Here is a 144179-nt window from a genome sequence, read left to right as displayed (position 1 = left end):
GCACTACTTTTGACCAATGCTTATTAGTGCACTACTATTAACAAGAGCCGTTTCAGACGCACCGCAGGTTTATGCTCAGTGATCTCTTCGTCCCCTGTGGACAAATAAGGAAGTCAAACACTGATAGGCTATATCAGATTGTTGAGAGGTGACTCTGGAGTTGTTCTGATAAACTAAATCCATGTCCTGTGTAAAGAATGTGCAGATTGTGTGATCGTTGTTAACCACTGTGGACCAGGGTGGCAGTTGAGCAAACACACAACTCTCACAAAGATAAATATCCTGATTCACCCCTCCAGAATCCAGCCCTGCCTCTCTCAGTGTTCTGGAATTAGAATGGAATTAGAATTCCATTGGTTCTTCTAGCAATGTTTTAACCACGGAATTAGAACCCAATTCTATGGTCCGACCTCAATTCTAGCTCCCATACTATATGCACAAAAGCCCCATGTTTCTAATGTGGTTAGCTACACGCCCCAACATGACAAGGGAAGGCGTGTTCATGACCTAATAGGAAATGAAAGTGTGGGTTGTTTTCTTATTGCAGCTTGTTCTTCTGATTGTTTGATGTTAAGTAGTCATTAGATGCTGGTTTAGATGGTATGTGCTTCTTCACCACAATGGAATTCTCCTAATGTGTTCTAACATATTAGGGAAAAAGCTGCCAATGTCCACTGATGCAATATAACCAAATTAACTTTTCCCAATCAAACTTGATCTCATTGTCAAACTCAAATAAATATATTGGTATTACAAAGAAAACAGTCATGTGATTTATTTCTCAACATTTGTACACACTTGCTAAAACAAATGCTGTCTGTGTATTTTCCCTTCACTTGTGAACCCGTTCTCACCGTCTTCATTTCATTTTCTATTGTCTTAGGGTTCGTTTGTATTCTTTTGCCTATTGTTTGCTCCTCGTCTCAGAGTTTATATTGATATTGACCTTTGATAGAGTTGGGCAGGAGACTTGTTGTCTGTTCTGCGTATTGTAGTCCAACAAGCCTGTTGGAGCGGGACCTACCAGGAAAGAATCCGCAGGAACCAACGTGACGAGCTGTGGGAAGCCTAGCTGTGTTTCGGAACCCACTGACTCATTGTGTTCCTAGCCCTACCTCACCACAGCCCCAGACTGACTTGTACACTTTTATTAACAGAGCAAAGTGGCCTTCTCAAGGTTGTCAATGTTCTGGAGGTTTCTCTCTCTCTCTCTCTCTTTCTCTCTCTCTCTTTCTCTCTCTCTCTCTCTCTCTCTCTCTCTCTCTCTCTCTCTCTCTCTCTCTCTCTCTCTCTCTCTCTCTCTCTCTCTCTCTCTCTCTCTCTCTCTCTCTCTCTCTCTCTCTCTCTCTCTCTCTCTCTCTCTCTCTCTCTCTCTCTCTCTCTCTCTCTCTGGGAAAGGAAGAGGTTATTACTCCGCCAACCCAGATCAGAGTCAAAGATGTACTGTATAATGCTGTGTAAACAGACAGGGAAACGTGCCCTTCCCCCTACCTCTCCCAGGCCAAAGCAGGATTAAGTCCCAAATGGCAACCTATTCCCTATTTAGTGCACTACTTTTGACCAGGGCCCATAGGGAATAGGGTGTCATTTGGGACACAACCCCAGATCTACCAGGGCAATTAAGGAAAGCTCCAGGATTCTATCCAAGTTACAGTAGGTATGTCCCTAAATTCAGCTAGCCAGCCACCGTAACATTAGCTATGAGCACTTGTAATGAGATAGGTCTACATCTTGAATGCTTCCGGATACTTAGGAAATGCAAATAACTCAAAGTTTGCCAGTAGACTCTAATCTAATAACAAACCTTTCAAAGTCTAGTTTTAGTCTTTATATTATCTTCTATACAGATGTAGGATCTTCATTTGATCACTCTTTTGTTGATTAGAATTTTTCTGCACAGCAGGAAATGCAAACTAAAGTTTTTAATTCCCTCTTTAAAATTTCGGACTTGATTTGACAAAAAATGTATCAACCCCTACAAAAATTGTCATTAATTATAATGACATAATAATTCCCATTTCCTGGTCCTCCAGGATTCTTTTTCTGCTGTAGAAAACTGGCTCAAATTAAGATCCTACATCTGTAGATTACTGTACAGACAGATCCCATTTTAAATGAATTGAATGTGATGCAACAAACAGTATCTCAAAATTAAGAGTTACTATTACAATGATATTAAAATGGCAGTATTTATGAGGAGCGTTCCTTGTCCTTCTCTGTCTTTATCTCTTCTTTTCTGATGGTTTAGGGACATCCTCATTTCTCATTTGATGGCAAACAGGAAGTGAACAGGAAGTCTACTTCTATTGTCCTGCCTCTCTGAGGTCCTCCACTCTGCTCCTGTCCTTCCCCTATCTGCCTTCTCTGTTCCGTCTCCGTGACAACATCCTGTAGTTGTGACAGCAGGACCAGATGACACAGCAGCAACAACAGCAGCAGCAGAAAGTCCATACTGCTCGGTTGTGACTATCTGGTCAGGTTGCATAGCCAGAAGAAGCTAAGCTAGGACATTTGCTTTTTAAGAAAATCTGAATTTTAACCTCAATCGTAACCTAAAGATAATTTCCTTGTTCAATTATTTTCAAGATTGAGCTCATTTTGACTTTGCAGCTTGGCCATATAGCGAAAATCCTAGAATGATAAAAATAAATAAAAAATGTTAAACTTTATTTAACTAGGCAAGTCAGTTAAGAACAAATTCTTATTTACAATTACGGCCTACCCCGGCCAAACCCTAACCCAGACAACTGGGCACCGCCCTATGGGACTCCCAATCCCGGCCGGTTGTGATACAGCCTGGAATCAAACCAGGGTCTGTAGTGACGCCTCTAGCACTGAGATGCAGTGCCTTAGTGCTGCGCCACTCGGGAGCTAATACAGCAGCAGACAGACAGACAGACAGACAGACAGACAGACAGTCCCTAGTGCACTTTACTGAGCGCCTTCAACCAAGACGATTTACTCATGAGTTTATTTACAATCACATACTCTATTTCTGTAACACTCGGTCTTCATGGTTGTGTTGGAATAGCAGCCAAATCCCATTGGGACCCTATCTACCTCAGAATAAAACAACATACCCACTGGGCACAGACGTCAGTTCAACATCTAGTTCTGATTTACATTTGGTTGAGTTGTCAACTAATGTGGATTCAACATGAAATCCCCCCAAAAATCACCATGTCAATGGATTTAGGTTAAAAAAAGGTTAAAAGAATATGAAATGCCCTTCCGTTGATTACTTTTGGAAATCCAATTAGTTTCCCACGTTAATTCAACGTCCTCACATAGATTTGGGGGGTTGGAATGATGTGGAAACAACATTGATTCAATGTGTTTGCCCAGTGGGTAATGTGCTGATGTCTCTCCTAATTTCCCCTGTGTCTCCTAGTGAGTTTAAAGTGCTTCTAGTGTGTACTGTTGATATTCCATTATGCCTGGGCTAGCCACTGCACAGCTCAATCCCAGAACAAGCATTTCGCTACACTCGCATTAACATCTGCTAACCATGTGTATGTGACAAATAAAATTTGATTTGATTTTGATTTTCATGTTGTCTATGTTCACATGTACCCATGAGGCATTTAAAGAAGGGATTAGATAAACAGTCATTTTATTGCTTATTTATAATGTATTACTTCTTAAAATCTTGTTTCTATTTCTACTTTCTGGGGGGGGGTTTTGGGCTCACTGTCTGGGTTTTAGTTTGAGGTTCATAATGCTTTTGGAACAAGCTACTACAGTACGGCAGACATTAAACAATCTGATGCTTGTTTCTCTTCTTAGCCCAAATCACCAACACTCCTCCCATTCTCCAGTCAAGTTCAGCCATGCCCAATTCTCAGGCTAGAAGCTACCCAATACTGAGCCCTATTCTGTCAGCCGATGTCCGGTTCAGGGCAGGCTACAGCAGGCAGAGAGTTTTCTGAACTGGGGAGTCCCAGCCAGGAGAGACATTAGGGATAGAGAGGACACAAAGAGAAACACACATTTGTACACAAAGAGAGAGAGGGAGAGAGAGAGAGAGAGAGAGAGAGAGAGAGAGAGACTACTGTGCCAACTCCTGCTTTTCACTGGGTCTGAAACTCTGATACGCAACTCTGAGTGCGCTTTGAGGAGATGGGAGCTCGAGTATCCCTAACCACCAGCATCACTGACCAGTATCCCTAACCACCAGCCCTAACCAGCATCCCTAACCACAAGCCCTAACCACCAACCCTAACCACCAGCCCTAACCAGCATCCCTAACCACAAGCCCTAACCACCAGCCCTAACCAGCATCCCTAACCACCAGCCCTAACCAGCATCCTTAACCACCAGCCCTAACCAGCATCCCTAACCACCAGCCCTAACCAGCATCCCTAACCACCAGCCCTAACCACCAGCCCTAACCAGCATCCTTAACCAGCATCCCTAACCACCAGCCCTAACCACCAGCACTAACCAGCATCCCTAACCACCAGCCCTAACCACCAGCCCTAACCAGCATCCCGAACCAGCATCCCTAACCACCAACCCTAACCACCAGCCCTAACCAGCATCCCTAACCACCAGCCCTAACCACCAGCCCTAACCAGCATCCCCAACCACCAGCCCTAACCAGCATCCCTAACCACCAGCCCTAACCACCTGCCCTAACCAGCATCCCTAACCACCAGCCCTAACCAGCATCCCTAACCACCAGCCCAAACTACCAGGGCACCTGTGGCCCTTCTGTTAAGTGACAACCGATCAGAGATCTCAGCTGTGATCATTCGCTTCGTTCAACCCCCAAGACAGACTGACAGGGATTCATTGTCTTTCCTCCAGACAAGTGCTCATTAAAGGAGTCTGTCCCAAATGATACCCTATTCACTAAAGAGTGCACTACTTTTTTTTTTTTTTTTATCCCCTTTTCTCCCCAATTTTCGTGGTATCCAATCGCTAGTAATTACTATCTTGTCTCATCGCTACAACTCCCGTACGGGCTCGGGAGAGACGAAGGTCGAAAGTCATGCGTCCTCCGAAGCACAACCCAACCAAGCCGCACTGCTTCTTAACACAGCGCGCCTCCAACCCGGAAGCCAGCCGCACCAATGTGTCGGAGGAAACACCGTGCACCCGCCCCCCTCAGTTAGCGCGCACTGCGCCCGGCCCGCCACAGGAGTCGCTGGAGCGCGATGAGACAAGGATATCCCTACCGGCCAAACCCTCCCTAACCCGGACGACGCTAAGCCAATTGTGCGTCGCCCCACGGACCTCCCGGTCGCGGCCGGCTGCGACAGAGCCTGGGCGCGAACCCAGACTCTGGTGGCGCAGCATAGCACTGCGATGCAGTGCTCTAGACCACTGCGCCACCCGGGAGGCCCAAAGAGTGCACTACTTTTGACCAAAGCCCATAAGGAATAGAGTTTGATTTAGGAGTCAGTCAAGAAGCACAAAATCTCCTCCGTTGGCAACCGATTAATTCTCATGTCCTCATGCTTAACTCTGGGGTCAGGAAGTTGACCGTTTTCTTTCTTAATCTGTGCAGTTTCAGGATCTGACAGACAGACAGTGATGAATGTTGAACAGTGGACAGAGGGATGTGGGGATATCTCCTGATATCTCTTGCTAGACTACCCACTGCTGGGAAATAGGGATTTGAGTTTGAAATGGGCCCCTTACTCCCTGTACTCAGAGCAGTAGGGAATAGGATGCCATTTCAGATGCACACTTTGTGCTTTATCTTCCAGCTCTGGGCAAAGTGGTGCACTGTATATGAGGTGTGTAATTTGAGACGCAGATAGGCTTTTCCTTCACTCTCTCCCCTTGAGATAGGGAGAGTTTGGCTGGAATGGAGTTTGGCTGGAATGGAAGGTCACAGAACAAAGGAGAGAGAGAGATGTTAATCACATACGTCTATATAGCTTCTCTCAGCACACTGTTTATCCCATTGGGTAAACCACTAGAGTTTTATTCTCACAATTCTATTAAACTCACAATTCCATGAAACTACAAATAAATAAATGGCTCATTCTGAAACTTGAGGCTCCAAGATTCTTGGTTGATATAATATTTTGCTTTTAAAGTCAAATAATTCCTTTGGGGTTTTCTTTCACAGATTGTCTCTCATTTCCTCTGTTATTTGCAGCGTTTGCATTTCTGTTGCCCTCAACGTATTCACACGCCAAGCAAATTATCAACTGAACTCCAGTCCATTCAAAAAGATCAGGAGTTTGGATGATCCTCAATTGTTCTGTACACAACATCTTCGGGAAAAGACAGAAATAAACAACAATTATTGTGGCTTTTCTGTTATGTAGTTTATTGCAGAACTGGTTGCCAACTCTGAATGTTATAAGATTTAAAACGTTTAAACACGAGCTTTGGGGAAGCTAGCTATGTCTGCATCCCAGGACCCTCAGCCCTGAATGGGAATAGGTTACCATTTGTGATGCACACTATGTCACCTCAGGGTTTCTTGTTCTTGTGATGGGTACGATGGATTGGTCGTATTTGGTTTAACTTTGTGAATTACATACAGGTCATTTTTTTAAAGAAAGCCCTTTTGGGATGAAGCCAGCCAGGGTGTGTCCAAAATAGCACCCTAATTCCCTATAAACAGATGTCGGATCTTAATTTGATCACTCTTTTGTTGCTGAGAATTTTTCTGCACCACTTCATGATTTACAGAAATTCACTGAAAACCCACACTATTCATGAAGCCTAATTTTGGCCAACTAATAGCCTAACTACTGATCAAGCAACATTATGACTAAAATGTTCAAATCCTGCCAAGCCATATATGCAAGCCCTGGTCTAAACTACAGATGTAGGATCTTAATTTGAAACTTAAAGTGTATTTTGAGGTTAAAATGCTTCTGAAGTTTGTAATTTCCACTTTGAAATTACAGACTTGATTTTCTTTTACCAAAAAATCAACCCCTACAAAAACGTCCATTAATGATAGTCCACATAACAATTCAAATTTCCTGTTGTAGCAGGATTATTTTCCTGCTGTAGCAAACTGGCACAAATGAAGATCCTACATCTGTAGTGCACAGTATAGGGAATGTGGTACCATTTGAGACACAATAGCAGTCTTCCTCTGTGGGCGTATAGGACTGTTGTCTCAGTCTGGTCTCCTCAGTGGTTTGTGGCTGTTTTCCATTTATTAAGTTTTTCAACCTCATTTGAGGATCTTAAAGGGTTTTGTATGAACAACAAAGTGTCTGACATGAGAAGCAGCCAAAAACAATGAAGTGTGAGTCTGGGTATGTTTGAGAGGGAGACAGAGGAGCTTAATTGTATTTGTGTGTACTGGGGCTGAAGAGCTCAGTGGCTTGGCTCTGGGAAACTATGTGACACTAGAAACACTGTGTACAGTATGGGTCCCCAATTACATTCAGCCGTGGGCCGATTATTATTGGGGCTCCGAAAACTTGGGGTGGCCAAATAAAATCACCCACGGGCTGAGTTTGGCCAGCAGGCCACCTATTGGAGAACCCTGCTTTAAGGTTTCCTATCTCTCTCTCTCTGTATGTCCCTTCCTCTCTCTCCCCACTCTCTTTCTTTCTTTCTCTTTCTCTCTCTCTCGCTCTCTCTCTCTCTCTCTACCTCTGTCTGTGTCTCAGATGGTACACTATTCCCTCTATAGTGCATTACTTTAGCCTGGGGAGCACAGGGCTCTGGTCAAAAGAAGTGCACTATGTAGGGAAAATGGTGCAATTTGCAACGCAGACTGAGTTGACCTGGAAGAGGCTAACACAAGGCTAGCACGCTCCACAGTGGAAGAGGCCAACACAAGGCTAGCACACTCCACAGTGGAAGAGGCTAACACATGGCTAGCACACTCCACAGTGGAAGAGGCTAACACATGGCTAGCACACTCCACAGTGGAAGAGGCTAACACATGGCTAGCACACTCCACAGTGGAAGAGGCTAACACATGGCTAGCACACTCCACAGTGGAAGAGGCTAACACATGGCTAGCATGCTCCACAGTGGAAGAGGCTAACACATGGCTAGCACGCTCCACAGTGGAAGAGGCTAACACATGGCTAACACACTCCACAGTGGAGCTTTGCACACCTGTATTGTACAATATTTGCAATTACTATATTTCAAATTCTTCAAGTTGGTTGTTGATCATTGCTAGACAGCTATTTTCAAATCTTGCCATAGATTCCAAGCCAATTTAAGTCCAAACTGTAACTAGGCCACTCAGGAACATTCAATGTTGTCTTACTAAGCAGCTCCAGTGTATATTCTGCCTTGTGTGTTAGTTAATTGTCCTGCCAAAAGGTGAATATGTCTCCCAGTGTCTGTTGGAAAGCAGACAGAAGCAGGGATTCCTCTAGGATTTTTCCTGTGCTTAGCTCTATTCCGTTTCTTTTTATTTAAAAAAACTCCCATGTCCTTGCCCATGACTGGCATAACCATAACACAATGCAGCCACCACCATGCTTGAAAATATGAAAAGTGGTACTCAGTGATGTGTTGTGTTGGATTTGCCCCAAATATAATGCCTTCTATTTAGGACATGAAGTTAATTTCTTTGCCACATTTTTTGCAGTTTTACTTTAGTGCCTTATTGTGAACAGGATGCATGTTTTGGAATAGTTTTATTCTGTACAGGCATCCTTCTTTTCACTCTGTCATTTAGGTTAATATTGTGTAGTAACTACAGTGTTGTTGATCCATTCTCTGTTTTCCCCTATCACAGCCATTAAACTCTATAACTGTTTTAAATTCACCATTGGAATCATGGTGAAATCCTTGAGTGGTTTCCTTCCTCTCCGGCAACTGAGTTAGGAAGGACGCCTGTATCTTTGTTGTGACTGGGTGTATCTGTCCTTTTTTCCGATGAGTCCATATTTTAGATTTTTGGTTCCAACCGCTGTGTCTTTGTGAGACGCAGAGTAGGTGAACAGATGATCTCCGCATGTGTGGTTCCCAACGTGAAGCATGGAGGAGGAGGTGGGATGGTGTGGGGGTGCTTTGCTGGGTACGCTGTCAGTGATTCTTCTTATTTTTTTAAAACATTTATTTAACCAGGTAGGCCAGTTGAGAACAAGTTCTCATTTACAACTGCGACCTGGACAAGATAAAGAAAAGCAGTGCGACACAAACAACACAGAGTTACACATGGAATAAACAAACGTACAGTCAATAACACAATAGAAAAGTCTATATATAATGTGTGCAAATGAGATAAGGGAGGTAAAGCAATAAATAGGCCATAGTGGTAAAATAATTACAATTTAGCAATTAAACACTGGAGTGATAGATGTGCAGAAGATGAATGTGCAAGTAGAGATACTGGGGTGCAAAGGAGCAAAAAATAAATAAATACCAATATGGGAATGAGGTAGTTGGGTGAGATATTTACAGATGGGCTATGTACAGGTGCAATGATCTGTAAGCTGCTCTGACAGCTGATGCTTAAAGTTAGTGAGGGAGATATGAGTCTCCAGGTTCAGTGATTTTTGCAATTTGTTCCAGTCATTAGCAACAGAGAACTGGAAGGAAAGGCGGCCAAAGGAAGAATTGGCTTTGGGGGTGACCAGTGAAATATACCTGCTGGAGCGCGTGCTACGGATGGGTCCTGCTATGGTGATCAGTGAGCTGAGATAAGGCGGGGCTTTACCTAGCAAAGACTTATAGATGACCTGGAGCCAGTGGGTTTGGCAATGAATATGAAGCGAGGGCCAGCCAACGAGAGCATACAATTCGCAATGGTGGGTAGTATATGGGGCTTTGGTGACAAAACGGATGGCACTGTGATAGACTGCATCCAATTTGCTGAGTAGAGTGTTGGAGGCTATTTTGTAAATGACATCGCCGAAGTCAAGGATCGGTAGGATAGTCAGTTTTACAAGGGTATGTTTGGCAGCATGAGTGAAGGATGCTTTGTTGCGAAATAGGAAGCCGATTCTCGATTTAATTTTGGATTGGCGATGCTTAATGTGAGTCTGGAAGGAGAGTTTACAGTCTAACCAGACAACTAGGTGTTTGTAGTTGTCCACATATTCTAAGCCAGAACCGTCCAGAGTAGTGATGCTAGACGGGCGGGCAGGTGTGGGCTGCGATCGGTTGAAGAGCATGCATTTAGTTTTACTTGCATTTAAGAGCAGTTGGAGGCCACGGAAGGAGAGTTGTATGGCATTGAAGCTCGTCTGGAGGTTTGTTAACAGCCCAAGAATTGAACCCTGTGGCACCCCCATAGAGACTGCCAGAGGTCCGGACAACAGGCTCTCCGATTTGACACACTGAACTCTGTCTGAGAAGTAGTTGGTGAACCAGGCGAGGCAGTCATTTGAGAAACCAAGGCTGTTGACTCTGCCGATAAGAATGCGGTGATTGACAGAGTCGACAGCCTTGGCCAGGTCGATGAATACGGCTGCACAGTGTTGTCTTCTATCGACGGCAGTTATGATATCATTTAGGACCTTGAGCGTGGCTGAGGTGCACCCATAACCAGCTCGGAAACCAGATTGCATAGCGGAGAAGGTACGTTGGGATTCGAAATGGTCAGTGATCTGTTTGTTAACTTGGCTTTCGAAAACCTTGGAAAGGCAGGGTAGGATAGATATAGGTCTGTAACAGTTTGGGTCTAGAAGAGGGGGATGACCGCGGCAGATTTCCAATCTTTGGGGATCTCAGACGATACGAAATAGGGGTTGAACAAGCTAGTAATAGGGGTTGCAACAATTGCGGTGGATAATTTTAGAAAGAGAGGGTCCAGATTGTCTAGCCCAGATGATTTGTAGGGGTCCAGATTTTGCAGCTCTTTCAGAACATCAGCTATCTGGTTTTGGGTGAAGGAGAAATGGGGGAGGCTTGGACAAGTTGCTGTGGGGGGTGCAGAGCTGTTGATGGGGTTGGGGTAGCCAGGTGGAAAGCATGGCCAGTCGTAGAAAAATGCTTGATATTGAAATTCTCGATTATCGTAGATTTATCAGTGGTGACAGTGTTTCCTAGCCTCAGTACAGTGGGCAGCTGAGATGAGGTGCTCTTATTCTCCATGGACTTTCCAGTGTCCCAGAACTTTTTGGAGTTTGTGCTAAAGGATGCAAATTTCTGTTTGAAAAAGCTAGCCTTTGCTTTCCTAACTGCCTGTGTATATTGGTTCCTAACTTCCCTGAAAAGTTGCATATCGCGGGGGCTATTCGATGCTAATGCAGTACGCCACAGGATGTTTTTGTGCTGGTCAAGGCCAGTCAGGTCTGGAGTGAACTAAAGGCTATATCTGTTCTTAGTTTTTTTTTTATTGAATGGGGCATGCTTATTTAAGATGGTGAGGAAAGCACTTTTAAAGAATAATCAGGCATCCTCTACTGATGGAATGAGGTCAATATCCTTCCAGGATACCGCGGCCAGGCAATGAGGCAGTGATCGCTGAGATCCTGGTGGAAGACAGCAAAGGTGTATTTAGAGGGCAGGTTGGTCAGGATGATATCTATGAGGGTGCCCGTGTTTACGGATTTAGGGTTGTACCTGGTAGGTTCCATGATAATTTGTGTGAGATTGAGGGCATCTAGCTTAGATTGTAGGACGGCCGGGGTGTTAAGCATAACCCAGTAAAGGTCTCCTAACAGTGCAAACTCTGAAGATAAATGGGGGGCGGTTAATTCACATATGGTGTCCAGGGCACAGCTGGGGGCTGAGAGGTTTCAATTTATTTAGGTTTCAAGGCACACTTAACCAGCATGGCTACCACAGCATTCTGCAGCAATACATCTCATCTGGTTTGCACTCAGTGGGACTATAATTTATTTTCAACAGGACAATGACACAACACACCTCCAGGCTGTGTAAGGGATATTTGACCAAGAAGGAGAGTGATGAAGTGCTGCATCAGATTACCTGTCCTCCACAGTCACCCGAACTCAACCCAATTGAGATGGTTTGGGATGAGTTGGACCGCAGAGTGAAGGAAAAGCAGCCAACAAGTGCTCAGCATATGTGGGAACTCCTTCAAGACTGTTTGAAAAGCATTCCAGGTGAAGCTGGTTGAGAGAATGCCAAGAGTGTGCAAAGTGAAAGGGTGGCTACTTTCAAGAATCTAAACTCTAAAATATATTTTGATTTGTTTAACACTTTTTTGGTTACTACATGATTCCATATGTGTTATTTCATAATTCTGATGTCTTCACTATTATTCTACAATGAAGAAAATAGTAAAAATAAAGAAAACCCTTGAATGAGTAGGTGGGTCCAAACTTTTGACTGGAACTGTATATACAGTATATCGTCATCAATACCCCATAATGACAAAGTAAAAACATATTTTTAGACATTTTTGCAAATGTATTTAAAATAAAAAACGGAAATATTAAATTTACAGTATTCAGACCCTTTACTCAGTACTTTGTTGAAGCACCTTTGGCAGCGAGTACAGCCTCGAGTCTTCTTGGGTATGACGCTACAAGCTTGGCACACCTGTATTTGGGGAGTTCCATGTTTGATGGATCGTCGAAAGGCTCAGTGCGGATGTTGCCTGTAATCCATGGCTTCTGGTTGGGATGTGTATGTATGGTCACTGTGGGGACAACTGGAGGCAATTTTATTTGGTCCCCCAAGTTTTCTTAATTTTGGAAATCTGTTCCAAAGTATTCCCACACATAATTCCCAACCTTCCCAAGTTCTCTCACGTCACCCCGCTCCTCCGCTCTCTCCACTGGCTTCCAGTTGAAGCTCGCATCCGCTACAAGACCATGGTGCTTGCCTACGGAGCTGTGAGGGGAACGGCACCTCCGTACCTTCAGGCTCTGATCAGGCCTTACACCCAAACAAGGGCACTGCGTTCATCCACCTCTGGCCTGCTCGCCTCCCTACCTCTGAGGAAGTACAGCTCCCGCTCAGCCCAGTCAAAACTGTTCGCTGCTCTGGCACCCCAATGGTGGAACAAACTCCCCCACGACGCCAGGTCAGCGGAGTCAATCACCACCTTCCGGAAACACCTGAAACACCACCTCTTTAAGGAATACCTAGGATTGGATAAAGTAATCCTTCTAACCCCCCCCCCCCCTTAAAAGAGTTAGATGCACTATTGTAAAGTGGTTGTTCCACTGGATATCATAAGGTGAATGCACCAACTTGTAAGTCGCTCTGGATAAGAGCGTCTGCTAAATGACTTAAATGTAAATGTAAATAGAGAGATATATGTGATCTTATTCAAATGTAAGCAAGGTTTGAAATTATTATGTTTTAGTCAAATGTTATATCTGTTTGGGCTTTTTGCGGTTAATTACAAATTATTTGTAATTACGTTCTGGCCCCCTGACCATCTGCTCAGGAAAAAATCATCCCACGGCTTCATCTAATTGATGATCCCTGGTCTACAGCTTATCACGAGGTATCATAACTCAGGTGAACAGAACCATGAGACTTCTTAATATTAGATATGTGCACCAGCTGTCTCCTCTACCCTCCAGCATGTCAATGCCACCAGCCATACTGCTTGTTCTGTGCGTGATTTCCTGCAAGACAGGAATGTCAGTGTTCTGCCATGGCCAGCGAAGAGCCCAGATCTCAATCCCATTGAGCACATCTGGGACCTGTTGGATCGGAGGGTGAGGGCTAGGACCATTCCTCACAGAAATATCCGGGAACTTGCAGGTGCCTTGGTGGAAGAGTTGGGTAACATCTCACAGCAAGAACTGACAAATCTGGTGCAGTCCATGAGGAGGAGATGCACTGCAGTACTTAATGCAGCTAGTGGCCACACCAGATACTGACTGTTTCTTTTGATTTTGACCCCCCCTTTGTTCAGGGACACATTATTCAATTTCTGTTAGTCACATGTCTGTGGAACTTGTTCAGTTTATGTCTCAGTTGTTGAATCTTGTTATGTTCATACAAATATTTACACATGTTAAGTTTGCTGGGGAAAAACGCAGTTGACAGTGAGAGGACGTTTCTTTTTTTGCTGAGTTAATGTACTGTAATAGCACATCTCCTATCTCTCCGATACCTCATGTCTATTTCTCTCTATTTGCTCATCTGTCTTTGCCTCAGATCCTCCAGAGACTTTCACATGTACATAATCAGATCAGGGTCAGAGAAGCACAAACAGTAGGTACCAAAGGAGACAGATGGTGCTGATGGAGTGGACCTCTGGCAGAACAGCATGTAGCTCGATCTCTGCCCTGAAACGTGCTTAGGCAGCGTTTTAAGATTTATTCCTGCTGCTCTGTGAGTTTGCCGTGGTGTGTTGTGTTGGTGCCCTAGTGCCCTAGAGAGACGTGTCATTGGAGAGTTGTAGGGGGCCTAGGTGGGGGGGGGGTGAAGGTGGCCTAGGTAGAGAGGTGGATGGGTGGAGGGGGCCTATGTGGAGAGGGTGGAGAGGGCCTAGGTGGAGAGGTGGAGGGGGTCTAGGAGGAGAGGTGGAGGGGGCCTAGGTGGTGGGGTGGAGGGGTGAAGTGGTGGGGTGGATGGGTGGAGGGGGCCTAGATGGTGGGGTGGAGGGGTGGAGGGGGCCTAGATGGTGGGGTGGAGGGGTGGAGGGGGTCTAGGAGGAGAGGTGGAGGGGGCCTAGGTGGTGGGGTGGAGGGGCCTAGGTGGTGGGGTGGAGGGGTGGAGGGGGCCTAGATGGTGGGGTGGATGGGTGGAGGGGGCCTAGATGGTGGGGTGGATGGGTGGAGGGGGCCTAGATGGTGGGGTGGAGGGGGTCTAGGTGGTGGGGTGGATGGGTGGAGGGGGCCTAGATGGTGGGGTGGAGGGGGTCTAGGTGGTGGGGTGGATGGGTGGAGGGGGCCTAGGTGGTGGGGTGGAGGGGGCCTAGATGGTGGGGTGGAGAGGTGGAGGGGTAGGCTGGAGGGGGCCTAGGTGATGTTGTAGTAGGGTCGAGGGGGCCTAGGTGGAGGGGTGGAGGGGGCAGCCCAGTGTGTGTGTCTGAGTGGTGAGGGGCAAAGGGCTGTCTGCCTGCGATCATCCGAGCAATCATCAGGCAGGCGGCCAGACCAGACCAGATGTGCCCCTCTTAAATAAAAGATTGGGGCAAACAGGGGGTGCATTAGCGTCACACACACACACACACACACACACACACACACACACACACACACACACACACACACACACACACACACACACACACACACACACACACACACACACACACACACACACACACACACACACACACACACACACACATCCTGTCTCGCTGAATGTAGAAACCCTCTCTTCTATATGGTCTTCTGGCGGACCAAAGCCACTTATTCAAAGTGGCAGATCTGTAAAAAATGGACATACCGTATATTATGTATAATCCCACATCCCTGATGATGCTAGCACCATGCGCTCACTAACCCACTATGGAGATGGATTGTGTGTTCTTTGGAGCTTGTGTTGCAAACCACTCATAGCCCTGGTCTGCCCCAGGCTTCCTGCTGTGTAGTCACTGGGCGGACCGTCTCTGCAGGGGCCAAGCTGAGTCAGGGAAACATTTGGTCAGCTGCTGCCAGGTCTGTTTTCCTCTCCTCCTCCTCTCCTCCTCCTCTCCTCCTCCTCCTCTCCTCCTCTCCTCCTCCTCTTCTCCTCCCTCTCCTCCTCCTCCTCTCCTCCCTCTCCTCCTCCTCCTCTCCTCCTCCCCTCCTCCTCCTCTCCTCCTCTCCTTCTCCTCCCTCTCCTCCTCCTCCTCTCCTCCTCCCTCTCCTCCTACTTCTCCTCCTCTCTTCCTCCTCTTCTCCTCCCTCTCCTCCTCCTCTCTTCCTCATTTTCTCCTCCCTCTCCTCCTCCTGCTCCCTCTATTAGTCTGAGATGATAGAGCAGGTGTTGGGAGCAGAGAGGTTAATGGGCACCCTCTACCTTCTCCTCAGAGTGTTTTCTCTCTCTCTCTACCATCTGATCTGAGGATTCCCTCCACTTCTCTCCAAGCCATTAAAACCTAATTTAAAAGTGATTAAGCCCTCATCAGCCCTCACAGTATACCAACTGTTTGAATATTGCTTTCTGTTGTGATTGAGTACACACACACACACACACACACACACACACACACACACACACACACACACACACACACACACACACACACACACACACACACACACACACACACACACACACACACACACACACACACACACACACACACACACACACACACACACAGAGAGAGAGACATAGAGAGACATTCTTTACCCAAGCAATGTATTTATTTTGCTGTGCGTTCAAAAAAACACTACATTATCTAACGTATATGGACACCTCCTCGTCGAACATCTCATTCCAAAATCATGGGCATTAATATGAAGTTGGTCCTCCCTTTGCTGCTATAACATTGCTGCGGGAACTTGCTTCCATTCAGCCACAAGAGCATTAGTGAGGTTGGGCACTGATGTTGGGCGATAAAGGCTGGCTCGCAGTCTGCGTTACAATTAATCCCAAAGGTGTTCGATGGGATTGAGGTCAGGGCTCTGTGCAGGCCAGTTAAGTTCTTCCACACCGATCTCGACAAAGTCATGCTGAAACAGGAAAGGGCCTTTCCCAAACTGTTGCCACAAAGTTGGAAGCACAGAATCGTCTGGAAAGTCATTGTATGCTGTAACGTTAAGATTTCCCTTCACTGGAACTAAGGGGCCCAAACCATGAAAAACAGCTCCAGACCATTACTCCTCCTCAAACTAACTTTACAGCTGGCACTATGCATTTGGGCAGGTAGTGTTCTCCTGGCATCCACGAAACCCAGATTTGTCCATCGGACTGACAGATGGTGAAGCGTAATTCATCACTCCAGAGGACACGTTTCCACGGCTCCAGAGTCCAATGGTGGCGAGCTTTACACCACTCCAACCGACGCTTGGCATTGCGCATGGTGATCTTAGGCTGCTCGGCCATGACGAACTGACTTGTTGGAAAGGTGGCATCCTATGACGGTGCCACATTGAAAGTCACTGAGCACTTCAGTAAGGCCATTCTACTGCCAATGTTTGTCTATGGAGATTGCATGGCTGTGTGCTTGACTTTATACACCTGTCAGCAATGGGTGTGGCTGAATTAACCAAATCCACTCATTTGAACGGGTGTCCACATACTTTTGCATATATAGTGTAGCTTGAGAGGATTAGCAATTAAACATGCTGCAACTTTCCCTTAAAAGGACAAACTGTGTTGTTGTTCAACATTGAGACTTGTTGCCAAATTCCTGTCGGTCCAAAACAGTGAGACACAAACACAGGAACGTTTTTAGAGAGTGTTTATTTAATCTGTGAAGGAGCTGCTACTGGGGGCGAGAGAGAAGAGTTCTCTGTGTGTGTGTGTGTGTGTGTGTGTGTGTGTGTGTGTGTGTGTGTGTGTGTGTGTGTGTGTGTGTGTGTGTGTGTGTGTGTGTGTGTGTGTGTGTGTGTGTGTGTGTGTGTGTGTGTGTGTGTGTGTGTGTGTGTGTGTGTGTGTGTGTGTGTGTGTGTTTGTTTGTTTGTCTCTGGCCCAGGAAGACACACATCAGAGAGTTAGGCTGTTAGGAGGACACACTAGAATCACAGTTTTTTTCAGGGAATCTCGACCTGTTTTTGACTAACCCATCTGGAATGTGTGTGTCTTGGATCGGGTTGCATTTAAGTATCCCTCCTTATCACATAACCTTACATGTGTTTAGTTCTATCATGTGATTCGTCAATATTCTATGACACGCCATATTGTTCTCAGATTGATTTCAAAACCATGGAGGGATCAGTTGACATCTTCAGTCATGCGTTGTCTAAGGATTTGCTGACGAATCTGTTAACTAGGCCACAGCTCCATTCTGGCAAAGCTAGGTCATGGTCACAGCTAAACTTAGAAAGCCACTCTGTAGCTAGACAGGCTAAGAGGCAGGTAGACAGTTTCTATATAAACAGCTCACAAGACCACAGGCCTTAAATAGAATAGGCCTGATGCAGCCCTTACACCTCAGTCACAGGCTGTGGCGACCTGTTATCTACATAGTGTAGTGTTTTTGACGAGGGCTCTGGTTAGGGAAAAGGGTGATATTTGTGACGCAGCCTCACATTCATACCACAGTTTAAAAATAGACCCTGTGAATTTCTACTTTCTTCTCTTCTGCCCCCAGGGACACTGGATTATTTCTGAAGCTTAAACATGAGTCTCACTATCTAGTGTTGACTTGGAAACTGCCATGACAAGGTCTTCTGATTGAAAGCCTCTCAAACTCTCAGTATCTCAGTCTACACTATCTCTCTGAGTCTCTCAGTCTCTGTCTCCAGTATCTCTCTGAGTCTCTCAGTATCTCAGTCTCCACTATCTCTCTGAGTCTCTGAGTCTCTCAGTCTCTGTCTCCACTATCTCTCTGAGTCTCTCAGTATCTCAGTCTACACTATCTCTCTGAGTCTCTCAGTCTCTGTCTCCACTATCTCTCTGAGTCTCTCAGTATCTCAGTCTCCACTATCTCTCTGAGTCTCTGAGTCTCTCAGTCTCTGTCTCCACTATCTCTCTGAGTCTCTCAGTATCTCAGTCTACACTATCTCTCTGAGTCTCTCAGTCTCTGTCTCCACTATCTCTCTGAGTCTCTGAGTCTCCACTATCTCTCTGAGTCTCTCAGTCTCCACTATCTCTCTGAGTCTCTCAGTCCCTCAGTCTACACTATCTCTCTGAGTCTATCAGTCTCTGTCTCCACTATCTCTCTGAGTCTCTCAGTCTCCACTATCTCTCTGAGTCTCTCAGTCTGTGTCTCCACTATCTCTCTGAGTCTCTGAGTCTCTCAGTCTCCACTATCTCTCTGAGTCTCTCAGTCTCTGTCTCCACTATCTCTCTGAGTCTCTCAGTCTCTCAGTCTCCACTATCTCTCTGAGTCTCTCAGTCTCTCAGTCTCTGTCTCCACTATCTCGCTGAGTCTCTCAGTCTCTCAGTCTCTGTCTCCACTATCTCTCAGCCTCTCAGTCTCTGTCTCCACCATCTCTCATTCTCTCTTTCTCTTACTTTCCAACCCTCCCTCTCTCTCTAGCCCACAACCTCTCTCTCTCCCTCTCCCTGCCCCCCTTCTCTCTCTCTTTCTCTCTCTGTGTAGAGGTTAGTAGAGGGTAGAGAGCTAACCACGATCTCTCTGAGTCTTTCAGTCTCTCAGTCTCTCAGTCTCCACTATCTCTCTGCCTCTCAGTCTCTGTCTCCACCATCTCTTATTCTCTCTTTCTCTTACTTTCCAACCCTCCCTCTCTCTCTAGCCCACAGCCTCTCTCTCTCTCTCCCTCTCCCTGCCCCTCCCCCTCTCCCTTCTCTCTCTCTTCCTCTCTCTGTGTAGAGGTTAGTAGAGGGTAGAGAGCTAATCACACCTGAGATCTCAGATCTGGCATTGATCCTAAATCATAATTCTGACCAGCATCCACGTCACTACCCTTCAGCTGGCTAGCGTGGCAGGCGATGGGAGAGTAAGCTCCACAATCCTGCTATCATATTCATAACAGAAGACCTTAGGCTTAGACCATGCTACCATCTACACATTTAAGTTTTTTGTATAGTGCACTATATAGGGATTAGGGTGCCAGCCCTGGTCTAAAGTAGTGCACTATATAGGGATTAGGGTGCCATTTGATACGCACACTCTAAAAGTCGGAGAACTGAGCCAGTTGATTCACACACTCATTCGCCCCATAGATCTCTTTCTACTGTTTACGTGGTCTGACCATGTTCTCCTTCAGTTCTTCTATGGAGATGGAGCTTTGTCTAACTCTGTCTGATGTCTGTGAGACAAACTGGTCTGGGGTAAACAAGAGAGATATATTTCATGAATCCTGCTCACTCGTCTAAGTCTCATCTTTATGTATTTATTCTCTCGCTGCAGAACATCTCCAAAACAGCCAGGAGCAAATGCTCAGTCAGGTTGTCTTCAGGAAACCCAAACCAGTTTTAAAGCAGTCAGACACTTAAATCATTCCCCTGGATACCTGAGTCAAAGTTTTTTTGTGGGAGAGGAGAGATGACTGAGGTGAGGTGAGTTACAAGACAGGTGACACACTAAAACCGCTCAGCACTGAATAAAACAGTTAATACAAGACTGCTGAAAACCAACTTTCAATCACATGTATTTTCAGGTAGAGAAACCTCAGGAAACAACAGCTCTCTATCTGCCCCACACTAACCTAACGTAGCAGAAGACAAAGAAACCAGTAGGAATGCAATGGATTATGGTCCCATTAGACTCTGACACTGTGCTGATCCTATGGTAGTCTGACACTGTGCTGATCCTATGGTAGTCTGACACTGTGCTGATCCTATGGTAGTCTGACACTGTGCTGATCCTATGGTAGTCTGACACTGTGCTGATCCTATGGTAGTCTGACACTGTGCTGATCCTATGGTAGTCTGACACTGTGCTGATCCTATGGTAGTCTGACACTGTGCTGATCCTATGGTAGTCTGACACTGTGCTGATCCTATGGTAGTCTGACACTGTGCTGATCCTATGGTAGTCTGACACTGTGCTGATCCTATGGTAGTCTGACACTGTGCTGATCCTATGGTAGTCTGACACTGTGCTGATCCTATGGTAGTCTGACACTGTGCTGATCCTATGGTAGTCTGACACGGTGCTGATCCTATGGTAGTCTGACACTGTGCTGATCCTATGGTAGTCTGACACTGTGCTGATCCTATGGTAGTCTGACACTGTGCTGATCCTATGGTAGTCTGAGAAAAATGTCAAATATAAGTCCCACTTGTCATCCCATCCCTCCAGACCGCTAGGTGATGATCATTATCATTAACCCAAACATCTAACTCTGCCTTCTAAGAACCAGTTGGAAAAAAACACTGTGTCCCAAATGGCACCCTCTTTCTTATATAGTAGGGTACTCACTACTTTTGAGTTGGGCTCTGGTCAAAAGTAGTGCACAATGTAGGGAATAGGGTGCCATTTGGTAAGCATCCTTAAAAAAAACACTTAGGAACCTCTTAACTCAGACATATAAAACCCATGTGATTGCACCCACTCCAGGACTAGAATGCACATACTGTGTTTGAATGACAGATATGTGGTTCCAGACTGCCCCCTCTCCTCTCATCTACTCTCCATTCCTCTCCTGTACTGGCCTGTGCTCTCCTCTCCCCCATTCCATCCTCTCCCTTCTCTCCTTTCCACCACTCCTTTCCTCTCTCACCTCTTCTCCTCTCCTCTTCTCTTTTTTCTCTCTACTCCTCTATCCTCCTCTCCTCTCTTCCCCTCTCTCTTCCTCTCCTTGCCTCTCCTCTCTTCCCCTTTCCTCTCCAGTCCACCCCTCTCCTCTCCCCTCTCCTCCACTCCACCCTCTCCTCTCCACTGCTCCCCTCCCTGATTCCTCACCTCTTCCCTGCTCTTCTCCCCTCCTCTCCTCTCCTCTCCATCCCTCTCCTCTCCTTTCCTCTCCTCCACTGATTGCCTGCCTGTGATTAAGTGGTTATAGTAGCAGGTGGCTAAAGGATGTCATTAGACACTGATGAGCCACTGAGGAGCCATTTTGGGGCACAGAACACAGTGCTTTAGTGCCTGGTAATGACAGCTACGGTAATTAAGACATGGGGAGGGATGTGATAGCATTGACCAATCAGGGGACTGGCTATGGTTATTGAAGCATAAAAAAGGAATGACCAGAAGGAGGAAAGCCTGTCAGACCACGGCAATTAGACTTGAATGGAAATCATGTCGGCAATCTCTTGTACAAATACATATGGAAACGTATACAGTCTCTAGTACCTCACAATAAAGTAAAGACTGTACTACAATGGAGAGACCCAAGATAATTGGTATATTCATCTTGTATTGAATTTTCCCTTCGTTCCAAGGTCTCTAACTATTCCACAACCAGACAGACAATCACCCATGCCTTTTTCATGCCAGTCAAACAACCCTGTGGTCATTCTGCCTATTGGGTGCATTTTGAGTATTGCAATTTGGGAATAATTATTTTTGTTGTTGTTCCTAATTCTAATATTCTGTCCTAAAGTGCAGATGTTCAACTTAATAAAACACATGTTTTCCCATCTCAAGAGGTTAAAAAAATACTATAGTAAGTGCAAAGGTAAGTATCAGGGTTGACTGTCACAGGGTTGTGTCACGCCCTGACCTTAGAGAGACTTTTTATGTCTCTATTTGGTTTGGTCAGGGTGTGATTTGGGGTGGGCATTCTATGTTTTGTTTTCTATGATTTTGTGTTTCTATGTTTTGGCCGGGTATGGTTCTCAATCAGGGACAGCTGTCTATCGTTGTCTTTGATTGGGAACTGTCACGACTTCTGCCGAAGTCGTTGCCTCTCCTTGTTCGGGCGGTGTTCGGCGGTCGACGTCACCGGTCTTCTAGCCATCATCGATCCATTTTTCATTTTCCATTGGTTTTGTCTTGTCTTCCCACACACCTGTTTTCAATCCCATCCATTACCTATTGTGTATTTAACCCTCTGTTTCCCCTCATGTCTTTGTCAGAGATTGTTATTTGTCAAGTGTTGTGTTTATGTGTATAGGTGTGCAACGGGTCATCGTACCCATATTTGTTTTATGTTTTCCTATGAGTGTTATGGAGCAGATTACTGGGACTATAATTAAAAAACTCCATTCTACACTCTATTTGACTCTCCTGCGCCTGACTTCCCTGCCACTTATACACGCAACTGTGACAGGAACCATACTTAGGTAGCCCTTTTTCCCTCCGTTGGTTGTGGGTAGTTGTCTTTGTTTGTGGCACTATAGCTCTTCAGCTTCACGGTCGGTTTTTGTATGGTTCATTGTTTTTGTTGGCGTCATTCTAAAATAAAAGCAATGTACGCTCACCACGCTGCACCTTGGTCCACTTCTTCCAACGACGGCCGTGACAGAACTACCCACCACCAAGGGACCAAGCAGCGTGCGCCAACCTGGAGGACGAGCTGGACCGGGGAGGAGAGAACGGAAGCCCGAGAGGCAGCTCCAAAACTATTTGGGGGGGGGGGGTACGCGGGGAGATTGGCAGAGTCGGAGTTTAGACCAGAGCCAACTCCCCGTGCTTACCGTAGGGAGCATGTGACTGGTCAGGCACCGTGTTATGGGGTGATGCGCGCGGTGTCTCGAGTGAGCATTCACAGGCCAGTGTGCTCTGTGCCAGCGTCCCGCATTTGCCGGGTGGAAGTGGGCATCCAGCCAGAACGGGTTGTGCCAGCTCGGCGCTCGAGACTTCCAGTGTGCCTCCACGGCCCAGTGTATCCGGTGCCTCCGCCAAGAACCATGGCACGAAGCCTCCAGTGATGATCCATGGCAAGAAGCCTCCAGTGATGATCCATGGCAAGAAGCCTCAAGTGATGATCCATGGCAAGAAGCCTCCAGTGATGATCCATGGCACGAAGCATCCAGTGATGATCCATGGCACGAAGCCTCCAGTGATGATCCATGGCAAGAAGCCTCCAGTGATGATCCATGGAAAGAAGCCTCCAGTGATGATCCATGGCACGAAGCATCCAGTGATGATCCATGGCAAGAAGCCTCCAGTGATGATCCATGGCACGAAGCCTCCAGTGATGATCCATGGCAAGAAGCCTCCAGTGATGATCCATGGCACGAAGCCTACAGTGAGGAGTCATGGCACGAAGCCTCCCACGACGGCCTCCAGTCCGGAGCCTTCAGCGACGGTCCCCAGTCCGGAGCCTTCAGCGACGGTCCCCAGTCCGGAGCCTCCAGCGACGGTCCCCAGTCCGGGGCCCACAACAAGGGTGCCCAGTCCGGGGCCCGCAACGAGGGTGCCCAGTCCGGGGCCTGCAACGAGGGTCCCCAGTCCGGGGTTGGCGACGAGGGTCCCCGCACAGGGGTGCCACCAAAGTGGGGTGAGCCAGTAGTGGAGCGGGGTCTGCGTACCGCACCTCTTTGGGGGGGGGGGGGGGGGGGGGTACTGTCACGCCCTGACCTTAGAGATCCTTTTTATGTCTCTATTTGCTTTGGGCAGGGTGTGATTTGGGGTGGGCATTCTATGTTTTGTTTTCTATGATTTTGTGTTTCTATGTTTTGGCCGGGTATGGTTCCCAATCAGGGACAGCTGTCTATCGTTGTCTCTGATTGGGAACCATACTTAGGTAGCCCTTTTTCCCACCTTTGGTTGTGGGTAGTTGTCTTTGTTTGTGGCACTATAACCCTTCAGCTTCACGGTCGGTTTTTGTATGGTTCATTGTTTTTGTTGGCATCATTCTAAAATAAAAGCAATGTACGCTCACCACGCTGCACCTTGGTCCGCTTCTTCCAACGACCTCCGTGACAGGTTGACCATAGAAGGTTTGACCTTAGCAGGGTTGATGACTTAATCTTAAATCAGCCATAAATCCCCTTGTGACAGGGGAATGGAAGCTTGTTGTATGCAACAGGGGCAATTGAATGCAAGCCTTACAAAAAAAAAAAAATGTTTAAACATTTCTAGCCTGTCTATCTATTGGTGACACGTTCTGCTCGACCCGCTCAGTGTTCTATCTCAAAACCCCACAAAATGGACAAAAAGAGAAGAACTAGCTCATCTGCTTTTACACTAGGGTTTGTCTATAAGATGTTCAATATTTCTTTTAAAATAAAGTTTAAAGTTTCACCATATTAAAATGAGAGTTCAGTTCATGTAACAGGGTTTTTTCCTTCAAATTAGGGACTTTTACTGCAGTGGGTTAAATCAGGGTCCCACAGAGTGATTCTTGGTAGTCTTAAAAAATCTACTTTGAAACAAAAGTATACACCTCACACACATGGTGTGTGAGAAGACACCTGTACCATGTGAGATATTGTCACGTTCTGACCATAGTTCTTGTGTGTTTTACTTGTTTTAGTGTTGGTCAGGACGTGAGCTGGGTGGGCATTCTATGTTATGTGTCTAGTTTGTCCATTTCTATGTATGCCTGATATGGTTCTCAATCAGAGGCAGGTGTTTGTCATTGTCTCTGATTGGGAACCATATTTAGGTGGCTTGTTTTGTGTTGGGTTTTGTGGGTGGTTGTTTTCTGTCTTTGTGTTCTGCACCAGATAGGGACTGTTTTCGGTTTTCACATTTATTGTTTTGTTGCTTGTAGTGTTCACGTTATTATCTTTATTAAATCATGTTGAACACTAGCCTCGCTGCGTTTTGATCCTCTCCTTCATCCCAGGAAGAAAGCTGTTACAGATATAGAGTTGAAATGTATTCAATTTTGAGTTTGCATTCCAATATTACACTTCATATACTGTACATCACAGAAGACTGAAATATAACAAAATTGTTCGACATAGAAACACCAGATTTTCATCAGTTTAAAAAAATCAACTTTATTAATGTCGAAATTATGAAAAATATTAATAACATTCCAGCCATGAAGCCAAAGAGGTTGCTTTTGGTCATTGCAGGAAATGGCAACAATGAATCACTAATCACGTTAAATAAATAATAATCGCCAGAAATGACTTTGTCAAAGCAACATAATAACAAAGCCTTTACAAAGATTATGAAAACTTGGAGACATTTTGAGGTTAAGTGGGTTAAAATCTTCCTAGAAGTCACAGAGGGTGCACAGATGGACATGTGTCACGCTCTGACCTTAGATATCTCTGTTTTTCTTTATATTTTGGTTAGGTCAGGGTGTGACTAGGGTGGGTACGCTAGTTTTGTATGTATAGGGTTTTGTATGTCTAGGGTTTTTGTATGTCTAGGGGTTTTGTATGTCTAGGGGTTTTATGTCTAGGAGTGTTGTATGTCTAGGGTTTTTGTATGTCTAGGGTTTTTGTATGTCTATGTTGGCCTGATATGTTTCCCAATCAGAGACAGCTGTTTATTGTTGTCTCTGATTGTGGATCATATTTAGGTAGCCATTTTCCTCGTTTGTGTTGTAGGATCTTGTCTATGTATAGTTGCCTGTCTGCACTAGTTGTATAGCGGTTCGTTTTTTTGTTGTTTTTGTTAAGTGTTTCATTCAGTAAAGAGAATGTACGTATACCACGCTGCGCCTTGGTCTCATCATTACGACGATCGTGACAACATGTAAAAATTGGGAATTTTGCCAACTTAGCAAGTCTTTATTCATATTAAAAATCTGATTTATTGAATTTTCCATATGGTCTATATTAAAGGGCACTTCATTTAATATAACAGGCTTTTCAAATTCAATATTTGTGCACTTAAAATATCAAAAAGGCAAACTGCAATAATTTTGTGGAAGGACCTTGTTAAGACCCACAGACAGCGATATCCCCACTTAGTTTTATCTGTAGGATCTACAGCAGAGTCCAGTCTGTGTAAGATTGACACAGAGGGATTGTCTGTCAATTTGTGTAATTACAGTGACGGGGCTGTGTATCATAGATCTGATGAGACAGCTGTAGAATGAGACAGAGGGGAGAAGACAGGGTTAATGACAGGTTAAACCCCCTCAAGGCCTGTGTGGGAATATTTTCATCCTCTCCTTCTCTCTCTCTAGTTCTCTCTCTCTCTCTCTCGTTTTCTCTCTCTCTCGTTCACTTTCTCTCTCTCTCGTTCACTTTCTCTCTCTCTCGTTCACTGTCTCTCTCTCGTTCTCTCTCTCTCGTTCTCTCTCTCTCGTTCTCTCTCTCTCGTTCTCTCTCTCGTTCTCTCTCTCGTTCTCTCTCTCGTTCTCTCTCTCGTTCACTCTCTCGTTCTCTCTCTCTCTCTCTCTCTTGCTCTCTTTCATTCTCTCTGTGTCTTTCTCTCTACCATCTCCTCTTGGGTTTCTCCCTCTCTTTCTCCCTCTCTCTCTTTCTCTCTCTCTTTCTCTTTCTCTCTCTCTTGCTCTCTCTCTTTCTCTCTCTCTCTCTCTGTGTCTGTCTGTCTGTCTGTCTGTCTCTCTCTCGTTCACTCTCTCTTGCTCTCTTTCATTCTCTCGGTGTCTTTCTCTCTACCATCTCCTCTTGGGTTTCTCCCTCTCTTTCTCTTTCTCTTTCTCTCTCTCTCTCTCTCTGATGTAAGTAAACATTCATGAAAGCCTTTAGGGGTTTGTCTGCATCTACATTCATTGATTTTCTGTCTGATGTCTTCATGTCATCTGGATGAATTTCTATTTTATTTAACCCCCAATCAGTTATGTGGCGTGTAACACCGAATGAATAGGCTTTGCAAAAATATTATGTTTTAGTACTGACTGAATACTGAAATGGTGAAAGCTAGCTAGATCCTTCCTTTTCACTGGTTATAGCCTGACATGAAGCAGATATGATGGATGAAATAATAATGGACTTTCTCATGCAGTAGATTAGAACCCAGTCAGACACAGGATTAATACATCATGTTTAAATAACAAAATTGGTAGTCTTTATTTTGTCAAACGATTAGTCTATTCTGTCACTATGGGTGAGATCTCATACTGTAGGTATAAATTAATTAGCTAGGACAAATTAAAGTTAAAGATAGGATCTTAATTTGAGTCAGAGCAGGAAAACAATCCTGCAGCAACAGGAAATGCGAATTATTATGTGGATTATAATTAACTGACATTTTGTAGGGGTTGATACGTTTATCATTAAGGCAAATCAAGTCTGAAATTTCAAAGTGGAAATGACTAACTTTAGAAGCCTTTTAAAAATGTAAATACACTACAAGTTTGCATTTTTTTAACAAAAAGAGTGGTCAAATTAAGATCCTACATCTGTATATAACATGCATGGTTGCTTTCCTGGACACAGATAAATCTAGTGCTGGACTAAAAAGCCATTTCAATGGACACTGGAAAATAGTAACATTGGAAAATAGTTTTAAAAAATAAAGAAAACACTGGAATGAGTTGGTGTGTCCAAACTTTTGACAAGTACTGTATATATATGTATTTTTTATATATTTTCCTTTATTTTTCCCTAACCCTACCACCCCTCCCCTAATTGGAGTAAACTAATGGACAACAACATTTAGGCTTGTCTGGTGACTTCACGTACTGCTCAGTAGGCTTGTCTGGTGACTTCACGTATTGCTCAGTAGGCTTGTCTGGTGACTTCACGTAATGCTCAGTAGGCTTGTCTGGTGACTTCACATACTGCTCAGTAGGCTTGTCTGGTGACTTTACGTATTGCTCAGTAGGCTTGTCTGGTGACTTCACGTATTGCTCAGTAGGCTTGTCTGGTGACTTCACGTATTGCTCAGTAGGCTTGTCTGGTGACTTCACGTAATGCTCAGTAGACTTGTCTGGTGACTTCACATACTGCTCAGTAGGCTTGTCTGGTGACTTCACATACTGCTCAGTAGGCTTGTCTGGTGACTTCACGTATTGCTCAGTAGGCTTGTCTGGTGACTTCACGTATTGCTCAGTAGGCTTGTCTGGTGACTTCACGTATTGCTCAGTAGGCTTGTCTGGTGACTTCACGTATTGCTCAGTAGGCTTGTCTGGTGACTTCACGTATTGCTCAGTAGGCTTGTCTGGTGACTTCACGTAATGCTCAGTAAGTTTGGAACGGGGCATCTAATGTTCCTCTGGAAACAGGATAAATTAATATATTTCAAATGACTGAACTGTGAAAACCATTGCTAAATGTACAATATAGAAAAGGTTTTACTAATGTTCATTTTTACATTATGTCATTTATCTACTTTAGTTTTCATTTCTATATGTTCTGTGAGTTCTGTGAAGTTCTCAGACACTCTGAAGTGTGATTTATATGTCTTTATGTTTTGGGGATTTCTTTATGTTTCACAACTAACAGGGAGGCAGAGGATCTGTCGCAACATGTTGAGGAACGCTTCAATAAATGGCAGTGGAGAAATCTCGTCATGGCAGTGAGTAATTGAGAGAGGCTACGCATTAAAGTACTCAGGGTGGGCTTGTGTACAGTGTGTTTAACCATGGGCGACAAGGTGTGGCACTACAGCCAGCACGTACACACACACACATACACAGGCAGCGCCGGCCTCGTTATCGTTGCATTCCAAACTACACCTACCCTTTTATTTAAACACTGTGCTGCCACGGCAACACAGATGGAAAAAGACACTGCTGAAACTGACACCCACCTCTCTGTCTTTAACTTCCTGCCATAGACACACACACAGTGTGATAACACACACGCAGGCAAACGCAAGCACACACAAACACAGAGGCAAGCACACACACACAGACACACACACACACACACCGGTCTTTAATTTCTGTTTTAGCGTCTGGACTCCCAGAGGCATACAGTTACACAGAAGGGGAACCTTTGAAATGGTTACAACGGTTTACGATGCACCTGAGAGTGGAGGTTTGTTTGCTGAGAAAGCTTTTCTCACACTGGCCGTATGTCTCAAATGGCACCCTATTTCCTTTATAGTGCACTACCTTTGATCAGAGCCCTATGGGCCTTAGTCAAAAGTAGTGCACTATATAGGGAATAGGGTGCCATTTGGGATGCAGACTGGGTGAATACAATACAATGCCCTGACCCTAATCTCAGAAACCAGAACCAGAACATTTATGTTAACAGTCTTTCACAAGAGACGACTCTGACCCGGATGGGCATTTCCTGAAACCTTATTGTCGGATCTTGTTCAGTCAACCTGTTTGACCCCAATCGAAAAACACATTCCAGAAGGATAATGGTTGAGCTGAACTTAAAGGGTTTAGTATACAACCACTGTACTATTCCTTTACCACACTGTAACTAGGTGAAAGTCCTTTCACAGAGCAGGGGTAGCCTTCTGGTGTGGTAAAGGATGGGCTTTTACAAGGGGAAGGGAGTGGAAGGGTTATATGGTAGTTGTCATACTGGGACCAGCCAACCGGCATCTGAGGACAAAACCAAGCTTTTTACTGGGAACAGCCAACCAAAACAAACCTGTTTACTGGGACCATCCAACCGGCATCTGTGGACAAAACCAAGCTCTTTCCTGGGAACAGCCAACCAAAACAAACCTGTTTACTGGGACCATCCAACCGGCATCTGTGGACAAAACCAAGCTCTTTCCTGGGAACAGCCAACCAAAACAAACCTGTTTACTGGGACCATCCAACCGGCATCTGTGGACAAAACCAAGCTCTTTCCTGGGAACAGCCAACCAAAACAAACCTGTTTACTGGGACCAGCCTACCAGGCATCTGAGGCCAAAACCAACTTGTTTACTGAGACCAGCCTACCAGGCATCTGAGGAAAGAAATTACTTGTTTACTGGGACCAGCCTACCAGGCATCTGAGGCCAAAACAAACCTGTTTACTGGGACCAGCCTACCAGGTATCTGAGGACAGAACCAACCTGTTTACTGGGACCAGCCTGCCAGGCATCTGAGGGCATGATAAAATAAATAACATTCCTTCCTTTTGTGTTCTACACTACACAGTGGTACATTAAGCAGTGAGAGTACAAATCACAGCATCACCCACAGACAGATAAACATAGACAAACTAGTAAAGGGAACCTCAGTACATTGTACCCATGCAACATGTACTCTTAGTCGCATTGCTAAGTGCATTGTTGACCAGAGAGGTGTGATGTATTCACAGGAACACACAGACTTCCTTTCCCTTCATAAGCCTTTATAACTCATCCCCTGGGAATGACTCTGTAATTCTACCTACATGTACATATTACCTCAATTACCTCGACTAACCGGTCCCCCGCACATTGATTGACTCTGTATCGGTACCCCCTGTATATACAGTTGAAGTCAGAAGTTTACATACACTTATGTTGGAGTCATTAAAACTCATTTTTCAACCACTCCACAAATTTCTTGTTAACAAACTATAGTTTTGGCAAGTCGGTTAGGACATCTACTTTGTGCATGACACAAGTCATTTTTCCAACAATTGTTTACAGACAGATTATTTCACTTATAATTCACTGTATCACAAATCCAGTGGGTCAGACGTTTACATACACTAAGTTGACTGTGCCTTTAAACAGCTTGGACAATCCCAGAAAATTATGTCATGGCTTTAGAAGATTCTGCTAGGCTAATTGACATCATTTGAGTCAATTGGGGGTGTACCTGTGGATGTATTTCAAGGCCTACCTTCAAATGCAGTGCCTCTCTTTGACATCATGGGAAAATCAAAAGAAATCAGCCAAGACCTCAGAAAATAATTGTAGACCTCCACAAGTCTGTTTCATCATTGGGAGCAATTTCCAAATGCCTGAAGGTACCACGTGGGTTGACTCTGAAGGTACCAAGTATAAACACCATGGGACCACGCAGCCGTCATACCGCTCAGGAAGGAGAAGCGTTCTGTCTCCTAGAGATGAAAGTACTTCGGTGCGAAAAGTGCAAATCAATCCCCACAACAACAGCAAAGGACCTTGTGAAGATGCTGGAGGAAACAGGTACAAAAGTATCTATATCCACAGTAAAACGAGTCCTATATCGACATAACCTGAAAGGCCGCTCAGTAAGGAAGATGCCACTGCTCCAAAACCGCCATACAAAAGCCAGACAACGGTTTGCAACTGCACATGGGGACAAACATCGTACTTTTTGGAGAAATGTCCTCTGGTCTGATGAAATGAAAATAGAACTGTTTGGCCATAATGACCATCGTTATGTTTGGAGTAAAAAGGGGGATGCTTGCAAGCCGCAGAACACCATCCCAACCGTGAAGCATGGGGGTGGCAGCATCATGTTGTGGGGGTGCTTTGCTGCAAGAGGGACTAGTGCACTTCACAAAATAGATGGCATCATGAGGTAGGAAAATGATGTGGATATATTGAAGCAACATCTCAAGACATCAGTCAGGAAGTTAAAGTTTGGTCGCAAATGGGACTTCCAAATGGACAATGACCCCAAGCATACTTCCAAAGTTGTGGCAAAATGGCTTAAGGACAACAAAGTCAAGGTATTGGAGTGGCCATCACAAAGCCCTGACCTCAATCCTATAGAAAATTTGAGGGCAGAACTGAAAAAGCATATGCGAGCAAGGAGGCCTACAAACCTGACTCATTTACACCAGCTCAGTCAGGAGGAATGCGCCAAATTCACCCAACTTTTTGTGGGAAGCTTGTGGAAGGCTACCCGAAACATTTGACCCAAGTTAAACAACTTAAAGGCAATGCTACCAAATACTATATGAGTGTATGTAAACTTCTGACCCACTGGGAATGTGATGAAATAAATAAAAGCTGAAATAAATCATTCTCTCTACTATTATTCTGAAATTTCACATTCTTAAAATAAAGTGGTGATCCTAACTGACCTAAGACAGGGAATTGTTACTAGGATTAAATGTCAGGAATTGTGAAAAACTGAGTTTAAATCTATTTGGCTAAGGTGCATGTAATCTTCCGACTTCAACTGTAGCCTCACTACTGTTATTTTACTGCTGCTCTTTAATTATTTGTTACTTTTATTTCATATTTTTTACATAACACATTTTTCTTACAACTGCATGGTTGGTTAAGGGCTTGTAATTAAAAAAATTCACTGTATTTATTCATTTATTTTATTTAACTTGGCAAGTCAGTTACGAACAGATTGTTATTTACAATGACGGCCTACGAACAGTGGGTTCCTAGGCAGACAGAACGACAGATTTTTACCTTGTCAGCTCGAGGATTCAATCTAGCAACCTTTCAGTTACTGGCCCAACACTCTAACCACTAGGCTAACTGCAAAGTCTACACCTGTTGTATTCGGCGCATGTAACAAATACAATTTGATTTGATTTTATGTAACGTCTGACCAGTATGTACCCTTAGGTCTTACGTTACCATACAAAAATGGAGGTTTGTGTGACCATAACCAACTAACCACCAGGAAAAATAATGCCTTCAAAAGCGTCAACTATTTGCCAATGCTAACCTTAAAGGGGCAATCTGCAGTTGATCCACCCATTTCTGGTCTTATAAATTAATAATATGTACCCATTTATTCTTGGAGAAAATAATGTATAAATGCCTCATGGGCTTAGTTCAACTGTTGTACCCTATCAGAAGCCCAAATATAAGCTTGTTTTACTCCAACTTTAAAGGCCGACACCGGACAGGAAAAGCAGGTACGGGGAGTCAGACATTTATTAGGGAACAGACATAGAACAAGACAGGAACAGCGTCAGCACACGGGTAACACGGACATATGACAAACAATGCAGCAGCGGGGAACAGAGCTGGGGAACTGACAAATATAAGGGAGGTAATAAACAGGTGATTGAGTGAGTCCAGGTGAGTCCAATATCGCTAAAGCGCGTGACGAGTGAAGGCAGGTGTGCGTAATGCAGGGCAGCCTGGCGCCCTCGAGCGCCAGGCGGGAAGAGCGGGAGCAGGCGTGACACCAACGTTAGTCAAACAAAGTACATCTAAACAAACACTGTATTGCATGTAATTTTGATATCATGGATGGTCAGTCCTTGCATCAATAGCTCTGTCTATGAATTTGAGAGTAGTTACATTTCTCCAGCCCCATCCCTCAACTTTTTATCGAAACAGTGGTGGGGAGTTCACTTTGTTATTGTTTCAAATGCGGATTTCCCCTTTATATATTGCAAAGTAGTGTGAAAGAGGCATTGCGAAACTAATGAGAAGCCGAGATAGAAGCCTAGATAGAAGCATAGATAGAAGCATAGATAGAAGCATAGATAGAAGCCTAGATAGAAGCCTAGATAGAAGCCTAGATAGAAGCATAGATAGAAGCCTAGATAGAAGCCTAGATAGAAGCATAGATAGAAGCCTAGATAGAAGCATAGATAGAAGCATAGATAGAAGTGTAGATAGAAGTGTAGATAGAAGATATGCAGGGTTGGGGATTGGTGCCTTTTTTGACACAGAAGAAAATCCAGATTATTAAACCACTCCGGAGGATTGGTCCAACAGTGATATACAGTAAGAAGTCAGCAGTTTCGTCAGCAGCTTTGACAGAATCGTTGTTATATATCTCCCTGCTCAGTAGTCCCTACCCAATCCCCAGTCTCCACCCCAACTGCAAGGACTCTGGTTACCCCCATCTCTTTTTCACTCACTCACTCACTCACTCACACACACACACACACACACACACACACACACACACACACACACACACACACACACACACACACACACACACACACACACACACACACACACACACACACACACACACACACACACACACACACACACACACACACACACACACACACACACACACACACACACACACACACACACACACACACACACACACACACACACACACACACCAATAACAACTCTGGGGTGAGGTTACCAACAAGCTCTCACTGTCTCACTGAAGAACTAGATGTTTATCTACGTTTCTCCAGACATCACATTTAAGTGTTTTTGACAGCATGGGTTGACTCTGAAGTTGCTCTAAACGTCAAGTTTAGAAGGTTAATAGTTAAGGTTTTGGATAGGGTTAAAACATTAAGTTAAGGCACTCATTCCAAATGGTTAAGATAAGGGTTAAGGTTTTGGATAGGGTTCAAATAAAAAATGTAAAATAAGTGTCCACTACTGGATCCAGAGTTATGGGATTACACTCATCCACACCTAGCAAAACCTAAACCTAATTGATGGAAATGGCTCTGATGGTGGTCAGTTTTGAAGGCGCTTCATGGATAGACGTCCAATTTTGAAGTCACTCTTGAGCGATCTGCCTGGAGGTTACACCATGACTCCTATTGGCCCAAACAGACCTATGTAACTCCTCCCATCAAGTCTGAACCCTGCACTTTTTTCTTCTGACACATTAAAACCCATTTTCCCTTGGCTGACCTTAATTCAAGATGATCTTTCCTTTAATAATTCATAGATAGGCAGTGGGAGGGATGCTTTGCACTGGCAGGCATGGCTTCTCCTTCATGGGCTTCCTCGTGTTGGAAGCAAGGGGTGGCAGCATGGGATTCCTCGTGTTGGAAGCAAGGGGCGGCAGCATGGGCTTCCTCGTGTTGGAAGCAAGGGGCGGCAGGATGGGCTTCCTCGTGTTGGAAGCAAGGGGCGGCAGCATGGGCTTCCTCGTGTTGGAAGCAAGGGGCGGCAGGATGGGCTTCCTCGTGTTGGAAGCAAGGGGTGGCAGCATGGGATTCCTCGTGTTGGAAGCAAGGGGCGGCAGCATGGGCTTCCTCGTGTTGGAAGCAAGGGGCGGCAGGATGGGCTTCCTCGTGTTGGAAGCAAGGGGCGGCAGCATGGGCTTCCTCGTGTTGGAAGCAAGGGGCGGCAGGATGGGCTTCCTCGTGTTGGAAGCAGGGGCGGCAGGATGGGCTTCCTCGTGTTGGAAGCAGGGGCGACAGCATGGGCTTCCTCGTGTTGGAAGCAGGAGCGACAGCATGGGCTTCCTCGTGTTGGAAGCAAGGGGCGGCAGGATGGGCTTCCTCGTGTTGGAAGCAAGGGGCGGCAGGATGGGCTTCCTCGTGTTGGAAGCAAGGGGCGGCAGGATGGGCTTCCTCGTGTTGGAAGCAAGGGGCGGCAGGATGGGCTTCCTCGTGTTGGAAACAGGGGCGACAGCATGTGCTTCCTCGTGTTGGAAGCAAGGGGCGGCAGGATGGGCTTCCTCGTGTTGGAAGCAGGGGCGACAGCATGGGCTTCCTCGTGTTGGAAGCAAGGGGCGGCAGCATGGGCTTCCTCGTGTTGGAAGCAAGGGGCGGCAGCATGGGATTCCTCGTGTTGGAAGCAAGGGGCGGCAGCATGGGCTTCCTCGTGTTGGAAGCAAGGGGCGGCAGCATGGGCTTCCTCGTGTTGGAAGCAAGGGGCGGCAGGATGGGCTTCCTCGTGTTGGAAGCAGGGGCGGCATCATGGGCTTCCTCGTGTTGGAAGCAAGGGGCGGCAGCATGGGCTTCCTCATGTTGGAAGCAGGGGCGACAGCATGGGCTTCCTCGTGTTGGAAGCAGGGGCGACAGCATGGGCTTCCTCCTGTTGGAAGCAAGTGCGGCAGCATGGGCTTCCTCATGTTGGAAGCAGGGGCGGCAGCATGGGCTGCGTCCAACATAGTACCCTATTCCCTACATAGTGGAGTCGCAGTGTGTTGGAAAAGAAACGTCATGGTTAACAACACAGCTCTAGTAATACCGGGGGACGATGATGATATAGCGATAGCCTCAACATCTGAAGGAGATGTATGTTCTGCTTGGATAGCTCCATCTGTGCAACTGAGTCTGGCTTCAACTCCAGTTCATCTACAAATTAATAATTGATATGTTGGATTCACGTCTCCATTTCAACTAAAAATCTAAGTTCAAGAATATGACTAAATCAAATCAAACTTTAAATCCACTTTAAAATGTTGGTCCCGTGTTCCAGGAGGTGAAATAAAAGATCCCAGAAATGTTCCATATGCACAAAAAGCTAATTTCTCTCAAATGTATTTGCATGCCTGTTAGTGAGCATTTCTCCTTTGCCAAGATAATCCATCCACCTAACAGGTGTGGCATAAAATGTTCAGATTTGTCACAAAACACAATGCCACAGATGTCTCAAGTTTTGAAGGAGTGTGCAATTGGCATGCTGTCTGCAGGAATGTCCACCAGAGCTGTTGCCATGGTAGAGAACTGAATATTCATTTCTCTACCATAAGCGGCCTCCAACATCGTTTTAGATCATTTGGCAGTATGTCCAACCGGCCTCACAACCACAGATAACGTGTATGGCATTGTGTGGGCGACCGCTTTTCTGATGTCAACGTTGTGAACAGAGTGCCCTGGTGGCTGTGGGGTTATGGTATGGGCAGGCATAAGCTGAGGATATCGAACACAATTGAATTTTATCGATGGCAATTTGAATGCACAGAAATACCGTGACGAGATCCTGAGGCCCATTGTCGTGCCATTCATATGCCCCAATCACTTTATGTTTCAGCATGATAATGCATGGCCCCGTGTCGCAAGGATCTGTACACAATTCCTGGAAGCTGAAAATGTCCCACTTCTTCCTTTGCCTGCATACTCACCAGATATTTCACCCATTGAGCATGTTTGGGATGCTCTGCATTGACGTGTACAACAGAGTGTTCCAATTTCCGACAATATCCAGCTCTTCACACAGCCATTGAAGAGGAGTGGGACAACATTCCACAGGCCACAATCAACAGCTTGATCAACTCTATGCAAAGAAGATTGACTGGTTTTCTGATCCACGGCACCCTTTAAAAAAAAATGTGTCTGTGACTAACAGATGCATATCTGTATTCCCAGTCATGTGAAATCTATAGATTAGGGCCTAATGAATTTATTTAAATTGACTGATTTCCTTATATTTCGTTATATTAACTGTACATCTTTGAAATGGTTATATGTTGCTTTTATTTTGTTGTTCAATATACACGAAGGCAAGGTAAAGTGACTTAGCATCAGGATAGATAATAATATGGTGTTTTATGTGGATATGTGATGGCAGGGTAAAGTGACTAGGCATCAGGATGGATAATAATAAGGTATTTGAGGTAGATATGTACATAAAGCCAGGGTAAAGTGACTAGGCATCAGGATAGATAATAATAAGGTATTTGAGGTAGATATGTACATGAAGGCAGGGTAAAGTGACTAGACATCAGGATAGATAATAATAAGGTATTTGAGGTAGATATGTACATGAAGACAGGGTAAAGTGACTAGGCATCAGGATAGATAATAATAAGGTATTTGAGGTAGATATGTACATGAAGGCAGGGTAAAGTGACTAGGCATCAGGATAGATAATAATAAGGTGTTTGAGGTAGATATGTACATGAAGGCAGGGTAAAGTGACTAGGCATCAGGATAGATAATAATAATGTATTTGAGGTAGATATGTACATGAAGGCAGGGTAAAGTGACTAGACATCAGGATAGATAATAATAAGGTATTGGAGGTAGATATGTACATGAAGGCAGGGTAAAGTAACTAGGCATCAGGATAGATAATAATAAGGTATTTGAAGTAGATATGTACATGAAGGCAGGGTAAAGTGACTAGGCATCAGGATAGATAATAATAAGGTATTTGAGGTAGATATGTACATGAAGGCAGGGTAAAGTGACTAGGCATCAGGATAGATAATAATAAGGTATTTGAAGTAGATATGTACATGAAGGCAGGGTAAAGTGACTAGGTATCAGGATAGATAATAATAAGGTATTTGAGATAGATATGTACATGAAGACAGGGTAAAGTGACTAGGCATCAGGATAGATAATAATAATGTATTTGAGGTAGATATGTACATGAAGGCAGGGTAAAGTGACTAGGTATCAGGATAGATAATAATAAGGTATTTGAGGTAGATATGGACATGAAGGCAGGGTAAAGTGACTAGGTATCAGGATAGATAATAATAAGGTATTTGAGGTAGATATGTACATGAAGGCAGGGTAAAGTGACTAGACATCAGGATAGATAATAATAAGGTATTTGAGGTAGATATGGACATGAAGGCAGGGTAAAGTGACTAGGTATCAGGATAGATAATAATAAGGTATTTGAGGTAGATATGTACATGAAGGCAGGGTAAAGTGACTAGACATCAGGATAGATAATAATAAGGTATTTGAGGTAGATATGTACATGAAGACAGGGTAAAGTGACTAGGCATCAGGATAGATAATAATAAGAATAAAATAAAGAACAGAGTAGCAGCAGCATATGATGAGTGTAAAAGTGTGTGTGTGTGTGTGTGTGTGTGTGTGTGTGTGTGTGTGTGTGTGTGTGTGTGTGTGTGTGTGTGTGTGTGTGTGTGTGTGTGTGTGTGTGTGTGTGTGTGTGTGTGTGTGTGTGTGTGTGTGTGTGTGTATTGGGTTTTCAGGTTGTGTCCCAAAAAAGGAAGACAATAACATAGGATTGGACTTCCCAGACCTTAACCGACTGTGTAGATAAAGCTGGCATGTGTTGTTGAACATGCCAGTACATGTCCTCTCCTCTTTACCCCTTCTTCTTCTCTCCTGTCCATACATTAAACCTTCATAGGCAATGATGGTGCTACAGGTGTAGGATCATAATTAGATTTTTTGTTTATTTTCAACTAGGCAAGTCAGTTAAGAACAAATTCTTATTTATGTTGACTGCCTACTGGGGAACAGTGGGTTAACTGCCTTGTTCAGGGGCAGAATGACAGATTTTTACATTGTCAGCTCAGGGATTCGACGCAGCAACCTTTACAGTTACTGGCCCAACGCTCTAACCACTAAACTACCTGCCACACCTGTTGATCAGGAAAAAAGGGTGAAGGCAAGTGTTTTCAATTTGCATTGAAAGTTAATAATGAATAATCCCCTATCAGCATATTAGGATAATCATGGGTTGCTCAGACGAAAACAATTCACAGACAGACAGGTTCCTTTTGGGTATGCCTGCCCTGAGGCGAGAGTTGTCAACTCAACTCAACTCTGTGTGTGTGTGTGTGTGTGTGTGTGTGTGTGTGTGTGTGTGTGTGTGTGTGTGTGTGTGTGTGTGTGTGTGTGTGTGTGTGTGTGTGTGTGTGTGTGTGTGTGTGTGTGTGTGTGTGTGTGTGTGTGTGTGTGTGTGTGGTTTGCCTGGCTGTTCTGACAGAGTTTGTATTTATTTATTTGCACCACAGAAAACAAGTGATACACAAACAATAAAGATAAGATATAAAACGGTGTGCAGGTGTGGTTGGAAGCTCTGTTCGGTGAGGTGACAGTGATGTTTCAGCTTTCAGTTGTGGAATGGGATGATACTGAATGGTCCTGACAATGCGGAGTTGGGCCTCCTTTGGTCCCGGTCATAATGCGGTCATAATGAGGATCAGCGGGGGCCGATACCGCTCCTCCCAGCTGTCTTTCTCTCCTCTCTCAATTAAATTCGCCACTGTTGCTCGGCAGAGGTTGAGAGCAGAAGGTGAGCTAGTTGTACTGCGATATTAACTGTACATTTAAAAAAAAAAAAAATTGTTGATGTTGTTTTGTGTTTCTTCTCACATTTGTTTGTTGTTTATTTCACTGGCTTTGGCAATGTAAACATATGTCTCAAATGCCAATAAAAAAACCTTTGAATTAAATTGAATAGTACCCGAAACCACTTTACATCCACTTGAATGCGGCCAGACTAGTCTGCAACTCAACGAATAGTTTATTCGTTTAGACTAGGAAGCTCCGCCCCTCGCTGAAGCGCTTCATGCTCACAATTCACCCGTTCCTCCACCAGTTCACCTCGCGGTGCGTTTCAAGAGCCGCGGATCAAAGCTGCCTGCTGGGACACATTTCCCAAGCTACCTATCAGTGCGTCGGATGTAGGATGAATAACATAAAAATTTGCCACTTTGTTTTCGAGACCTACATTGTTTAGAGTTTTTGGGGAGGCGGAAGGGGTTGCCAGGCAAGTCAAGAACGGGAGAAGTCCTCAGGTAGGCAAAAACATTTGACACTTTCCACAGAACTGACACGCGTTTTTCTTTTCTCCGACCAATAGATTCGCATATACAGTTATGTTCATTTCAGCCAGTAACGTTGTTTGTTTAATGTATATAGGTTGTTGAACATATAGTTGTCCGTCTATTTAGTATTTGCATCCTTATAACCAGGCTAAGAACCCCCTTATTGGGTAGGAATATGTCACAGGTGATAATGCTTAGCCTCTAACCATAGTCCAGGAGAACGCATTTAGATACTACAAGTGAAACATGTTATTTGATATGTCTGAGCAAGGATAAGGAGCTTGAAAATGTCAACATATATCTATAGATATTCTCAGGAACGAGGCACGTCCTCTAGGAGGCTATAGGCATCCCACTTGTTTCAGAAATGGAATGAATGATACCTTCAGGAGTTGCGGTTCGAATGAGAAGACATTCCAGAGATGGGAGCAATGTGTTCGAATGCTCGATCAACTGAATGGGAAATTCTGTCTCGATGTTCAACCAGGCGCTTCAGCACAGGAATCAATTAATCGCGTGAAACAAACACTGCGTGGCAATGCCTTGTAGATCCTTACGATAATTCGATGTATATCGTCCGTGATCGAGTTGAGAATGTATGGCTCTATTTGGTAATATATCGTTTTTGTACCGTTTATTAGACAGTCGAGGAATGTAAGGAGTATCGATTCCCCCCCCCCATATGTGCGCGTGCGTGCTAAGGCTTGAATTACTGGTCACATAATATCAATATTGTCTTAAGTATCTTATGGCTACTTTGAACTTGGAAGTGTAAAAGTCTATCAATAATTCCGTTTTTTTTTTTTTTCAGTAGTTCTTTCTTTGACAAAGCCCTGCCCCGCCCCTCTGTCGTTATCTGCCTATGACTGTCAAAATGTTGCCTCTGAGTCTAAACATTGTCACACAGGTTGCATTCCCCACTGCATCAGGCTAGCCCTGAGCAAATAATACATTGTGTGTGGTCAGTAGTGTTGTGTTGTTAGGGCGACAGGAGTCAGGCAGTTTGGCTTCCAGACACTGTTCTGTTATTGCATGCCAGAGTGAGACGGCAGGGGGTAGGCTACAGCGCAGAGGCAACACTAGTTGATTACACACTCGCACTCACAGAGAGACAAAGATGGTTTTTATTATGTACCCAAGAGGCGGAATGACACAAAGTTTGAGGACAAAGTTGACCCAGACCCATGCAGCAGGTCACCTTTGCACTGCTGATCACTTTTATTTTCATTGTTTTCCCATTTTGACTTCTGAAGTTCTTACCAGCTATATGACAGAAAGCCCAGACTTGAATTTGTGTCATGACTCTTGACCATCTGACCGTACTCGTGTATATAGATGTTAGTCTCAGAGTACAGGACTAGGTCTACATAAAAACGTCATTTTTTACTGAGGAAGAATAGGCTACACTCAGAATCTGTGTGAGGATTTGGTCGTGTTCATTTCTAGAGGTGATGGAGCTGGAGAAATGGACATCAGCCTCAAATGAAACTCCTTCTCACCACATGTCCAGTCTTGTTTTTGTTTTGGGTGTTACAGTGCATTCGGGAAAGTATTGAGACCCCTTGACCTTTTCCACAGTTACAGCCTTATTCTGAAATAGATCCCCCCCCCCCCCCCTCATCAATCTACACACAATACCCCATAATGACAAAGCAAAAACAGGTTTTTAGAAAGAAAAAAAAACAGAAATATCACATTTACATAAGTATTCAGTAAGGGGTCTAAATACTTTCCAAGTGCACTGTAGGTAGATACCCAGGCTGATGAGAAAATGGAAAAGATCATATTTGACTATACCATTCAGAAGTAGACCATGTGCCATACATCTATCAGTCATACATTTTAATATAGGCTACAGTGGACACAACAATCAGTGCTGTTTCCAGTGCTTTCCAGATAGTTATTGTGTCAGAGAAACAACAAAGGAATATCAGATTATGCTGTAGGTGTAAACATGCATCTCACTAAGTCAAGAAACTCCCCTCCTACAACCCATGTCTATAGTTGGTCCCTAAATATTATAATAATGATGATAATAATAATATAATGATATTGAATGAGTAATCTGTGTTATTCCTCCGGCTTTTATATAAGGCTACATCTCCTGTATTGCTTTATTAATGACTTTAGGTGGTGGGGATATGTATACTGCTGTGTGCTATTTCCAAGGCTTGTCTCTGGGTATTTAGCTCTGTGTGAAGACAGAGAGCGACATCTAGGAGAAACAAGACAGACAAACCCTCTAGTCATGTTGATTTTCTCACTGGCCTCCAGTCTTTAACATGAATTGCACAGGGAGAGGTGTTAAGAGCTGCTAGTGTGGTGGTCTGACACTTGCGCCTCTCCACATTCCAGGCATTCTGACCTCTGGGATGTTTGAGGCATTCTACAACAGAAGACTGCATTCTAAACGCCTTTATGTTCCTGGGGGTCACGTGGGCTCAACAGAAAGTAGGACCCTCTAATTTAGGAAGCCTGGGAACGAGGACAGAGCTCAGAGGCATCTGAAGTTACAAAGAACACTGCAGTGGAGTGATAGTGGAGGAGCGTGTTGAGTTTACTACAGAGGTTAAAGCCTGGTATAGTTTAAACTTACTGCCATCACATGACCACACAAATTCAGACACTTGATGGATTTGGCCATAAGTAATTTGTTAGAATCACTGGGAAAATTGAATCCGTAGAATATTATTGTGGAATCAATGAAACGCGCATCATTATCCTGAGGTGTTTAATGTGGTCTTTCTATTCTAGTTTACTCTGCAGTCAGACAGGTGCTTCCTGAACCAGACATAATGCTCGTTCTGTTAGGCAGAGGAGACCAGAGGAAAGGGCTGTGTCCCAAAATGGCACGCTAATCCCTACATTTTACTAGGCAAGTCAGTTAAGAACAAATTCTTATTTTCAATGACGGCCTAGGAATAGTGGGTTAACTGCCTTGTTCAGGGGCAGAACGATAGATTTTTACCTTTGTCAACTCGGGGATTTGATCTTGCAACCTTCCGGTTACTAGTCCAACGCTCTAACTACTAGGCTACCTGCCATACTTTTTTAGTGCAGTACTTTTAACCAATGTAGGGAATAGGGTATTGCACCTTGTGCTTTTCATCAGTGGGTGTCAAGTACTGATCATTATGCAACACCACAACCAACTCTCAAATACCTTTTCCTTAAAGGTTATATTTTTATTGCGCTGATATGAATGAAGTTGTATTTCGTAATTCAACAGAGAGAACTGAATGGTGTAATGTTGAGGGTTAAAGTCTAGAAAGGTGACTGATTGTCTGACTGTTGTCTCGGCGTGTACCTGTAGGGGATCTGGGATTCCAGGTTGACAAATCTGTTGGAGATTAAATGGGTATAAGAAACACTGTAAACTGAGTCCCCAATTACATCCAGCTCCAGGCCGATTCTTCCTTGAGCGGAAGGTCGGGGGGAAGTGGGAAAACTTGGGAACAGATTTCTTAAATTAAAATCACTTTGAGCTGATTTCCTGGTGATTTTTTTTTTGGTCTTTTATGTCCAATAATAAAAATGGTATAATTGTATTATTTTTTATTTATTTTGCTCAGGGTAAATAAAATCACCTCCGGGCCAAATTCTTCCATTGGGCCACCTATTGAGGAATTAACTTCTCTTGTTCATAACCACTGCTGTTATGTTCAGCTCAAACACTGTGCTCTCAATAGCATTCCTTTGTGTTATGATAGTTATTGATTAACTCAAGGTATTCAGATAAGAAACTGTGCATTTAAAATGAGAATCTCCACAGTAAATACACTTCTATTCACATTGTTATTCTGATTTCTTCTCTCTGCAGGGTTTCATGTGACACCAGGCTTCTGTGTACAACTACGAACCATGTCGGATCATCCCATCTCCCACCTACATTGACATCAACTATACATTTCGGACAAACATGTCGGCCTGCGGTGAGTTTTCAGAACACGTGTGGAAACCCGGCTCGTGTAAGAACTGCTTCCATCCGCGTAGCGCCCACCGTGCCAGCGGGGGCAGCATAGTGCCCTGTGGTGCCCTGAGGACCAGTTTGGGGGGAGAGGAGGAGGAGGGAGTGACCGTGCTTTACTCCAAACCCACCATCGCCGTTCGCCCCACCATGATGCTCCCTGACTCCAGCGAGATGCTGGCAGACCTCAACATGAACATAGAACAGGTTAGATCTCACTAGCTCAAATACAAATGTATGACACTGTATGCCTTTGCATTTAACTAGATACATCTAGAATGAAACCCATAGGTTTTAGAGTCACTTAATGTGAAGTGATTCAATAATGTCTGTATGCTTTCTATAACCATGAATTGTATTTCCCCTCAATATGTTTCCCCTCAGGACAATCTGAAGAGTCCAGTGGACCGACTGGGCCTTAAGAAGATCTTGGGCCTGTCCCCTATCTACATAGACAGTAAAGGTTGTAACAAGGCCCTGAGAGAGGCCGTACTACAGAGTACTACAACCCCTGAGAAGATAGACTACCCCTGCAGCCGTTTCTCCCCCGGTCCTATCAGCCCCCGGTCTTCTCTGTCCCCGTCAGCCCTCCAGAAGGACTCTAGTACGATCATCAGCAGTGTCTTAGTGACCCAGGAGGACGGACACAGCCGAGGGCCTCACAGTCTGAAGGAGAAAGGGAATAGCAACAGTGACTCGTCCTACAGGCAACAGATCACCAAGACTACCAAAACAACCAAGAGTACTTGCAACGGGCACGGCGTCCACATGGTGACCACCACTAGAGGGTTTCCCACAGTCCAGGCCATCCAGGAAGTGAAAGCACCTCTGGGTATTGCTATCAACATCATTGCCACGGTAACAACGACGGCTGGTAACGGCACCGGTAACGGTCTTATCACCACCACAACCGCCCCTAGTAATGGGGGCCTTACGTCTGGGAACACCAACCAGTCCAGTACTTCTTCCGTCCCATCCTTAACCACCCTGGGCTCAGGGGCATCTCCGGGGCCTCTAGGGCACAACCTCCTGTCCTGTGGAGGAGGCCGAACCGACTCCTTCCTCTCCGAGCCTGGTACTCTGTCTCTGTCAGACTCTTGCTCCTATCGCAGCAGCACAGACTCTCTCACAGGGCCGGATGGCTTCGGACTGGCTGGGCCAGATAGTCCCACTCCTCAGAGCCTCTCAGCCTCGTCAGCCAGCTCTCCCTCAGACGGACAGACGCTGTCGTCAGAACCCATCTATGCTGAGAGCACCAAGAGGAAGAGGAGGCCTCAGAGCGCTGGAGGAGGGAACGGGAAGGTCCAGGCCCAAAAACAGCACTCCGAGCTGGAGGTGGAGCTCACAGAAGAGGGTCAGAACCAGAGGGCCAAGATAACCGTCCGGGCTGCTCATACTGAGGAGAACAACCGGACATTCTATCTGAGCAGCCCGGACTCGGCCGTCAGCACCCAGTGGCCTGACTTCAGCCCCACGGCCCTCAGCAACCCCGGAAGCCCAGCTTTCAAGTGGCCCTCCAGCTCCTCTGTAAAAGAGACATCATCCCCAGGTTTCCCTGCTTCCCTCCAGCCCAAACCCCAGAACAGCCCCCCTATACCGCCCAAGAGGAACAACCGATCGCCCAAACCGCTCCTGGGGGCCTCCAGCATCTCCCCGGTGCCTGAGCTCAGCATACAGACTCTGGTTTTATCACCGTCTTCCAGGGACATCCAGGTGCAGGTGAAGTCCCAGATGGAGCCCCACAGCTCAGCCTCATCTGAGGTCCGGAGGCATAAGCTCCATACCACTCCCTGGAACTGGGAGGGCCGGATCGAGGAGGAGGAGGAGACAGAGGAGGGCCATGCTCAGGAGAGTGCCTCTCAGAGCAGGGTGACGGGGCTCATCAATAGGGCGGCTGTCTGGAGAGACGCCAGTGACTGGAGACCCACGGGGGTGACACAGGGCAGCGAGGGCCAGCAGGGCAGCACCCAGACCCTGCCAGGCACCACGGCCAACAATAGTGCCAGTCAGAAGCAGGCAGGCTGCAGCAGCGCGGAGGAGGGCAAACATAGCGGGAGCATGTTGGCCAAGTCGCATCCGTCATCTCTCTCCAGCGTGGAGCAGCTCTCAGCAGAGGGGAAGAGTTCAAGCCATGACCCCACTCCACCACCCCCTCCCCCTAAGAAACACCACAGGTAAGAACCTGGGCATTTTGGTGTTAAACACTGACTGAGCTACGGGCTATGGATGGCATTCCTGACAGTGTAGAATGAACATCAGTCAATCTACTGTAGTGAATTAGTTTTGTGATTCTTTGTAGTTTAGTCACTCTTTTGTGATATACGGTACCTGTATTTTATTCACACTGAGCTTTGGGTGATTCCTGAGAGTGTAGCATGAATGATGTTGAGAAACAGAAAGGCCATGGATGACAAATTGAAAATGAATGGGCTTTTGGAAGATCACTCATTCTTAGTAGGTTTGCTTGTAGGTTTGCTTGTCTTTATAGTTTACCCATTTAATATACAGTATTGTCATTGAGTTGTCATTAAGTTCAGTGATTTCAGTTGGAAATGGATGGCTACTCCATATTGATGAGACAATATTTTAAGTGAACGTAATATATCATGACAGAAACAACTTCAATCTGTAATGTTCATTATTGGTTTTTAGACTCCTCACTTACCCAGTGTACTGCATGGTGCTGCTTGCCAGCAATAGTGTAATTCTTTATAGCACGACAGTAATGAACTTCATCCATCATGAATTGGATTCTCATTTTCTAATGGGGGAAATGTATTTCTGTTCAACTTCAAAGGGTATTTCATCCTTTAGATGTGATTTACATTTTAGTCGTTTAGCAGACACTCTTATCCAGAGTGACTTAGAGGACTAATTAGGCTTAATGTACGTGCCTTGCTCAAGGGCACATCGGCAGATATGTCACCTAGTCAGCTCGGGGATTTGAACCAGCAACCTTTTGGTTACTGGCCTTAACCTGCCACCAGGTCCCAGTCACTCACTACAGCTACTATTCCACAGGTGGATACAGTCATGCGAGGCTGTATAAGTTAAGTAACAAAATAAGGTATTAACACTAGGTTAATGTAGTGTGGACATTTTTATTAAGTATTCACTGACTATTTGGGGAATCTTAACTGTGTTTTGATGAATATTTTCAGCTTTGCAGCCACATGGTTGATGCCTTTGTTCTGTCTGTCTTGACTGTCTATCTCTTTCTGTCAATTCAATTCAAAGGGGCCTTTATTGACATGGGAAACATGTGCCAAATGAAATAAACAAAAGTGAGAACAAAAAAAACTCCCGCTTGCTAACACTTCGCCCGCTCGCGCCTCGCTAACACTTCGCCCGCTCGCGCCTCGCTAACACTCTGTATCTCTCTCTCTGTGTGTGATGATTAAACGATGCTCCCTTGTTTTTGCAGGGATGCAACTTGAGGGCTGACTGCCTACTGTGATCTCTCCTTTCATAGTGAGATTATTCAGCCGGTATCAGCCTCCATTCTCAGTCTAGAACCCTAAGGATCATTCCGACTGTTCCGGAACCAGTCTCAATGCATTCCTTGTTCCATTTGTAGTAGTCTTAACTTTTCACTGTCATTTCAAGAACGACATGGGCTGTAAAAATATTCCCTGTCACATTGTAATTTTATTTTGGCCACCACACAATAGATGGGACTGGTAAAAGAGTCCTTGTGCCTTTGTCCCATTGACACTGACAGGCACACACACAAAGATAACCTTGTCAATGATCTACATTTAACTAAGATGTTAATGTATCTTAGATTGTAATTCACTTTATAATATTTTTGACACTGAGAAAGTTGTGGCCTATCTATGCAGAGACTGTATAGAATAACCTAGTGACATTTCCTCCTGTACTGTTTAGACCACAGGGCTTCAGATCACTACTACACGTTAAGCTTTCTGACTCATAGACCTAAACCAGAAGGAGACAAATAGTTCGCCAGCATGTTGACTTCAAATGGGCACTTTTTAAAATAAGCCTTGCTTTATCGGGTATGTTGTAGGGTTTAGAATACAACTGTGTATTCCCCAAGTCCTTTCAGAGATTCAGGCGTTTAATCAACAAGGCTGTGCTGGTTCACTGTGTAGATTACTATCTCAACAACATCTAATGTCTTTGTTTTAACCTGCAGGGAGCTGTAGTGGTGGTATTCTTATGTGTGTTACAATGTGTCTAACTTAGCCTAATACTATACAAGTCCTTGGGGAGTAAGATCATTTCAGGCATCAAGATGATCCCAATAAAAAAACTTTTCCTCTTAATTCTTTGACATTAGAAACTAAACTAATTGGTCTTGGCGACAGCTCCTGTTTTGGCTGGCTGTAAGGAACACTATCACCGCTGTTTCTGATGGCGTTTGGCTGGCTGTAAGGAACACTATCACCGCTGTTTCTGATGGCGTTTGGCTGGCTGTAAGGAACACTATCACCGCTGTTTCTGATGGCGCTTGGCTGGCTGTAGGGAACACTATCACCGCTGTTTCTGATGGCGCTTGGCTGGCTGTAGGGAACACTATCACCGCTGTTTCTGATGGCGTTTGGCTGGCTGTAAGGAACACTATCACCGCTGTTTCTGATGGCGTTTGGCTGGCTGTAAGGAACACTATCACCGCTGTTTCTGATGGCGTTTGGCTGGCTGTAGGGAACACTATCACCGCTGTTTCTGATGGCGTTTGGCTGGCTGTAGGGAACACTATCACCGCTGTTTCTGATGGCGTTTGGCTGGCTGTAAGGAACACTGTCACCGCTGTTTCTGATGGCATTTGGCTGGCTGTAGGGAACACTATCACTGCTGTTTCTGATGGCGTTTGGCTGGCTGTAAGGAACACTATCACCGCTGTTTCTGATGGCGTTTGGCTGGCTGTAGGGAACACTATCACCGCTGTTTCTGATGGCGTTTGGCTGGCTGTAGGGAACACTATCACCGCTGTTTCTGATGGCGCTTGACTGGCTGTAGGGAACACTATCACCGCTGTTTCTGATGGCGCTTGGCTGGCTGTAGGGAACACTATCACCGCTGTTTCTGATGGCGTTTCCCAGACCTTTATTTCGGTTGTAATACTAGTAAGCCGATGCATCTCTCTCATTTTATATTATGACATTGTTAGCATGCTGCTGCGCTTGTAAAAATACATTTTCTAGAGACTCATGTGGGAACGTGCCCTAGCGATGTCCTGCTTTTGGGTATTCTGATCTTATTTGTTATCCCAGGGCTTAACTGTTGAGGGTAATACTGTAGTCTTGGTCTGACCTGCCTGTGCCAAGCCAGAAAGCTTATTGTCTTTAAACAAACGCCCTGGAGCTGTTTCAGCCCTCACGTAGACTACAGTGAAGTGTCCTTTTAACATGGCATCAGATTCAACCTCACAGTTCACATAATACATTCAGGAAACATCTTGAACAGACCTAAATCACAACGAGACGGTGTCTTAGAAAAGCCTTTGAGAACAGTGTAACACAGGGAAGTAGAAGACAAACATACAGTGTAGTGTGTCCCAAATGGCACTTTCCCCCCCCCCCCTATATACTGTACTACTTTTGACCAGTGCCCCATAGTGCTCTGGTCAAATGTATTGCTCTATATAGGGAAAAGACTCAACTAGTGATACGGTGGCATTTCCACAGGGATGGGAAGGAGGAAAACTGGGCAAACCAACAACACAGACGAGGCAGCGTTTTGTGTGATGAATCATTTAAAGAAACAGATGGTTGAGAAATCTGTCCTTCTCATGGGTGCATCACAGTTCTTTTGATCACTGTGAGGAACCAAACAAACATGGTCGCAGTGAGATCCTCGTGTTAGGTGATACTTTTCAACCAGTCCTTTTATCCTTAGTGACAGTTTGTCCAAACCGTTTGGGTGGCCTACAGTCTTACCCCAAATAGTATGTGTGTTTATTATGTAGTGCTGAGCGTTTAACGGAAATGTTGGCTATTTTTTGTTGGACCATGTTGGTTCAATAATTGAACCATGTTTGTTCAATTATTTGAATTCCATTTCATTCTGTTTTTCTAGAGATGAATTGTATCAATCCTGAACTGTGGGATGTAGGCCAATATTTTACATAATTACCACGTTTTCTGTGCTAAACTAACTACAATGACCATAATCCATTACGTTTTCTGTGCTAAACTAACTACAATGACCATAATCCATTACGCGCCTACTTGTTCTGTCTGTTTCTTTTACGCATGCTGCGCAATTGAGAGAGCAGTTGCTTCGTGAGGTATCGCTACCTGAAAATACATGATCTAAGTGATTGATAGTTGGTGTTCAGCCTTATTTACTTTGATGAACTACTAAATAGTGATTTTGTCAGACAGCAGCTCTATAGGGATGAGATGATGACTTGGAATTAAATAATAGATTCATCAAATAAAACAAATGTAATATACACAACTGAAATATATTTTATTAAAGTAATGTGAATAAATTATGGTTAGTGATAAGCAGTAATGGGCAGTCACTACTTTTATTCATTGTTTTATTCTGTTTTACAGCATTCAACCCACAATGCATAGTGCATTTTTTTTTTAACTAATCAAAATGGAAAACCATTATTTTTGTAATAATCGAACCAAATTCGAACCGACTTCAAAAAGCACTATTCGCTCAGCACCAATATTATGGGACGAGGGTGTTTTCAGTTGGTAGTGGAAGAGCAGATTGTTGCCCGGGGCAACTATCAAACTGTCCCTGGCAAGGAGGTGACAATGCTTTTCCTGTGGAGAGACACTTTAAATATACCCGTCTCTTGTTGAGAGAGAGTTGTTACTTCATGGGCTGAAAGCGACCGTCAGATCTGGGATCATGTCGGATGTCCGTCATGCCTGGACCTTCGCTGATACTTCAGTGTGAGGTTTTTAGCTGAATCCTGTTACAGAGCGTTTGAACAAACTAATAATGGTTTCCGATATGAGCTGATTGACACCTTTTAGCCTAACCATCTGTCTACTGCTTTTGACCTGCTCTAGAGTAGACAGTGATTTAATGCCAAGGAGCAGGTACTGTGTTGCATAAAGTGGTTGTAAACTACAGAAGCTTACTGTGCTGACTCTACAATAGGTGTTCCCAAACTGTTTTGCTCTGCGACCCCATTTTGATATAAAAAAATTATAATCATCTGCGTCCTCACCATGTAAAAGAGTGATGTAATCAACGGCCAATGTTTACTTTTTTTTAATGCTATGACAGTACTTTTGACAGTATTTCAAGTTGAAGGAAGTATTGGTTTGAAGTGACTGCAATATATCAGAAAAGTGTTGAAGTTCCTCATAGGTCAGTCAGCCTCTCTCCTCTCTGACTCCTGGCCCCCCAGCACTGTGTGTGAAACCATGTCCTTCTGCCAGCTGCCCAGATAGATACAGGCATCTCCTGTCTGATTTACATAAGCTGCCATCACCCCTCCCTCCCAGGTGTATTCCTCCCATGGCTTGTGGATGTGGAGCTTACAGGTTCCTTCCCAAATGGCACCCTATTCCCTTTATAGTGCACTACTTTTGACCAGAGCCCTATGGCACCCTATTCCATTTATAGTGCACTACTTTTGACCAGAGCCCTATGGCACCCTATTCCATTTATAGTGCACTACTTTTGACCAGAGCCCTATGGCACCCTATTCCATTTATAGTGCACTACCTTTGACCAGAGCCCTATGGCACCCTATTCCATTTATAGTGCACTACTTTTGACCAGAGCCAAGGGTTAGGGAATAGGGTGTCATCTGATGAGCTGGAGGTGATGGGGTGAAAGATGGTCTGGTGAAGGATGTAGGGGGTGTATCTGAATGTTCAATGGGATACATCCATCCGGGTAGCATGACTAGTCCTTGAGGACTCAGATATCGTGAGGAGGGAAGGAAGGAGAGCCCTGTGGCTGTACTTTAATATCCTTGGCAGCAAGGACATTGTCCATGTGACCCGCCCGTTGTCCATGTGACCCGCCCGTTGATGAAACAATGGTCACTATTCTTCTACCATAGTATAATAACTACCCAGGATGCAACAGCAAGAGAATCCGCATTTGAATGGGTGAAAGTAAGCCAGTCCGGTACGGCTTCCCGGCAAAATAAATAGTGGGGGTACGCCGTACCAGTAAAACGTGAGCCTATCACAATTACTAATACAAAATGCCAATAACTATATTACACTATTATTTAACATTGCTGCATGAAAAATGTGTGAATTGACTTGAGGCCAGGGTGGTACATGCTCCAAATTGCATTGTGGTTTGACGAGAACACTTTGCCAAGGCGGAGATGAGTGGCCAAGACGCGTGGGGACAGCAGTGGACGCATCAATTGTGTATGAATGACATAATACACATTTAGGTGTTTTGTAACAGATGTCTCTTTCTATTCATCAAACTGCGGATGCACAGTGCACTGTTTTGATGCTGGAATTATTTTATGAGTGGACAAACGTGTGCGGGTAACCTACAGGAGCGCCCTTTTTTGAAATGATTGTTTGACAATCAGATGAAAACATCACGACTGGTTGTGTTGATGCCTCATTAAAACGTAATACATGATAAAAGTGATATGACAATTCTTCACTAGGCCCACGGAGATCATATGAAATTGATAGTGATTCTTCTATATGTAGGAAGTTCATCTTTACAGCGTGATGGAATGTTCCCGCTTTAGCTGAGACTGTATATCTCGGCTCAATCCGAAATGACCATTACATTTCTATCTCGGTATCTGTAACACTTCCACTTCACAGACTGAGTAGAGCGAAGGTGTGCGAGCAGTGCTGTGCAGTTCAGTACTCAATTAGCCCGACTAACCGGTGCCTGTATATGGCCTCGCTACTGTATATGGCCTCGCTACTGTATATAGCCTCGCTACTGTATATAGCCTCGCTACTGTTATTTTCACTGTCTTTACTGTTTCTTTTTCTTTACTTATCTATTGTTCACATAATACGTATTTTTTACTTAAAAATTGCACTCTTGATTAGGGCCTGTAAGTAAGCATTTCACTGTATTTCACCTGTTGAAGTCGACGCACGGGACAAACTTTGATTTAAGATTTACTGTGTCACTCGGTACTGTGCCGTTCAGTACTCTCCACAGCAGGTAGTGCTCATTAGGCTGTGTTAACGTTGTATTTCTATCCTCTAGCCCAGGTATTCCCAAACTGGGGTACGTACGCGCAATGCCGTCGGGGGTACGCCAAATAAAAATGTGATTCACATACATTTTTTTCACATTTTCAAACAGTCCATTTTTATATTTTCTCGCCTGAGTAGCCTCGTTTCACTGCCAAAAATAAAATGAAACCATCTAGTGTTCAGTGAAATAACAACACAATGTCAAATACAGGTAGCCTAGTCAAATAATTAACATCCAATCACATTAACCATTACTCTCTTCTGGGAATTCCACTAACGGTCCGTATGTAGCCAAACGTAGCTGCTGCTCATGTTGGTATCTGTACTGATGGCGCAAAAGCCATGACAGGGAGACATAGTGGAGTGGTAACGTGCGTGCAAGCAGTTGCTCCCGACGCCACTTGGGTACACTGCAGCATCCACAGAGAGGCTCTTGCTGCCAAGGGAATGCCTGACAGCTTGAAAGACGTTTTGAACACTAAAGTAAAAATGGTTACCTTTGTTAAAGCAAGGCCCCTGAACTCTCGTGTATTTTCTGCATTATGCAATGATATGGGCAGCGACCATTTAATGTTTTTTAAACATACAGAAGTGCGCTGGTTATCAAGGGGCAAAGTATTGACACAATTTCTTTGAAATGAGAGACGAGCTTAGTTTTCTTTACTGACCATCATTTTCACTTGTCTGACCACTTGCATGATGATGAGTTTCTCACACGGGGCGGGCTTACAATGACGTCAAAAAACAACATTTGAGAGTGTGCTGACCCGTGTGTTAGAGGGGGTATGTAGCTGGAGGTTAAATGTTGTAAGGGGTACGGGACTATAAAAAGTTTGGGAACCACTGTTCTAGCCTAACACCATGTTTAGTTAACAGCCTAGTTAGTTGATGCTGAAGTGCTGCTGGGAGGAGGCTACAGGAAGGCTATTTTTAGGTCAGTCATGGTGGGAGGGTAGCATATTGGAGGAGGAAGATGATGCTGATTATGCTGCTACTACTACTTCATAACATTCACTCTGCTTTCCCTGTATTGATTAACAACAGTCAGTTCTAGATCTGTTTTGGATTTTCTGAGACATTCATGAATTCAGGAACCCTAGCTAGAATGTACAATGTTCTGTATCATTATAGGAGTTGGCTTCTCTATTGCTGTTTATAGCAGCACAGATCTCCTATGGATATTAATATTTACAGTGCCTTCAGAAAGTATTCACACCACTTGACTTTTTTTCCAAAAATGTTGTTACAGGCTAACTTTTAAATAGATTAAGTTGAGATTTTGTGTCACTGACCTTCACACAATACCCCATAATATCAAAGTGGAATTAAGATTTTAGAAATGTTTACAATTTTATTAAATTAAAAGCTGAAATATCTTGAGTCAGTAAGTATTCAACCCCTTTGTTATGGTCAAATTTGCCATAATGAGTTGCATGGACTCTAGGGGGAAAGGGAAGTTGCACAACTGAATGCATCTTCCACATTTAACAACCTCTGAATCAGAGAGGTGCGGGGAGCTAAAGGGCAGAACTGCAGATCTTTCCACCTTGCCGGCTCTGGGCTTCGAACAAGCAACCTTTTGAATAATGTAACAAGTCACATAAGTTCCATGGACTCACTCTGTGTGCAATAATAGTGTTTAACATGATTTTTGAATGACTACCTCATCTCTGTACCCCCACACATACAATTGGTCCCTCAGTCGAGCAGTGAATTTCAAACATTGATTCAACCACAAAGACCAGGGAGGTTTTCCAATGCCTCGCAAAGAAGGGCACCGATTGGTAGATAGGTAAAATAGAATAAAACATAGATGTTAAATATCCCTTTGAGCATGGTAAAGTTATTAATTACACTTTGGATGGTGTATCAATACACCGAGTCACTACAAAGATACAGACGTCCTTCCTAACTCAGCTGGAGAGGAAGGAAACCATGCAGGGATTTCACTGGTGACTTTAAAACAGTTGGAGTTCAATGGTTGTGATAGGAGAACAATGTTGTTGATTCATCCTCAGTTTAGTTACTCCACAACACTAACATAAATGACAAAGTGAAAAGAAGGAAGCCTGTACAGATTTTTTTTTTTTTTTAAATGTGCCTTTGGAAACTATTCAGAACCCTTGACTTTTTCCACATTTTGTTACGTTACAGCCTTATTCTAAAATGGATTGAATAAAAAAAATCCTCATCAATCTACACACAATACCCCATAACGACAAAGCTAAAACAGGCTTTAAAAAAGAATACCTTATTTACATAACCCTTTGCTATGAGACTCAAAATTGAGCTCAGGTGCTTCCTGTTTCCATTGATCATCCTTGATGTTTCTACAACTTGATTGGAGTCCACCTGTGGTAAATTAAATTTATTGGACATGATTTAGAAAGGCGCACACACCTGTCAATATACGGTCCCACAGTTGACAGTGCATGTCAGAGCAAAAACCAAGCCATGAGGTTGAAGGAATTGTCCGTAGCGCGCCGAGACAGGATTGTGTCGAGGCACAGATCTGGGGAAGGCTACCAAAACATTTTTGCAGCATTGAAGGTCCCAAGAACACAGTTCTTCCATTCTTAAATAGAAGAAGTTTGGAACCACCAAGACTCTTCCTAGAGCTGGCCGCCTGGCCAAACTGAGCAATCGGGGGAGAAGGGCCTTGGTCAGGGAGGTGACCAAGAACCCGATGGTCACTCTGCCAACGCTCTAGAGTTCCTTTGTGGAGATGGGAGAACCTTCCAGAAGGACAACCATCTCTGCAGCACTCTACCAAGCTGGCCTTTATGGTAGAGTGGCCAGACGGAAGCCCCTCCTCAGTAAAAGGCACATGACAGCCCGCTTGGAGTTTGCCAAAAGGCACCTAAAGACTCTCAGACCATGAGAAACAAGATTCTCTGGTCTGATGAAACCAAGATTGAACTCTTTGGCGTGAATGCCAAGCCTCACGTCTGGAGGAAACCTGGCACCATCCCTACGATGAAGCATGGTGGTGGCAGCATCATGCTGTGGGGATGTTTTTCAGTGGCAGGGACTGGGAGACTAGTCAGAATTGAGGGAAAGATGAACGGAGCAAAGTACAGAGGTCCTTGATGAAAACCTGCTCCAAAGCACTCAGGATCTCAGACTGGGGCGAAGGTTCACCTTCCAACAGGACAACGACCCTAGGCACACAGCCAAGACAACGCAGGATGTCCTTGAATGGCCCAGCCAGAGCCCGGACTTAAACTCGATCAAACGTCTCTGGAGGGTCCTGAAAATAGCTGGGCAGCGACGCTCCCCATCCAACCTGACAGAGCTTGAGAGGATCTGCAGAGAAGAATGGGAGAAACTCCGTGGCCTACCCAGTTTGATCTCAGGCCTATTATTCAATATACATTTTTATTTGTATTTATTTTATTACATTTTTAAAATAAATGCATGTGAGATTTATTTTCTATGGGTAGTTTTAATATAATGTAACAAAGAAAGAGTCCGCGACAATCAAGTTGGATTCCGACTTGGTTACATTTTGTATTTTTTATTAATTCGGTGGTTTACCTGAACAACCTGGCAACGTCACGTGGATAAACTTTGTAGCGCATAAGCTAGCAAACTCTACCACGCTAGCTTACTGGAATTGACTCACCAGCTAAGGTAATTTAGTAGTTCTAGCAATGGCAAATAATTTGTATCAATCTACCAATAGCTTCCAGAATGAGACATTTAACAGGTGGCGCGCGCCAGGATAGAAACAACCGCAATCGCCATCACAACAGCCAATGCCACGTTGAGCCAGGCATGCTTGCCTACCCCACCGTCTCCTCTCGTTCTTGATGCTGCGGGTGGGGCTGAACCTGCAGTGGGTCCACCGACAGATTTGTCTGCCGTTGATGAACCAGCCTGTCAATCAAAGCTAGCAAAGTTTGCCCATCAAGATTAAAATGCGCCTGAAGATGAGTTTTATGTTGTTGGCAACTGGTCTAAAGTTACTGTCTTATTTTAATATGCTGGGATAAGTCATTATTTGTATATGTAACGAGGTTGCTCCAAGTACTATGCACTAGTATAAAATGATTGTATTACTAAATAATATACGGTGCACATCGCAAAATAAATGTAATAAACAAGTAGGAAAAATGCCGATCCAAATTCTTCTAGGCCTATCCAAAAACAAACATTCTGTCTACGCCCATGGTGCAAACGGAACACTAGAATCAAATCAAAGTTTATTTGTCATGTGCGTCGAATACAACAGGTGTAGACCTTACAGTGAAATGCTTACTTACCAATAGTGCAAAAAAGTATTAGGTGAACAATAGGTAAGTAAAGAAATAAAACAACAGTAAAAAGACAGGCTATATACAGTAGCGAGGCTACATACAGACACCGGTTAGTCTGGCTGATTTGAGGTAGTATGTACATGCAGGTTTAGTTAAAGTGACTATGCATATATGATGAACAGAGAGTAGCAGTAGCGTAAAAGAGGGGTTGGCAGGTGGTGGGTGGGACACTGCAGATAGCCCGGTTAGCCAATGTGCGGGAGACCTGGTTGGTCGGCCCAATTGAGGTAGTATGTACATGCAGGTTTAGTTAAAGTGACTATGCATATATGATAAACAGAGAGTAGCAGCAGTGTAAAAAGAGGGGTTGGGTGGGGGCCCACAATGCAAATAGTCCGGGTAGCCATTTGATCTTATGGCTTGGGGGTAAAAACTGTTGAGAAGCCTTTTTGTCCTAGACTTGGCCCTCTGGTACCGTTTGCCATGCGGTAGTAGAGAGAACAGTCTATGACTGGGGGTGGCTGGGGTCTTTGACAATTTTTAGGGTCTTCCTCTGACACCGCCTGGTGTAGAGGTCCTGGATGGCAGGCAGCTTAGCCCCAGTGATGTACTGGGTCGTACACACTACCCTCTGTAGTGCCTTGCGGTCGGAGGCCGAGCAATTGCCATACCAGGCAGTGATGCAACCAGTCAGGATGCTCTCGGTTGCAGCTGTAGAACCTTTTGAGGATCTCAGGACCCATGCCAAATCTTTTTAGTTTCCTGAGGGGGAATAGGCTTTGTTGTGCCCTCTTCACGACTGTCTTGGTGTGTTTGGACCATTCTAGTTTATTGATGTGGACACCAAGGAACTTGAAGCTCTCAACCTGCTCCACTACAGCCCTGTCGATGAGAATGGGGGCGTGCTCGGTCCTCCTTTTCCAGTCGTCCACAATCATCTCCTTAGTCTTGGTTACGTTGAGGGATAGGTTGTTATTCTGGCACCACCCGGCCAGGTCTCTGACCTCCTCCCTATAGGCTCTCGTCGTTGTCGGTGATCAGGCCTACCACTGGTGTGTTGTCTGCAAACTTACTGATGGTGTTGGAGTCGTGCCTGGCCATGCAGTCGTGGGTGAACAGGGAGTACAGGAAGGGACTGAGAATGCACCCCTGGGGAGCTCCAGTGTTGAGGATCAGCGTGGCAGATGTGTTGCTACCTACCCTCACCACCTGGGGGCGGCCCGTCAGGAAGTCCAGGATCCAGTTGCAGAGGGAGGTGTTTAGTCCCAGTATCCTTAGCTTAGTGATGATCTTTGAGGGCACTATGGTGTTGAACGCTGAACTGTAGTCAATGAATAGAATTCTCACATAGGTGTTCCTTCTGTCCAGGTGGGAAAGGGCAGTGTGGAGTGCAATATAGATTGCATCATCTGTGGATCTGTTTGGGTGGTATGTAAATTGGAGTGGATCTAGGGTTTCTGGGATAATGGTGTTGATGTGAGCCATTACCAACCTTTCAAAGCACTTCATGGCTACGGACATGAGTGCTACGGGTCTGTAGTTATTTAGGCAGGTTGCCTTTGTGTTGGGCACAGGGACTATGGTGGTCTGCTTGAAACATGTTGGTATTACAGACTCAATCAGGGACATGTTGAAAATGTCAGTGAAGACACCGGCCAGTTTGTCAGCACACAGAGCACACGTCCTGGTAATCTGTCTGGCCCCGCAGCCTTGTGTGTGTTGACCTGTTTAAAGGTCTTACTCACGTCGGCTACGGAGAGCGTGATCACACAGTCGTCCGGAACAGCTGATGCTCTCATGCATGCCTCAGTGTTGCTTGCCTCGATGCGAGCATTGAAGTGATTTGTGCTCGTCTGGTAGGCTCGTGTCACTGGGCAGCTCGCGGCTGTGCTTCCCTTTGTAGTCTGTAATAGTTTGCAAGCCCTGCCACATAAGACGAGCGTCGGAGCTGGTGTAGTATGATTCAATCTTAGCCCTGTTAACGTCTTTGAGACAATTTCACTTGCCTGTTCGGTCAGCCACAGAGCACATTCCACCAAATAGTCAATGGTTACAGATTGAGCTTTGAAGTCCGTTTGAGTACTTAATTACTCATCTAACCCTCATCATCCTCTACCACTCTGTATCTAACCCTCATCTCATCCTCTACCACACTGTATCTAACCCTCATCTCATCCTCTACCACTCTGTAGCTAACCCTCATCTCATCCTCTACCACTCTCTGCTACTTGCCAAGGTCACCCTTTGCTCTGTAAACAGAAATCATGTTCTCAGTAATCTATTTCAGCCAGAGCTGTCCTTCCCTGGTCCTATTCCCTATTCCACTTCCTCTTTCAGGCATACACTTGTCTGAATTGTTTTGTTTCATTGTTCAATGTAAATGTTCATCATGACCTGGGAGAGAAATGTTTTTTTATATATGTTACCCAGTAGTAGTGATAGTAACTGAATTTATAAAACATTAGGAACATCTGCTCTTTCCATGACAAACTGACCAGCTGAATACAGGTCAAAGCTATGATCCCTTATTGTTGTCACTTGGTGAATCCACTTCAATCAGTGTAGATGAAGGGAGGAGACCGGTTAAAGAAGGATTTTTAAGCCTCTGCAAGGGCCGCGGTCTTTGTGGAGCGATGGGTAACGATGCTTCGTGGGCGACCATTGTTGATGTGTGCAGAGGGTCCCTGGTTCGCGCCCGAGTCGGGGCGAGGGGACGCCATAAAGTTATACTGTTACATTGGTGCCGTGACCTGGATCACTGGTTGCTGCGGAAAAGGAGGAGGTTGAAAGGGGGGTGAGTATAACGGATGTGAAATGGCTAGCTAGTTAGCGGGTACGCGCTAATAGCGTTTCAATCAGTTACGTCACTTGCTCTGAAACCTAGAAGTAGTGTTTCCCCGAGTCGGGGCGAGGGGACGCCATAAAGTTATACTGTTACATATGCTATATTGTTCTTCTAAAATAGACATTTTCTGCATATCATGTCTAAACCTGTCTAAAATAAATGATTGGTTTATTGTGAAGGTGTAGACTATATTACATGGATTTATTAGACTTTATAAAATGTAGATGTTCCAAAGGTCTGCATTGGTGGCTTGTAGGCAATGCATGGAAGCCAGGAGATGCTGAACGTTTTTAATTAACGGTCAATTACCGTGAGACCGGCTTGACAATCACCGGCTGACACAATTTCATGACCGCCACAGCCCCAACCAGGATGCTAGTGGGGCTCAGCTTTCAACACCGCCATCTGTAGAGTCCCCTTATAGAGTCCCCTCAACCCTGATGCTTCTTTAAATGATATCCATGTCAACAGTTCCATAGCACTGTTGTTTACTTATTACATATTAGTTGTAAGTACTGAGCTCCAAACAAATGCAGATGGATTACCCCGTACACTGACATTTTATTTTTGAAGGTGATTTATGCTATAGCCTACAATACAAATGAGACGACACACACACACACCCTTTGTCTATTACCATATGTCTCCGCCTCATTTCCACCGTCTCATCATCATACGCCTTTGTTTGGTCTGAAAAATGGTCGTGGGTTTTGCTCTGCTCATGTATGAGGGTACACACACACACCTGCACTGCTGTTTATTGAGGGGTTTACGGTGTGATTGAAGTTTAAAGACCTAGTGGATAGAGCAATAGAGCCAGTCAATCTGAGCTGAGATGAAGGATCCGGGGCTATGCTCAGTTTGACCCATTAACCAGCTAGAATGAAGCAATTGAATAGCAATGAGATTCAGATTTGCCTAGCCTGTCACTCAGCCTAATTGGACCCCATGATTAGGAAAACTACCCCCAGAGGGTATCAGGGGCTCCATTTCATTCAGATAGGAGCTATCATGGCATGGGAAAGCAAAAAATTGATTCCTCTATATGTTTAGAGTACAGTGTAGGATGTTGGCAGGGAAATTACTCTAATGGAAAAGTGGAAGACATTTTCAAAAACGTCATTATTATTCCCTAGCTCTAGGAAGTATATGTATTGTCTCTTTTTCATGACTTGGCACTGAGAAGACTGTATGAGACAGTTCTGTGTGCCATCAATTATTTATCGTAAAGGGAAACTACACTCAAAAACCATCTCTTGGTATTTTTTTCATTAGTCTTGAAAGTCCAATATCTTAAACTTGACTGCTGACATGCAAAACATTTTGTCTCTATCGATAGCGGACTAATGAACAAAATACCAAAATTCTGCTAAATTTAGATTTTTAAGAGACACAGCAATAACAAGCATTCACTCAGCCAGAAGAGTGTTCCTCTCCAAAGAGGAAGTGAGACTAGTATCTGACGTTTCATGTGTTCTTGTGAAGAGTGGAGGCCGTTTACCTCATGTAGTGGCTTAACCGTCTTATTTACATCCAGATATGTTGAGGTATCTAGATGAGAGGGAAACTAGATGTTTGGCTCACAGAGACAACGATAGATTGTAAAGAACCGTCTCTCAGCCTGAAGCAAAACTGACAGGCAGCGCAACACACACACACACACACGCTTTACCTGTTCGCTGAAATTACACGAGAACTAACATGTTTGGTTTAACAGGTTGGAAGAGAGAACACTGTCTGTTATTGTTGAGAGCTGCAATAGAGACATTTTGTTAGGTGTTTGTAAGCCGTGTAAGCATCAGCCGGTTTTGATAACAGTGGTAATTTGTTTTTAATGGTGGGAAGCTGTTGCGTTAACTTCCTGGTTATGGAAATTAGATAAGGTACCAAACATCATCCCCCAGAGTAATATCCTCTGTTACGCTCTCTGCAGGGTGACTGGTAAGATGAGCCAGAGCAGTATGGAGCTGGACCACTGCAGCCAGCAGGGCTCTGTCGAGAGCCTGACCCACAGTCTCCGTGGCCTGGGGAGCAGCAGCCTGCCTACAGCCTCCACCGACAGCTTGCCTGGAGACTCCAACAGAGCCCTCTCTGATTCTGGTGAGTAAATGTTAAAGCCTCCTTCGACAGCTTGCCTGCAGACTCCAACAGAGCCCTCTCTGATTCTGGTAACTGTTATAGCCACCCGCCGGGACATATAACTAGGGCTGAGAGATCCATGAGAAAACATTGTTTTGAGAGCAACTACACGTATCATATCTGATGCTGTTGAAATGGTGCCCCAGAGTTGGTCCTGGGAGGGGAGGGAGGGGGGGGGGGATAAATGTGGTAAGGAAAAATGTACCCTTACACCATGTGACCTGACCAGAAAAAAACCCGGTGCCTTACATTTAACAACAACCACCACCACCAACAGGAAGGAATTGGTTGGTTGGTTGTTTGACATTGGCCTGTTTTTCCATTTGTGGCAGTCAAATGGTTCTACTAGAAGCATCTAACTAGGTGGAAAGTAGTGAGAAAACAATGAGAAGAGGAAAAGGCCCACAGAGATGAGGTTATTACGGTTATGCTAACAGCTACTGCAGATATGAGGTTAAAGTAACAGATTACTTTATAGTAACATATGAGGTTATTTATTTGTAGGCTATGAGTGCCATTTTTAAATTCATATAGTTCTGTTCTTGTCTAGAGTAGCTTCTGCTTTCACAACAGCTAATGGGGATCCTAAAACAATACCAAAAATACCAAATAAACTCAGCAAAAAAAAAGAAGCGTCCCTTTTTCAGGACCCTGTTTTTCAAAGATAATTTGTAAAAATCCAAATAACTTCACAGATCTTCATTGTAAAGGGTTTAAACACTGTTTTCCATGCTTGTTCAATGAACCATAAACAATTAATTAACATGCACCTGTGGAACAGTCGTTAAGACACTAACAGCTTACAGATGGTAGGCAATTAAGGTCACAGTTATGAAAACTTAGGACACTAAAGAGGCCTTTCTACTGACTCTGAAATAACAAAAACAAGATGCCCAGGGTCCCTGCTCATCTGCATGAACGTGCCTTAGGCATGCTGCAAGGAGGCATGAGGACTGCAGATGTGGCCAGGGCAATAAATTGCAATGTCCGTACTGTGAGACGCCTAAGACAGCGCTACAGGGAGACAGGACGGACAGCTGATCGTCCTCGCAGTGGCAGACCACGTGTAACAACACCTGCACAGGATCGGTACATCCGAACATCACACCTGCGGGACAGGTACAGGATGGCAACAACAATTGCCCGAGTTTCACCAGGAATGCACAATCCCTCCATCAGTGCTCAGACTGTCCGCAATAGGCTGAGAGAGGCGACAGAGTTTTACCTTGTCAGCTCGGGGATTCGATCTAGCACATTTTCGGTTACTGGCCCAACGCTCTAACCACTAGGCTTCCTGCCGCCCCGATATGAGGTTGTAGTAACAGATATGAGGTTATAGTAAAATAAGTAGTGTCCTCTTCCTCTGTCCTCTTCCTCTTTTAGACTGAGTGTGTGTGTATGTTTTGAGATGTGTCATTTTCCACAACGAGTGTGTGTGACCCTGCACGCTGCTGACTGAGGTCTGACGCACCTTCGTTTGGTTTGGCGTCACCCGTCTTCATCTCTCCATATATGGTCTAAAGCCCAGTGGATGCGGCCCAAATGGCACCCTATGCCCTATCTAGTGCACTTCTTTTGACCAGGGCCCGATACGGCTCTGTTCAAAACTATTGCACTACATAGGGAATAGGGTGCGAATTGGGACATCGTCAGTGACTCCCAGACTGTCTGTAATTGCCTCACTTCCTGGGAAGTGTTTGAAGAGATAATTATGGGACTGTGATAACTAGGAAAATAAGGGCTTTTGCCACTCCATGCATACATGCAATCTTTCCTTTAGATTTTCCCCCCTGGAAACCTACTCATTTAGTGTCGCATGGGGAGCACAGCCTATCTATGCAGCCTTACTGTCAACAACCACACAATTATCTGTCTCTCTGGGGAAGACTGTGGAGTTTCACATTCTTTATAGTCTACTCTTTAATTCACTATTTCCTAATGGTACAGCATGGCAGACACTGTGACCATCATCTTGAACCTTAAATTGTGCACCAACTCATTCTAAACTTGTCACTACACCCTCCGAGGGAACGTTGAATAGATGAAGTGTGTGTGTGTACTGACTGACTGACTGATATGACTAAGCCATTATAGGGAGGGCCACGGTGACAGGATGGGTGCAGCTACTACGAATAGCCTGCTGAGCTGCTGCCACCCAGTCAGATGCTGTTGGGGTGTGGATAATGTACTGTAGATTTATGGGTGAGGGTATGCTAATGTGTTTACTGTTTATGGGTAGTATCACTGATTTTCAAAGGTTATTTAGAAGGTTTTGCTTCAGTGATTGACATGTGGTTGTTTTACCTACCTTCATTGAATGCACTGATATGTAAGTAACTCTTAATAATAGTTTACAGGTGAGGGGTCATGTACTATATGTGTAAGGGGTAATGTACTATATGTTTGTGTAATGGGTAATGTACTATATGTTTATGTGTAAGGGGTAATGTACTATATGTTTGTGTAATGGGTAATGTACTATATGTTTGTGTAATGGGTAATGTACTATATGTTTATGTGTACGGGGTAATGTACTATATGTTTGTGTAATGGGTAATGTATTATATGTGTAAGGGGTAATGTACTATATGTTTGTGTAATGGGTAATGTACTATATGTTTATGTGTACGGGGTAATGTACTGTAGTTATGTGGGTAAGAGGTAATATAGCTTTATGGGCTAGCGAGGCACTGGGACACAACGCTCCCATTTATAAGAATCAGTACAGGCACCTGAGGCACTAGCTCTTCCAGTTAAACATTAACTACTAGCGACAGTTAAGTCAATCTCCTCACTCTGCTTATTACTGCCTCTGCACTCAGTCTGTATCAGCCTGAACCCTTGGTGACCGACTGTACCTGTTCTATACTAATCCTGTTTATGGTGTGTGTGTGTGTTCACTTAAACTGACTGTTGGGCATACTGTAAATCGGTGAAGATTTAGTAGTGCGAGATGTTATTTTGAACAAGTTTTATCTGTGCTGTGGCAATTTGATTTGTGTTTTTTTTTGTGGGGGAAGTTGTTTGAGCAGAGAAGTGTTGATTCCTCTAGTAGTTCTCCGGTCATGTGTTTCAGGATATAACATTTTTTCTTAATGTAATATCTTCTCTTGTGTCTGTTACGTGTCAGTGTGATGTTCAACATGAATACTGATGTATTGTATCTCTCTCTGCAGGTTCCCATGATGCCCCTCGTCTGTCGTGCACCTCGCCATTTCCCAGAAGCCCGATGGCCTCATCCCCAGGGTCTCCTCACATTGACCCGTTCTCTAGCAACACCCTGTCCAACCAGCTGCAGCCACCGCCCCTACCTGAAAAGAAAATGGTGAATCGAGCCTTATCCGCCCCTGACAACATGGCCGGGAAACCCTTAGTCCGGGCATACCCCTGCTTCCCCTTCACCGGTGGCTCTGAGAGCAACGTATCCTGTCCTGACGTCCCATCCCTGTCCAGTCTTCCATCCTCCCCCATGGACCCTCGGGCCATTTATTCCTCCTCTGAGTCCTTAGAGCGCTGTCACACCCCTCTGGGACACCCCCTGCGCTCCCGGACCCTGGACGAACCCCTGAAAGTTCGGGGCCGACTAGGGGGTCACAGCCGAGGCAGCATCACCTCCTCCTCCTCCCCCCAGCTCAGCGCCCCCCACCTCTCGGCCTCTGGACCCACCCAGGGCTCCGGCCTGCAGCTGCAGACCCTGCTCAGTAACATAGACAGTAGAGAGGGGATCTACTCCAAGCTGGGAGGCCTATATGCTGAATCGCTGCGCCGCCTGGCTCTGAAGTGTGAGGACCACTTCACCCGCAGCCAGAAGAACCCGCTGAGGTTTGATGAGAGCAACTGGTCCCTGTTCAAATTGACCTGTAACAAGGCCAGCTGTAATGCAGGAGACGGTGTCTACTACTCTGCTGCCTGCGCCTCAGACCCATCCAACTCCTACGCAGTCAAGGTAACTGGAACACTGGCTCCCTTTCATCTCTATAGCTTTTATTTATGTAACCAGGAAGTCCCATTTAGGTTAGAAGACCACTTTCCCAATGGAGAACTGTCTCTCTGTTTTCTTGATTCATTGGGGGCCAAGGCTGTCATGTAGTGCTTTGATATCAAGGACTGGTGGTTAATGTTCACATTGCAATAAGTGTGGAGACTAAACAAGTGGGGGGGAAAACCTGTTGAATTATGTGTGTGTGTCAGTCAATGAGAGACATGTCTAGAGGCATCTCCCCTAATTACTGTGAGAAGAACGTCTTTGTAATCTGCAGCTCAAATTCAAACTCCCTGATTGGTCCTTACTCCCAAACTCTTATTGGACAGTGTACATTCTACTCCTCAATCAAGGTCATGCTCTTACCTCGTTAAACAATAAAACCTGTACAATGAAGTAAGCCAACACCTTAACGAGCTCTTAGACTGCTCAGAAGACCAAAGGGATCCTCAGCCGAACCACAGACCCTCCACGTTGGCTGTGTGTCCCAAATGGCACTCTATTCGCTACATAGGTTACTACTTTTGACCAAAGACTCGTAGTGCACTATCTAGGAAATAGGGTGTAATTTGGGACGCAGCCTGTGTTTGTGTTCCTCCAGGGCATGTTCTGTACTGTAGCCTGCTGTACTGAGGAGAGAGAGAGAGCAGGGTGTTACTGTAGCCTGCTGTACTGAGGAGAGAGAGAGGGGAGGGTGTTACTGTAGCCTGCTGTACTGAGAGAGGAGGGTGTTACTGTAGCCTGCTGTACTGAGGAGAGAGAGAGGAGGGTGTTACTGTAGCCTGCTGTACTGAGGAGAGAGTGAGGAGGGTGTTACTGTAGCCTGCTGTACTGAGGAGGGTGTTACTGTAGCCTGCTGTACTGAGGAGGGTGTTACTGTAGCCTGCTGTACTGAGGAGAGAGAGGAGGGTGTTACTGTAGCCTGCTGTACTAGGAGAGAGAGAGGAGAGTGTTACTGTAGCCTGCTGTACTGAGGAGAGAGAGAGAGGAGGGTGTTACTGTAGCCTGCTGTACTGAGGAGAGAGAGAGAGGAGGGTGTTACTGTAGCCTGCTGTACTGAGGAGAGAGAGAGGAGGGTGTTACTGTAGCCTGCTGTACTGAGGAGAGAGAGAGGAGGGTGTTACTGTAGCCTGCTGTACAGCGAGAGAGAGAGAGAGAGAGAGAGAGGAGGGTGTTACTGTAGCCTGCTGTACTGAGGAGAGAGAGAGAGGAGGGTGTTACTGTAGCCTGCTGTACTAGGAGAGAGAGAGGAGGGTGTTACTGTAGCCTGCTGTACTGAGGAGAGAGAGAGAGGAGGGTGTTACTGTAGCCTGCTGTACTGAGGAGAGAGAGGAGGGTGTTACTGTAGCATGCTGTACTGAGGAGAGAGAGAGAGGAGGGTGTTACTGTAGCCTGCTGTACTAGGAGAGAGAGAGGAGGGTGTTACTGTAGCCTGCTGTACTGAGGAGAGAGAGGAGGGTGTTACTGTAGCATGCTGTACTGAGGAGAGAGAGAGAGGAGGGTGTTACTGTAGCCTGCTGTACTAGGAGAGAGAGAGGAGGGTGTTACTGTAGCCTGCTGTACTGAGGAGAGAGAGGAGGGTGTTACTGTAGCCTGCTGTACTGAGGAGAGAGAGGGGGGTGTTACTGTAGCCTGCTGTACTGAGGAGAGAGAGAGGAGGGTGTTACTGTAGCCTGCTGTACTGAGGAGAGAGAGGGGGGTGTTACTGTAGCCTGCTGTACTGAGGAGAGAGAGAGGAGGGTGTTACTGTAGCCTGCTGTACTGAGGAGAGAGAGGAGGGTGTTACTGTAGCCTGCTGTACTGAGGAGAGAGAGTGAGAGGGTGTGCTCTGCATTCATTTTGACTGACCTTTGTCCCAAAGTCATTAGCAATGTGTAAAAGCAACATGTAAATCCAGAGCTGTGTGTCAAGGGGCCTCGCTGCCTGAGGCTCTGTAGTCTTGCCTAATGCCTCTAGGTCCATTAATCTTTTCATGCCAGCCAGGATTTACAGTTCAGACACACCCCTGTTGTCAAGGCCTACACACAACCACCCTTACACACATTCTTTCTCTCACACAAACACACGGCAGCAGCTCTGTGATGTGACTGCGTAATGAAATCATCCGGTCCTCATATTAAATCATCAATCTGGCTACATCCCAAATGAACCATATTCATTATCACTATGGCTACGTCCCAAATGAACCATATTCATTATCACTATGGCTACATCCCAAATGAACCATATTCATTATCACTATGGCTACATCCCAAATGAACCATATTCATTATCACTATGGCTACGTCCCAAATGAACCATATTCATTATCACTATGGCTACATCCCAAATGAACCATATTCATTATCACTATGGCTACATCCCAAATGAACCATATTCATTATCACTATGGCTACGTCTCAAATGAACCGTATTCATTATCACTATGGCTACGTCTCAAATGAACCGTATTCATTATCACTATGGCTACGTCCCAAATGGAACCGTATTCATTATCACTATGGCTACGTTCCAAATGGAACTGTATTCATTATCACTATGGCTACGTCCCAAATGGAACCGTATTCATTATCACTATGGCTACGTCTCAAATGGAACCGTATTCATTATCACTATGGCTACGTCTCAAATGGAACCGTATTCGTTATCACTATGGCTACGTCTCAAATGGAACCGTATTCATTATCACTATGGCTACGTCTCAAATGGAACCGTATTCATTATCACTATGGCTACGTCTCAAATGGAACCGTATTCATTATCACTATGGCTACGTCTCAAATGGAACCGTATTCATTATCACTATGGCTACGTCTCAAATGGAACCATATTCATTATCACTATGGCTACGTCCCAAATGGAACCATATTCATTATCACTATGGCTACATCCCAAATGAACCATATTCATTATCACTATGGCTACATCCCAAATGAACCATATTCATTATCACTATGGCTACATCCCAAATGAACCATATTCATTATCACTATGGCTACGTCCCAAATGAACCATATTCATTATCACTATGGCTACATCCCAAATGAACCATATTCATTATCACTATGGCTACATCCCAAATGAACCATATTCATTATCACTATGGCTACGTCTCAAATGAACCGTATTCATTATCACTATGGCTACGTCCCAAATGGAACCGTATTCATTATCACTATGGCTACGTTCCAAATGGAACTGTATTCATTATCACTATGGCTACGTCCCAAATGGAACCATATTCATTATCACTATGGCTACGTCTCAAATGGAACCGTATTCATTATCACTATGGCTACGTCTCAAATGGAACCGTATTCGTTATCACTATGGCTACGTCTCAAATGGAACCGTATTCATTATCACTATGGCTACGTCTCAAATGGAACCGTATTCATTATCACTATGGCTACGTCTCAAATGGAACCGTATTCATTATCACTATGGCTACGTCTCAAATGGAACCGTATTCATTATCACTATGGCTACGTCCCAAATGGAACCGTATTCATTATCACTATGGCTACGTCCCAAATGGAACCGTATTCATTATCACTATGGCTACGTCCCAAATGGAACCGTATTCATTATCACTATGGCTACGTCTCAAATGGAACTGTATTCATTATCACTATGGCTACGTCCCAAATGGAACTGTATTCATTATCACTATGGCTACGTCCCAAATGGAACCGTATTCATTATCACTATGGCTACGTCACAAATGGAACCGTATTCATTATCACTATGGCTATGGCCCAAATGGAACCGTATTCATTATCACTATGGCTACGTACCAAATGGAACCGTATTCATTATCACTATGGCTACGGCCCAAATGGAACCGTATTCATTATCACTATGGCTACGGCCCAAATGGAACCGTATTCATTATCACTATATTCATTTTATAGTGTACTACTTTTGACCAGGGCCTATAGGACTCCTGTCAAAAGAAGTGCACTAAGTAGGGTAAAGGGTGGCATTTGGGACGTAGCCTGTATCATATCAGGGCTCAGCTGTGTTTGTAAAGTGGGAGAGATGGACAGGTTGCGTCCCAAATGCCACACTTCCCAATATAGTGCACTACTTTTGACTAGGGCCTATATGACTGGTCAAAAGTAATGCACTTTATAGGGAATACGGTGTCATTTGGGACATAACCACAGTGTTTGACTTTACTCGTATTAAACATGATGAAACTCATTCATGGCTGCTTGTAGTTAGACTGGTAGACTTATGGAATTACTGTCTGTCTGCTACTACTGGATTGAAAACAAGATCTAAATGAATTAAGGATTTAAAGCTTGTTGACAGCAAGTGGGGATAATATTCCACAGTCTCTTACTTAACCAGGGAAGAAATATTTTCCTCACTGTGTACATTGTGCTCTAACCCTCCCCCTTCGCCCTCCAGATATCTAAGATACCATCTACTGCATCTTGCCTATGCCGTTCTGTACCATCACTCATTCATATATCTTTATGTACATATTCTTTATCCCTTTACACTTGTGTGTGTATAAGGTAGTAGTTGTGGAATTGTTAGATTACTCGTTGGTTATTACTGCATTGTCGGAACTAGAAGCACAAGCATTTCGCTACACTCGCATTAACATCTGCTAACCATGTGTATGTGACAAATAAAATTTGATTTGATTTTAAGAGCCAGGCAGACATTTTCCTCCACATGATTATGTCTGTGTTTCTATTCTAACCACGGTGTCTCTCCTCTTCTCTCGCCAGATCTGTAAAAGCCAGACCTCAGAAGCCAAGCAGGGTCACCTCTACAGCCTGTCCGTCCAGCAGACCGTCCCCCCCCACTTCAACCTCCAGCAGGACTGTGGCCACTTCATAGCCTGCGTGCCCCGGAGCATGCTCCCCGCTGATGAGGCCTCGCTGCCCCCCAGTCCCAACCCCACACAGGGGGACAAGGAGCGTGTGGTGGTTATCACCCGGGAGGTGCCACAGCAGACTACGGCAGACTTTGTCAAGGAGTGGGCGTCCGTTCACCAGGTATGATTGTGCACATTTGAAACATCTCATTGCATCTTATCTTGAGGAAGGCCACTAGCGTGGAACGTTGACTGAATGCTGCGATGTTCACCATTGTGGACATGGAATGAAAGACGCAATATTGCTTGACTTTTGCCTGCCAGTGTCTCATTTGTATTTGTTTTCCCAACAGGCCCAGCCAGAGGTGTACGAGCGGTGGGTCTGCTTCCTCCTGCTGCAGCTGTGCAATGGTCTGGACCATCTAAAGGAGCATGGGGTGACACATCGAGACCTTTGTCTGGAGAACCTCCTCCTGGTCCCACACCGCCGCCCCCCGCAGGCCAACCCCAACGCCCCACACGACCAGAAGCACCTCCCCCGCCTGGTCATCTCCAGCTTCGCCAAGGCCAAGCAGCGGAACACTGAGGACTCTGCCCACAATGACCCCCGCCTCAAACGCAACCATGCCCGCCTGGCCCCGGAGATCGTCTCGGCCGCCCAGTACCGGAAATTCGATGAGTTCCAAACCGGTATTCTAATCTATGAGCTCCTCCACCAGCCGAACCCGTTTGAGGTCAGCCCGAAACTGAAAGAACAGGACTACAGCTGTGAGGACCTGCCCCCCATCCCTCCAGTCTCTCTCTACTCCGCTGGACTCCAGAGACTAACCCGGCTACTCCTCCAGCCGGACCCCATTAAACGCATCCACATTCAGGAGGCCAAGCGGGTGCTGCAGAGCCTGCTGTGGGGCCCCCGGAAAGACCTGATGGAGCAACAGCAGTGGGGGGACAGACTGGGCCCCGGGGAAGGGCCCCGCCACGAGGGCCTCCTCAACTGGTTGGACGTGAAGAGAGCTCTGCTGATGATGAAGTTCGCAGAGAGGTCTCTGGAGCCGGAGAGGAACGCAGAGTTAGAGGACTGGCTGTGTTGTCAGTACTTCAGCTCTGCTCATCCTCTGTCCCTGTGTCATACAGCTGAACTGCTCTACTCACTCAAGTGACTGACACACTGACCGGACAGACTGTCTGAATCCCAAATCATTGGGATTGGTGGTGACTGTGTTAGTGTGTAGAGACCATGAACTGCCATGGGTTTCCTCTGTATCTGTCTCGGAGGATACACAGTGACACAATGTGAACCTGTCTGTCTGCTCTCCACCCAAATGCATGAAAGTAACAAGGCATCACTCACTTTCCTGTCCATTCAGCTGTATGTCTACAGACTGTTGTTTTACTTTGCTGTATGGACTAAGACACAAACCCACTGGTAAGGAACCGTCCCAAAAGCACAAGCAGGCCAGCGATGGGCAGAACAGAACAGGATCAGAGCGCTCTCTGTTCCACCCCAGACACAGCAGCTGTTAGAGCTAAGCATGGAATGGAGGATTGAAGTAATGCAGGAAGACCTACATTTACTTACCTATTTAGTATTGATGAACAACAGTCAGTATACACACCTGCCAAGACGTTTCAAGTGTTAATGTTTTGTGTTGTCCTTATCAATGGGACTACTTGCCCTTTCAAACAGGAGCTCTCGTCCTCATTTATGTCCAGCAACTCTTGACAAATGTTTGATTGTGCCTGTGCAGCTAGCTAATTTTGATTTGCTTTCACACATTGGTTTTATGTTACACACAGGCATTGACACTGGCGTGTATTGAATTGTGCATACACATTCATACCAGTGTGTTGAAATTGAATGAACTGGTTCCTGAAGGATACCTTGTCTACAGCTCAGTTTAGAGTGGTTGGTGTTGTATCTCTCCTTGTTAATCCACGAGGAGGACATGTATTGGTTAGAAAGGTGGCCATCTTGAAACCAAAGCTGTTTTGATTGGCCTAGATGGAATGGTAACCATGGAAATGGTCTGACATGAACCAATCTAAAAAGTGTACTGCCTAATGCCTCAAAATACAGTATGTATATCATTAGTTAAGCGATACTAAGATAGCCAGTACCACCACTGCTATGGTCCCACTTACCCCAATACTTACCTTTTTAAAGAGATACTCCGGTACTTTTGCATACTTTTAGCCAGTAGTTCAGAAAGTAGCACTCACGAGCCAAAAGTGGTCCCTGAAAATGGCTTACTATGTCACATATGTGCAGATACAGTATTTGCACCACGTCATTGCTCTATCTCTGCTGTGTCCATTGGGCCTGCCCTGCAACCTCATTGGATAATGCTGGGCAGGCCTCTTGCTTGCTGTCACTTAAATGCAAGAGTACTGAAACTCATTGGCTATAACTCAAATTGCTATGTGGGGGGAAATGTGGGGGGAAATGGCCCGGAACAGCTTCAAGAAAAGTAACTTTCAAACTAGGGATTTCGTGGCTAATTGAGTTAAAACAGTAATTGTGTATGAACTACGCACTGACACAATCAGCCCAAAGCGGGAGGTTTAAAACATACTTTCTTAGTTGCCAAAGTACCAGAGCATGTCTTTAATGTCATCTATAATTGTTGTTTTTGATATTATCAATTGTTACAGTGCCTTTACTTCTCCATATACATGTTATGGTGACTGAGAACCTAATTGTAAATCTTAACCCCTATGCCCCCTCTGCAATTTGTGAAACTGGAATTTCACAGAATGGTCTGGAGACGGACAGAACTTGTACATAAAGAGTTTGTAGATCAAATAGCGAGCCCCACCTCAAGCAGGTCTTAATAATTGCAATGGATAAGATCCATAGTGAAAAGTATCTATGATATCCAATCGTTTTAACCCATAGTAGTCACTGGAGGAAGGCCTTTCTGTTTTTCACTGCATCCTAAATGGTGCCCTATTCCATTCGTAGTGCACTACTCCTGACCAGAGCCCTGTGTAGGGTAGTGCACTACTCTTGACCAGAGCCCTGTGTAGGGAAAAGGGTACCATTTGGAACACACATACGCTTTAACTTCTTCTTGTTTCATCAAGAATTAATCATTGATTATGGCCTGGGGCTGCAGGCAAACAGTCCAAATTCTGTTCTATTCCACTGCTGTTATCGTTATGTGAATAGAAAAGATACTGGTCTTTGTGACCACTAACACATTGATTAATGTGAGCCTCACCTGCATTCATCAATAAATTGTAAATATGTTTTCACACATGCACACCATGCTCCGTCTGTCTTTTGGTTGTGAACGGCATCAATGGATGTAATTGGGTTCTGTGTGTGTGTGGTGGTGTTTGCACTTTTAAAGATATCTGCTAATTGATGGAAGAATGACTTAGTCAGGGAGCCATAAGGAAATGTAAAAGCCTGTGTTGTAAAATGTGGTACCGAACAGTAGTTCCAGTGAAAGCATCTCCACATAGTTTAACATAGGAGCTTTCAGTCAAATTGGGGAATTTTACAACAACAAAAAATTACCAGATTAAGAGATCATACAAACCATTTAAGGAGGACCAGCGCGCACTGTGCAAATGAAATGTCTTCATTGTGGTGGAAATGTTCAATTGAACAAAAAAAAATCTCCCTGTCTCTGCCTTTTCAATATTGTTCACAGCAGCACATTGCAAAATCAAATTCCTGTTTGTCTCATCCTTGGCTTAAAGCTAATTATAACCCAGTACCGCAGTGTGAGAGATACTACAGTTTTACAGATGGAAACAGGTCTGTCTGGGGTTGCTGTCTAGCTATTTACATTCCAGTCAAGTTCACTCCAAGGAAGGCCAATGCAATCTGACCCTGGAGTGGGAGAGCTCATGTTAAGTTTTTGTCACTTGCACTAGTACAGGGAAATGCCTTTCTTGCCTGCTCTTTCCTAACAATGCAGTGGTACTATAAAAAAATATATTACAAAATCAAGTAGAACAAATACGAGAAATAGAAATAAGAACACGAGAAAGTAAGTAAGCTATATACAGGGTTAGTTCCAGTACCATATTTACAATGTGCAGGGATACTGGAGTGGTAGGTTTAGATATGTATAGGGGTAAGGTGACTAGGCATCAGGATATATGATAAACAGAGTAGCAGCAGCGTATATGATGATTGTGTGTAGAATGTGCATAGAGACAGTACAAAAATAAAATAGAAGGATCGGTGCAGATAGTCTGTGTAGCCATTCTGTTAGCTATTTAGCAGTCTTATGGCTTTGGGATAGAAACTGTTCAGGAGGCTGTTGGTGTCAGACTTGATGCACTGGTACCGCTTGCTGTGTGGCAGCAGAGAGTCTATGGCTTGGGTGACTGGAGTCGAATTATTTTTTCAGGGCCTTCCTTTTACACCGCCTGATATAGAGGTCCTGGATAGCAGGGAGCTCAGCCCCAGTGATGGCCTGGGCTGACCGCACCGCCCTCTGTAGCGCCATGCAATCGAGGGGCGGTGCTATTGCCATACCAAGCAGTGATGCAGCCAGTCAAGATGCTCTCAATGGTCCAGCTGTAGAATTATTCGAGGATCTGAGGGCATATGCCAAATCTTTTTAACTTCCTATTGTCACGCCTTCTTACCGACTGTTTGCGTGTGTGTGGGGAAGAGGTGCTGTCACGCCTTCTTACCGACTGTTTGCGTGTGTGTGGGGAAGAGGTGCTGTCACGCCTTCTTACCGACTGTTTGGACCATTAAGTCCTTAGTGATTTAGACACAGGAACTTGAAGCAGAAATGGGATGAACATTAGTCTGGAGGTTTTGGGTCTCGGAATAAATACACACACACCGTGCGTGTGTGTGCCTTTCAATCCTCCTTTGCTTTCTGCTTCATATCACTCAAAAACACAGAGCTCCTTTGTCATAGGTGGAATGTGTTGCTATGGTGCACTGACCAATGGAATTACATGTCTAGTGGAGCAGGAACTCAGAGTACCACAGACAACACTGTTGGGGGGGTGTGAGTGAGTGGAGTGCACCAGACAACCCCCAGTGACAGCAGCTACACTGAATGCTCCCCTCTTCTTTTGTTTCTCAGATGAGCACAGGTCATGAGGCTCATTCCACAGCAAATACCAGAGCTCCACAGAATAGTTCTCTTTAAACATTCTATTAACCAGTAGGACAAAGGAATAATTCAAATGTGAAAGTGAGTGGTTCAAATAGCAGTCAAACTGACGTTAAAGAGATGTACATGATTAGATTGATAGGTAGATTAACATTACCTCAAACCAATCCTCTGTTACGATTCAATTCACTTCAGATTTCTCCATGAGATATCCTGAGGTCTGAATGTATAATTAACAGATCAGACCATATTGTATCTGCACTGAGGAACATACCTATGCCAAACAAAGCCAGATTGGGCAATAAGTACAATGTTCCAAGCCCAATTTTCTATGTACTTAATCATGATTCCTTCTCAGTAATCTAAATACCTTAAACTATGGGAAATGTTCAACTGCAGTACAGAGGAGTTTTTACAGAGGGATTTTTGGAGCGGTTACACAGCTGAAAAGCAAAACGAGCGTGTACTAGCCCTCTGCCCCCTCTGCACTTCACTGAGTCTATTTTGACAATAAGCGAAGCCACACTGAGATAGAGAGACAATGGTTTACCACTTCAGTCAGCCTCTGAGATGTCTGTTGGGGATCCTATTAGGGCTGGTTTTGATTGACAATGTAATCCATTGCTCAAATATAAAACAAATGGCTTCATAGAACATAACTGACATGACAATGAATGTAGCAAGAACACGTCAAATCTGATACAGGTGTTTGTGATGCAAGGCTGACACCTAGTGATCAACATGACGTATTACACGTAGGCTCTACAGCAGTTAAACTACCGCAAGCAGCTGACTTGCTCAACATCTCAGCAGGGCCCCCAAGTATTAGAGCTGAGCTGATTATAAACTGTAGCACTTTAGGTCAGTGTCTGAAATGGCAAACTATTCCCTTAATAGTGCACACTATCCAAAAGTCTCTGGTCAAAACTAGTGCACTATATAGGGAATGGGGTGCCATTTGGTTCATTTTAACCTTTATCTAACTAGGCAAGTCAGTTAATCTTATTTACAATGACGGCCTACCCTGGCCAAACCCTAACGGCGCTGGGCAAATCGTGCGCCGCCCTTTGGGACTCCCAATCACGGCCAGTTGTGATACAGCCTGGAATCGAACCAGAGTCTCTAGTGACACCTCTAGCACTGAGATGCAGTGCCTTAGACCACTGCGCCACTCGGGAGCCCAACTATAATTATAATAATAGTCTGCCGTTTTTAATTGGGGGGGGGCTTTAGACAATTCAAGGAAACAAATCAGCCTAAATTTCTCTCAATAGGCTTCACATCTCAATACAAGACTGTCTGTCTACCGGTACTATACTTCATAATCCAGATTAGATGTGGCAACTTGTATAAGGTCCAGCCAGTGGCTTTGTCACCATTCAACTGAGTTATGTATTAAAGTTATGTTTAACTCCAAGGTAAAAGGTCACTGGGTTCAACTCAAGCACTGACTTGTGCTAAATTCCAATCCAAATGGCACCTAGGGAATAGGGAGCCATTTAGGACATTCCTTACTTTGTCCCTGGTAATAGCATTCAAGATAAATAGCTACTCCTTAAAGCTTACCCACCAGACAGACAGTGGTATTTATAGCCAGGTAAACAAGCCAATGCTATATCCTCATCCCAAAAAGATAAACCTGCTTGGCGAGAACGTGCATGTAGCCTATTGCAGTCTCTGCAGTCCACTGTTGGGTTCATGGAGACATGCTTTTATGGCAAAGTGAAAGTGGTATTTTATATTGCAGGGGAGGCTAGAGTAAAAATCTGTAAACCTACACAAATATGTACCGTACTAAAGTTTAAATGGGCAATAATATGAATAAGGCCTTTATTAATTAACCCATTTAATTGCCACTGTGTTCCTTTATTCAAGTCTCTACAGACCTCTTAATAATTCAGTACATTTCAATCAAATGAAATGTAACTTAATGTTGCATGGGGGCTTCAGATTCAACATGTCTTACCTTGGTCACAAACATCAGACCTACTGTCTGTCTTTGTTGTTAGTTTGCTGGCTTTGGTACTTTTCCACTTGCACAGAAGACGCCCCCACGTAGCTATCTTCACCTCTAGTTACGTATCGCTTGTTTCCCTCTACGTAGCTCGGGGCTCATTTAGCTTGAGTTCAGCACAGATCGGGCTTTATTACTCAGCCGACCATTGCAGTGAGCAGTCAGAAGCCCGTCGTGTCTCTACCCGAGGCCGGATGGTAAAATCCAACCTCCAGCGGATCTTAAACAGTCATTGCTTTGCTCGCGAGAAAGAAGGAAAACCACAGTGCTATACTACCATGGCGGATTTAAGTAATAGTATTTGTGACATGATTGGCAAGTAAGTGGAGACAGACAGCAAAGTCAAGTGGGGGATGGTAGCTAGCAATTGTTTTCAGTGACGAGGAAGTAGCTACGAATATAAACTGGGATTTAATTTACTATGTCACAAAATACCCACAACTGGTTAGCTAAGTAATCTATGAAAAATATCCAGAATTAATTAGAAAATAATTAAATTGTTTCCAGTTAGTCATCTTCTATTCTATTGTGCTAAACTAGCTTAGCTACGGCACTTATCTAACAGAAGCTAGGCTAACTGTTAGTTACGTCAAGATCTTTTAGGAAGATATTATCACTTTACACACGTAACATAAATAAATGGTTAGGGTTTTCTATGTTTCACTGGTTGCCAATGACACCTATATAAGATGAGTTAACGTTAGATTGTTGACGTTGGCATAGTACCTAGGCTAACTATCTTTCCACCTGAAAACATAACGTTAGTAGCTATAGCATTAACATAGTCAGGTAGCTAGTTGGCTGGTGTATGAGTTAAAGGGCACAAATGAAACCCATTAGAATGGCTCGTCGTTTCACGGATAAACTTCAAAAACAGAATAAAAACATTTCCCTTTCCACTGTAATGTGGGAATCTGCATCCATGATTGCTGCGTTTGTCTCTGTAATCACATCACACTTGATTATTTAATAAGGCCTCAGTGACGCAACAATAGTCGTTTCTCCGTCTTGACATCACAAAAGCATTTATATTGTAACATTACGCCATTATACTATTCTTCCCTCAAAATGCTACAACATTATTGTAATTGGGCATCATAATGTCTCGGTATTGTTGAGTTGGAGTTTCTGACCCGCTTGCTTACAGCTGGATTAGGGTCTGACAGGCTTCCGGTTTAGATTGAAACACCAAGGAGCCCCGAGAGATACATAAGTATGTGTGGACACCCCTTCAAATTTGTGGATTCAGTTATTGCAGCCACACCAGTTGCTAACAAGTGTATAAAATCGAGCACACAGCCATGCAATCTCCATAGACAAACATTGGCAGTAGAATGGCCTCACTGAAGATCTGTCACTTTCAACGTAGCACCTTCATAGGATGCCACCTTTCCAGTTTGTCAAGTTTCTGCCCTGCTGGAGCTGCCAAGGTCAATTGTAAGTTATGTTATGGTGAAGTGGAAACGTCCAGGAGCAACAACGGCTCAGCCGCGAAGTGGTAGGCCACACAAGCTCACAGAACGGAACCGCACAATTGACCCAGTGTCAGGGTTTGGCAGTGGTAGGCCGTCATTGTAAATAAGAATTTGTTCTTAACTGACTTGCCATAAAGAAATTGTTTGTCGAGATCGGTGTGGATCTCAATCCCATCAAACACCTTTGGTATGCCGACTGAGAGCCAGGCCTAATCACCCAACATCAGTGCCCAACCTCACTATTGCTCATGTGGCTGAATGGAAGCAAGTCCCCGCAGCAATGATCCAACATCTAGTGGAAAACCTTCCCAGGAGGGTGGAGGCTGTTATAGCAGCAAAGGGGGACCAACTCCATATTAATGCCTGTAATTTTGGAATGAGATGTTCGACAACCAGGTGTCCACATACTTTTGGTCATGTAGTGTATGCCTCGGAAAACCTACCTCAATCCGGGGATGAGAAATGTGTTGTACTCCGAATTGTTCCATTTATCCCAACTATTACACAGATAAGATTGAATGCTTTAGTCCTCATGCTAGCTAGCAGTAGCCACAGCAGCTGTAATGGCATGTCACGTTGAACAGCAGAGCTGAGTGGCTTACACTGCCATTCCAAAATGACTGCTGTGACTTCTGCTACCTAGCATGGCAGTTTTCCATTCAATCTTCTGTGTAATAGTTGGATTAATGGGAAACTTCGGATTTCAACGAATTTCTCATCCCCGGATTGAGGTATGTTTTCTGAGCCGTATCTCATGCTGGCCCCGCTGTGTCTTCCAAACAGGAATCCTGTCTGACCCTAGTGCAGCTGTAAGTAAGCCGGTCGGATCTGCTGGCTACCAACCCTTATGAAACAATTAAATATCTACATGGGATGAATTCATTATTCCATGTAGTAAGCTACTTATATTTTTGACTTCTAGCGATCATTGTCAGGTTTTAGGGTCATATAGTTTTAATCGTAGGTAATCAGGTAGAAGCTTAGTTTAGATTGTGCACGCTCCTCATTGTGGTGCCTTCCTGTCGACATTCAAGTCAGCCTCATCAGATGTTCTGCAACCCGCTGTGGCGTTGACCAATGAATTTACATTTACTGACATATGATGGCGGATGTGTTTGTTGATCTTGTTTTGCCTTAGATTAATACATTCCGTTTTAACAGGAAACCTGGCCCTACTGTGTCATTTATATTATGTGCTTAATAATGCACAGATTCTGATCACAATTATGAAGGAAGAGCTGATGCTATTTCACATACAAAAAATATAGTACGGTTTTTCATGGGAGGTTTTAAGATCACACAAAAGCTGTGTATTGCATCCACTTTACTGGCCCATCTCACTGCAGTGAGCCTGTGAGCTTTGTAGTGCACATCATTGTTTTCAGACACCCACTCCAGCATCCCTGGCTGCCCCTTAGCCTGTCCTACTAATCCACTCCTGTCCTGTTAGCTAGTTAGCCTGTTGCACTAAATAAATACACTCGGCAACACAAGTGTAAGATTCACATAACAGGATCTGAGTTTTGGAAGTCCTATTGTTGCATCACTAATTCAACCATAGGTAGGTCTAGGTTTATTTACACTGATAAATGTGCCACAATGGAGCACTTTGTCAGTTTATAACAAGGCAAGAGTAAACATGTCATCCGCCACGAATGATGCAGCGCCCGCCCCCTTGGGCCAATTGCGTGTGACTAACATTTGAGTTATCGTATCCATTATATTAACCAGATACTCAAGTGACCGCTATATAACAATGAAAATAAATATCTTCAAAAATGGAAGGCATTTAGCCTGGGTACCCGTCTCTTCAGATAATCCACTCCATGTCGTGTGCCTAAAGAAAAAACGCCACCTGCTGGAGAAGACAGATTTTGGGGCCAGTTATCCCTCTTGCTTCTCTTCTTCCTCTCTGTTGTGACTCACAAATTTCAGTTAATTACTATAGCTCCCATCTTTGGCCAATCAGTGTAATTTTGTAAATGGCAAGACTCGTCATTCACCTAAGTTTCATGAAAATCGAGCCAGTGCTTTTCTGAGATATGGCGTGTGACTAAAGGATGGACCGAGACCAATCCACCGTCCCATCCCTGATTTCATCGCGGGGGACAATAACGAAAACTCAATTGCAGGATAGGATAGTAATAATAACGTGAGGAAAACCAGCCCCACCTCCTACGTTGTTGTGTTTAGCCTAGAAACAGACGGGAATTGGTGTCTTTAGGCTCTGCTTCCTTTGGGTTTAGAAATACAATGGAGAACCGGTGGCAATGAAATGCGAACGTTAGCGTAAACAAACCCCTGTTTCTCCCTCATCCTGTCTTGCCTGTCCCTGCATTGAAGTAGTATCTGTGGGCCTAACCCCCCGCCCTCTCTCTCTCTCTGTTTCTCTGTGTGTGTGTGGCCAGTCTTTCCCTGCACTGTAGTAGTTCCCGTGGTCCAGGGCCTCTGTGGTGCTCCTGATGCCCCTCTCCCACCCCTGAAGATCCCAGGTGGGCGAGGTAATGGTCAACGGGATCACACTTCTTCATCTCGGCCGCTCGACTCCGTGAGTACATCAACCCTCACATACACGACCTGCTTGTTAAATGCAGTGCTTACATAATGCTCCACTGCATCAAGCACACTCGTCACATACTACAAAGAAATATTGTTAGAAGATTATATTTTCAGTTGCAAACTTATTACATTTTACGTGTTAGTCATTTAGCAGACGCTCTTACCCAGAGCCACTTACAGGAGCAATTAGGGTTAAGTGCCTTGTTCAAGGGCACATCGACAGAGTTTTCTCCCCCCCCCACCTAGTCGGCTCAGGGATTCGAACCAGCGCCCTTTTGGTTACTGGCCCAATGCTCTTACCCACTGGGCTACCTGCCGCCCTAAGTTTGTAGTCTCATACATGTACTCTGAATGACATACACAGGGCCTACAGCTAGTATGTGATCGTCGTACTATATTCTAATGTCGTGAATAGGCTACTTGGTCCTTGGGGGAAGGGTAGTAAACAGCTGGTAATTTCACTTCTCTGTGTTTTGTTAACGCCTCTATTCTCCAGGTTTCATTGTTACATATCCTGTTATCTAGTCCTTAGCTTTCATTATGGGGTATCACATGAGTTTACACTACTGCACTCTGACTCCAATCTTTTTTTGGAAGGGTTTATAGTGCACTACTTTTGGCCAGAGCCTTATATAGGGAATAGGGTGCCATTTTGGAACACATACAAAACAGGCAACAATTACACACCGGTCGTTGTCATTCACTCAGCGTTCAAAACAAACTGACATTTCAGGAAGGAATGAGAGAGAAACTCTTGTTTTCATGGTGATGCCATGGCCACATCCTGTCATGTGATGGCTCTGTTAGCTATCTGTGTGAAGTAATAGGGGAAGTAATATGCAGGCTCACTCTTTCTGCTACTACCATGTCCTATTGCAGTGTGCAGGTCGACCGACAGAGAGTACAAATGACAGTCGCGTACTGGTACTATATAGGAAAGGTCCCGTCACCCTCTACTGACTATGATTCATTAGTAATTATTTGGTTGACTGCAAACTCTACCAAGCCCTTCTTGAGAGGCTATTACATGAGCTGAGGGCATAAAAACGGAAATAATTTCCCCTCAGGTCAGTGGAGACCCGTGAGACCTCCAGTTAATACGTAAGATCCAGCAACTTTTCAGAACCGCTCTCTGGACTGGCTGGTTCTGGAGGTCCAGCGGTTCTCCACTGACCTGGGGGAAATTATTTTAGTTATTATGCCCCCAGCTCAGGGAATAGCTTTCGGGCCACCTTGAAATTAGACTCACTGGCCTCATTTGGACAGTTTAGATTGAGTTTAAGGGAAGTGATATGTTTGTTTTGATTCGTCTTGTGTCTTATGTATTGTATGGTCTCAATGGTGACTCACCCAGTATAATACATTTTAAACATTTGCATATAGTGATGTACTGCCTGAACTTGTCTAATAACAACACAGCTATTTCCTTTCTATTGAAACGGTGTGCTCTAGTGAACACAACCATGAGGTTGTCCAAGGAGTTGTTTTTAATCATTAACGTTCCTTCTGTTTATTGGTTTTCCAGAACTTGACGGTGACAGCGGAGCCGGCGGGGAACGGTCGCCCCGGGATACTCCACTTCCAGAGCCGCCTCACTGTTTCCAGGGTGATCAACTGGGACGCGGTGCTGAGTGGGAATGCTCTGTATGTGGAGATACCCATAGACCCCCTCCCCGAGGGCAGCAAGGAGAGGTGAGGACAGGGAGAGTGCTCTGTATGTGGAGATGCCTATCAGGGTATATTTTATTTATTTATTTTTACCCCTTTTTCTCCTCAATTTCATGGTATCCAATTGGTAGTTAGTCTCATCGCTGAAACTCCCCTACGGACTCGGGAGAGGCGAAGGTCGAGAGCCATGCGTCCTCTGAAACACAACCCAACCAAGCCGCACTGTTTCTTGACACAATGCCCACCCCATGGGTCTCCCGGTCGCGGCTGGCAGCAACAGAGCCTGGACTCAAACCCAGAATCTCTAGTGGCACAGCGATGCAGTCCTTAGACCACTGCGCCACTCAGGATGCCCCTCTATCAGGGTGACTCTGGACGTTTGACCGGCAACATTTTAATTTACTGGACATTTGAGAAGTTTACGGGCCCATATGCAGTGGGTGCGTAACCTGATTAAGGTGTAGATTATGGTAATTCATATTAAGGTGTCCACCCACGCTGCTCAGAATGACGGAAATCATATTTACATGATGGTCATTTATATGAAGAGAACATACAAGTCGAGGATGCAACGATACGCGGTACTTCTTAACGAATTCTGATGTGCACTCTGAAGATGTTCGAAGAACTGTCCACATTTAGTTTTCCTCAGACAACAAGATGAGTAACAAACAGCTAAATCACTAGCCTGTCAATCTACTATCCCCCATAGTTAAGTTGACCTATTCTATTGGTCAGCTTATCAAGAGAAAATAGCCTATTCCAGACAGACTCTGGGACAGTTGTGGGAATATTGATCCCTAATTCATAGAACCAGTTGGCCTAAACTACATAAACATTTAAAATAAACGTTAAAAAACAATGAGTCTGATGCAACAGATCAGAACGTTTATCTGAAAATGCTGCTAAACGATTATTTCTTCACATTATAAGTGCAGCAACTTGCACAAGGCAGTAGTCTACCTGGCGCCCCACAAGGCGGTAGTCTACCTGGCGCCCCACAAGGCGGTAGTCTACCTGGCGCCCCACAAGGCGGTAGTCTACCTGGCGCCCCACAAGGCGGTAGGCTACCTGGCGCCCCACAAGGCGGTAGTCTACCTGGCGCCCCACAAGGCGGTAGTCTACCTGGCGCCCCACAAGGCGGTAGTCTACCTGGCGCCCCACAAGGCGGTAGTCTACCTGGCGCCCCACGAGGCGGTAGTCTACCTGGCGCCCCACGAGGCGGTAGGCTACCTGGCGCCCCACAACGCGGTAGTCTACCTGGCGCCCCACGAGGCGGTAGTCTACCTGGCGCCCCACGAGGCGGTAGTCTACCTGGCGCCCCACGAGGCGGTAGGCTACCTGGCGCCCCACGAGGCGGTAGGCTACCTGGCGCCCCACGAGGCGGTAGGCTACCTGGCGCCCCACGAGGCGGTAGTCTACCTGGCGCCCCACAAGGCGGTAGGCTACCTGGCTTCGCACAAATGTTCGTTCCATAATGCAATTAGCAGGAAAACACTGTTGTCAAAAGGGCGCTGCACATGCGAGCGGTTTCATGTGATGAAAATATCAGTTAGAAATTTAGGAGAGGAGATCTAATAGGCTACTTTGAAGCAAGAGAAGACGTGCCTCATATGTATTAAAACATTCAGGTTTCAAACAATTAAGTATATTTTTCAAAATGCATACTGCCTTCAGCTCATTGCAACGTGGTGTGTGACATTGCAGTTTGAGATGCTGTGCTGGTTGACAGATTTTCCGCTCTAAGGCTCTATCTGTATGCTGTGCGAATATACGGTACACACGCCAATTTAATTCCACTAAATTATGCAAATTAACCTATAGACCGATAAGCATGACCAGTCAAATGTATTTCCATCAATCAACAGTTCACAATGTTTTTTTCCCTTCTTTCTCCCGGACAATTGGCCGGTTGGTGTCAAATTAATTTATCTGGCTATTACTAGCTAACGGAAAAGCTGCTGCCTTTGGAACCCGCTCCCTGAGGAGAGGACCGCGTGTGGCTGAGGGAGAGGCCAGGATGGGGTGGCGTAGATCTTTAGAATTGGTGTTTAGTCTGTCATCCAAGTTAACCTCTCTCTCTCTCAACAGTTTTGCGGCTCTTTTGGAGTATGCAGAAGAACATCTTAAAGTTGACCGCGTGTTCGTCTGCTTTTACAAGAACAGAGATGATCGTGGTACGTATAACAGTCCTATTTTAACACGGATTCCTACACCAAACCCACTATTTCAATAGAGAAGCACATCCCAACTGTCCATTTCCCCCCCCCCCCAATCACTGTTTGGGAGATCGTTTGCTCACTAGGAGCTTTAAGGAATAAGTCAAGTGAGTTCAACAACTATATATTAACAAAGGTCATATTGTTTTTTTGTTATTTCTAATGTGTTTCTCTCCACAGCTAAACTTGTGCGCACATTCAGCTTTCTGGGCTTTGAGATAGTGAAACCGGGCCATGCCGTTGTCCCGCCTCGACCTGACGTTTTCTTCATGGCCTACAACTTCGACAGGGACTCTTCCTCCGACGAGGATTAGCTCTGACCCCTGTGGGGTGTTCCAGGAAGCAGAATCATCATGTTAGCCAGTTAACTTTGATAAGCAGTCAATCTCGTGATTTTTAGAAAGCTTAACTTCAATATGGGTTTGTTGGTTGTTAAGTCAGTCATACAAAGTCTATATTTCTAGGAATGGTTAAATTAATTCAGAATGTTTAGTTATGACAGTTGGATGTCTAAGTAACACATTGATCCTGCTTTCTGGAAGAGCCCTCTGAGCCCTGCCTAGCCTGCATCCCAAATAAAGAAAACTGTGCTGTTTTCGCTATTGTCTCACTAACAGTTTCAATGAAGAGATGGTTCAGTCAGACTGAAGTCTGAAAGCCAGACTGTGATGACCACAATTGTGAAGTGAAGCAGTTGTGAAAGGGAGCAATTTCAGTTTGGATCCAGGCTAACTCCTGCCCCCATCCCTGCCCAACGTCCTACCCTCTCCTGTACCCCAGCCAATCGACCACCTGACCCGAGTGCTTACAGCCTTCCATGCTTTGTGTCAAAGGAAGCGGATGATTAGTTTAGATATGTGTCCCCTAGTTTCACAGCTCGCCTGATATTTATCCCTTTGTTAAATTCTTCAGTTCGGTTTCCTTGGTATTTTGTTCCAACACTTCAGAGGGAACCATGTTTTTTAAGGACTTTGAGCACATTGCAATTCTGTTGTCATCAATCAATTGTCTATTGCTATTTTTTGTTCTTTATTCTTGTTGCTAAAAAGATGGAGGACTCGTCGTTATTTCTTAAATGTACAAAAACAGGTTGTCAGGATTACACTTGGGTACTCCAACTTTTAATTTGATTGGCTAAGATATACCTTACTTATAGTCATTGAAATAAAAGCATACGCTTTTATTTAATTGGCTATATTCAATATAATCTTTTTATTTCATTGTCTAAGATTAAAACAAAAAAACAATGTCAGCACCACCTTTAATCTGACAATTGTTTAGATGTAAAGGCACTCAATCTTCTGAAAATGTTGTAATGGTGTGTGTGTAAACATTACTTTTGAGCAAAATCTGCCCTGATATTGGTACTTCGTGGCTGGATAATAGCTCTTTAGACTAGAAGTGTGTGTTGGAGAGCACAGGTGAATGCTGTTTTGTGTGACTGGTTTGGATGCATTTGTGATAAATATGTAATATGATGGGTGAATTGGTACAAAGCTATAAAAAAAAAAGAGGGGAGGGGGGGGAATCCAAAGTGCTTTTCTGTCTCTATACCTGAACATTATTGTAGAGCGTTGTTTGGATACATGTGGTGTCTGATGGGATATTTGGACTTGCATTCCTTTTAATTTTTTTTTTTTTTAAATTCAAAATAGTTTATAAGTTTGATGTGCATCTTGCATAGTGGTACCTATTGTGCTTCTGTGACAATAAAATTAAGAAAAATGCAAGTCTCGTGTGTGGCCTGTTTACATGGCGCGCTGTTGAAGACGCCTGTGGTGGCCAGTCTGTAGCCATGCCTCAGGGCAAGGAGGTGGTTCTCATTTTAGACATTTACCATCAGGGTAGTACGCTAGTTACTGACGTGTCAGTATTTCTGCGAAGTAAGGATACAGTAGGAACAGATTGCCGAGTTGTGACTGAATAAACTGTTTTCAGCTCAGATACAGTACGCGTAAATATTCTCAGAGGACTAGCATGCTATTATCCCTAAACCTGTAATTGATTGAATTCAGGGGTGCGTTATGTATTCTATGGCTGTCTGCACTCGTACACTCCCCTTCATGGATTTAAAAGCAATGCACTAGTGTGAGGAATATGATGGAAACACCCACCAGCCAAATACTTTTAAATGCATAAAGAGGGGGGGGTGCACACTTCTGGAGAAGGGTAGAGAATAGGAACGCATTCCTAGTAATGTTATAAAACGACGTTATTGGGGGTGTAATAAGATGTTAGTCCACGAGGAGGCAGCGCACCACCAGGATATTCCCTGTTCTGTTATAACCTGCACCATTTTGTATGTATGGCATTGGTTTCACATGCAGAATCCTGGGGTGAACTAAATCCTCTCTACACTAAACTGCCTGCATTCTCCCCTAAGAGACCATTTGTTTGATCCCGAAAATGTGGTCGGAAGTGCCGTATGGATGGTGTTACGCAATTGCGGAGCCTCCAGAGGCCAAATTGAGCTCTGTACTGCATCGCCAGACAGCTCTCAAATGTTTTAACAATGCGGAGGGCTCTGTATAGCGCCGCGTTGACATTGTTTGACCGTAGGTGAGGGCACGAGGTCCTGTATAAACAAAAACTCCCTTCCTTGACAACAGCTCTGCGCTGCTCGGCGAGACACAAGAAGTGTGAATGCTTTAATTTACGCAGATGCCATATCACTGTAAATGCTGCACGGTCAATGCAGACGGCAGATTGACCATGTAGCGCCTTTAGACTTAATCTCCTCTATGGGGTTCTCTACCTGGTTTTATAATAGAAAAGTTGACCTGGCATAGCACACATCTCACGTTCCAGAATGCAAGATCAGCATAGCAATATTTACACTGTTCCACAAGAAACCAAGCCATAGCACAGCACCCGGCTCTACTAATCAGCTCAGTAGGATCAGGACCCGGCTCGACTAATCAGCTCAGTAGGATCAGGACCCGGCTCGACTAATCAGCTCAGTAGGTAGTAGGTAAAGGACCCGGCTCAACTAATCAGCTCAGTAGGATCAGGACCCGGTTGTACTAATCAGCTCAGTAGGATCAGGACCCGGCTCGACTAATCAGCTCAGTAGGTAAAGGACCAGGCTCAACTAATCAGCTCAGTAGGATCAGGACCCGGCTCGACTAATCAGCTCAGTAGGTAGTAGGTAAAGGACCCGGCTCTACTAATCAGCTCAGTAGGTGCAGGACCCAGCTCTACTAATCAGCTATGTAGGTAAAGGACCCGGCTCTACTAATCAGCTCAGTAGGATCAGGACCCGGTTCTACTAATCAGCTCAGTAGGATCAGGACCCGGTTCTACTAATCAGCTCAGTAGGATCAGGACCCGGTTCTACTAATCAGCTCAGTAGGATCAGGACCCGGTTCTACTAATCAGCTCAGTAGGATCAGGACCCGGCTCTACTAATCAGCTCAGTAGGTAAAGGACCCGGCTCTACTAATCAGCTCAGTAGGTAAAGGACCCGGCTCTACTAATCAGCTCAGTAGGATCAGGACCCGGTTCTACTAATCAGCTCAGTAGGATCAGGACCCGGCTCTACTAATCAGCTCAGTAGGTAAAGGACCCGGCTCTACTAATCAGCTCAGTAGGTAAAGGACCCGGCTCTACTTATCAGCTCAGTAGGTAAAGGACCCGGCTCTACTAATCAGCTCAGTAGGTAAAGGACCCGGCTCTACTAAAAGGAGGCCCCCTGTACATCATCATTCTCTGATTCCTACATGACCTAAGTAATGTATAGAGACAGGGATCTTTATAGAGTGCCTAAATGTACCTCTTCCCACTTTCCTTTTGCTTGGGTCTTATATCAATCAGGGAGGCCCATACTGAGGCTCATATTGAGTCTGAAACCAACGTTTCAGGTGAGGCCAGCGGAAGCCTGGTCCCAGATCTGTTTGTACCTCCTGGCCAACTCCTATGATCATTGTCTACACCAGTGTTTCCCCAACTCCAGTCCTCCAAGACACCCAACAGAAGACATTGTTGTAGTAGCCCCAGACAAACTCACCTGATTCAACTCATTGAGGTCTCGATGATTAGTTGATCAGTTGAATCAGGTGTGCTTGTCCGGGGCTACAACCTGTGCTGTTGGGGTTACTGGAGGACTGGAGTTGGGAAACACTGATCTACAGCACAAAACAGAACTGGGACCAGGCTAAGTCCACTATCCTCCTCTAATGTGAAGGAAACGAAACAGGCAAGTTGTTGCTTTCTGGAATCAAAATATTTAATTAGGTACATATCAAGTATTATTATACCATGTATAAAATTTCAGATCACAATATGAAGCAATGAAACTCTTCATTCAGGCTGACACAGCAGTAGGTAAAGGTTGCCACAAAAATAACTACAGATTAAAATAGAATAGGCAACTAAAATTATAGAAAAATGGCATACGTTGTAGTAGTATAGGAAATGATAGACATCACTTTTTTTCTTTTCAACATATTTTCTTTTTAACAAGTACAATAAAAACAGAACATTAATGCTGAAGCGAAGCATCCACTTGACGTCTAAAGAACTGTTAGTACTGTAGTCCACGGTAGGGGTCGGTACGGTACAAGACTGGGGGGCAGGTAGGGTTGAAAAACTTTCTCAAATGTTTTCCTGAAATCCCTGTTGAAGGAGGATTTCCTGCTTACTCCCCCCTGATTCCGTGAATCTTTCAACCAGAATTTCTGTAAAACCTGGGAATTTTGGAAAGTTACCGGAATCTTGCAACCCTAGGGACAGGGGGGACGAAGAGAAGCTCAAAGGAGAAGGACACAATTAGCTTGCCAGTCAATGCAGAAGAACATTTCTGTTTTGTATATAAGCACTTCGAGCAGTAGGTAGGAAGGAAGTAATAAACATCACAGTTTGCTGCTTTAGAGACCATAGCATTATTTAAAACATTTTGCATTTGCATGTCTTTAAAAAATCCTGAAATATTTGAAAGAAAAAGAACATCACCACAAGAACAGACAGACAAGGAACAGAGGAGAAAGGGAGGAACAGACAGACAAGGAACAGAGGAGAAAGGGAGGAACAGACAGACAAGGAACAGAGGAGAAAGGGAGGAACAGACAGACAAGGAACAGAGGAGAAAGGGAGGAACAGACAGACAAGGAACAGAGGAGAAAGGGAGGAACAGACAGACAAGGAACAGAGGAAGGGAGGAACAGACAGACAAGGAACAGAGGAAGGGAGGAACAGGCAGACAAGGAACAGAGGAGGAAGGGAGGAACAGGCAGACAAGGAACAGAGGAGGAAGGGAGGAACAGACAGACAAGGAACAGAGGAGGAAGGGAGGAACAGACAGACAAGGAACAGAGGAGAAAGGGAGGAACAGACAGACAAGGAACAGAGGAAGGGAGGAACAGACAGACAAGGAACAGAGGAAGGGAGGAACAGGCAGACAAGGAACAGAGGAGAAAGGGAGGAACCGACAGACAAGGAACAGAGGAGGAACAGGCACACATCTTTAAAGGTCCAATGCAGCCATTTTTTATCTCAATATTCAAATCATTTCTAGGAAACAATTAAGCTAGCCTCGTACAAACCATCCTGGATATCCTTGTAGGGAAACAATGTGAACTCGCGAGACCAGGGTGGTTCGTACAAGGCTACAACAAAGTACCTTACTGTGATCGTTTTCAATAAAAACGATCAAAAATAGCTCCTTATATAGCTTGCTTGAGAAATAGCAATTACTCAAGCAAGAACTTTGCTAGGACTGTCTGGGAGTGGTTTGAGTGCAGAAGAGAAAACTAAGCATTTGCTGTTATTGGCAGAGAGGTTTGGAACTCTTTCTTATTGGTCTATTAACTAATTTACCACATGGTGATGTCACCATGGAAAGCCAAACTCCATTCCACCAAAACAGGCTGAAATTTGAGGCAGTCTTTTCAAACAGCTCTTAAATTAAAAGGGCATTATCATAAATTTCACAATTTCACAGTATTATTACAACCTCAGTGTGGAAATATATATAAAACAAGAAAATCTAGTTTTGACTGCACAGGGCCTTTAAAAGAATGAAGCCATTTGTGTCTAAAGTTCAAATGGACCAGTAATAAAGAAATAACCTTTCACATTGTACACTACATTTCCCATCAACCCTCTCTCCTAGGTGGTAATCCCTGACCCCTGTATGTGCTGCTGACCTCAGGCATCCTCCCATTGGAGGCTAAGTAGCGTTAGCATCAGAGACATATTCTCTACATGGCTATGGTTAGCATTAGCATCCTCTCTGGCTGTTCCTCACATGGACAGGTAGATGGCGATGAACTGATGAGTTCTGTGGACGTGGAAGGCTAGGGAGGGAACTCATTGGAGGGGAGGGGGGGGGGGGGGGTCAGGGGGTGTTGGTACCCAGGGATGAGAACCCATTGGGGGTGTAGGGGCATGGTGCTCCAGGCTCTCCTGGGGCTTGGATGACTTCAGGCTGGTGACGTAAATGGGGACAGTCCAAGTCCAACAGGTGGGGTCAGTCCCTGCTGCCTAGGAGATGGAGGGTGTGTGTATACTATGTACCAATGTATGAATACGTGTGTATGCCTATGTTTGTTTGTATGCATCATGGGTCTGTGTGTAACTGTTTGGGTAAGTGCAGGTGTCTTGTCCTCATCGGCCCTTGCTATAGCCAGGAAAGAACTGGTCCAGCAGCAGCTGTAGAGTCTTGTTTAGGACCATGACGTAATCCTTCCCCAGGTCGTGGCGACAAGCAGGGCAGGTATACACCTCAGCACGGAACGACCGCTGGAGACAGGTCTGGGGTAGACCAGGAACAGACCGAGAATGCCACAGGTCAGTAAGAAGTCAAAGAAAGACAACTCCTTAACTGTACAGTGCCATATGGTCATTTCTAATTCTACACCTGTACCTTCATGTGTATGAAATCATAAAACGACAATCGGACAATAATCACTACATTTAAAACAGCAGATTCAGTTGAAACCTTGAACCCGACACACACACACACACACAGTTTGTGGACACCAACCTTGCACACGTTGTGTGTACAGACTGTGGTGATGGGCTGGTAGACCAGCTCCTGGCAGCAGACACACATAAACGTCTGTTCCACCTTCCTCAGGAAGTTCTAAAGACACAGAGACAGGAAGTACAGGTACAGACATCACCATGGAAACCGCAGCTTCACATCCATCATCATAGTTGTTCCAGTAATATTAGTGTTAAAATCAGAACTGTGTGTCGGTGTAATATTGGTCGTATACAATTAATTAATGGGACGGAGTTATGAGCTGCTGTTGTGTTCGTTTAGATGCTGTTTGTGCTGTTGCCATGGCGTCTGCTGTACTGTGCCTTGTTGCGTCATGGCATGTCGCATTGTGACCTTTACGTACCGGCCCCTCCTTGAGGTGTCCCATGGCCTCGTCCCAGTTCTTTCTGTTGGGCTGGTCTTCCTTTATGAGGCTTTGCTGCTGCTCTGTCAGCTGGAACGACTCCTCCATCTTCTGACGCTTGGCTCGGGGCTCCGTCGATTCCTTACACACCTCTGAGAGACGCATACCAACACACATTGTTTACGGATGCATGGACACATATCGTTTCTATTCAAATATGGGTAACATTTTATTTGACACCTTTAAAACACCCCTGAAATGCCTTGGCATATCTAGTTCTATATCTATTGGAAATGTCCCCCCTTTCCCTAGCGACAATTCCACCCATGCATACATAGCAGTGCACCAGATATAAACTGTACACACAAAGGTTAAAAAAAAACATCTCTCTTCTGTCTCTGGCCTATATCCCTGGCGGTGTCTCAACAGGTACCGGTCTCCTGACTGCCGTTACTCTGTGACTGGTCTGTACCCTCCATGGGCTTCTCTTCCTCCTCCTCTTCATCCTCCTCCTCCTTCACCTTCTTCAGAGATTGTAGCCGCGGACGGCCCCGACCAGGGTGCTTCTTGCTCCTGGTGGACCCTGGACGAGCATTAGCCTCCTTCTTGGTCTTGTTGGCCATGGCCTCCACGTAGCCTGGAGGATACTGTAGAGACAAAGAGAGACCGATGAAAACAAAATGGCGACCAGGGGGATACTGTAGAGTAGAGGCACAGAGACAGGAAAATGAAAACATCGGTAAGTATTACAATGCATTATAACTAACTCATAATGCACAATGATAGGCAAGAGGATACTGTACTAAAATGCACACGAAAACAGTCAGACAGACAAAAATATCAACTTTAAACAAAGGACACAAAACTACACACAATGGAGAGGCTGCTCAGTTTTACATTCAATTGAGAAATGAAGACATAAAAGAGACAACAGCAGTCATAACCAAACCCCCGTCCTCTCATACGGTTATAATGTCCTAGAAAACAGCTCCGTAAACCCCTCACCTGCACAGCCAGACCCAGTGTCTGGATGCGCGCCAGCCCCTCAGGTGTCCAGGGAGCAGGCTCCAGGTCATCCCTTCGCAGCAAGTACCTCCACACCAGGAAACCACACTTCCCTTTCTCTGGCCAGTACTTCACCACCTGAGACACATTAGAAATAGAATGACTGACCATCCACAGAACAGACTACAACGTGAATGGGCGTTGCCCCATTGATGCTGTTTAACTAACTGGAGATTTCTGGTCAGACAGGAACAGCACTAAAAATGTGGTCATCAGGGATTCATCTCAAAAATAACATGCATTTCCTCATCTTGTCTTGTTTGAGAAGCAACATCCCTGAAACCACATGGGTTGTGATTACCGTGCTGGTCTGGTCTATCTGGGGAAATCAACATGGTGCTCAAAAGGCATGACTCCTAATGAGGATCAACCCCTCTGATATCTGCACCCCATTTATTTTCACTCGGTTTGTATTACACTTGTAATGAATTTTTTATTTTTCACAAGGGACTAAGAGAGACTACTTACATACATAAAGGGTCCAAAAGGACCTGATATCCAGTCCATGTTCCTGAGAGGGGGATGTTAGTGCCCTAGCTATGATTGGGAGTCCCATAGTGCGGTGCACAATTGGCCCAGCGTCGTCCGGGTTAGGTTTTGGCCGGGGTAGTCCGTCATTGTAAATAAGAATATGTTATTAACGGACTTGCCTAGTTAAAGATTCAATTAAAATAAAAGCGAGTGTACCTTGTAGATGCCATCGTATCGGTTGCCCTCCTCCGGAGCGTACTTGCTGATGCGTCGGCCCTTGGAGCTCCGCACCACCCTCACCGGCTTCCCCGCACGCCAATTCCTGGATTCCGCCCCGTCCTTGTCGTTGATGGGGGCGTCACAGTTCAGCGCCAGGGCCCTGAGAGGTCAAGGGTTAAAGGTCACGTGATGACTAGAACTAGTGGATGTTCCTGAAACCAGTTAAATAATTGATCTGTGTTATAATTGTGTGTTGATGTTTTTGATGTGGGACGACCAAAGAAAAAGGTGTGATAGTGAAAAAAGGTATCTATTTGAAACGTCAGGGAGAGAAACAGGCCAGGTGGTACAGTACTTTGTTTACTGTACCTGTTGTAGTGGGTCAGGGTCTGGTCAAAGGAATGCTCCCCGATGCGCTTGTTCCCTGAAAGGTCGCGACCCCCGCTGCCTGTGTAGGTGAACTCATCTCCCCTGTCCTGAGGGGTAACGTAGAGGTCATAGGGTTAAAAAGAGACACACACACACACACACACCTCTTAAAAATACTGTCTCAGGACATACTAGCCAATCCTTGTATTTTTTTGCTGAGTAAGTGGAAATCGCTTATATGACATCCCAAAGCGCACAGCTAAATCAACATAGTTACAATTCGAAATCCAGTCAAAATAGCTAAATCCATCCTCCAAACAAATCATAAACCACGTTTCCATGCAAGTAAAGTCATATCATGACAGCTGTGATGGAAACAGGAAGTTTTGGTAAAATGTTATATATATGACTTGGTAGGATATTTGTGTCTAAAATGAATTGCGAGAATTGGCAGTGGAAACGCCTTTAGGTGCAAATTTTTATATAATAACCATCATATCGTTGTAACGCGATGACATGGTCTATGGTCCTCCCACTGAGACTTGTGAAACCATGCGGTTGATTAGGCCACAGATGAAATAACCTATGATGAACTTCACCGGGTGGTGAAAGTGAACGATGGTGATCTGGATGCTCCTATTCTGATGACATGATAATCGACACTTGACTGTCTTTGACAAATAAAAATATTCTCGCTCTAATAATCTCATGTAGACTAGTTTACCCAAACAGTCTACCCACACTGTACCTGCAAGCTGTTGGCTATAGAGTGCCAAGACCAGAGTAGGCACATTTGCTATTTAGCGCAACCGTTTTTGTGACAAACTATTGGTAGAGTTGAAAATGTGATGGAAACACATTGAACTTTCGACTTTTATTTGGTACATGAAAACTTAAGCGAAAAAGTAAATGTTGTGTGCACTACGTCATTACTCACTGATTTTAGAATATTCGTATGAAAATCTGTCACCAATTGGATGGAAACCTAGCTAATGTGAAAACATTCATCATGGTGCTGTTAATGCCTTCTCCAGAGCTATGCTGTACAGTGACCATCCTTTAAGAAAGTCAAACGCGTTAGAGGGAGAGAAGGAATGGAGAAAGAGAGAAAGAGAGACAGCGGTGTGAGAACCAGATGGATGGGTAGACTACCATCCTCCCCCAGTGTCTACCAGGCTAAAAGGGCCAGAGCAAACAGCATGGGACATCAGAGGGTCTGCCAGACAGAGGAGGGAAAACAGGGAGAAAGAACGAGATCTCTCTCCACCTGTTTTTTCTCCTACACTCCCACGCTCCTAGATTGCTTAGCTCAAACAACGTCAGACATTTTTTTTTAAAAAGGAAAAAAAGAAAGACACCCACCACTTCATCTTCGAAGCCCCCAGCCAGCACCAGCGAATAGGAGCCATCGTTACTGCGGCCGTGGATACCTCCCACGTGGGGCCTGTGGACTCCCGCCTCGCTCACCTTGGAACAAAGGAAGGGAGAAGATAGAGGGAGTGAACAGGAGTGGGGGAGAGTCAGGATGGGTGATATGGGGGGGGGGGGGGGGAGAGAGGGGGGGAGGAACGATGTTGTGATAGATGTGATTCTGGCTATGTAAACAAATCCTTAGTGTCATAATATTAGATAACTATGAACCGCTAAAGTTAACTGAAAATAACTATCTTTTCCAGAGTCAACATCTTCATGATTAGAAAATATTACATTTTCTCTGTTCTCTCCGAGTTTCTGAGAAATCACCAAACCTGCATCACCCCAACTGTATGGTCACATGGTACCAAACCTCATTACCATTGGCTCACCTGAACGCGGAACTTCCATGTTGTTCCCACGGGAACCCCAGGTACGGGCCCGTAATGGTTGGAGGGGACGATGGTACATTCCTTAGTGCGCCCCACACAGGCCATACCCTGTAACATCAACATGGCATTCAGGGGAAGGACTTAATCATGCATGCTTTAGCTAGCATGTATTCACACGTTGGACCACACACACACACATTACATAAACCAAGGACTTCCTAGTACAAGCTTTAGCTACCATATAGCCTAATCAGACCTGAATAGCATTGTATGTATGTATAACAAGAATCCATTATCCGGGCTGGAAATGTTTATTTTATTAAAGTGTTGGACAATTTGATTCATTCCTCAGTGTTTCTCTCTCATAACATTCCCAAACCATGAGTAACCCCCCCTCCCCCAACAACACCTTGTTTAGCACATAAATACATACTAATGTACAGAATAGTCTGTTTTCAATTAGCATTCTATGCCTTCCAAATGGCACTAAATTCCCTATATAGTGCACTGCTTTTGACCAGAACCTTATGGGCCCTGATCAAAAACAGTGCACTACATAGGGAACAGGGTCCCGTTTGGTACGCATCCATGGTGTATTTCTGGGAAACAATGGGGTTAGCTATTTTCCCCTACTTTGGTTCCAGGAAAAGAACTTCACTCTGCTGAGTCATTTTAAATAGCATTGTTACCATCGCCTCACAGCGTGAGAGGGAGACAGCAAACACTGTGGCTTAGAGTAACTTATCGAGGGACTGTCTGTGTTACCTGGGCCTGGGTTGCGTTCAGTAGAACACATTGTAGCAAAACGTTTTAAATGGCATTGTTACCATCGCCTCAGTGTGAGAGGGAGTTAGCCAACACAGAATAACACACATCTTAGTGAGAGCCGAGGAACTTACTGTGGGCCTGGGTCATGTTCAGTAGGCACCAAACAGAAGACTACGGAGTAAAATGGGAAGGCACAACCTGGACTTGTCCAATAAGAAATAATACTTATTTTAGTTTGACATTGCAAAGTACAGTTTTGTTCAGTAGGGCACACTGACGCAAAACATTTTGCAACAGAAAACAAAAATGAGTAGTTCTTAATGGAAGTCCAGGTAGTCCATCCCTGTCTCAGTCCGTTCTCTTCGGGTTTGGTGAATAATGAACATACCCAAGCTTGGTCACTGCTACCTGCTGCCAATTGACTCCTTCAGGAGCACTCAGTAACTCTGCTACCAAGCCGTGAACAAGAGATCTACTTTGTTCTGCTAACACTGACTCAACAGGCCAACGGCTTCTGTTAGCGGAACAAAGTGCTAGACAATGACAGTTCTGTTTGCCACCCCGTGTGTGTGTGTGTCTCACTCATTCGGTCTGCTGCCAAAAGAACCAAGGAGGTCCTCCTTCTGAGTGAGGCATTAAAATATGAGCTCCAAGTCCAGGCTAAGATATCGCCTCTTTCTTCCGTTGAAATATGCAATGAGTCAAACAAATTAAGTTACCCCACATAGTTTAGCTGGAGTCCTTGACAGCCAGAGAACAAATTCAAAGAATCGTTTCAAATTCCAAATTCTCTCCCCAGTTCCCCCTTTAGAATTTTGATAACCACAAATAGTGATTCTGCCAATGACCTGATCTGACCCAGGGTTGGGATCAATTCCATTTCAATTCTGCTGAAACTGAAAATCAATAACTTTACTTATTGACTGAATTTAAAAATGGAATTGGAATTAGATGGAATTAGAAAAGATTAGGTTAATCCCAAATGGCAACTTAATCCCTACATAGTGCACTACTCTGTACTACTTTGTTTTAAAGTAGTCCACTATGTAGGGAATAGTGTGCCATTTGGGATGTAACCTTAGTCCCTCACCTTGGGCCCAGGGATTACTGTCAAGGACCCTGTCTGTCTCACCTTGCCCCAGTCCCTCTGGCTCTCTGTATGGGCCCAGGGGTTAGTGTCGTAGACCATGTGTCTCACCTTGCCCCAGTCCCTCTGGCTCTCTGTATGGGCCCAGGGGTTAGTGTCAAGGACCCTGTCTGTCTCACCTTGCCCCAGTCCCTCTGGCTCTCTGTATGGGCCCAGGGGTTAGTGTCGTAGACCATGTGTCTCACCTTGCCCCAGTCCCTCTGGCTCTCTGTATGGGCCCAGGGGTTAGTGTCGTAGACCATGTGTCTCACCTTGCCCCAGTCCCTCTGGCTCTCTGTATGAGCCGAGGGCATCTTGGCTTTCTTCTTACTGGCCTTCAGCTTCTCCCCGGCCTTAACCACCTCACTGGTGTCGTTCTTACAGGTGGGACAGTACCTGCCGAGCACAATACAAGAACCAGAACTCCCTTACTGATCTACTGCCTCAGAGCATGATCAATACAGGAAGTCAATGTAGATGGACAGGAGAGAAACTACTACTGGTAGTATACTGTTGGTGTCAGTGTCTCTTGTATAGACAGTGTGTTACTGAGACATCTATGAGAGAGAAAACTGGTACCTACAATAAAATCTAGACTGTGGCACCCAAAGGAAAATATAGAATGTGGAACTTATTCATATGGCTAAAGGCTATATCTCAGTCAGCACTAACATGTAAGCATGACTATTACACTCACAATGCATGTTCAATCATTATAGTCAATTGACATCGTGCATCATACTTGCTCCACCAGCCATCAGTGCACAGGTCTACAGGTCTTGTCTACATCCCAAAGGGCACCCTATTCCCCATATAGCGCACTACTTTTGACCAGGGCCCATAGGGTCATCCTGTGTGAGTATAGCACCCCCAGGTGGTCTGGGAGGACCAGGTCAGAGCTCACCAGTCCTCGTCGTCAGGTATGGTGGCTAGCGGTGGGTTGAGACAGTATATATGGAAGGCCATGTTACACTCATCACACAGCAGCTGCATATGGGCATCCTGCTTCCCTCCACACACGCAGCACGAGCAGAACCTGCACTCCGACTCGGGGTCCGTCTTGCAGTGCTTACACTCCGGCCCGCTCTTGCCTGGATCCATCCCGGCGCACAAACATACACACACAGACGCACATGTAAGCACATACAGCGGTGTGCACACACTCACAGACACACAAATACATATGCAAAGAATTGGCACACACACAGGCAAACAAAACCACAAGACAAAAACAAAATACCCATAAGCCCACACGCACCACAAACACACATGCATGTATTGATGCCAATAACCCATGTAATCTTGCCATTTAAATTGAACATGCAGAATGCTATATAAGAAGGATTTTAAATGTATCAATTTCAGGCTAATTGATGAAAACAATTTCAAGTTAATTCTTTGCAGTACCCCCTTGACCTCAGCGCTTCTAGAACAGCTGGCGTACTAGGTAGACCTATCTCAGCCCTGATTGGCCGTGGTATGCCCCATCTCAGCCCTGATTGGCTGTAGACTGTAGTATTGGTATGAGTGTGCTGAGGCCTACGTTTGAACTGTCCATCTACAGCAGACAGCGAGTGTGCTCCAGTCTTCTCAATCTGATAGATCTCATCCAGAAACAACAGTTTACAGTCTGGGATGACGTCCCCTGGCCCTCTGGGGAGAGAGAATGTGTTAATCAGTCCATCAGAGCTCCACAGGGAATGTTCTCGACACCCACTCAGCCAGGCTATTAGGATGTTTTGAGGTTAACAAACAGAAATAGAGAAAGTCCTCTTAACTTATGTAAGCAGAAATATCTAAGTTACATAACTGGCATAATCATCTGACCTAGAAGAGAGAAACAGACTTTCCCAACGGAAACTGTCCCATGACAGGTCTCTGTTACCCCAGCATGCCCTCTCTTACCCCAGCATGCCCTCTCTTACCCCAGCATGCCCTCTCTTTGTCCTCTTACCCTAGCATGCCCTCTCTTACCCCGGCATGTCCTCTCTTACCCCAGCATGCCCTCTCTTTGTCCTCTTATCCCAGCATGCCCTCTCTTACCCCAGCATGTCCTCTCTTACCCCAGCATGTCCTCTCTTTGTCCTCTCTTACCCCAGCATGTCCTCTCTTACCCCAGCATGTCCTCTCTTACCCCAGCATGTCCTCTCTTACCCCAGCATGTCCTCTCTTTGTCCTCTCTTACCCCAGCATGCCCTCTCTTACCCCAGCATGCACTCTCTTACCCCAGCATGTCCTCTCTTTGTCCTCTCTTACCCTGGCATGTCCTCTCTTACCCCAGCATGTCCTCTCTTACCCCAGCATGTCCTCTCTTTGTCCTCTCTTACCCTGGCATGTCCTCTCTTACCCCAGCATGTCCTCTCTTTGTCCTCTCTTACCCCAGCATGTCCTCTCTTACCCCAGCATGTCCTCTCTTACCCCAGCATGTCCTCTCTTTGTCCTCTCTTACCCCAGCATGTCCTCTCTTACCTCAGCATGTCCTCTCTTACTCCGGCATGTTCTCTCTTTGTCCTCTCTTACCCCAGCATGCCCTCTCTTACCCCAGCATGTCCTCTCTTACCCCAGCATGTCCTCTCTTACTCCGGCATGTACTCTCTTTGTCCTCTCTTACCCCAGCATGTCCTCTCTTTGTCCTCTCTTACCCCAGCATGTCCTCTCTTACCCCAGCATGTCCTCTCTTACCCCAGCATGTCCTCTCTTTGTCCTCTCTTACCCCAGCATGTCCTCTCTTACCCCAGCATGTCCTCTCTTACTCCGGCATGTCCTCTCTTTGTCCTCTCTTACCCCAGCATGTCCTCTCTTACCCCAGCATGTCCTCTCTTTGTCCTCTCTTACCCCAGCATGTCCTCTCTTACCCCAGCATGTCCTCTCTTACCCCAGCATGTCCTCTCTTTGTCCTATCTTACCCCGGCATGTCCTCTCTTACCCCGGCATGTCCTCTCTTACCCCGGCATGTCCTCTCTTACTCCGGCATGTCCTCTCTTTGTCCTCTCTTACCCCAGCATGTCCTCTCTTACCCCGGCATGTCCTCTCTTTGTCCTCTCTTACCCCAGCATGTCCTCTCTTACCCCGGCATGTCCTCTCTTTGTCCTATCTTACCCCGGCATGTCCTCTCTTACCCCGGCATGTCCTCTCTTACCCCGGCATGTCCTCTCTTACCCCGGCATGTCCTCTCTTACCCCGGCATGTCCTCTCTTACCCCGGCATGTCCTCTCTTACCCCGGCATGTCCTCTCTTACCCCGGCATGTCCTCTCTTACCCCGGCATGTCCTCTCTTACCCCGGCATGTCCTCTCTTACCCCAGCAGGATTCTGATGCGGACCTCCTTGTTTGTCCTGGAGATCTCATTGAGTGCTGTAATCTCAGCATCGAACCAGAAGCCCCTCTCCTCAGGGATCTCTATGTTGTAGTTCACCATGACAACCAGGCCTACCGTGAGCTGGTCCCACCTGAGTAGGGTCCGAGCACGCGGCCGCACGTTACCGCCACACATCTCCACCACGCCGTTCTCAGGGTAACTAGGGAGAGCAAAGAATATTATCTTTATCATCATCCTCCTCCTCCTCAACAACATAACATCTTCCCCAAAATGCATTGATTATGTAAAGCATGGGAATGTAAACCTCCTAAATGAATTACTCTCAAAGGGAATTGACAGGACTGCTTGGCTTAAGCTTGCCTAATTCAATGCATGCAAAATGCTCATAAGTTGTCAACACGAGTACATTTTCTATGAAAAATGATTTTTTTTTGGCAAAGTATAGTCACTTGAAATGTTCGTAACGTATATGCAATATCTGACATTTTAAGTGACGCAAACCACACTTTTGCATAGATTTTTTTGTATAGCAAAATCACAACAAAAAAATCTTCAGATATATGTTATTTGTGCAGTAGTGCTATTTTTTTAGGCGAGGGAGCACATTTATTTTATATAATGACGTCATTTTTCAATCCACATTTGTAGCCTATTGAATATCATTATAGAATATGCATAAAATGCATCCATCCTCCAATTGCAACGTCTACCTTTGCCCACACAAAAACCAAGTTAGGGGCATAACTCATTTCAAAATAGACCATCATCACTGTCGTTTGTGAATGATAATTCACGTTTTACCCGTGAAATATCCAAACAGCCAATCATTTGATCTCCAATAAGTTTCATGGGAATATGCATTTAAATCTTCTTGAATTACTGTTTCATGAGTGAATTTAAGCAGATGGTGTTAACTAATATCCTTTTTTCCAGGCACATTTTGTTTAAAGTGTAACAGGGTTGTTATCTTTCCACCGGACACTGCAGAAATACAGATTTCAATGTTTATATGTATTCCTATTGGTTGTTTGAATTTACATATCAGTAAGGTGTTATGCTATTGGTCATGCTTGCAGACAGGTGGAGATGGCAAATGTAAATCCTTCCCAGCCTGATATTGACATGCAAGCGGCAGATCACGTTCTTTAACACTTTAGCACCCTGCTAATTCACAGTTATTTCAATGCTAAACAGACAAATCAGGAATCTACAGCCATCAACATACTGTTGTCCTGCACATCTAATGCATTTCCTTTTGTCTATCGTCAGGAACTTACGTTTATTGTATTTTGTACAATTTTTTGTAAATTGTTGATGTTTGATTACAAAATCCCCAGTCTGATATTGATATACAAGCGACAAATCTACAGCCGTCAACATCTTGTTGATCCTGCACATCTAATGTGCTTCATTGTGTCCATCGTCAGAACAAACACCAATCAACTGGGATCGCTGGACAGCTGTTACGAAAGCGCATATCCTGCCTATCGGCATGCGCCGTTTGGTTTTAGAGCAGGATTTTTGTTGTTGACTATTCAGCTTCAGATAAGAAATGACTGAGGTGAATTTGGTGTAACATATTATAGGCCTACTATGCTACAGTATATGCTATTATATTAGATTCTGTTATGTAAAATACTTATTAATCATTATGTGATCTTGCGAGACATTCATTCAGCTTTGATTTAAATTGACTCAATCAAATCAAATGTATTTATATAGCCCTTCTTACATCAGCTGATATCTCAAAGTGCTGTACAGAAACCCAGCCTAAAACCCCAAACAGCAAGCAATGCAGGTGTAGAAGCACGGTGGCTAGGAAAAACTCCCTAGAAAGGCCAGAACCTAGGAAGAAACCTAGAGAGGAACCAGGCTATGAGGGGTGGCCAGTCCTCTTCTGGCTGTGCCGGGTGGAGATTATAACAGAACATGGCCAAGATGTTCAAATGTTCATAAATGACCAGCATGGTCAAATAATAAAAATCACAGTAGTTGTCGAGGGTGCAGCAAGTCAGCACCTCAGGAGTAAATGTCAGTTGGCTTTTCATAGCCGATCATTAAGAGTATCTCTACCGCTCCTGCTGTCTCTAGAGAGTTGAAAACAGCAGGTCTGGGACAGGTAGCACGTCCGGTGAACAGGTCAGGGTTCCATAGCCGCAGGCAGAACAGTTGAAACTGGAGCAGCAGCACGGCCAGGTGGACAGCAAGGAGTCATCATGCCAGGTAGTCCTGAGGCATGATCCTAGGGCTCAGGTCCTCTGAGAGAGAGATGAGCACCATTGTGAGAAGTGATAATCTTCTATTTATAATAATAATAATAATAATAATAATGATGAGTACGACTATTTGGGTTAGGCAATGGATCTTGATGAGGGTTATTTTAAGCGATTTGAGCGCCCTTCAAAATTGTGGCGCTGAAAGGACCTCACCCTAACCAAGTGGTCAACATATCGTTCTGGAAGGGTCCGTGGAGTTTTATGAACATCAAGGCAGAGACACAATAATTTGGATCCTAGATCACGTTAGTGTGATGACAAGGTTCATGTGGTGTGAACTGTGAACTGGGATTCAACTAGCTCACCTACATTTCTCTGCATACACAATATAGGTGGTATGTTACTGTAAGTTAAGCACTCGGACAGTAGGGTGAGTTCAAGTACGTGGTACATGAGCCCCAAGTCAACCTCAGAAGTTCTGTCTGTGGCAGTTCAAAGTGGTCAAGCCTCCGACCGACGGACCTCTGCACACGCCTACAGTTTATTCCTAATTTGCACCACCACTAGAGAGAGAGAGAGGGGGGGAAGACAGGTTGGTAAATGGTGGTTTCTTCCCTATATGCTGCTATAGCCTACATATTAATTTAGTTTGTCATTCGATCGTTTTCATGGAACTTTAGCGGTAATTAAATATCATTTAAAATGTATCAGACTTCAATTTTCCAGAAATATTTTTACCAGCTCAGTGTATTCTCAAATTGAAAAGAAAAGAAAGTGAGGGAGCGCCGTTCACCTCCACTACGGCATCACTACACCCCTGTATTTGGGGTCTCACCCCTGTATTTGGGGTCTCACCCCTGTATTTGGGGTCTCCTTGGGTAGTCACTAATCTTTTTCATGCAAGGAAAACTGGGTCCATGTTCACCTCTTTGGATAAATTGATATTTCACACATGCAGGCACTCAGATAGCAAATATAATATGCACTGTGAACTGGGATTCAACAGGCTTAGAGATATAGAAAGAGTTTGTCAAGTATGTATTGCCATAATAAAAGAGTAAATTATGCAAGTGTAGGCTATACTGTATATGTATATGTATATGTATATATATATATATATATATACAGTATAGCCTACACTTGCATAATTTACTCTTTTATTATGGCAATACATACTTGAAACATACAGTGGGGAGAACAAGTATTTGATACACTGCCGATTTTGCAGGTTTTCCTACTTACAAAGCATGTAGAGGTCTGTAATTTTTATCATAGGTACACTTCAACTGTGAGAGACGGAATCTAAAACAAAAATCCAGAAAATCACATTGTATGATTTTTAAATAATTAATTTGCATTTTATTGCATGACATAAGTATTTGATCACCTACCAACCAGTAAGAATTCCGGCTCTCACAGACCTGTTAGTTTTTCTTTAAGAAGCCCTCCTGTTCTCCACTCATTACCTGTATTAACTGCACCTGTTTGAACTCGTTACCTGTATAAAAGACACCTGTCCACACACAATCAAACAGATTCCAACCTCTCCACAATGGCCAAGACCAGAGAGCTGTGTAAGGACATCAGGGATAAAATTGTAGACCTGCACAAGGCTGGGATGGGCTACAGGACAATAGGCAAGCAGCTTGGTGAGAAGGAAACAACTGTTGGCGCAATTATTAGAAAATGGAAGAAGTTCAAGATGACGGTCAATCACCCTCGGTCTGGGGCTCCATGCAAGATTTCACCTCGTGGGGCATCAATGATCATGAGGAAGGTGAGGGATCAGCCCAGAACTACACGGCAGGACCTGGTCAATGACCTGAAGAGAGCTGGGACCACAGTCTCAAAGAAAACCATTAGTAACACACTACGCCGTCATGGATTACAATCCTGCAGCGCACGCAAGGTCCCCCTGCTTAAGCCAGTGCATGTCCAGGCCTGTCTGAAGTTTGCCAATGACCATCTGGATGATCCAGAGGAGGAATGGGAGAAGGTCATGTGGTCTGATGAGACAAAAATAGAGCTTTTTGGTCTAACTCCACTCGCCGTGTTTGGAGGAAGAAGAAGTATGAGTACAACCCCAAGAACACCATCCCAACCGTGAAGCATGGAGGTGGAAACATCATTCTTTGGGGATGCTTTTCTGCAAAGGGGACAGGACGACTGCACCGTATTGAGGGGAGGATGGATGGGGCCATGTATCGCGAGATCTTGGCCAACAACCTCCTTCCCTCAGTAAGAGCATTGAAGATGGGTCGTGGCTGGGTCTTCCAGCATGACAACGACACGAAGCACACAGCCATGGCAACTAAGGAGTGGCTCCGTAAGAAGCATCTCAAGGTCCTGGAGTGGCCTAGCCAGTCTCCAGACCTGAACCCAATAGAAAATCTTTGGAGGGAGCTGAAAGTCCGTATTGCCCAGCGACAGCCCCGAAACCTGAAGGATCTGGAGAAGATCTGTAGGGAGGAGTGGGCCAAAATCCCTGCTGCAGTGTGTGCAAACCTAGTCAAGAACTACAGGAAACGTATGATCTCTGTAATTGCAAACAAAGGTTTCTGTACCAAATATTAAGTTCTGCTTTTCTGATGTATCAAATACTTATGTCATGCAATAAAATGCAAATTAATTACTTAAAAATCATACAATGTGATTTTCTGGATTTTTGTTTTAGATTCCGTCTCTCATAGTTGAAGTGTACCTATGATAAAAATTACAGACCTCTACATGCTTTGTAAGTAGGAAAACCTGCAAAATCGGCAGTGTATCAAATACTTGTTCTCCCCACTGTATATATATATATATATATATATGTTTCAAATACATCCCTCCCTATTCCCCACATCCCCCAGGTTATCAGAGTTTTACATCAAAAGAATGTCTGATGTATAAACATAGGATCTCTGTGGCGGAGATCAGGAGAGAAGAGACAACAAGGGGATCTACCGTTTCAAAGGGACGGTGTGAAAGCTGGAGACTAGCTCACCTACGTCTGCTTAACACAATGCTTTTCTCACACACACACACACACACACTGCAGTGTCACAAATCACAGAGCTTTCCTCTGACCTTCTCATGCATCTGTCTGACCATCTCATTTGAGTTAGTAACACACGGACTAGACAGATGCATCTTAAAATCTTTAACACTCTGCTGAAATACAATTACAGTGGTTTCTGTGCTAATCTTCTCAGCCCATCCTCCATCATATAAATGTGACAGTAGTGGGGTGATGGAATCCTGACCACAGGAAGACTGTTATTTAGACCTACATTTGACCATTGAATGGATGCTACAACACACATTAGCATGGGGAGGAGGCTTAGCTGCCACTGGCTGTACTATGAAACCTAGATAGAAGTGGACCTGCATTAGGGCTTTGGACTAAAGTAGTGCAGTATATGGGGAATAGGGTGCCATAGGGCTCTGGTCTAAAGTAGTGCAGTATATAGGGAATAGGGTGCCATAGGGCTCTGGTCTAAAGTAGTGCACTATATAGGGAATAGGGTGCCGTTTCAGACACAACCTCCTCAGTCTGATCGTCCCTCACATTCTCTCTCCCTGCATGTGCTTCCTGCACAATCATGTTCATGTCCTGAATATCAAACCGTGGTTCCCCACACACACACACCCTCTATAGCCCCCGGGCCAACGCTTTACACAGAGGGAGAGAGAAAGACCAGCATATGGTTCACAGCAATACCCTCTACATGTGTGTGTATGTTCATGTGTGTGTGTTCATGTGTGTGTTTCTGTGTGTGAGAGAGAGGGAGTGCACCGGGCCCCCACTGCCTAACACATGTATGCTAATGTGTCCTGTCAATGCAAGTCATTTATGCATTCTACTAGAATGCATTTTACAATTCAGTCCATCAGCATGACTAGTGTATAGGTGAGTAGACACTAGAGAAGAATGCTTGGGCACAGTAATGGCTTCAAGTCGTCAGTGTGCTGGGACACTGTGTGAGGGTAGCAGGCTAGAGGCACGGATTTCCTTTTTTGGGTGGCGGGGATTACAGAGGCTCCGTAGGGGGAGAACAGAAGTCAATGTGCTGGGACACTGGGAGGGTAACAGGAGGCTCCGTAGGGGGAGAACAGAAGTCAATGTGCTGGGACACTGGGAGGGTAACAGGAGGCTCCGTAGGGGGAGAACAGAAGTCAATGTGCTGGGACACTGGGAGGGTAACAGGAGGCTCCGTAGGGGGAGAACAGAAGTCAATGTGCTGGGACACTGGGAGGGTAACAGGAGGCTCCGTAGGGGGAGAACAGAAGTCAATGTGCTGGGACACTGGGAGGGTAACAGGAGGCTCCGTAGGGGGAGAACAGAAGTCAATGTGCTGGGACACTGGGAGGGTAACAGGAGGCTCCGTAGGGGGAGAACAGAACAGAAGTCAATGTGCTGGGACACTGGGAGGGTAACAGGAGGCTCCGTAGGGGGAGAACAGAACAGAAGTCAATGTGCTGGGACACTGGGAGGGTAACAGGAGGCTCTGTAGAGGGAGAACAGAACAGAAGTCAATGTGCTGGGACACTGGGAGGGTAACAGGAGGCTCTGTAGAGGGAGAACAGAACAGAAGTCAATGTGCTGGGACACTGGGAGGGTAACAGGAGGCTCCGTAGGGGGAGAACAGAACAAAAGTCAATGTGCTGGGACACTGGGAGGGTAACAGGAGGCTCCGTAGGGGGAGAACAGAACAGAAGTCAATGTGCTGGGACACTGGGAGGGTAACAGGAGGCTCCGTAGGGGGAGAACAGAACAGAAGTCAATGTGCTGGGACACTGGGAGGGTAACAGGAGGCTCCGTAGGGGGAGAACAGAACAGAAGTCAGTGTTCAGCACACGGTGGTCCACCTCAACATGGGCCACACAGACCCTCATACTGTACACGGGACCTGGGAGGAGCAGGAAGCAAAGATTCTAGAATGTGTTTTGGGTTTTAGATTATGGAATTTAGAGTGTTGACTGGAGAGACTGTGATCACCATTGTAAGTAGACAACCAGACAGATCTCATGTACAGCATGTAGAGGAGATATGTGAAAACCAATATCGTTTTGTTGGGTCCCATGGCTGCAGGTTGATAGGGTCTCTGGGTTCAGATGAGGAGACACACACACACACACACACACACACACACACACACACACACACACACACACACACACACACACACACACACACACACACGGCTGTTCTTAGTTGAGTATAATTACTCCATGGTAGCATCACGGGTGAAATGATCATGTTCTGTTAACCTCTCTGTTAAATTTGTTTAAATGGAAACAGAAAAAGAAAATTAAGATCTGTTTAATCACATTTAATCTGAAAACAAGAGGGAGGATAAGTGGAGTGAAGTGCATTGAGAGGACAGTGGGGGAGTCATTTACTAGCAGGCAGGCAGTCCTGGTTGGATCTATTCACGCAATACAAGGTTGCCAAGTGTGTTGTAACAGCGGTATTATTTTATCATTCAATGGACCTGCAGGCATTTGGTCTCAGTCTGCCTTTAGCAATAGTGAAATACACTGAATGAAAATACACTGAATTAGATCTGTTACATTTAAGTACCAGGTTTAATCCATGCAGCTAAATTAGAAAGGGGGGGGGGGGGGGGGGGTAACTGCCACAATAGTGAAATAGCATGGTCTCTGGGGCAATATATGCCTTCTGATCTTTTTTATATAACCATGTCATCTGATAATTGTATTATTTATGCTATCCAGGTTTTTCTTCTGGCTGGATGGATGTACATGCATTGGTTGGGCCAAATACTAGACTGACCATAAGCCAGATCTGAGATGCTTGTTAGTAAAGAAAAACAGGCAACAACAAAAACGCAGAGGATTCTTTATCTTGGAGGCAACAGTTTTGATGGAAATTAGTTGGAGATTTCAATGTGAAACAGGCTGTTTTTCTGCATCAAATTATACAGCAAGAACCTTGAGAAGCCTTGCCTAACCACAACGTACACAAAGGAGAAGAGAAAAACCCTCCGCTCCGCGCTCTAACAAACAGTAAAAACCTGGGAAGGTAGATTGTGCCGTTTACCAATCAGAGCCAGAGAGAGAAGCTGCTTGGAGTCATTTGAAATATGCATTGTTGTCATTTGCAATCGTCATACTCAGTGCTTGGCTTGGACTGAAAATAAACGTCGGTACTCATTTTGGGTGTCAGTACTGTGTATATTTTGGTTCAGGAGCTCCACAATACTTTTGAACTAATATTCTATAAGAGGAACAGGAGCTCAAGCAGTAGAAAATGTGAGGTGTCAGTAGTCAGCGTCGGTGAGCTCCTGTCCAAGTCAAACACTGATCATGTTGAAATATGGCCAATGGCTGAAGAGATTGATAGCTCCTCGACAACAGCAGTGGTGTATGTGGTTCACACAGCAACGAGCCTCCTGTACCTCTCCATGTGACATGCTAGATGTGCCACTCAATTTTAGGCAGCAATTAGAATGTGGAGATGAGGCGGTTAAAGTAACGCTCCCGAGAACTCCGCGGTTACCATGGAAACGGCTCCTTCTGAACGGATTCACCAGAAAAAGATGACTCCAAATTCTATTTAGCAGCTACCCCCTCCACCACCCTATTCTACATTCCCTTATAAGCTGCAGGCAGGGAGGGATAAATCAGGGGCTGTGGTTTTAAACAAGCTGCTCCAACCTGACCCCCTTTCCTGTTCCCTCTGAACCCAAGGGTTGTGGGTTCACATCCCCAACATCCCTACAGGGGAACTTTCACCATCCAGCAGGATGTAGGGCAATTTCTGCTTAAATTGCGTGAGTTAAAAAAATAAATAAATTGCATTAATATGTTGCAGATGTTCCCTACTTTGATTGCATGTAAAACTGAACACATTGTCCCAGTTGTTGTTCAAAACACCAACTACTGACAATGTTGTTTTTAGAGAAGTTGGAAGCCATGGAAGTTGTGTAAATATAGTAAAAATGCAATTCAACATCTCAGATTTCCAAACTGACAGGATGTATCCAGAATTTAACTATATTTCTAGAATTTAGAAATATTTCTATTTCTTGTCCATTTCATCTGGCTGTTACTCTCCGCCTAGCAACTGTGTGTAAATGAAAGTTATGCGTCAGTCCTAAAAACATAGTCCCTCCAGGATCAACGCTGCAGACAAATTGTTTTTATTCCTTTTTCTAATGGATCTCTGAGACAGGAAATGACTTCCTGTTGCACATCGATTTCCATTTGACTGACTCACCAAGGCTATCGGGGAAATAGTATTCTCTTCTATTAGTGCCTGAGCTTTTGTTTCCTGGGTTAAAGGTCAAATGAGAGGGTGGGGCTATTGTAAATCAACTCCAATGGTGTAGCACTACATCAAGAAGTGTCATGGTAGATATACAGGGATTTATATGGCATGTAATCTCTCCTCCTTCGTATCTAATGGTGCAGCACTACATACTGTAAGTGCATATCGTGTTATACAGCCTTTTTTATGGCTTAGATCATTCATGTATTCATTCATTCATATATAGCATGCAATCTCACCACCTCCTGAACTCCCAAGCACCCCAGCCTACACAGTCCTTACTTACCTGGTAGGATCCATCACCACTCACAGTTGGTTAATCCCACCAAACTGAATTAAACTTTTCTAAAACCGTGAGCAAACAAAAAAGGAAAATATGAATCTGCGATAGCAAGCCTAGTAGGTCAGAAAGCACTGACAACTTACTCATCATATCTGATGTGGTACGTCACATCCTCCTTCTCTTTGTCTGTGGCAGTAGAGTCTGTTTGAGAGGTGGAGGGCCCAGCCCCTGGCCCAATACTGGCAGAGTTCAACACAGAACAATTATTCCCATTATTATTGTCTGAGGAGGAGAGGTGGCTTTGGCCTTGGCCCGGCTCTGTCTCAAGCTTGCCGTTAGTCCTTTTGCTAGGCCTGCCAACCTTCCCTGCTGTAGGAGCTTTACTGGTGCTGTTCTGTCCCTTTGGGCTGCGTGACACGTTGTCAATGCAGGCTTCAAACCAGGCACCGATGCTTATGTCCCTGCAGTCCACCAACTCGTTTATCTGAAAGGGGAAAAATAACAGAAAATTAAGCTTACCTTTCAACTATGAATAAAATGCACACGTACAATTAAAATTAATGGATGTGCAGAGTGCAGCTGGCTTTGAGTACTGATGAAAGCAATAACAGGTTTGTGGGTAAACAAAGCAAAAGACTCATGGGACATTTCAAGGATAGTGATGAAATGTTAAAAGGTCTTCTTATAAGTTCAAAGCCTTTTTACTTTTGTTGACATCATGAACAAACAAAGTGGCGGAAAAGAATCCTCAGTTACTTGGGCAATGGAAGGTTTTGATGAGAGAAAAAGTTAATGATTAGCGACAAAATGAGAGACACGCGGTCTCCAGTGTGTTAGCTAAACACCATTGACTATGCTATAAATGCACCGCCCTTGCCTCAGTATACGGGACGTGAGCAGCTCACATGCATAGCAGAGCTAGGAGACAGGAAGGGGCAAGGCCAACAACAGGCTGTCTGGGACCTCTGAGCATAGCAATGTTTACAATGTGTATCATGGCTACAGTGGATGGAGGTTCTCTGTCCCCCCTTTGCCTCTCAACAAACACTCACTGAAGAACTCACGGATGAAGATTCCAGAACTGATGAACATTCCAGAACAGTGACATCATCCTGAGCGGCTAACTCTATTAGCTAACAATGTTACGCATCATAACACAAACCGAGGACGCATCAATAGACCATCAATCCAGATCTCAGCCTTGTACAGATGCAGAATATAAATGACCAGACATCGTTGTAAAGTCCTTGAATTAAAGAGCCGAGTTAGGGTTAGGCTGGGAGGGACAGTGGGGTTTTTGGGGGCCAAGTCCATTTCAATTCAGGAAGTAAATCAAATTCCTGAATTTAAATGGAATCGACTCAAACTCTAGACTCCAAAACCCACCAGCCTGTTTATAAAAGGACAAAGCTTGTACCTTTCCATATGAATTCACATCTACATGAGAATCAGACAGAGCCTTCCGTCAGGCTGCTGTTTTCATGTGGTCCTGTCATCAGCTCCAGGAGAGACGGATAGTGAAAGCAGACATGTTCATCTCTACAGGCCAATGGGGTCTGCTAATTGACAGGGACATCCTCTGGGCCACACGCCAATTTTTTATTATATTTATTTAACTAGGCAAGTCAGTTAAGAACAAATTCTTACTTACAATGACGGCCTACCAAAACGCCTCTTGCAGGGGGCTGGGATTAAAAATAAAAATATAGGAAAACACACATCACTACAAGAGACCTTACTTACTGGGTTTGAGTACATTTAAATCTTAACCTACAAATCTCACCAAAAACAGTAGCACATCAATAATACCGGTACCCTGAACCTGCAACAATTGATCATGAACAAACTAATACAAATGTTAGCTTTCAGAGGAACTTGAAATCACTACTACTGTACTCCGTCTCAGTATCAAAGCAGTATCAAAGTTAAGCAGATTTTTGGTGTTTTCTGTTCACATTAAGTTTACATAGAACTACTACTTCCTGTTCACACTACGTACATACAATACATATACTACTTCCTGTTCATTATGTGTGGGTGTGCTTACCTCGTCAGTTTTATGAGTAAACCTGTTTGCTGGTCAGTCATCTCCTTAGTTATCTCCATCATTAGTCATAATATAATAAAATATGCCATTTATCAGACAGTGAGTCAGAATGCACAATGGTACATTTGAGTGTTTAAGTAATCCTGTTAGTACACTACAATGCCAAAAGTTTGTGGACACCCTTTCAATTTAGTCGATTTGGCTATTTCAGCCACACCCGTTGCTGACAGGTGTATAAAATCAAGCACACTGCCATGCAATCTCCATAGACAAACATTGGCAGTAGAATGGCCTTACTGAAGAGCTCAGTGGCTTTCAAAGTGGCACTGTCATAGGATGTCACCTTTCCAACAAGTCAGTTTCAGCAAATGTCTGCCCTGCTAGAGCTGCCCCGGTCAACTGTAAGTGCTGTTATTGTGAAGTGGAAACATCTAGGAGCAACAACGGCTCAGCCACGAAATGGTGGGCCACACAAGTTCACAGAACGGGACCGCCGAGTGGTGAAGCTCATGGCACGTAAAAATTGTCTGTCCTCGGTTGCAACACTCACTACCGAGTTCCAAACTGACTCTGGAATCAACGTCAGCACAATGACTGTTAGCCGGGAGCTTCATGAAATTGGTTTCCATGGCCGTGCAGAGTGGTGTAAAGCTCGCCGCCATTGGACTCTGGAACAGTGGAAATGCGTTCTCGGGAGGGATGAATCATGCTTCACCATTTGGCAGTCCGACGGACTAATCTGGGTTTTGGCGGATGCCAGGAGAACGCTACCTGCTCGAATGCATAGTGTCAACTGTAAAGTTTGGTGGCGGAGGAATAATGGTCTGGAGCTGTTTTTCATGGTTCGGGCCCCTTAGTTCAAGTGAATGGAAATCGTAACACTACAGCATACAATGACATCTAAGTCTAGGTCCAAAAGGCTCCTTATCAGCCTCTATATCCAAGCCATAAGACTGCTGAACAATTAATCAAATGGCCACCCAGACTATTTGCATTGACACCACCCCCACCCTTTGTTTTTACACTGCTGCTACTCCCTGTTTACCTACCTACCTCTTATTTTTGGTTTGTTGAGATCGGTGTGGAAGAACGTGACTGGCCTGCACAGAGCCCTGACCTCAACCCCATCGAACACCTTTGGGATGAATTGGAACGCCGACTGTGAGCCAGGCCTAATTGATCCAACATCAGTGCCAGACCTCACTAATACTCGTGGCTGAATGGAAGCAAGTCCCCGCAGCAATGTTCCAACATCTAGTGGAAAGCCTTCCCAGAAGAGTGGAGGCTATTATAGAAGCAAAGGGGGGACCAACTCCATATGAATGCCTATGATTTTGGAATGAGATGTTCGACGAGCAGGTGTCCAAATACTTTTGGAACTGAAAACACAGCTGCAGTCATCTCCTTGATGGCGCTATAAGCATTGAGCCAAGAGACTGTCCTGTCCATGTTCCAGCACATATCTTTTACAGCCGCTGTGGTTCGCCAGCAGCAGGCCCTCTCTCAGGGCTGGGCTCTGGGTATAGTGTGTCTCTTAGCTTGGGTCTGCATGGCATCTTTAGGCCCACGCTCCCCTGCAGCTTGGCTTTGGTGTTAACTGTGAACAGGACATGTCTATCAAAACGTAGCAGCTCTACCATTTACTGTAAGTGAGTATGAATAATACAAATACCAAGAGAAATTTCTAGCACCATGGTAATATGGTTCCTAGAATCTGATATCTGATTCTAGGCCTAGGGGGAGATAAAATCTGTAGAGCAACATACCATGAGGTAAAAGACGAGGTACATTCCCATCCAGACTGGCCCTTGAGTACAGGGCCAGTATTCAAAATGCTTATCAGAACAGTAGTGCCGATGTATGACGCCCCCCACCCAACGTCCATATAAAATCCTATTCATTATGATCTAAAAGGCTACACTGATCCTATAGCATAACTCCTACTCTGAGACGCTTTGTGAATAAGGACCCAGAACAATATATCAACCTCCCCTGGCTGTGACCCCATTCTCCAAGGGTGACTCCAGGAGAGTTGGGATATGCAACAAACAAAAAAACATTTCCAATTCACACGTGAAATAGGACAGATATAAGAACCCACACCACCCACGCCACCCACGTCAGTCAGCCTGACAGACCCCTGACTGGCATCCACACCACTGGACCTGCTACAGTAGCTCAACACTCCTGAGCCCTGAGTGTCTGGGTCGGCCGGTCACTATGGAGATGGAGCTCAGAACGCTGAGGGAGTTGAGACATGGCTGCCAATTCAAACTACCACAGGCACGTGGGCCAAAACCACAGCAATGCAAAGGGGAAAAGGTGGCGAAATGAGGCCGCATGACCTGCTGCTGATGTACAAGTGCCATCAAGGAAATGAATGACAAAACATATTTCAGTATCTCCTAAATTGTGAATGCTCTCTCTCTCTCTAACCAGCTGAGTTATAGTAGAGTTGTGAATGCTCTCTCTCTCTAACCAGCTGAGTTATAGTAGAGTTGTGAATGCTCTCTCTCTAACCAGCTGAGCTATAGTAGAGTTGTGAATGCTCTCTCTCTAACCAGCTGAGTTATAGTAGAGTTGTGAATGTTCTCTCTCTAACCAGCTGAGCTATAGTAGAGTTGTGAATGCTCTCTCTCTCTAACCAGCTGAGCTATAGTAGAGTTGTGAATGCTCTCTCTCTAACCAGCTGAGCTATAGTAGAGTTGTGAATGCTCTCTCTCTAACCAGCTGAGCTATAGTAGAGTTGTGAATGTTCTCTCTCTCTAACCAGCTGAGTTATAGTAGAGTTGTGAATGCTCTCTCTCTAACCAGCTGAGCTATAGTATAGTTGTGAATGTTCTCTCTCTCTAACCAGCTGAGCTATAGTAGAGTTGTGAATGTTCTCTCTCTCTAACCAGCTGAGTTATAGTAGAGTTGTGAATGTTCTCTCTCTCTAACCAGCTGAGCTATAGTAGAGTTGTGAATGCTCTCTCTCTAACCAGCTGAGTTATAGTAGAGTTGTGAATGTTCTCTCTCTCTAACCAGCTGAGCTATAGTAGAGTTGTGAATGTTCTCTCTCTCTAACCAGCTGAGTTATAGTAGAGTTGTGAATGCTCTCTCTCTAACCAGCTGAGCTATAGTAGAGTTGTGAATGCTCTCTCTCTAACCAGCTGAGCTATAGTAGAGTTGTGAATGCTCTCTCTCTCTAACCAGCTGAGCTATAGTAGAGTTGTGAATGTTCTCTCTCTCTAACCAGCTGAGTTATAGTAGAGTTGTGAATGTTCTCTATAACCAGCTGAGTTATAGTAGAGTTGTGAATGTTCTCTATAACCAGCTGAGTTATAGTAGAGTTGTGAATGTTCTCTATAACCAGCTGAGCTATAGTAGAGTTGTGAATGTTCTCTCTCTCTAACCAGCTGAGTTATAGTAGAGTTGTGAATGTTCTCTATAACCAGCTGAGTTATAGTAGAGTTGTGAATGTTCTCTATAACCAGCTGAGTTATAGTAGAGTTGTGAATGTTCTCTATAACCAGCTGAGTTATAGTAGAGTTGTGAATGTTCTCTCTCTCTAACCAGCTGAGCTATAGTAGAGTTGTGAATGTTCTCTCTCTCTAACCAGCTGAGTTATAGTAGAGTTGTGAATGTTCTCTCTCTCTAACCAGCTGAGTTATAGTAGAGTTGTGAATGTTCTCTCTCTCTAACCAGCTGAGTTATAGTAGAGTTGTGAATGTTCTCTCTCTCTAACCAGCTGAGTTATAGCAGAGTTGTGAATGCTCTCTCTCTAACCAGCTGAGCTATAGTAGAGTTGTGAATGCTCTCTCTCTAACCAGCTGAGTTATAGTAGAGTTGTGAATGTTCTCTCTCTCTAACCAGCTGAGTTATAGTAGAGTTGTGAATGCTCTCTCTCTCTAACCAGCTGAGTTATAGTAGAGTTGTGAATGCTCTCTCTCTAACCAGCTGAGCTATAGTAGAGTTGTGAATGCTCTCTCTCTAACCAGCTGAGTTATAGTAGAGTTGTGAATGTTCTCTCTCTCTAACCAGCTGAGTTATAGTAGAGTTGTGAATGTTCTCTCTCTAACCAGCTGAGTTATAGTAGAGTTGTGAATGTTCTCTCTCTCTAACCAGCTGAGTTATAGTAGAGTTGTGAATGCTCTCTCTCTAACCAGCTGAGTTATAGTAGAGTTGTGAATGTTCTCTCTCTAACCAGCTGAGTTATAGTAGAGTTGTGAATGTTCTCTCTCTCTAACCAGCTGAGTTATAGTAGAGTTGTGAATGCTCTCTCTCTAACCAGCTGAGTTATAGTAGAGTTGTGAATGTTCTCTCTCTCTAACCAGCTGAGTTATAGTAGAGTTGTGAATGCTCTCTCTCTAACCAGCTGAGCTATAGTAGAGTTGTGAATGCTCTCTCTCTAACCAGCTGAGTTATAGTAGAGTTGTGAATGTTCTCTCTCTCTAACCAGCTGAGTTATAGTAGAGTTGTGAATGCTCTCTCTCTCTAACCAGCTGAGTTATAGTAGAGTTGTGAATGCTCTCTCTCTAACCAGCTGAGTTATAGTAGAGTTGTGAATGCTCTCTCTCTAACCAGCTGAGTTATAGTAGAGTTGTGAATGCTCTCTCTCTAACCAGCTGAGTTATAGTAGAGTTGTGAATGCTCTCTCTCTAACCAACTGAGTTATAGTAGAGTTGTGAATGCTCTCTCTCTCTAACCAACTGAGTTATAGTAGAGTTGTGAATGCTCTCTCTCTATAACCAACTGAGTTATAGTAGAGTTGTGAATGCTCTCTCTCTATAACCAACTGAGTTATAGTAGAGTTGTGAATGCTCTCTCTCTATAACCAACTGAGTTATAGTAGAGTTGTGAATGCTCTCTCTAACCAGTTGAGCTATAGTAGAGTTGTGAATGCTCTCTCTAACCAGCTGAGCTATAGTAGAGTTGTGAATGCTCTCTCTCTCTAACCAGCTGAGTTATAGCAGAGTTGTGAATGCTCTCTCTCTAACCAGCTGAGTTATAGTAGAGTTGTGAATGCTCTCTCTAACCAGCTGAGCTATAGTAGAGTTGTGAATGCTCTCTCTCTAACCAGCTGAGTTATAGTAGAGTTGTGAATGCTCTCTCTCTCTAACCAGCTGAGTTATAGCAGAGTTGTGAATGCTCTCTCTCTAACCAGCTGAGTTATAGTAGAGTTGTGAATGCTCTCTCTAACCAGCTGAGCTATAGTAGAGTTGTGAATGCTCTCTCTCTAACCAGCTGAGTTATAGTAGAGTTGTGAATGCTCTCTCTCTCTCTAACCAGCTGAGTTATAGTAGAGTTGTGAATGCTCTCTCTCTCTCTAACCAGCTGAGTTATAATAGAGTTGTGAATGCTCTCTCTCTAACCAGCTGAGTTATAGTAGAGTTGTGAATGCTCTCTCTAACCAGCTGAGCTATAGTAGAGTTGTGAATGCTCTCTCTCTCTAACCAGCTGAGCTATAGTAGAGTTGTGAATGCTCTCTCTCTAACCAGCTGAGTTATAGCAGAGTTGTGAATGCTCTCTCTCTAACCAGCTGAGTTATAGTAGAGTTGTGAATGTTCTCTCTCTCTCTAACCAGCTGAGTTATAGTAGAGTTGTGAATGTTCTCTCTCTCTCTAACCAGCTGAGTTATAGTATAGTTGTGAATGTTCTCTCTCTCTCTAACCAGCTGAGTTATAGTAGAGTTGTGAATGTTCTCTCTCTCTCTAACCAGCTGAGTTATAGTATAGTTGTGAATGTTCTCTCTCTCTCTAACCAGCTGAGTTATAGTAGAGTTGTGAATGTTCTCTCTCTCTCTAACCAGCTGAGCTATAGTAGAGTTGTGAATGCTCTCTCTCTCTAACCAGCTGAGCTATAGTAGAGTTGTGAATGCTCTCTCTAACCAGCTGAGTTATAGTAGAGTTGTGAATGCTCTCTCTCTAACCAGCTGAGCTATAGTAGAGTTGTGAATGCTCTCTCTCTAACCAGCTGAGTTATAGTAGAGTTGTGAATGCTCTCTCTCTAACCAGCTGAGTTATAGTAGAGTTGTGAATGCTCTCTCTCTCTAACCAGCTGAGTTATAGCAGAGTTGTGAATGCTCTCTCTCTCTAACCAGCTGAGTTATAGTAGAGTTGTGAATGTTCTCTAACCAACTGAGTTATAGTAGAGTTGTGAATGCTCTCTCTCTAACCAGCTGAGCTATAGTAGAGTTGTGAATGCTCTCTCTCTCTAACCAGCTGAGTTATAGTAGAGTTGTGAATGCTCTCTCTCTCTAACCAGCTGAGTTATAGTAGAGTTGTGAATGTTCTCTAACCAACTGAGTTATAGTAGAGTTGTGAATGCTCTCTCTCTCTAACCAGCTGAGTTATAGTAGAGTTGTGAATGTTCTCTAACCAACTGAGTTATAGTAGAGTTGTGAATGCTCTCTCTCTCTCTAACCAGCTGAGCTATAGTAGAGTTGTGAATGCTCTCTCTAACCAGCTGAGTTATAGTAGAGTTGTGAATGCTCTCTCTCTAACCAGCTGAGCTATAGTAGAGTTGTGAATGTTCTCTAACCAGCTGAGTTATAGTAGAGTTGTGAATGTTCTCTAACCAGCTGAGTTATAGTAGAGTTGTGAATGCTCTCTCTCTCTAACCAGCTGAGCTATAGTAGAGTTGTGAATGCTCTCTCTAACCAGCTGAGTTATAGTAGAGTTGTGAATGCTCTCTCTCTAACCAGCTGAGCTATAGTAGAGTTGTGAATGCTCTCTCTCTAACCAGCTGAGTTATAGTAGAGTTGTGAATGCTCTCTCTCTAACCAGCTGAGTTATAGTAGAGTTGTGAATGCTCTCTCTCTCTAACCAGCTGAGTTATAGCAGAGTTGTGAATGCTCTCTCTCTCTAACCAGCTGAGTTATAGTAGAGTTGTGAATGCTCTCTCTCTAACCAGCTGAGTTATAGTAGAGTTGTGAATGCTCTCTCTCTAAACAGCTGAGTTGTAGTAGAGTTGTGAATGCTCTCTCTCTAACCAGCTGAGTTATAGTAGAGTTGTGAATGCTCTCTCTCTAACCAGCTGAGTTATAGTAGAGTTGTGAATGCTCTCTCTCTAACCAGCTGAGTTATAGTAGAGTTGTGAATGCTCTCTCTATAACCAGCTGAGTTATAGTAGAGTTGTGAATGCTCTCTCTCTAACCAGCTGAGTTATAGTAGAGTTGTGAATGCTCTCTCTCTAACCAGCTGAGTTATAGTAGAGTTGTGAATGCTCTCTCTCTAACCAGCTGAGTTATAGTAGAGTTGTGAATGTTCTCTAACCAGCTGAGTTATAGTAGAGTTGTGAATGCTCTCTCTCTCTAACCAGCTGAGCTATAGTAGAGTTGTGAATGCTCTCTCTAACCAGCTGAGTTATAGTAGAGTTGTGAATGCTCTCTCTAACCAGCTGAGCTATAGTAGAGTTGTGAATGCTCTCTCTCTAACCAGCTGAGTTATAGTAGAGTTGTGAATGCTCTCTCTCTCTCTAACCAGCTGAGTTATAGTAGAGTTGTGAATGCTCTCTCTCTCTCTAACCAGCTGAGTTATAATAGAGTTGTGAATGCTCTCTCTCTAACCAGCTGAGTTATAGTAGAGTTGTGAATGCTCTCTCTAACCAGCTGAGCTATAGTAGAGTTGTGAATGCTCTCTCTCTCTAACCAGCTGAGCTATAGTAGAGTTGTGAATGCTCTCTCTCTAACCAGCTGAGTTATAGCAGAGTTGTGAATGCTCTCTCTCTAACCAGCTGAGTTATAGTAGAGTTGTGAATGTTCTCTCTCTCTCTAACCAGCTGAGTTATAGTAGAGTTGTGAATGTTCTCTCTCTCTCTAACCAGCTGAGTTATAGTATAGTTGTGAATGTTCTCTCTCTCTCTAACCAGCTGAGTTATAGTAGAGTTGTGAATGTTCTCTCTCTCTCTAACCAGCTGAGTTATAGTATAGTTGTGAATGTTCTCTCTCTCTCTAACCAGCTGAGTTATAGTAGAGTTGTGAATGTTCTTTCTCTCTCTAACCAGCTGAGCTATAGTAGAGTTGTGAATGCTCTCTCTCTCTAACCAGCTGAGCTATAGTAGAGTTGTGAATGCTCTCTCTAACCAGCTGAGTTATAGTAGAGTTGTGAATGCTCTCTCTCTAACCAGCTGAGCTATAGTAGAGTTGTGAATGCTCTCTCTCTAACCAGCTGAGTTATAGTAGAGTTGTGAATGCTCTCTCTCTAACCAGCTGAGTTATAGTAGAGTTGTGAATGTTCTCTCTCTCTCTAACCAGCTGAGTTATAGTATAGTTGTGAATGTTCTCTCTCTCTCTAACCAGCTGAGTTATAGTAGAGTTGTGAATGTTCTTTCTCTCTCTAACCAGCTGAGCTATAGTAGAGTTGTGAATGCTCTCTCTCTCTAACCAGCTGAGCTATAGTAGAGTTGTGAATGCTCTCTCTAACCAGCTGAGTTATAGTAGAGTTGTGAATGCTCTCTCTCTAACCAGCTGAGCTATAGTAGAGTTGTGAATGCTCTCTCTCTAACCAGCTGAGTTATAGTAGAGTTGTGAATGCTCTCTCTCTAACCAGCTGAGTTATAGTAGAGTTGTGAATGCTCTCTCTCTCTAACCAGCTGAGTTATAGCAGAGTTGTGAATGCTCTCTCTCTCTAACCAGCTGAGTTATAGTAGAGTTGTGAATGCTCTCTCTCTCTAACCAGCTGAGTTATAGTAGAGTTGTGAATGTTCTCTAACCAACTGAGTTATAGTAGAGTTGTGAATGCTCTCTCTCTAACCAGCTGAGCTATAGTAGAGTTGTGAATGCTCTCTCTCTCTAACCAGCTGAGTTATAGTAGAGTTGTGAATGCTCTCTCTCTCTAACCAGCTGAGTTATAGTAGAGTTGTGAATGTTCTCTAACCAACTGAGTTATAGTAGAGTTGTGAATGCTCTCTCTCTCTAACCAGCTGAGTTATAGTAGAGTTGTGAATGTTCTCTAACCAACTGAGTTATAGTAGAGTTGTGAATGCTCTCTCTCTCTCTAACCAGCTGAGCTATAGTAGAGTTGTGAATGCTCTCTCTAACCAGCTGAGTTATAGTAGAGTTGTGAATGCTCTCTCTCTAACCAGCTGAGCTATAGTAGAGTTGTGAATGTTCTCTAACCAGCTGAGCTATAGTAGAGTTGTGAATGCTCTCTCTAACCAGCTGAGTTATAGTAGAGTTGTGAATGCTCTCTCTCTAACCAGCTGAGCTATAGTAGAGTTGTGAATGCTCTCTCTCTAACCAGCTGAGTTATAGTAGAGTTGTGGATGCTCTCTCTCTAACCAGCTGAGTTATAGTAGAGGTGTGAATGCTCTCTCTCTCTAACCAGCTGAGTTATAGCAGAGTTGTGAATGCTCTCTCTCTCTAACCAGCTGAGTTATAGTAGAGTTGTGAATGCTCTCTCTCTAACCAGCTGAGTTATAGTAGAGTTGTGAATGCTCTCTCTCTAACCAGCTGAGTTATAGTAGAGTTGTGAATGCTCTCTCTCTAACCAGCTGAGTTATAGTAGAGTTGTGAATGCTCTCTCTCTAACCAGCTGAGTTATAGTAGAGTTGTGAATGCTCTCTCTCTAACCAGCTGAGTTATAGTAGAGTTGTGAATGCTCTCTCTCTAACCAGCTGAGTTATAGTAGAGTTGTGAATGCTCTCTCTCTAACCAGCTGAGTTATAGTAGAGTTGTGAATGCTCTCTCTCTAACCAGCTGAGTTATAGTAGAGTTGTGAATGTTCTCTAACCAGCTGAGTTATAGTAGAGTTGTGAATGCTCTCTCTCTCTAACCAGCTGAGCTATAGTAGAGTTGTGAATGCTCTCTCTAACCAGCTGAGTTATAGTAGAGTTGTGAATGCTCTCTCTCTAACCAGCTGAGCTATAGTAGAGTTGTGAATGCTCTCTCTCTAACCAGCTGAGTTATAGTAGAGTTGTGAATGCTCTCTCTCTAACCAGCTGAGTTATAGTAGAGTTGTGAATGCTCTCTCTCTCTAACCAGCTGAGTTATAGCAGAGTTGTGAATGCTCTCTCTCTCTAACCAGCTGAGTTATAGTAGAGTTGTGAATGCTCTCTCTCTCTAACCAGCTGAGCTATAGTAGAGTTGTGAATGCTCTCTAACCAGCTGAGTTATAGTAGAGTTGTGAATGCTCTCTAACCAGCTGAGTTATAGTAGAGTTGTGAATGCTCTCTCTAACCAGCTGAGCTATAGTAGAGTTGTGAATGCTCTCTCTAACCAGCTGAGCTATAGTAGAGTTGTGAATGCTCTCTCTCTCTAACCAGCTGAGTTATAGTAGAGTTGTGAATGCTCTCTCTAACCAGCTGAGCTATAGTAGAGTTGTGAATGCTCTCTCTCTAACCAGCTGAGCTATAGCAGAGTTGTGAATGTTCTCTCTCTAACCAGCTGAGCTATAGCAGAGTTGTGAATGTTCTCTCTCTAACCAGCTGAGCTATAGTAGAGTTGTGAATGCTCTCTCTCTCTAACCAGCTGAGTTATAGTAGAGTTGTGAATGCTCTCTCTCTCTCTAACCAGCTGAGCTATAGCAGAGTTGTGAATGTTCTCTCTCTAACCAGCTGAGCTATAGTAGAGTTGTGAATGCTCTCTCTCTAACCAGCTGAGCTATAGCAGAGTTGTGAATGTTCTCTCTCTAACCAGCTGAGCTATAGTAGAGTTGTGAATGCTCTCTCTCTAACCAGCTGAGCTATAGTAGAGTTGTGAATGCTCTCTCTCTAACCAGCTGAGTTATAGTAGAGTTGTGAATGCTCTCTCTCTCTCTAACCAGCTGAGTTATAGTAGAGTTGTGAATGCTCTCTCTCTCTCTAACCAGCTGAGCTATAGTAGAGTTGTGAATGCTCTCTCTCTAACCAGCTGAGTTATAGTAGAGTTGTGAATGCTGTCTCTCTAACCAGCTGAGTTATAGTAGAGTTGTGAATGCTCTCTCTCTAACCAGCTGAGTTATAGTAGAGTTGTGAATGCTCTCTCTCTAACCAGCTGAGCTATAGTAGAGTTGTGAATGCTCTCTCTCTAACCAGCTGAGTTATAGTAGAGTTGTGAATGCTCTCTCTCTCTAACCAGCTGAGTTATAGCAGAGTTGTGAATGCTCTCTAACCAGCTGAGTTATAGTAGAGTTGTGAATGCTCTCTCTCTCTAACCAGCTGAGCTATAGTAGAGTTGTGAATGCTCTCTAACCAGCTGAGTTATAGTAGAGTTGTGAATGCTCCCTCTCTAACCAGCTGAGTTATAGCAGAGTTGTGAATGCTCTCTCTAACCAGCTGAGCTATAGTAGAGTTGTGAATGCTCTCTCTAACCAGCTGAGCTATAGTAGAGTTGTGAATGCTCTCTCTCTAACCAGCTGAGCTATAGTAGAGTTGTGAATGCTCTCTCTAACCAGCTGAGCTATAGTAGAGTTGTGAATGCTCTCTCTCTCTAACCAGCTGAGTTATAGTAGAGTTGTGAATGCTCTCTCTCTAACCAGCTGAGTTATAGTAGAGTTGTGAATGCTCTCTCTCTCTAACCAGCTGAGTTATAGTAGAGTTGTGAATGCTCTCTCTCTCTAACCAGCTGAGCTATAGTAGAGTTGTGAATGCTCTCTATAACCAGCTGAGCTATAGTAGAGTTGTGAATGCTCTCTCTCTAACCAACTGAGTTATAGTAGAGTTGTGAATGCTCTCTCTCTAACCAGCTGAGTTATAGTAGAGTTGTGAATACTATAACTCAGCTGGTTAGAGAGAGAGCATTCACAACTCTACTATAACTCAGCTGGTTAGAGAGAGAGCAGAGTTGTGAATGCTCTCTCTCTAACCAGCTGAGTTATAGCAGAGTTGTGAATGCTCTCTAACCAGCTGAGTTATAGTAGAGTTGTGAATGCTCTCTCTAACCAGCTGAGCTATAGCAGAGTTGTGAATGCTCTCTCTAACCAGCTGAGTTATAGCAGAGTTGTGAATGCTCTCTCTAACCAGCTGAGTTATAGTAGAGTTGTGAATGCTCTCTCTCTAACCAGCTGAGTTATAGTAGAGTTGTGAATGCTCTCTCTCTAACCAGCTGAGTTATAGTAGAGTTGTGAATGCTCTCTCTCTAACCAGCTGAGTTATAGCAGAGTTGTGAATGCTCTCTAACCAGCTGAGTTATAGTAGAGTTGTGAATGCTCTCTCTAACCAGCTGAGTTATAGCAGAGTTGTGAATGCTCTCTCTAACCAGCTGAGTTATAGTAGAGTTGTGAATGCTCTCTCTCTAACCAGCTGAGTTATAGTAGAGTTGTGAATGCTCTCTCTCTCTAACCAGCTGAGTTATAGTAGAGTTGTGAATGCTCTCTCTCTAACCAGCTGCGCTATAGCAGAGTTGTGAATGCAGAAAGGCAGGCGTGAAACACTTCCAGACACAAGCATACTGTTGGCTGTCACTCAGCGGGTTCTCATCCATTACTAAATTAACAGAAAATTATTTTACATCAGTGGTTCCCAAACGGTGGGGTGTGAGGGATTAGCAGGGGAGGCACGGGGTCTCCCCCCAAAAACTTTTTTAAGGAACTCAGTCCGGCTTTCAACTTACTATTGAAAGTTGTAATAGTAGAATGCACAAGGTGTAATTTCGAAATTGTGTAGTGGATCATCAGTTCCTCTTGTCATATCTATAACTTATAACAGTTCCTCTTATAGGCATCTATAACTTGTCCAGATCAACTAGCACATGTCAGCTAACGTTTTTTTAGCCCATAGATTTTGTTGTAATGTTTGAGTCTCTCAAATATCACATGAACATACCTTAGTCATGGCAAAATGTATAGAAATGCAAGAAAATAAGCTTTAAACCTGTAAAATGTTTCCCCAACTAACAAGAGGGGTGTGAACAGTTTGTGTCATGAACAGTGCTTGTGCCCATAGAAAAAGACATGGCATGTGCAGGGGGAGCGCGGGCAAAAAAGGTTTGGGATCCCCTGTTCTATATTATAAACTAGGTAGTTTGGCTCCTGATTGGCTGAAAGTTGTGGTAAATCAGACTTTATAAACTGGGTGGTTCGAGCCCTGAATGCTGATTGGCTGAAAGCCGTGGTATATCAAACCGTATTCCAAGGGTATGACAATTTTTACGTTGGTAATCAGTTTATAATAGCAATAAGGCACCTCAGGGGTTTGACCAATATACCACAGCAAAGGGCTCTATCCAGGCACGACACATTGTGTCCAAACCCACCCCCCCGGGCCTTTTTGCTTAATTATATTCTATAGCATATAATCCCACAGCCTTTCGCACACAAACCACAAATGAATCAACCTGAGATAAAATTGTACCACAGTCCAGCAAGTTATTTCCCTTTTACCTTGAACACCCCAATTCCCGCGTCTATGAGGAAGGGACGTGCAGAGGTTGATGGCTGGTTGTCGTGCTTCTCCAGCGGTGCCGGTGGACCAGAAGAAGACTCGTCTGCGTTGTTATTGGGATCGCTGGTGTTAATCGTTTTCTTACTGGTAGTTGTACTGATGTTGGTGGTAGTACTGGTGTTGCCAGTGGTGGCTGTGTTGTTGTTGACTGTGGTGGGTTTGGGGGTAAGTGTTGGGGCCACGGTGGTAGGTTTAGAGGGGGTGGTAGCTGCACCAGTCGAAGTGTTGGGAGTGGTGGGGGGCATTGTGTCACACTCCTTGGGGCTGACGACAGGGGAGATGACGGAGGGAGAGATGAGAGGACTGTCTGTAGTGTCCCCCGCTTGGGAACGGATAAGCAGCTGGACGATATCGTTCAGACCCACGTTGTAGTCATACAGTGTGTGGCCATCTTCCATCTGAAAAGTAAAAGACACAAATCGATCTGTCAGATAGGCAGCTATTTTTGTTTTGGGGTTTTTCCTCTTGAGAAGGGTAAAACAGCTTTGGGATAGTCAAACAGCATCTGGCCCTCTTGCATCTGAAAAATACACACAAATTGATCTGGTAGGCAGACATATTGGTCTTGTTTTGGGGGGGGGGGGGGGTGTACTGGCCGACATTTGTGCGATATTAAATAATCAGCATAGCGTCACTGACTCGTCGTCGGAAGCGTATGCCGAGCACAAGCTGGTTGTCAAGGGCAAACAAAGAGCACGGCAGAAAGACAGAATTCTGCAGAAGGCTGAGGAGGGACAATGTGTTGATGCTCAGCACCATTCAGAATCAAAACCTATAAAAGACCTGAACAAAGAAGAACTACTGCACCTCCAGACTCAATCAACAGCACTGCACCACCTGTACCAGACAGGTTTCTATCTACTCTGTCCATGGGCCAAATGTCCTAGTTGTTATGCGACCAGGGGGCTAAGGCTAGGGAATCATTTTACAGTAGGGGCAGCATCTCTCAAAATGAAATAATGGGAAATAATGCATCTTAGTTGTGACAATGAGAACAAGAATATTCCAATAAGAAATAACACCATTGTGAATCGGGGAATATGCTGTACATTTTAATTTGTCTCCCCAAAACCAGACATCCATTCCTGAAGTCAGCACAACAAATGAACACAAATCTCTGCCTTCCACTGCATGTTTTCGTCCAATAAATACATACAATCTTAGAAAGGGGGGGGGGGGGGGTAAGTCGCTATGACAACCAATAAAGGACCCCCTCCCCCCGTGTTTATGTGTGTGTCTGTCTGCCCGTGTGGCGTTGACAGCATAGTATAGAAATATAATTACTACCCATCACAGAACATCGACTTGAATGGAATGTCCGTTTTAGTAATTATATTTCTATGGTAACCATCCTGGACAAAAGGACACTAGGCAGGCTGCAGCACACTGACTTGAATTCATCTATTGTGTTGGGAAAGGGGCAATTATGATATGCATGAAATGCTATAACACAGTGTACATTATCTGCATTAGACCTTTCGTCGGAGGGTCAATGACTATTCACATAATATCCCTCTGCAGCCATGAACTAAGCAATCCACTTTCTATCATGACGTTTTATAGGCTCCTTAGGTTACAACAAGAAAAATACTAAAAAACACACTGGTGCAGTTAGTACATGATATTGAATGTTTTCTACAGTGCATTCGGAAAGTACTCAGGCCCCTTGACTTTTTCCACATTTTGTTACAGCCGTTTTTTTAAATGGATTAATTATAAATAATAAAATCTACACACACACACACACACACACACACACACACACACACACACACACACACACACAATACCCCATAATGACAAAGCAAAAACAGGAAGGGTACCAAAACATTTCTGCAGCATTGAAGGTCCCCAAGAACACAGTGGCCTCCACCATTCTTAAATGGGAGAAGTTTAGAACCACCAAGACTCTTCCTAGAGCTGGCTGCCCGGCCAAACTGAGCAATCGGGGGAGAAGGGCCTTGGTAAGGGAGGTGACCAAGAACCCGATGGTCACTGACAGAGCTCCAGAGTTCCTCTGTGGAGATGGGTGGACCATCCAGAAGGACAAGTCTCTGCAACATTCCACCAATCAGGCCTTTATGGTAGAGTGGTCAGACGGAAGCCACTCTTCAGTAAAAGGCACATGCTTGGAGTTTGCCAAAAGGTACCTAAAAGACTCTCAGTCTGATGAAAACCAAGATTGAACTCTTTGGCCTGAATGCCAAGCGTCACGTCATCCCTACGGTGAAGCATGGTGGTGGCAGCATCATGCTGTGGGGATGTTTTTCAGTGGCAAAGACTGGGAGATTAGTCAGGATCGAGGGAAAGATGAACGGAGCAAAGTACAGAGATCCTTGATGAAAACCTGATCCAGAGCGCTCAGGACCTCAGATTGGAAGGTACACCTTAGCCTCAACAGGACAATGACCCTAAGCACACAGCCAAGACAATGCAGGAGTGGCTTAGGGACAAGTCTCTGAATGTCCTTGAGTGGCCTAGCCGGAGCCCGGACTTAAACCCGATCGAACATCTCTGAAGAGACCTGAAAATAACTGTGCAGCGATGCTCCCCATCCAACCTGACAGAACTTGAGAGGATCTGCAGAGAAGAATGGGAGAAATTCCCCAAATACAGGTGTGCCAAGCTTGTAGCGTCATACCCAAGAAGACTCAAGGCTGTAATCACTTCCAAAGGCGCTTCAACAAAGTACTGAGTAAAGGGTCTGAATACTTATGTAAATTATTATTATTATTTTTTTACAAATTTGTAAAACATTTCTAAAAACCTGTTCTTGCTTTGTCATTATGGGGTATTGTGTGTAGATTGATGAGGGGGAAAACAATTTAATCCATTTTAGAATAAGGCTGTAACGTAACAAAATGTGGAAAACGTCAAGGGGTCTGAATACTTTCCGAATGCACTGTAAATGTTCTTACAAATTTGGTGTTTAGAAATGTTCAAGAGATGATGACATTTTGGGCTGATTGGATAATATGCCTTCCATCCGGTCTATTTGAAATGTTATGGTTGGTTGGCTCACTGCCATTTGCTTTTGCAAAATGTCGCTCTTGGTGTACAAATGGGTAATAATCAGAACTTGATATATCCTTATGTGAAAAATAAAATCATGCAGTATACATTTATTACAGCTACTGTTGTTTTCATTGAGTCCCAAACCAAATATGAGATGGTTTGAGATGAGTCGGACCTCAGAGTCAAGGAAAAGAAGCCAACAAGTGCTCAGCATATATGTGGGAACTCCTTCAAGACTGTTGGAAAAGCAGTCCAGGTGAAGCTGGTTGAGAGAATGACAAGTGCGTGCAAAGCTGTCATCAAGGCAAAGGGTGGCTATTTGAAGAATCTCAAATATATTTGGATTTGTCTAACACTTTTTTGGTTACTATATGATTCCATATGTGTTACTTCATAGTTTTGATGTCTTCATCATTATTTACAATGTAGAAAATAGTAAAAATAAAGAAAAACCCTTTAATGAGTAGGTGTTCTAAAACTTCAGACACACAGACAGACACACAGACAGACACACAGACAGACACTACCGTTCAAAAGTTTTGGGTCACTTAGTCCTTGTTTTTGAAAGAAAAGCATTTTTTTCCCCATTAAGATAATAGCAAATTGATCAGAAATACAGAGTAGACATGGCTAATGTTGTAAACAACTATTGTAGCTGGAAACTGCAGATTTTTTATGGAATATCTACATCGGCGTACAGAGGACCATTATCAGCAACCATCATGCCTGTGTTCCAATGGCACGTTGTGTTAGCTAATCCAAGTTTATCATTTTAAAAAGGCTAATTGATCATTAGAAAACCCTTTTGCAATTATGTTAGCACAGCTGAAAACTTTTGTTCTGAATAAAGAAGCAATAAAACAGGCCTTCTTTAGACTAGTTGAGTATCTGGAGCATCAGCATTTGTGGGTTTGATTACAGGCTCAAAATGGCCAGAAACAAAGACCTTTCTTCTGAAACTCGTCAGTCCATTTCTCAGAACAAAGGCTATTCCATGCGAGAAATTGCCAAGAAACTGAAGATCTCGTACAACGCTGTGTACTACTCCCTTCACAGAACAGCACAGGAGTGGGAGGCTCCGTTGCACAACTGAGCAAGAGGACAAGTACATTAGAGTATCTCGTTTGAGAAACAGTCCTCAACTGGCAGCTTCATTAAATAGTACCCACAAAACAGCAGTCTCAACGTCAACAGTGAAGAGGAGACTCCAGGACGCTGGCCTTCCATTAAAAATCAGCCATAATAGTCATTTAGAACATTAACATATATATATGCGCCCATCTCAGTGAACTAATCCATTACGGAGGCCTAGACTAAAAGACAATTTATGCTTGATCTGAAAATGTGGTCGCAGGCTCCATATGGAGGGTGGGACGCAATTGCGGAGCCTCCAGAGACCAAATCGAGCTCCATACCGCATCGCCATGCTCCTCCCAACTGTTACAACAATGCGGAGGGCTCTGTATAGACATGATTGGTTGACTGTAGGTGGGGGCGGTACATCCTGTAGAAAACACAAAAACTCACTTCCTTGACAACTTCCTTCAGCACAGCTTTGCACTGCTCAGCGAAGCACAAGAAGTATGAATGCCCTGATTTCTGCTGAGGCTTATCACCATAAATGCTGCACGGCCAATGCAGACATCAGATTAACCATGCAGTACCCAGATGCACAACGCACTTCTCTAGAATGTGCTCTCTTCGGGCCAATTTGTGCACATTCCTTGTTTCATAACTTCATTGTGTGAATTGTTTGCATTTGATTGTTAGTGTCTATCAATTCCACTTTACATACATCACCAGTTGTACATTTACCGTTAATTCCTAATCCACAATGTTTGTTTTGTTATGGTAATTTCTGTTAATGCATTCAACATATTATTCCAGTCTTTTACCGTTCTCATTGTAGGAGCGGACATTTTGTTTGCAGAGCGCACAACCTATGCTGCAACACTTGTGAGAAACAAGTTTTGTTTTATTTCATTCTATTTACGAGTTGTCAATTTAGTCATTGTTTTGTTTGGAGCGCTCCTGTCGATGCGGAGTAAGGACGCACAACTGAAAACGCATAGAAATAGCCCTCTAATACCATCAGAAACAGCCTGAACGCAAAAGTAGGTATATTAATGTGGCCATTTGGGGATCTGATAGTATTTCTGATTGGCTTAACGCACAACCACTAATGAGCTGTGGAGATTCTCAAAGAATTGTTTTCTTCACCTCAAACAAAGTCGGTTTTAACATCCATTGAGAATGACAATAGTTCCTCAATGTACTTGAAAAATCTTTCCAGCCCTCTCCCTTTCGATAACCACTGGGTTCTGGTACTGTTTATATTTAGGTGCAGGAGCTCCACAACACTTCTGAGCTACTATTCTATAAAGAGGAACAGGAGCTCAAGCAGTAGAACATTTGAGGTGTCGGTACTCAGCTCTGGTGAGCTCCTGCCCAAGTCAAACACTGCTTCTTATGCAAATAGCCTACAGCTGTGTCTGTCCTGAGCTCACTGGTGTGGAGAAACTCTGAGGGCCCAGAGTATTTTATACAATGTTGCAAGTTAGCTAGCTCAAGCTTCAGGCCAGACCCATCATTAATAGTTGATACAATGTTTCAAGTTGGTTGCAGACAGGACATGTGTAGCCAATGTGATTTATAGGATATTTATATTAAAATCTGGATGTTTTCTACCTGCAGGCTGCAATGTTTTTATTTGTTGCCTTTATGTAGGCTATTTTTATATAATTAGCAATAGAAATTACTTTTTTAGTTTGTATCATTTTTCATTTATATAGAATTGCGATTAACCACATGACAATGATTTTGAGATATGAAGAAGTTATCATAAATGAAATGAAACTGTTCCGCAAAAATGTGTATATGAAAACCATAACTGTCACGCAGATCAGAAGAAATTGTAAGATAAATTGGCATTCCACATGAGAAGGGTTGATGACAACTCGTTTATTAATTTTTTTACCGGCAACTTCAGGATATATTTTCTTTCCTGGTTATCTAGATCTCTGGCTCCCTCGAGTCATTTAAACTCAGTTTTTCACAATCCCTGACATTTAATCCGAGTACAAATTCCCTGTCTTAGGTCAGTCAGGATCACCACTTTATTTTAAGAATATGAAATGTCAGAATAATAGTAGAGAGAATTATTTATTTCAGCTTTTATTTCTTTCATCACATTCCCAGTGGGTCAGACGTTTACATACACTCAATTTGTATTTAGTAGCATTGCCTTTAAATTGTTTAACTTGGGTCAAACGTTTCGGGTAGCCTTCCACAGGCTTACCACAATAAGTTGGGTGAATTTTGGCCCATTCCTCCTGACAGAGCTGGTGTAACTGAGTCGGGTTTGTAGGCCTCCTTGCTCGCACACACTTTTTCAGTTCTGCCCACAAATTTTCTATGGGATTGAGGTCAGGGCTTTGTGATGGCCACTCCAATACCTTGACTTTGTTGTCCTTAAGCCATTTTGCCACGACTTTGGAAGTATGCTTGGGGTCATTGTCCATTTGGAAGACCCATTTGCGACCAAGCTTTATCTTCCTGACTGATGTCTTGAGATGTTGCTTCAATATATCCATATAATTTTCCTCCCTCATGATGCCATCTATTTTGTGAAGTGCACCAGTTCCTCCTGCAGCAAAGCACCCCCACAATATGATGCTGCCACCCCCGTGCTTCGCGGTTGGGATGGTGTTCTTCTGCTTGCAAGCCTCCCCCTTTATCCTCCAAACATAACAATGGTCATTATGGCCAAACAGTTCTATTTTTGTTTCATCAGACCAAAGGACATTTCTCCAAAAAGTATGATCTTTGTTCCCATGTGCAGTTGCAAACCATAGTCTGGCTTTTTTATGGCGGTTTTGGAGTAGTGGCTTCATCCTTGCTGAGCGGCCTTTCAGGTTATGTCGATATAGGACTTGTTTTACTATGGAAACAGATATTTTTGTACCTGTTCCTCCAGCATCTTCACAAGGTCCTTTGCTGTTGTTCTGGGACTGATTTGCACTTTTTGCACCAAAAACTTCCTGAGCGGGATGATGGCTGCGTGATCCCATGGGGTTTATACTTGCGCACTATTATTTGTACAGATGAGCGTGGTACCTTCAGGCGTTTGGACATTTCTCCCAAGGATGAAGCAGCTGATTTCTTTTGATGTTCCCATGATGTCAAGAAAAGAGGCACTGAGTTTGAAGGTAGGCCTTGAAATACATCCACAGGTACACCTCCAATTGACTCAAATGATGTCAATTAGCCTATCAGAAGCTTCTAAAGCCATTTTCTGGAATTTTCCAAGCTGTTTAAAAGGCACAGTCAACTTAGTGTATGTATACTTCTGACCCACTGGAATTGTGATACAGTGAACTTTAAGTGAAATAATCTGTCTGTAAACAATTGTTGGAAAAATGACTTGTGTCATGCACAAAGTAGATGTCCTAAATGACTTTCCAAAACTATAGTTTGTTAACAAGTAATTTGTGGAGTGGTTGAAAAACAACTTTTAATGACTCCAACCTCAGTGTATGTAAACTTCCAACTTCAACTGTAAATCAAAAAATACACGGTTAAAAAGTTTGATTGGTTGGAAGAACAGACGACTTTCGGTCAACCAAGATTTTTGTTGTTGTCAGGGACGACCCTAGTGTGTATTCTCATTATTATTATTTGGTTATTGATCGCAATTACCACCTCTCCTCAGTCAAACTAATTTCTGTGTTTATCTTATCCAAGGTGACAAGTCAGCCAGACTGTCTTCGAAAAGCTCATGTCTAATCATTACAAGCACAGCACTCAGACAGTGACTTAAAACTGCATAGGATATGCTTTGCTTACACACTGGCATGGTTGGGACAACCTATTCTGAATACGTAATTATTGAACGTCTCCTTTAGTGTTTGAATAGGCAATTGCTGGACGGGTCCCATTCATTATGATAAGAAACAGAAACCTAATAAATTCCATGTGGAGAGGATGGCAACACTCCACCGCCAGGCCGAACCTGGAAAAGTCCATTAGATTCTCTTGGCATCTCACAATGATTTTAAAACACAACAGAGAAAAGTACTGTATATGGAATTAAAATGACAGAATATTTATATTATAACCATGGTACTGTTATGTGGGGTTTATCTGCGTCTGCCAATTAAGTGAATTGGACCACCTGGGATCAACCTCTATCAGCATTGGGGAAGGTGTTTGTGAGTAGGTGCCAAACCTATCAAAGCATCAGTATATGAACTGTGCTTCCAAAATACACTTATTTGTGTGTGTACGCACAGCTGAGTGTGTGTGTGTGTGTGTGTGTGTACGCACAGCTGAGTGTGTGTGTGTGTGTATTTTCATAAGTGAGTCAGGGCTGTTGTATGTGTGACGATTAATTTCACTAACGCAACAAAGGTGCAAAACCATACCAATCAGTGGGGCCGGCGGTGAGACTAGTCTATAGAGTCAGTGGGGTGATGAGAGACTAGTCTATAGAGTCAGTGGGGTGATGAGAGACCAGTCTATAGAGTCAGTGGGGTGATGAGAGACCAGTCTATAGAGTCAGTGGGGTGATGAGAGACCAGTCTATAGAGTCAGTGGGGTGATGAGAGACCAGTCTATAGAGTCAGTGGGGTGATGAGAGACCAGTCTATAGAGTCAGTGGGGTGATGAGAGACCAGTCTATAGAGTCAGTGGGGTGATGAGAGACCAGTCTATAGAGTCAGTGGGGTGATGAGAGACCAGTCTATAGAGTCAGTGGGGTGATGAGAGACCAGTCTATAGAGTCAGTGGGGTGATGAGAGACTAGTCTATAGAGTCAGTGGGGTGATGAGAGACCAGTCTATAGAGTCAGTGGGGTGATGAGAGACCAGTCTATAGAGTCAGTGGGGTGATGAGAGACCAGTCTATAGAGTCAGTGGGGTGATGAGAGACCAGTCTATAGAGTCAGTGGGGTGATGAGAGACCAGTCTATAGAGTCAGTGGGGTGATGAGAGACCAGTCTATAGAGTCAGTGGGGTGATGAGAGACCAGTCTATAGAGTCAGTGGGGTGATGAGAGACCAGTCTATAGAGTCAGTGGGGTGATGAGAGACTAGTCTATAGAGTCAGTGGTGAGAGACTAGAGAGCCACTGTCAGCCTAGGAAGGGAGAAAGTAATTCTGGGATAAGTTAGACAACGCCCACACAGTGCTCCTGCTCCGTACCCCATCCCCCACGGCCCATCCCGCCGCCCAACCCACCCCTCGCCTACCGCCCGCTAGACTGCCAAAGAGGGGAGCAATAGGAGAAAAAAACACACAAAAACAAGGTCACGTTTCTAATCAAGAGCGAACACCCCGGCCCCAAGCAGCCCAAAACACTGACATGGAACTGGCCATCTAGACTGTACCCAAACTCTGCTGTATTTAGTCATCTATACAGAACAGTCATTTTCTCCTCAAATAGATTCCATTCTTTAGCTCTAGTAAATACACGGACAAAAACAAGTCGACTTGATTTGGCTCGGTGCGGCTTGCTCTCCCCCCCCCCCCGCCCCGCCAAACCTGGTTTCTTTCTAGCCGTTGTGTTTGTAAAGCAGGACCCTGCGTTTTTGACAAACCGGTCTGGTACAGTGAAAGGGAAAGCGCTCCCAATTACCTTGCATTACCAACGACCGCGGCACAGTTTCTGTAGCTAGCTGCTATTCAAATGAAGAAAACACAGGCTTCAACGTAGCGTTGCAGCTGATGGAGCCACCAACAAAAGAACTAGACTAGACCGTGCAAATACTGTGATAACCTAAAATCTAAATCCACGTGCAGGATATTTGAACATAGAAATTGCTAAACTTGGACTAAACTAGAATATTTCCATGTAAAAAAAAAATTTAAGACTTGAATGTTATTGTGTTTATATAAGCCAGAGCTAGGTTCATGGTTACCAACGTCCGATTGATTTATTGTCCTTACGTACTATCACAGTGTCTGTAAGGTGTTCTCTATGGAAGGACGGCAGAAAAGATAGGCTACATAAAACACCTAAAGCTTTGGATTGATTCCCTCCTACTCCCCATTTCACACTGACCTCTCTCAGAAAACCACACCAATTCCTACAACGTAACAATTACTTTGACCTTTGACCTACAGGATTCACAGAATACTGGGCTGTGTTCAGTAGGCACAAAATGGAAGAAAAAGGAGAGGGACTATCTAATGCTCATTTTCGTTTTCTGTTACAAAATGCTTTGAAAACGTCTTATTACTACAGTGTGCCCTTACGACCATGGACTACATTGATCTACCTCAACTGCCACTTCTTAATGGCACAGTGTTCCTTAACTCATAAAGGACACCAACTTTCATCAGGTTATTAAACTGCCTCCACTGCAGGCAAGAAGCACTATGTAAATGGATTCAAGTGCCCCTCAGCCCTGTCAGACGACAGGCTCCAAACCTTCAGCCAGCCCAGTCCTAAACTGGAGAGAGCAAGGCGTGCCTGTACGCATGGCTGCAGCTCACTCTTATCCCCGTCCCCCAAAACCCTGGACAACGATGGAACCGGTTCTTACAAAGCCCTCAATGCCTCTGAGCAGTACCAATATAACTGAACGAATGCCCTGGGTTTTCCAACAGAGAAAATGTGTCACGGTTTATTAGTCTGTCGTGCTGAAAACATTGTGTGTGTATTAGTGTTTATGAAAAACAGTTGATCGGTCTTTTCTCGCATTTGGGAGCGTTTATAACATTCCAGACGAGTACGAGTGTTTTTTCTGGCACCGAAAGGTCATTACAACGCGAACAGTGAAATACTACTGCCTGACCCTCAAACACTCTGAGCAACACTCACTCGCCAATAGACAGGGAGCATAATTCAAAACCAGCCAATCACAAGCCTTGAGTGTGACGAGACGGCATGTTCTGATCTAAAAGAGAATGGCAATGGTGACTGTATTCCTATGTAAGTGAAAGTGGGTGACTGTTAGGCAGGTACTATAAAGACTAGAAAAGGTACCTTTACCACAGACTTACAAGACCACTGTGGCTCTGTAAAATTGACCATCTTCAAACACAAGGGCAGAGTCAGTCAATGCTTTGAACTAGGGCTGAAACGACGCCATTTTGATATTGAATGAGTTGAACGAGTCTCCTCCGGCAGCATATTCTAACAGTGTTTCGGTAGTCGGTACTGTGAGTGGCTCATTCTTCACATTTCTTCACACGTGGAAATCCCCCACCCACCCTGCCTGCTTTCCTACGAGGCAGAGGAAATAAAAGGATTAGTCTACTACAGTACATTACTGTACTACACTATTACAGTACAACTTTACTATAGTACATTACTGTACTACTCGGCCTACAGTACATTACTGTACTACACTATTACAGTACAACTTTACTACAGTACATTACTGTACTACACTATTACAGTACAACTTTACTACAGTACATTACTGTACTACTCGGCCTACAGTACATTACTGTACTAGACTACAGTATTACAGTACAACCTTACTACAGTACTACACTACAGTACATTACTGTACTACACTGCAGTACAACTTTACTACAGTACATTACAACTAGACCTACACTACTTTACTACAGTACATTACTGTCCTAGTAGACCTACACTACAGTACAACTTTACTACAGTACATTACTGTACTACCAGGCCTACACTACAACTATACTACAGTACAACTATACTATAGTACTCCACAAAATCAGCACTGAAAACCAAGGGTCTTCTTGTATAATAAGCCTTATAACCCTCAAAACCATAGCCTAGCACATATTGTGGTCCTCTGAAGCTCATTTGGTTGAACATAGTGCTTGCAATGCCAGGATAGTGGGTTCGATTCCCGGGACCACCCGTACATCAAAAAATGTATGCACGCATGACTAAGTCGTGTTGGATAAAAGCATCTGCTAAATGACACATTATGTATTATTATCATCATCATTAACTAGGCATAAATAAAAGGATAGTGGGGAAATTCAACACTCCGTATGGAAATGCATGAAGAGAAAACCATATTGTTTCCTTAGAAACAGACAGCCATGCATAAATCACACGGTGATGAAACATATGTGGGCTGTCAACTGAACACCCGTGTCAAAGCTAACCAAGTGCAGGTCTTTTGTTGTTTAAATTAACTTTATAAAATGGAACCTGCTTAGTCGCTTACTCCCCACAAAAAAGTAGGCTTGCCGTGGCTACGTCCCATGTTTCCTCTACACAGACAAACACATGGAGGGATTCCTCATTCAAAAAATGCAAAATGGCCGACACCTCATGCTGTACAACATTATACAGCTACGAACGACTTCCGCAGGAATGGAATCCCTCCCCAAGCATGCATGTGCAGAGGCAAAACCATTTCAACTTCATGTAATAATAAGAAGAAGAAAACTAAATCAACCAGACAGACACGATTCTGCTTTTGTTGATTTATTTACAGATGAAATGTAGAAGTGGGGCCTAGGATTTAAGGATGGCTAACTGGCCTTCAAAAAGGAAGTAATTTCTATGGTAAATCAAATAACTAGAATAAAATGGTGTGATTAAAGTGTATTATCTGATCATAGAAAAGCAGTATTTTCTTTACGGGGGGGGTGCCTGTCGAGTCATTATTCCAACTTTAAAATATTCCCCACGCAGGTAGTGTCCCAAATGGCTCCTTATCCTCTACCTCGTGCGTACGGGCCGCGATCGTACGGGCCGCGATCGTACGGGCCGTGATCAAAAGTAATGTACTACATAAGAAACGGTGCCATTTGAGAAGACATAGCGCTCAGACGATTAACTGTCTGACTACAGCCTCCTCCTCCCAGCATTCTACATCTGATTACTCAGATTACCGCCAATTATGAAGTGGGTGTCTCTCTCTCACACACACTCTACTCCCAAGCCATAAGACCGCTAAATAGTTAGTCCGGGTAGCTATTTGGTTAACTATTTAACTATCTGCATTGATCCTTTTTGCACTAACTCTTGACTCGCTCCTGCTACTGTTTATTATCTATCCTGTTGCCTAGTCACTTTACCTCTACATATATGTACATATCTACCACAATTACCTCATAATCCTGCACATCAACTCGGTACTGGTACCCCATGTATAAAGCCAAGTTATTACTCATTGTGTATTTATTCCTTGTGTTATTATTTTTTGATTATTTCTCTCTGCGTTGTTGGGAAGGGCCCGTAAGTGAGCATTTCACTGTTAGTCTACACCTGTTCTCCACAAAGCATGTGACAATTACAATGTGATTTGACACACACAGGAGAGGACTTAATGGCCATTACATGGGCAGTAGGACTGCACAGGATTTGTCTCTAACCGTATTGCCAGTGTTTTTCTTAACTGCCTGCATTTTGAGTAATTAGGTGGTTGTAGGTGGGTGTACACCTATTCTGACAACACTCAGGCAGCCAATCATTATTACTACATTGGGAACAGAGCCTTAAACAAATGTACCTTCACAAACACTGAAATTATGACAAGGCATTATGTGAAGTCTCAGAAAATACAATGTTGCACTGACTGGTCAATGTCCTACTGTAAAAGACATAATGTCAATGAGAAAAAATGTGTCAATCCACTTCAGCTTCTAGAATCCCCAGGAGTATTGTCTAGAATCCCCAGGAGTATTGTCTAGAATCCCCAGGAGTATTGTCTAGAATCCCCAGGAGTATTGTCTAGAACGGCAGGTAGCCTAGTGGTTAGAGCAGTGGGCCAGTAACCAAAAGGTTGCTAAATCAAATCCCCAAGCTGACAAGGAAAAATTCTGTCGTTCTGCCCCACAACAAGGCAGTTAACCCACTGTTCCTAGGCAGTCATAGTAAATAAGAATTTGTTCTTAACCGACTTGCCTAGTTAAATAAAGGTTACATTTTTAAAAAGAAAATTGTCTAGAATCCCCAGGAGTAATTGTCCAGCAGAATCTAACTCATACTAAATTTGAAAGACAGTATTAAATATATCACTAAGAATTTATGATTTACATGTACATGCAGAATATGGGGGAAACAAAGTAATCATGCTTAGATCACTCTGACCGTAGCATCTTTCACTAGAAAGCCTAACCACCGTGTTCACTATGCAGTGACGTCGAGCGTGTCAAACCAGTAGCGCGCGGGTGTAAACACTGCACTTCACTGGATGGCAATGCACGTGGAGCAACGCATCCTAAGCGTAAACAAATGCATCATACAATCACATGCCGCATGAATATCAAAGGCAATGAAACATTAGTAAAGATCCCAGATGTTTTTGCAAACATGATTCCGCCGAGTTTTCAACATATCTAAGACTATTACCGGGTAATTATATAAAATATGCCCACCTATCCAAAATATCAAAGAAAATAAAACAGAAAAAAATCTAATTGGTAATTGGATCTGAATGAGGTTCTAATGAGTCGACATTTTCTATTTCCTTCCCGACACTAAATATCTGGAAAAAAGACCAGGAAGTATACGCCATTTCTCAGCTCTCTAGCTCAAGTGTTTGCGATTGTATTTTAAATAGGCCAACTGAAAACGTTGCAACAATGTATCCAACAGTAGATAAAGCATGAATGGGGACAGCAGCAGCAAATTAATATCACTGGCAGAGTGCGTCCTCTTGGTTCTTGCGCAAGAACTGTTGGCGAATTCCCTTCAAAACAGGAAGCTCCGGTATTAAGTATAACGTTAGCAGCCTGACACCTAATCCTGCAACGTAAACAAACAACTGTTACGATGGCCATAGGTGAGACATCTACCTGTTTGCCCCGATAGAATAACCGTTGTTGTCCGGGGTTTACATTGAAGATCTCTTGGATTTTCAGCCTCAGAGACTCAATTTTGGTCAGCCTGGAAAGATCCTCAATGGTTCGTGTCTCCTTTCCGTCTATGGTCCGAATTTGAATCCACATTGTTCCACCGCCCGATAGCCACCAAAAAGGTTACAGAAATCTAATCAGAACAAATACAGGGGCTTGGGGGGAAAGGGGAATAACAGTGAAAACGTTCAGCACTCCATAGCCTTTTCCTCTGCAGGGGAGAATGATTCTTGCAGGAGGTGTCGCTCACATGGGTCACCGCGCCAAGCAAATCTCGCGAAATAAAATTCAGTACAATTTGCCGTTAAAGACGCAGGGTCCCTTTTTTGTATTTTCCACTAGATAGCGCAGACAAAATCAAAATTGGAAATATGTCGCAAAAAAAATATGAAAACAAAACATTTGCTTTTTGGTCTTAATTTAACTTTAGGGTTAAGCATAAAGTTAGCATTGTGGTTAAGGTAAGGTTTAGAATTACATTTTAAGATGAATTGTAAAAATGGGCGGGGTTTATGACTTTATGAACGGTGTAACTAGTGAAGACCCTTTTTTTGTGGGCATGCAAATACAGGAAACCAGCCAACGGATGTCAGTATATCCAGAGATACTCCATTGGAATCGTATTAACGCCTATTGTGTAAATTGCCCATGCGTCGTCAATGGGCCGCACGGTGCATTCTGGGCGATTCTTGTACAAGGAAAGCTCTCCTTCAAGTGGGGAATGGGAGTCAATAGCATAGGTGTATAAAGATGGCTAATAGCTAAGGTGTGTAAAGATGGCTACCCCCATGTACTTACCTAAAATGCCTTGTTTTCTAAATTCGCCCTATTGTACAGTGCTCTCCGTTATCCTTTTGTATCAGCAAAGCACAGTATATTAAAAAGTAGATTGTGCTGATTTACTGGCACATTTTGTTCAAGTTGGGAGCCATAGTTTAAGAACTGCGGGTAGTGCTGAAAACAATGACGTCATATCTGAATTCCTCCACCCCCCCCAAAAAAATATGTTTTATCTGAATTCCTCCATCTTTACGCACCGTAGTTTAAAAAAAACATTAGCAAGAATTTCATGAAGTACAACATTGCAAATCTTTTCTGAAATGTGAAATAATTAACTTGTTCTCTGTAATGTCATATAGCTTTGGAATCGGGACATTACACACTTGAGGAAAATAGTTAGGTTTCTCAACTTTTAGAACAGATGGCGTGACGATTAGTTTAGCAACAAAGTAACAACGTGAGCACAATTGGTCGACAGTCTGCTGGGAGGGGCGTTATACGTTTCTCCATGAATTGTCCAATGGGATTCCTATCTCCTTTCTCTAAAAACTCTGGTATATCTCACCTTTTTTTAGAATGTGCAATGTACACAGTGGTCATTGTCAAATTAAGTCATCGATATTGAATGTCTAA

The 144179-nt window shown here is 44.3% G+C and overlaps 2 protein-coding genes and 1 pseudogene across 5 annotated transcripts; 2 read left to right on the top strand and 1 right to left on the bottom strand.

The window, feature by feature from the left end:
• The first annotated feature begins 39830 nt into the window (after nucleotides 1–39830).
• On the top strand, nucleotides 39831–74532 carry LOC139538457 (inactive tyrosine-protein kinase PRAG1-like). The gene is made up of 7 exons (XM_071340532.1): nucleotides 39831–40073; nucleotides 43924–44277; nucleotides 44455–46244; nucleotides 62248–62414; nucleotides 65630–66399; nucleotides 71181–71450; nucleotides 71623–74532. The coding sequence occupies exons 2-7, from the start codon at nucleotides 44023–44025 to the stop codon at nucleotides 72427–72429; spliced, it is 4059 nt and encodes a 1352-aa protein (XP_071196633.1). The 5' UTR covers nucleotides 39831–40073; nucleotides 43924–44022; the 3' UTR covers nucleotides 72430–74532.
• Nucleotides 74533–78478: 3946 nt separating this feature from the next.
• Nucleotides 78479–88027, top strand: LOC139538452 (ornithine decarboxylase antizyme 2-like; annotated as a pseudogene).
• Nucleotides 88028–90497: 2470 nt separating this feature from the next.
• Nucleotides 90498–143697, bottom strand: LOC139538441 (E3 ubiquitin-protein ligase UHRF2-like). 4 transcript variants are annotated; one of them, XM_071340502.1, is made up of 16 exons: nucleotides 143565–143697; nucleotides 127888–128346; nucleotides 112704–113044; nucleotides 102766–102984; nucleotides 101010–101119; nucleotides 100371–100557; nucleotides 99739–99862; nucleotides 97573–97680; nucleotides 97130–97234; nucleotides 95768–95874; nucleotides 95396–95558; nucleotides 94649–94786; nucleotides 94077–94290; nucleotides 93644–93795; nucleotides 93280–93378; nucleotides 90498–93047 (listed from the first exon to the last, which is right to left on the bottom strand). In XM_071340502.1, the coding sequence occupies exons 2-16, from the start codon at nucleotides 128344–128346 to the stop codon at nucleotides 92901–92903; spliced, it is 2673 nt and encodes an 890-aa protein (XP_071196603.1). In that variant the 5' UTR covers nucleotides 143565–143697; the 3' UTR covers nucleotides 90498–92900. The 4 variants fall into 4 exon arrangements, 3 of the variants coding, with proteins under 3 accessions (XP_071196603.1, XP_071196582.1, XP_071196592.1); XM_071340481.1 differs by lacking the exon at nucleotides 143565–143697 and adding an exon at nucleotides 142707–143048; XM_071340491.1 differs by lacking the exon at nucleotides 143565–143697 and adding an exon at nucleotides 142707–143048 and having other exon boundaries at nucleotides 94116–94290.
• Nucleotides 143698–144179: the final 482 nt, after the last annotated feature.

The sequence above is a fragment of the Salvelinus alpinus genome, chromosome 1, assembly GCF_045679555.1.
Source record: "Salvelinus alpinus chromosome 1, SLU_Salpinus.1, whole genome shotgun sequence".
In the NCBI taxonomy this organism is placed as follows: Eukaryota; Metazoa; Chordata; class Actinopteri; order Salmoniformes; family Salmonidae; genus Salvelinus; species Salvelinus alpinus.
The sequence above is the reverse complement of the archived record's forward strand: the minus strand, read 5'-3'. Positions and strand labels throughout refer to the sequence as shown.

Bases quoted from the DNA above. Each gene is read 5' to 3' on its own strand.
- LOC139538457 (XM_071340532.1), top strand. From the start codon at position 44,023: ATGTCGGCCTGCGGTGAGTTTTCAGAACACGTGTGGAAACCCGGCTCG. The intron at 62,415-65,629 runs GTGAGTAAATGT...CTCTCTCTGCAG, and splicing joins CAGAGCCCTCTCTGATTCTG to GTTCCCATGATGCCCCTCGT. The intron at 71,451-71,622 runs GTATGATTGTGC...TTTTCCCAACAG, and splicing joins AGTGGGCGTCCGTTCACCAG to GCCCAGCCAGAGGTGTACGA.
- LOC139538441 (XM_071340481.1), bottom strand. From the start codon at position 142,859: ATGTGGATTCAAATTCGGACCATAGACGGAAAGGAGACACGAACCATT. The intron at 101,120-102,765 runs GTAAGAGAGGAC...CTCTCTCCCCAG, and splicing joins CGCATCAGAATCCTGCTGGG to AGGGCCAGGGGACGTCATCC. The intron at 97,235-97,572 runs GTGAGCCAATGG...CTTTGTTCCAAG, and splicing joins CATGGAAGTTCCGCGTTCAG to GTGAGCGAGGCGGGAGTCCA.